Source organism: Eutrigla gurnardus, assembly GCF_963514095.1.
Source record: "Eutrigla gurnardus genome assembly, chromosome: 4".
NCBI lineage: Eukaryota > Metazoa > Chordata > Actinopteri > Perciformes > Triglidae > Eutrigla > Eutrigla gurnardus.
In genome coordinates, this window is record NC_139918.1 from 29,459,707 (window position 1) to 29,603,429 (window position 143,723).

General features: G+C 42.7%; 5 protein-coding genes across 15 annotated transcripts in view; 3 read left to right on the forward strand and 2 right to left on the reverse strand.

The window, feature by feature from the left end:
• The first annotated feature begins 5,375 nt into the window (after nt 1–5,375).
• On the forward strand, nt 5,376–28,637 carry LOC311012173 (solute carrier family 12 member 7-like). 5 transcript variants are annotated; one of them, XR_014597000.1, is made up of 28 exons: nt 5,376–6,111; nt 9,614–9,696; nt 10,124–10,255; nt 15,412–15,558; nt 17,464–17,518; nt 18,071–18,201; nt 18,300–18,418; nt 18,492–18,596; nt 18,987–19,198; nt 19,331–19,498; nt 20,572–20,670; nt 20,798–20,855; nt 20,978–21,152; nt 21,841–21,959; nt 22,061–22,159; nt 22,261–22,380; nt 22,481–22,585; nt 23,225–23,393; nt 23,536–23,731; nt 23,838–24,007; nt 24,419–24,550; nt 24,672–24,779; nt 24,927–25,022; nt 25,446–25,612; nt 26,078–26,092; nt 26,331–26,464; nt 27,297–28,002; nt 28,033–28,637. XR_014597000.1 is itself a non-coding variant. In XM_084007515.1 (27 exons), the coding sequence occupies exons 1-27, from the start codon at nt 5,964–5,966 to the stop codon at nt 27,386–27,388; spliced, it is 3,354 nt and encodes a 1,117-aa protein (XP_083863641.1). In that variant the 5' UTR covers nt 5,376–5,963; the 3' UTR covers nt 27,389–28,637. The 5 variants fall into 5 exon arrangements, 1 of the variants encoding a protein (XP_083863641.1); XR_014597001.1 differs by lacking the exon at nt 26,078–26,092; XM_084007515.1 differs by having other exon boundaries at nt 27,297–28,637.
• Nucleotides 28,638–32,369: 3,732 nt separating this feature from the next.
• Nucleotides 32,370–79,088, forward strand: col15a1b (collagen, type XV, alpha 1b). 4 transcript variants are annotated; one of them, XM_084007670.1, is made up of 45 exons: nt 32,370–32,496; nt 32,726–32,790; nt 50,371–50,558; nt 51,482–51,691; nt 52,065–52,217; nt 54,005–54,079; nt 54,630–54,728; nt 56,003–56,114; nt 56,342–56,382; nt 57,069–57,251; nt 57,338–57,364; nt 57,436–57,498; nt 57,636–57,713; nt 57,850–57,912; nt 57,995–58,144; nt 58,888–59,049; nt 60,559–60,612; nt 64,729–64,764; nt 64,880–65,008; nt 65,117–65,164; nt 65,246–65,272; nt 65,441–65,482; nt 66,089–66,151; nt 67,352–67,387; nt 67,623–67,706; nt 67,803–67,868; nt 68,104–68,139; nt 68,469–68,531; nt 68,708–68,797; nt 69,337–69,372; nt 69,472–69,525; nt 69,977–70,033; nt 70,288–70,347; nt 70,778–70,822; nt 72,403–72,484; nt 72,947–72,972; nt 73,294–73,392; nt 73,503–73,647; nt 73,738–73,802; nt 74,012–74,143; nt 74,250–74,348; nt 74,472–74,546; nt 74,755–74,952; nt 75,593–75,708; nt 76,061–79,088. In XM_084007670.1, exons 1-45 carry the CDS (start codon nt 32,486–32,488, stop codon nt 76,281–76,283), a joined length of 3,966 nt encoding a protein of 1,321 aa, XP_083863796.1. In that variant the 5' UTR covers nt 32,370–32,485; the 3' UTR covers nt 76,284–79,088. The 4 variants fall into 4 exon arrangements, with proteins under 4 accessions (XP_083863796.1, XP_083863798.1, XP_083863797.1 ...); XM_084007672.1 differs by lacking the exon at nt 70,778–70,822; XM_084007671.1 differs by lacking the exon at nt 68,104–68,139.
• Nucleotides 79,089–79,374: 286 nt separating this feature from the next.
• Nucleotides 79,375–98,258, reverse strand: xrn1 (5'-3' exoribonuclease 1). Of its 2 annotated transcripts, none has more exons than XM_084006946.1 (41): nt 98,030–98,258; nt 96,701–96,933; nt 96,116–96,213; nt 95,031–95,140; nt 94,804–94,914; nt 94,634–94,719; nt 94,434–94,521; nt 94,102–94,270; nt 93,762–93,829; nt 93,006–93,143; nt 92,782–92,930; nt 91,906–91,995; nt 91,432–91,588; nt 91,111–91,230; nt 90,834–91,003; nt 90,575–90,692; nt 90,295–90,390; nt 89,903–90,006; nt 89,484–89,621; nt 89,204–89,366; nt 88,751–88,864; nt 88,181–88,279; nt 87,960–88,075; nt 87,625–87,771; nt 87,444–87,533; nt 87,122–87,257; nt 86,957–87,013; nt 86,179–86,311; nt 86,029–86,098; nt 85,728–85,923; nt 85,519–85,608; nt 85,345–85,416; nt 84,964–85,008; nt 84,597–84,677; nt 84,301–84,438; nt 83,926–84,061; nt 83,617–83,786; nt 83,102–83,218; nt 82,883–82,991; nt 82,358–82,536; nt 79,375–82,012 (listed from the first exon to the last, which is right to left on the reverse strand). In XM_084006946.1, the coding sequence occupies exons 1-41, from the start codon at nt 98,102–98,104 to the stop codon at nt 81,656–81,658; spliced, it is 5,133 nt and encodes a 1,710-aa protein (XP_083863072.1). In that variant the 5' UTR covers nt 98,105–98,258; the 3' UTR covers nt 79,375–81,655. The 2 variants fall into 2 exon arrangements, with proteins under 2 accessions (XP_083863072.1, XP_083863071.1); XM_084006945.1 differs by having other exon boundaries at nt 83,617–83,789.
• Nucleotides 98,259–100,924: 2,666 nt separating this feature from the next.
• On the reverse strand, nt 100,925–111,652 carry cop1 (COP1 E3 ubiquitin ligase). 2 transcript variants are annotated; one of them, XM_084007587.1, is made up of 20 exons: nt 110,965–111,652; nt 110,733–110,792; nt 110,184–110,281; nt 109,721–109,785; nt 109,507–109,608; nt 107,688–107,756; nt 107,540–107,599; nt 107,298–107,377; nt 106,227–106,290; nt 105,790–105,904; nt 105,202–105,337; nt 104,933–105,076; nt 104,479–104,587; nt 104,143–104,224; nt 103,923–104,039; nt 102,848–102,965; nt 102,450–102,574; nt 102,178–102,338; nt 101,995–102,039; nt 100,925–101,559 (listed from the first exon to the last, which is right to left on the reverse strand). In XM_084007587.1, the coding sequence occupies exons 1-20, from the start codon at nt 111,306–111,308 to the stop codon at nt 101,542–101,544; spliced, it is 2,112 nt and encodes a 703-aa protein (XP_083863713.1). In that variant the 5' UTR covers nt 111,309–111,652; the 3' UTR covers nt 100,925–101,541. The 2 variants fall into 2 exon arrangements, with proteins under 2 accessions (XP_083863713.1, XP_083863712.1); XM_084007586.1 differs by having other exon boundaries at nt 109,507–109,626.
• A 4,863-nt stretch (nt 111,653–116,515) lies between these two features.
• Nucleotides 116,516–143,723, forward strand: part of pappa2 (pappalysin 2) — a 65,386-nt gene continuing 38,178 nt past the window's right edge. For both annotated transcript variants that reach the window (XM_084008562.1, XM_084008563.1), the window contains exons 1-9: nt 116,516–118,540; nt 122,035–122,267; nt 123,053–123,277; nt 123,426–124,024; nt 135,546–135,694; nt 138,629–138,768; nt 139,021–139,174; nt 139,434–139,626; nt 140,333–140,460. In XM_084008562.1, the coding sequence (XP_083864688.1) occupies nt 117,553–118,540; nt 122,035–122,267; nt 123,053–123,277; nt 123,426–124,024; nt 135,546–135,694; nt 138,629–138,768; nt 139,021–139,174; nt 139,434–139,626; nt 140,333–140,460 (2,809 nt within the window). In that variant the 5' untranslated portion in view covers nt 116,516–117,552. The remainder of the gene's footprint in view (nt 118,541–122,034; nt 122,268–123,052; nt 123,278–123,425; nt 124,025–135,545; nt 135,695–138,628; nt 138,769–139,020; nt 139,175–139,433; nt 139,627–140,332; nt 140,461–143,723) is intronic.

A 143,723-nucleotide genomic window follows, 5' to 3' on the forward strand; every position in this document is an offset into this window, starting at 1 on the left:
ACAACATTGTACGATTGTTGCAAAGTTGTGAGTTTTTTCCCTGAAATGTACCCCTTAAATCTCAGAATATCAAAGTTCTTTTTTTCTTGTAAATACGTTTTTTTCTGAATATTCTCAGAACATTTCAGGCCTTGTTCTGCGTCTGCGGAACAAATTACTTCATCCATAACATAACCACATAAAGCCTATAAACCAGGTTTTCATTCGCAGAATGTATGAATTTGTTCTTTGTTTTTTTTTTATATGATTTACATTTGCTATTTTTATTATATTTTATTTGCTCAAGCGTATTGAGACACCTACTAACTTCAGTTCAACCAGTATCCAAAACACCGTGAGTGTTTTCGTGTCGCGTCTACGGGTCGTACCAGTAGGAAACTGGGTGGCTGCCAGCGCTCTGCCCACTTTGCCAGTGAGTGGGTGATGACAGGTGACAGAAATATATTGGAGACAGATATCTCACTCAGTCGTACGGTTTTTCTGAACTCCCTTAACAAACATTTCTATTGGACGGCGTACAGTAACCGGTCACAGTTCAATGCAGGTCAGTAAATCTTAAACCTTGTCTGCTGCTCGGCACAGTCGCCCCCGTTCTGCTGGTCTGGCTTGAAACTAGACCGTACCCACCAGACTCTGGTATCCTTTACACCCATTTTCTGCTCCTCTCTGACAACACAGTCGAAGTCGGAGCTGACTTATTACAGATGGACTGATGTGTGGAAGGTTTTAATTTGCTTCAGTAATTTGCAGCTTGTTTGTCTGAACCTCCTTTTTTATTCATCCTTATCACGTCCTCTCCTCGTTCCTCATTTCCCGTCTACAGATTCCCTCCGCCTCCATCCTTCCTTCCATTTCCCAGCATCCCTTCTTCAGACAAGTCGCGTGTCTTGTCTGTTTGTATTTCACCCTTTTTTGCAGATTGAACTACTCAGTTCACCGAAAAAAAAACACAATTTGAAGACTTTTGCAGCGTAGAAAGCATTTTGAGGACGGCCCCACTCCTACCACACACCAAACACACACGGGCTGATCCCGAACTCAAATTATGGGCTTGGCAGCTCTCCCTCTCCTCCCGTTTTGTTGGTAACCCACATGCCAGAACCTCCAGTGCCAGCAGAGTGTGGCAGAGGGTCACCGGTTCCCACAGTCCCACAAGATTCACAGACTTTCTTCTTCACCCCCGATCCTCTGCTGTTGGTCCTCGCCACCCTCGAAATCCCTGTAGAAAGTTTTCCACTCGCACCAAAAATAGTCGTCTGACTGCTGGCCACGCTCGCCTGGTGCCCTCCTGTCGCCTACGGCGGGCTGAGTACACACACCGGCAACCAGGCGATTTTCACCCTAATAGTTCTGAAATTGGCTGTCTGTTTCTTTTAACCGTGACGAAACAACGTGCAGGTTTTGTGAGAGTCTGTGTGCGAAACGGGAATCAAGAGTTTGAGAAAGAGGGAGATGAAATAAATGAAAATACTACTGGGTGTTCTGGGCATCGCTGCATGAAGAAGTGGGCATGTGGCACTAAAAAAAGATGAAGGGTGAGGACAAGGTAGGCACTGTATGTGATCTTCAATGCTACTACACAGCCTACTACTTGGCCAAAATACCCAATTTATTATTAAATGAAAAGCTCAAATTTAAGAATAATATGGTTTGAGGACGCCACAGCGGTGGCACCTTTCACAAATACTACACTATAAAAAATGCTCTCATAAATGAAGTTGAGTAAGGAAAACGCCCCCTCGGGGTCTGATGCCCCCTTTAGCATCGCTGTAAACCCATCCGTGTCATTATTAGGCGCTAAAATACGTCGGGAGTGTGATGACGTACGAGGTGGTTGTTCAAAAACACAGGACTTTCAACCAGGAGGCGTTCAAGACCACTAGCGTCCCGAAATTATTATTACGTGACATTAGTGAAGCTTGTGACGTGCTTTCTGTACTCATTTTCTACTTTCTACTCATCGATTCACTTAGTTCACGTAGTTATTTTAACCAATAACTTAAATGAACCAACCACTAACTGGTTTTATTGCCTAAACGTCAGCAAGTGAATTTTTTTTGTTTAAATTCACAACACTAACCATGTGGATTACTGCGACCGTGCGCTTAGCTAACGTTTAAAAGTGACGGTTTGAAAAGTACGTGACCAGTTGAATCGAGAATGTGCCGGAAACCTCTGGGTTCTGGAGGCCCTAATTCGTGTTGCCACAAGTATGTTTAATATTAGATTTGCAGAGAAAACGGACCACACGTGTGCTTTCGTAAGCTAGCACCGACCAATTTCAACCATTATTTTATGGTGCGATATGGCTGGATGCTGTGTACTACATGTGCAACATTAAAGAGGCAACAGGCCTTCTTACAATTTGCATTGACATTAGTGTGCACATAAGAAAGTACTGCTGAGTGCAGTAGCTTGTCGAGCCACAGGAGGGCATCGTAACTCGGAAAGATCGTGAGCGTGAAGCGTTACTTTGGAGAAAAAATATGATCACACAAGTCGCAATCGCTGCAGCTTCGTCGTCTGTGGTCCAGTTCAGAACGTCAAATACCTCGATATGGACTCTGAGTTTTGAGTTGAATCGGTTTGTAAACAAACGCGTGTTAGTCGTTGCTAGGTGACGAGAAAAACTCATTATTTGCAACAATATTGCCAATAATACGACAAATGTTCACTTTATGAAATTAAGGTCTAAAAACAAAGAACTCGCTGCAGTTACCAGTCGGACGTTGACAAAACTCAACCTTTTTTTAAATATTTAACCATTTCATATGGACAATCTATCATCCATCCATCCATCCATCCATCCATTCATCATCCATCCATCCACCCACTTAAGAACCCTGACAACACTTGTTTTAAAAGCTTGTATATTGTGCATTGCTCCACAAAACACTGCGATGTTGCGTTTTTTGAGAAGGAAACTGCAATTAATTTGCTGTCAGTATTAATAATTCCAGGTGAGATTCTCGTGTCCGATCATTGCGGACATTCGGACCCTGAAGCCGACGCTCACAGGGAGTGAAAGTGATAAACACGAGTCCTTTCACCCTGATATTGCGGGTTTGACAGCACAGTGCAGGCAGTTGCAATTTATTCCCCGTGTGATGACACAAGAGCTCGTCCAAACCCTCCACTGTGTTTGCTGAGCTACCTGGTTCTGGACTGGGGGGCTCGGTAAACAGGTAAGAACGCCACAAATAGAACGAAGCCACTTAAGAATATCGTGTTGAGGGAGGGCAGCCTGTTCCTGGGTCTGCGTCAGCACTGACCTTTTTGCTGTTTGCTAAAGGGATTTGATTTCACCTCTAACTCCCTCCCCCCCCCCCCCCCCCTTTTTTTCTACATTCACACTTGAGCCATCTGAGAAGTATAAAATGGCAGTTTTGTCCACGACGGAGAAGCTGAGGCGGTTCAGCCGCGGGGTTGAGTGATATCACACCAACCGGCAAAGAAATGTTTTTTTACCCCTCGTGTTATCATCGGGGGCAATCTCACCCCAAACAATGTTTAAGAGGGTTAACAGGTTTTCAGTAACTTTTCCTTATTTAATGGAGGCAATAAAATGTACATGATGTTTTCAACGTCCTGTACAAACTTTACATAATCTACAAAAAAATGGGTTAACTTCCAAAATGTTGCTATTTTTCGATATAATACGTAGTCTGTATGTATAAAGGGGTGGAAGCGGGGTTATGTTTTATTTAATGGGTTGTTTAGGTTGTAAACAAAGAAACATGAAGTAAAGCATAAACATGGGTAACAATTTTGATTATAATCATTTTCTGAAGGTTTAAATTGAGCCGAAGGATAAAAGAGGTGGTTTGAAGCTTCGCATCTTGCTAAATACATGTGTAGCATGTGTACTTGTAAGCATGCATGCATTTCAGGGAGAGGTCAGAGGTCAGCACAACAACATTGGGTGCTTTCTACAGTGCTGATACTTGTTGTCCTCAAGCCACTGAAATACGTTTTTCTGCTCTTTACCACCTCCTGCTGTGAAACGTTACTCAAACATGTTTGCAGTCAAACTATAAACATCCGTCCAGTGAGTCGACCTGACATCTCTGTCTCAGTCGTCAACCTAACGTTTGGCCTCCGTGAACCTACAGCGCCCTCTGCTGGCGCCACACAGGCAGACGTCGTCACAATGCTGTCGGTCTGTGATAAAGATTTATAATTTCTTTTAAAAATCTAGTCAGGTCACTTGAAGGTCAAAAGGTCACCAAGAGTGAAAAGTGAATGCCAGAGGCGAGCAGTAACGTAGTACAAATACTTCCTTACTGTACTTTAGTAGAATGTTCAGGTATCTGTACTTTATGTGTATTTATTATAACAAATATCTGTACTTTCTACTTCTTAAATTTTCAAAACTTTGAAATTCTCATTACTTTAGTTTTAATGCATTTGAGGGGAATTAATATAACTATTATTAATAATTATTATTACTATGTTTTTTCCTTATTAATATGATGTGAGATTCAGTTTACCTAGGGAAAAAAATAAATGTCTTTCATAGGATACTTTATACTTGAGTACATTTTGTGATACTTTTTACTTTCTATGTTGAGTACATTTCAGAGTCATTTTTCACTTTTACTTGAGTCAGGAAGTTGAATCAGTACTTTTACTTTTACCAGAGTCTCTTTAAACACAAGTATCTACAGTACTTGTACTTCTGCTCAGCTCTTTGCCAACAACCTCAAGGCCGAGGAAGAAAAACAAAACGTGCAGCACTTTCAATACAAAGCTGAGCAAAGAACAATTTCCCTTTGTGGTTTCCAGTGTAGAAGGCGTGTCTGCAGGTGAAACACAAGCCAAGTTTGCAAGCCAACTATCACACGACTGAGCGGTTTCAAATTGGCTCGAGGACAAAATCTTTAAAGATTGACATCTGGCCAAACATCTGGGCAGCGAATGCAGGAGAAACAAATCCAGTTGTGTGTATTTACCACAGGATTTGAATGCTGCAGACAAATAATTACTGATGTAAAAATGCTCTGATGAAGAAACACACATTCACGTTCTCCTACTCCCTCTAAAGGAGGTTTTCCTAAAAAAGCTCACACGGTGTCAAGATAAATCTCCCGAGTCCTTAAAGAAAACGTTGCGTTACAGTTTCATTCCCACAAGCTGACGACAATTCATGTTTACTTGAGTCCATTGTTGTTAAAAGCTCAATCCCATTCCCACCCGCGACCGCTCATTGTGATCTTTGCCGGAGGAAAGTCAGTGTCCAAGGTTTTCAAGCTGTTTCCTTCACTGGCACGTGTGTGTGTGTGTGTGTGTGTATGTGGTGTCAGCACCGCTACCCATAATGCACTGTGGGGAAAGGGAACACCCATTTTAGAGTTTACCTGTCGGAAGCCAGAGACAGAAAGTAGCTGAGGAGAAGGAACAAAAAGGGAAAAGCAGAAGAGAAGCAGAGTTTTTCCTCTTTAACTGCGAGCCGGCTGTTTTTGTTTTCAGCCAGAGTGGATTTTATAGATACTTTGGATACTTTTGAAGCCACTCCACAGTTTGTTTCCCTGCCTCTTGGCGTTACAAAGGTGTGAGTCAGAGCAGGGGGAGGAGCTGCAGGGTTCTCCATGTATGGACTCTGTTCATATGGTAAATAGAGGGTCACATGGGGCAATGGTCTTGGAGCAGTGGGGGTGAAAAGGGAGGGAAAGGAAGAAGGACAGAGTGAGTGTGAAGAGATCCATACTGCCGGACTTTGGCCTCACGAGCAGGAGGCGACACTTTGACGCTGACTCTAGAGGACACCGGATCCACACAACAGAGGAATGAAACCAGAGATTCCGAGGCATGTTGAGGTCAAACTGAAGCTCTGACTTCCTCACCTGGTTTGACTTTGGATGTTTTTCTTTCTCTTCCCTGCTGGGGGTGGGGGGGCTTGAAACTTACAGCTGGTTCTGTCCTTGATTGACGTCACTGGACTTCCAGACGGTTGAAGAGCCAAGATGCCCACAAACTTCACCGTGGTGCCGGTGGAGGACGCAGAAGGCGGCGGCGGCGGCGGCAACATCGCGGCTGCTGCTGCTGGAGGCAGCAAACCCGTCAGCTTGAGCAAAATCTTCGGGGGGGAAGATGACGAAGGAACTCACTCAGGTAAGACTTCTGTGCAGACATGCTCATACACTTACTGCTTCAGGGTCACGAGGGCGCTTGAACCCTATCCCAGCATGCACTTGGTGAAAATATAGGTGTATGTTTTATAGACTGTGTAATTGTCTAACTGAACACACACAAACAAAGCGCACTGACACACGCAGTCAAATGCAACTTTTGGCAGGCACACACACAGCTTTTAAGCGTGACCTCATTCAACTAGCTAGAACTTGCAGGGCAGCTCGGCGTCTTAGGAGGGGGAGGGGCTGGTGTGTGTGTTCCTCGTCTGTGCACTCCTGATGTTTTCATGAAGTTATATGAGCGTAATTATTAAATAACATAAAGGTAGAGCTGTAACTAGGGAGGGAGTAGAAACACATTTTATAGTCTGACAAGTGTTGTAGCTTCATTTTATACCTTTTTAAAGCTGATCTGAAACAATCTGCTGCAGAATCTACAGCATGTGATCCCCAAACATTGGATTGTCTTCACAGCAGAAAATGTAGCACCTGTCCTTAAACAGAGTTGTAGCTTTCCAAAGAAAATAAACTCACGGGTACAATATAACTTTCAGTGCTTTAATTCAGCAGCAAACAATATAGTTAGAGATATGGTGGATGTGTTCTTGAGCAGAGAAGGAAATGAATGTCCCTCTGTTTGCTTTGTTGACATGGCCGGACAGGCTGCACGTGCTTTCAGTGCACATTCATGCATGTGGGCGGGCATTACTGGCTAGCAACCCCCCCCCCCCCCCCCCCTTTAACACGCTGTTGTGTTACACGTCACGGCCTTCATGCTTCTGTAAAAGGAGAGTTGCAGCGTTACACCGCAAACCAGTTATTTATAAGCACGAGAAGAAGGCAATTCATTGATTTACAATTACTATGTTATTCAGCCTAACCTCACCAAAAAGCATCAATTATGATTACTGTCGTATTGCTGCTGCTATAATAATTGTATTTTATTTTTTATGTAGTTGCAGTCAGGGGTGGGTTTGGAAATGAAGGGGGCATATTCAAATAATAATCTGTTACTAATAAACTCCTTGCGTTTCTCCGTTGGTCTTTGGCGCCTCTTCGTTTGGCATCTCCTGATTTTGCTGTGGTTGCGATTCTGCGTCGTTGGGCTGATCCCCAATGCATTTGGAGGGATTCCCTTCGACCGCCACTCGGACAGCGTATGAATGAAGAATGGTGCGTTCAGGTGCCACGTGGCTGCTCCTGGTGAATTCCAGGCTACAATGAACGCATAGTTTTGTTTAAAGGCCGAGCATTTCTTCCAGAAACATGCACAAACAAGGGAATTCCTGTTAAGCAGGAAGATCCACCCCAACAGATAACTATAAAGTTGTTTGTTTACTTAGTAAATGCGTTATTCGAAGAGTCTTTACTTCCTGCAGAGTTGTGATCTTATTATTTGGGATTGATCAACTAAGTGATAATGTATGTGGTAACACCTTGAAATGAAAGTAGAAACCAGGCAGCAACTCTGGTTATGAAGAGTGAAGCCAATGCTGAAGTGCCTTAAAATTGCTTTCTCACTGCTGGCCATCAGGGGGCGACTCCTCTGGTTGCAAAAAGAAGTCTGATTGCATGATAAACGACTCAGTTGATTAATTATCTCATTGTAAACATGAGTTCATGGTCCAGTACAGCATGATGTTCCTTAAAGCAGGGTGTGCTTTAGGGCGGGTCTACCCTGTGATTGACAGGTCGCTGACGTCACTTACAATGCTAGTTAGCTACAAAGATGACTTCAACACTTAGCTGTAAAGTTGACCTTGAATTATGAAGCTAACTTAACAGCTTCACACCAGAATCCAGATGGGTCCAGATCCAGTCAGGTTGCTGCTCTGGGTGCCGCTCTGCCGCTTGTGTTCATCAGATCCACCCGTCGCTCCTCTACTGTCCAAATATGGTCACTTCCTTCCACTGGTTGCAAAAAATCCAATCATGATGAGTGAACAGAACTTGATGTCAACAAATCTGTGGATTTCACCTTTAAGAAAATAAACCAAAAAATAAGAAATGCCTCAAAAACAAACCATCCCTTTAATGGGACACAGTGGTTCCTTTACTCTTTATGGCTTCCATGTTAAAGGTAGAGGTCACAGAACGTGCAGAGCTCAAAAGGTCACAAAGCCACCTTCACACACACACACACACTGCTGATAAGACAAGATGACATCAATATAAACAATAACTTATCAGCACCGTCATTTTCCAAAGCAGTGTCCGATGACCAGCGTCCCGTCAGGTCGTTCCACCTTCTGGTTGCAGTATTACTCCTTAGGCTGCACCAGTTTTACATTACCGGATCTTTAAGAAATCTTTTATTCATGTGTATTTCAATAAGCCAAAAGATTTAAAGTTGCACAATCCAACGTTTCCTACTTTAAGATTGCAGTCTAGCTGGTTTCTGGATGCGTGGGCCAACTTCATCATCAGCTTTTAATCAAACCAGTCGTTAGTCTTGAACGTCACTGTTAGTATCAGGGAGTGAATGATGAAGGGAAAAGGTCCAAGTGGGGACGTATTTGTTTGTAAGTCTTGACTCCAGAGTCCAACAGACAGCTCAGCAATACTGTGACTTTGCTAAGGCAACATGTTACATGTGCAATATCAACATGTCTTATATGTGCAGTAATGTGAACGCACTCTCTCCGTCTGTCTACAGTTATATATTTTACATTTATATGAGAAAACGACTCACTTGATTAATCATCACAGTAAACACTGTAAACGTGAGTTTCAATCTCTAGTTTCAGTCTTCTTCAATCCAGCATGATGTTCATTTACTGTATGACCCATTTAGAGTCCTCCATTTACATCCGAGGGACTTCCCAGCTCATCACTAGATGCTGGGTGTTGCCTCAGTGCTCACCATGTCATGTGCGCCCACAATACGCTTTTCTTGTTAAATGCGCTTCACTGATCTCTGAACCACTGTTAGGCCTTTTGATTCTTCAAGGCAGCCAAGCTGGGCTGCCAACAGAGTGGTCTAGTGTGGTAACATACCAAACCTAATGAACTGAGACCGCTGCATGACAACCAGGGGCAACAAAAAAATGAAATAAAGAAAGCATATTTGAAAGGGACATCGTGTTACTCTACGCTGCTTTGTCTTTACAAAAAGGAGTTGTAGCAGAAGGCCAAACAGTGGGATCCTGGATTCTCTATGAAGAGCAGCAGAAACAGCCCGTTAAAAAGTGGTTTGGAGCTTGTTGTTTATCAGGCTGATACAGATGTAGCCAGATGTCCAACATCCAGATGACTGTAATGTGTTTCAGTTGGCCTGCATGTTTTCAACAGGAAGTAGGAGATCAGTGAAGGAGTTTTCAGCCAAGCAATTTGGCACCTAATATTATTATTATTAAAGAAGACACAAATGCAACGTGACTGAAGATCCACACGTCCTTTCCTATTACTTTCCCCAAGAACTGCTGCCTCTGTTCACTAATGTGCATCACAGTTATGGGTGTCTTTCCTGCTTCTCCCACTAGGAGACAGTCAGAGAGAGTCCAGTCCGTTCCTCAACGATGACAGCGGACCCTATTATGAAGGCAAGAACATGGCCCTCTTTGAGGTAAGACCAAGACAATCATCTTGAATGAATATTTAAACATTTACATTTTCCACCAAGCTGATGATTTTAAAGCAACTAATAAAGTAACTAATAAATATAGTTTATTAAAATGTGTGAGTTAGCAACATTAGAGATGCAAATTTTAAGCAATTTCTTTTATCAGTAGTGGGCCAACTTAATAATAAGCGTCAAGCAGGACCGTGGTGCCGGTCAGGATCAGGTTCCACCAGGATCCTGGGAAACCTGCTGATGAGAACGCATAAAATCAGAAACAAAAAAACAATTCCAGTAAAGAACGATAGAAGCAAAAAGATGCATTATTGAGAAAATAATATTAAAACTCAAATAAAATCAGGATAAGTGGTCTTATAGAGAAAAGTTCAAGACTGAACACGGCATGCTTTCTTGTTTTAATGTCTCCCTGCAGGAGGAAATGGACAGTCACCCTATGGTGTCCTCTCTCCTCAACAAGCTGGCCACCTACACCAACCTGACCCAGGGTGTTCGTGAGCACGAGGAGGCCGAGAATGAGGACGGAGTCAGGACGGTCACCGTCACGGTACGGACCAGATGTTTATCAGCCAACACACTTACTGTAGCAACCATATCGGACACTTTAGTGGTCCGGCAGCTCAGCAAGCTCACCGATGCAGGGTCATCCAATTAAAAGCATCCTGTTCTGAAACCCCCCTCCCCCAAAGTAGCACACTGTTCTTATAATGCATGACCCCCCCCTTGGCCATCAGGGGGCGACTCTTCCAAAAAAAAGTCAGACTGCATGGAAGTCTATTGTTCATCTAATTTATTTTCCAGGAATTGTTACGAAAAGAAGGCATGATGATAGATACGCCTGATTTTAGATATAAGCGGTCGACTTTTCAGCATTGTAGTCCATGCTTTAAAGCCAGTTCATCCTGGGCTGTCATCACGAGGAGCTGAAGCAGCTGCTGAATGTCTCTCAAGAAGGGAGTGTATTGTGAGAAAGACACGCCGCCTTCGTCAAGTCTTTCATCTTGTGAGATTCATATGTAGGCTTTCCATTTTTTCTGTAGTACAAAAGACGCACTGTAAACTGCAGCCAGCTGAGAAATCTTTGTGTTCATGTTTTTATTGTATAATATAAACAACTGCAGATGAATTAAGCACTTTAAACTTGCATTTTCTCCACTGGCCATATAAGTATAATAGTCAGATTGCATTGAAGTCGATGAGAAAATCCATGTAAGCAGAAAACATCATTATGATACACAAAGACTGCGTCGTGCACATATGTATAAAAATGATGGAAACGTTTGATTGGTTTCAACTACTAACTATTTCAAATAGCTTCTTTTGTCCGACCGGCAGTAAACACAGTCACCAAAGATATTAATACAATCGCAGGCAAATACAACCAATAAATATTCACATTTGAGAATCTGGAACCACTGATTCTTTTTTTCCGTTTTCAGTCAACGCTGTCTCCTACAACCCAGCTTTCCAGGGGAACTTTATTTTCTCTAAAGATGTAGTTAAAGGGACTTAGGGCAGGATCAAGAAATACGACTCAACAGTGACACGACGGCCGTTAGGGTAACTGCAGCCATCTGCCAAGCCGGCGCGGTAGCGCGCACGAACTCTTCAGTGCAGCTGATGCTGTGACACGGTTATTTATTTACTCGCTGTTCACGTGACTGTTTACTACAAGCCCTCCGCACATGCCTCCGCGGAACTACGTTGGTAGCATACATCTGCGAACAACATCATGTCAAGCGACGAAGTAAGTAAACAAGTGTTTATTTTAGTGTAACTTTAGGATGACGAATTGCCGCTGATAAAACCTTCGTTTTCTTCTTGGTATTACTTTGTAGTGGACTTTGTGTGGTGGTGGGTCGTTTTCCGGCCGAAGCAGAGTCCATTACTACACATACAGTACTTGAGTCCACCGCGCTTGTCTTCTTCTGGTCTCCAAGCCGTCGAGTACGCGCATTCAGCGTCATTTGACGTCACGTCCGCCGGACTGCGCGGGAAATTCGGACCACGAATTGCAGTACATCATGCAGCACACAGCCTGTTCAAGGCAATGGGGAGATATGTGTGTGGTCTCATTCTTTTTGGTTTTGAACGCTTCATCACCCATTAGCATTAAAAGACTTAAAGTGAATGTTTATTTTTTCACAAATCCTGCCCTAAGTCCCTTTAATGAATACAAACGGCTAAGTTTAGGCAACAACACTTCTTGGTTACGTTTAGTTAAAAATAAACAGAACTATAAAAAATGAAGCAAACACCTTCTTGGTTTACACGGGACACGGACTGCCGTCTCCTGGGTGAAAGCCCTGTGTTTTGTTTGACCCCCTCCGCTACCCCGACCTCCGTCCCACGTGGACTCCTTTGAAACTCATTTGTGACATAATTCAAAAAAACTTAATTCACATTGCAGATTCGTTGCGTTGGAATGTCATTTTTCGGAGACCAGACCGGAACCTTTTCTAGAGTGGAATGTTGAATTAATGACAAAAAGAAACAAAATCTCTCTCAAAATGTCACTAGAAATCGACCTAAAACGGCTTTTCAAGAGTTTCCGACTTCCGTACGGCGACGTATTTTCAAGTCCAAGTTGCAGATTGATGGATGTCATGATATTAATTGTTGAAAATGATTGCTACTAGCTGATGTGAATGTGCATCATATTTTGTTCCTCAGGAAGATAAAATGTTGGATTTTGATTTAAAAAACTAGGAAAAAATGTAAACATTTTTGGGGGTATTTCTTCAGCATACGTTGTAATGATGTTCAATAGTATTTAACAGTTAAAAAGGCAATTTTTTGCTTCAACTCAACTTTAAAAAAAGCAACATTTCGAGCGTCTGAAATCTGCTTTTAACACTGGACACATCTCATGTGCCCTGTAAGTCCACTAGCTCACCATAACGGCTGTAATGTTGCTCCGCCCCCGACCTTGACTGACTCACTGACCTGTGAAGTCCTGTGATAGTTTTGCTAAACAGAAAGGAAACGGAGCTCAAAAGAAGTGGGATTGGGTCGTACACAGAGATACGGCTGAGAACAGAGGTATTTGAGGACGCTAGTGAAAGGAAAAATATTCTGATGTTTCAAATAGAAAAGAAGAAAAACCCTTTACTGGCTTTTAAACAACCTAATATTGTTTCTTTGATAACTGTAGTTGTTATCAGCCTTTGAGCAAAGTCACAAGATCAATAACACTTCCTTTGTTCTCGGCCTGCAAAACACCTGAGATCACCAGCTGGTCGTTCGGGTCGCGACCAGGAAGGACACTTTTCTTTTTTTGCTGTGTGTGTGTGTGTGTGTGTGTGTGTGTGTGTGTGTGTGTGTGTGTGTGTGTGTGTGTGTGTGTGTGTGTGTGTGTGTGTGTGTGTGTGTGTGTGTGTGTGTGCGTGCGTGCGTGCGTGCGTGCGTGCGTGCGTGCGTGCGTGCGTGCGTGCGTGCGTGCGTGCGTGCGTGCGTGTGTATGTGTGTGTGTGTGTGTGTGTGTGTGTGTGTGTGTGTTTGCGTGGAGCAGATCCGACTGCATCCTCCACCCGTCGCCTCCTCGCTGCCGGTTGGCTTAGATGGAAAAACATCTGTCCAGTATAAGCCTCCTCGCAGAGAGGAGAACTACGTCTGTGGTGTGGGAGGTTGTGTTTGAGCGCCAGCTGGAGGTGGAAGGTGGAGCTGTTTGGCTTTCACACACAAGGCCACTCGTCGTGTCACACCGTGTCCCCTGCAGCCGTGCAAAGGGTTTCTGCATGTGAGGGTGTCATGTCAGTATCATCTGGTCTGTTAAAATCCGTTGTGTGGGATTAAGTGGAGCGTGTCCAAGTGAGAGGGTTCTGTTAAAGGCCAGTGTCTCGAGTTGTCATGAAGAATGAAAAACCATTTGAGTCGGAGTCCGCCTACCCGCGTCTCTAAAGCTCATTATCCATCATCTCATTTGGTCAATCCGTACAAAAACCAGGGATGGAAATGGCCAAGCTGTGGTTTTCTCAGGGCTGTGCGTTGTAAAGATGCTGGTTGGTGGGTTTTGTTACAGACAGTCATGTCAGCTGTTATGCTACGCTCAGCTAACCGGCTCCATAGCGTCAGGAAAAATACAACTTGTGACAGCACTGCTACAGAATTGTAGCAGTTCGGCTCCGCCCACAAAATCTCAAAGTCATTGCTGTTTGCACAAAATAAGTGTTATATCGCCTCGTGAAAAAACAACAAACAGCATTTTATAACAGCACGGCACACATGACTCGACTGGAAATCTATATTTCATATCGTATATAAAGTGCCTTTTATTTGCAAATTTAGCCAGCAGCAATTTTCTAATTATGTTTTATCTAGAAAACTCAAATGCACTTTATAAAAGTTTCCGTGGCAACACTGGAAGGAATAAGATTCTGGCCGGCGTTAGATGCATCCGTTATTTAAAGTAGTTGCATCTAAATATATTGAGTGTTTAGCCAAATGAGAAATATGAGAAACTGTTGCTCCAGTTAACGCGATACTCGCCTCCTTGGTCGCCTCGCTGTCTTCGGGTGAACCAGACCTCGGACTGCAGCTCTGTGTAGAAGCTTTGATGGTGTTTTTTGTGAAACCCGCCCCCTCCTCGGATGCAAGCTGTGGGTTTGTGTCCTTTTCTCTGAGAGAGCACTGAAGGAGAGCTGAGACTCAAACACGCTAAAGACAGCGAGGGGGAGAGACAGCGACCAGACAGGAAGGCAGAGTAACCAAAACAACCAGAGAGAAGATGTGGGAACTCTGGAAACCAACATCAGGAACCTCACAGTTTTTAGGGGCTCAGCTGAGCGCGGCGGGCAAAGGGCAGGACAAAGTGTTTCAAACTCGCAAAAGGGTACGTACACTGGCTTTTTGGGGAGGCAAGTGGATATCGTAGCACACCTGCATACTGACTGTGAATGTAGGAGCTTTAAGTGCTGTATGGACCACAGACAGAATTTAATTTTTTATTGTAATATTTTGCTGTTATTTAAATAAAATATTATGTGTATATGCGATTTTTTTCTCCTCACACTGTCAAATATGTTTAATGTTCTACTAATAGCATTTTTATTATGATTATTATTGTAGTCAAATCATTTTTTTCATGCTCTAATGCAACTAGAATACCTGTAATTTGCAGTTTTCCCCAAATGTTCTTCTAATTTTGATGCCCTTCTATGTTGTCAGCGATAAACACCCACTTTCTAAATGACCAATTTCTTTTTCTTTTTCGTGGAGGGGGATCAAACACATTATTATTATATTCAAAACAGAGTTTTAAAGTCTTAAAATATATCCAAATGGAATCGTCAACATTTTGAAAGAAGTTCTCACAGAGCAGTTTATAAATGTTCCATAATAATAATGTTTCATTGTCTTATTTAAGTCATTGTGCAATATCATCCGACTCTTCCACTACGCAAAGGAAATTCTGAATCACATGAGGTTCCTCTGTGAATATTAGTCCCACGTGAAAAGGTTGCAATATTTAGAATCGTTTACCGCTTTGAAAGTATTTAAAATGATGAACACACGTAAGGAAAATGTTCTTTTACACTTAATTTGTTTTAATACCTCATGTCATGTCGAAAGCACATGTAATGTATTTAACCCTGTTCTTACGTGTGTGTGTGTGTGTGCGTGTGTGTGTGTGTGTGTGTGTGTGTGTGTGTGTGTGTGTGTGTGTGTGTGTGTGTGTGTGTGTGTGTGTGTGTCCGTCCTCAGGTCCCCCAGATGGGAACCTTCATCGGGGTTTACCTGCCCTGCATGCAGAACATCCTGGGCGTGATTCTCTTCCTGCGTCTCACCTGGATCGTCGGCACAGCAGGAATCCTGGGATCCTTCGCCATCGTCTCCATGTGCTGCATCTGTGTGAGTCATCCACCAATCCAAGGTTGCACTTTAAAATCAGTCATTTGTCTTTCGACGAGAAAGTGACGTCGATGACGCTGTGAATGAGGGAAAACAAACAGCTCTCTTCCATCGTTGTAGAAAGGCGTGAAGCGAACAGTGTCTTGGGTTTGGTCTGAGATTTCCAGGCATGGCAGACAGATTGCAGGCCGGTCCTCTTCGGTTCGTTTCACGCACGAGCTCGGAGGTGCGGCCGCAGAATCGAGCGGAACGTTTGTGTCTTATTCACAACCGCGGCTCATACGTCAGTAGATCCGAGGCCAAACAGAGAGCTGCCTGTTTGAAGAGTCTGAACTCAGAATGCTCGGCGCTCATGTGATGGGAAACAGCCGCCGCTGAACACCCCCATACGATCCATGCAGACCCTGTCGGGGCTCTGATGCTTTCCCACCAGAGAGATGACAGCAGGGAGCCGGAGATGCTAGTGATGCTGCGGCTGTTTAGGAAACTCTAGTAGGGCTGCTTATTAAAACCGCAGCACTTAGATGAACGGATGTGCTTATTTTTGTGCACAGTGTTTCATTAAGAAACTTTCATTTCAGTTTCTTTCAATTCTCATCTAAACTGAAGTTTTACGTGGATTATTCAGATATTTTTTAGTTCTCCTGCAGCAGCGTTTAACATTTGCAAAGTCTATAAGGTCAGAGGTCATTCTGGGTTGCAGAATACTCTCAGCGTTTGCAGACTAATGAGGGAATCCACACAAGTAAAAACCCCGTTGCCTACGGGGCAAACAGGGAGATTATGTAGTTTGGGGATCTAATGAATAACAACCTTTAATATTCTAAGAGTTTTTTTTAATATCTCCAAATAAAAAGTTTTCTCATCTATGCTTAATGTGATCCCATAACTTCTCTTTAGAGGGAAAGAACCAAACCAAAACCCTCCGAACTACAGATTCTTTGAGGGGACTCGTATAAATCTTTATCTCATCACTAATAAAGATGTTTAGGCCTCGAGCTGTATCGTAAAGGACATTTCAGTTCTACAGTTCTCCCCGTTTCCTTTCAAAGGAAAAACAAGATCTGAGCTCTGTGGGCTTGCATGGAAATAATTAGGGGTGGGGGGGGAATCGATTCTTAGATTAATCGCGATGCGGACGATTCTGAATCGATTCACAAATGTCAAAAATCGATTATTTTTATTCCGTATTGTTTACGGAACTCGGAAATCCAGCGCCCGGACAGTCTGTGGCGTTACACATAACAGAGACAGCTGAGAGATAAATCCGACCGGCACCCGCTTCATTTACACGGATAATGTTTCATCATTTACTGCCGAAATAAACACTTTCACTGCTTTGTACTTGTTGTGAAGTCCCAGACAAACCGGGGAACTGAGCGGCGTCCTGTCCGACTTTATAGCTTCACCCCGAGGGGGATCGGTGGATCTCAGAGAGCTGCATTCACAGCAGCGTCGCTATCAAACACCATGTGATTTAATTACACTTTACGGATAAAGAGAATGCTTTACTCCTATTACTGATACTATATACTGATTATTGCACTGTTCATAGAAAGTCATAACTGTGGCAAGGAAAAGCTTTTTCTCGAATAAAAAGTTAGAGAAGGAAATTCATCCGTCACAAACTAGTAGCAAACTCAGATTATATATTCTAAATCACGCATGGAAATGTACATCAAAAATCGAGATGAATCAGGTTTAGAATCGAATCGTGAGGTTCCAAGAGATTCCCACCCCTAGAAATAATGAGTGATCATAATAGACTTTAAACAGTAGACTTGTTGAACAAGCTTGAATAAATAAACATTCCACAGAAGCATATTCTGTCAAACTTCTTTTTTTTTTATAACACAATCCTTCACTTTTCTTCCATTCATAACTGTCCTCCTTCTCTCCACGCAGACCTTGCTCACAGCCATATCCATGAGCGCCATAGCAACCAATGGAGTCGTCCCAGGTACATTATGAAATGTTGCATTTATTTTGTTAAATATTTAAATGCAGTGGGTTAGACACAGTGTTCCATTTATCACCGATTAAGTCATTCAGACTGATTAACGGCCTTTCTTTGACATCGTGTTACATATTAAAGTTATTGCATCACGCACACGACAGAGACACTGCAAAAATAAATAAATACATTTCACCCTATTTAACATTATTAAAATGTTGTAATTTCTTTAAAGAATATCTCACGGTGTTTCTGAAAATAAATCAATAATTTTGTCCCAAATACCCCCCAAATATATACCCTAAATTGCATATTATGTCTAAAATCACCTTGTACTTGCTTGAATAATCCTGCTGATGTTACATGGTACTTAAGTAGATTAACCTTTATATTTAAAAGAAGGCTTTGTCAGCCCTAAGTAGCGTCTGCAACAAGATGAAAGACGAGACTAACAAACTCCCTACTGAAGGAATGAGATCACATCTTCATCAGTGGAATTTAAAATAATTTACTTTCATAGAATACAGTCTAACAAAGTGGGATTTATTTCCTCCAAAGCCGGCGGCTCGTACTACATGATCTCCAGGTCACTGGGGCCCGAGTTCGGAGGAGCGGTGGGTCTTTGTTTCTACCTCGGGACCACCTTCGCCGGATCCATGTACATACTGGGAACCATCGAGATTCTGCTGGTACGTTACCACTCTTGACACATGAGATGCCCGCCACGTCAGCGGTCAACCCCCGCCGTGCATTAACCACACAATCCCCCCCCTCTGCTGTCTGCCAGACGTACATCGTCCCGACGGCGACCGTGTTCAAGGAAGACACGGCGATGCTCAACAACATGCGCGTCTACGGCACCTGCTGCCTGCTCCTGATGGCTCTGGTTGTGTTCGTAGGGGTGAAGTAAGTATCCACACACACACACACACACACAGTCACACACACACACTCACATGCATTCCCCTACTCTCTGCAGGTATGTGAACAAACTGGCTCTGGTGTTCCTGGCCTGTGTTGTTCTCTCCATCATGGCCACTTATGCGGGGGTCATCAAGAGCATCATCGAACCGCCAGAGTTCAAGTGAGTGACTGACGGCTGCATAATAATCTCTCTTTAAAACACTCCGACTCCTCCGGTGGCCCGGATGTTCGTGCATTAGGCCACGTGGGCTTTCACTTGGTTGCAGCAGCTGCGATGATGACCATGGCCGTGGGGTAGCTTTGGTTGCTATGGTTATGGATGTGATTCAGTAGTTTATAGCAGGTGGATATAATTATTTTTCATCACCACTTTACGATCAGAGCATACTGGGCTTTTTGGGAGGGAGGGGCAGGAGGTCAGACAGTAGACGTCTCCCTTTTCACATCTTATTTATCACATTTTGAATCCCGTTATTCAGCGTTTGTTGCTAAAAATATGAAAAAACAGCAGATACCGTCCAACCTCGCTCCACTTTCTTCCCCTCTGCAGCGTCTGTCTGCTGGGAAACCGATCTCTGAGCAATGACTTGTTTGAAACGTGCGCAAAGGAGCTGGTTGTGAAAAACATGACTGTGATCACACAGCTGTCGGGCCTCTTCTGCAACAGTCAATTACCCAACGCAACCTGCGATGAATACTTCTCCTTGAACAGCCTGACAGAGATACAGGCCATACCTGGGCTCCTGAGCGGCGTCATCAAAGGTGAGGAGGAGGAGGAGGAGGAGGAGAGGGACGGCTCTGCGTTTTCATCTTCTGCCATCTTTATTTCCCAAGAGAATGAATCCGAATGTTCGTCTGACTGACGATGCTTTTCTCTGTTTGTCTTCACGTCAGACAACCTGTGGGGTGACTACGGTCCAGCTGGTATGTACATAGAGAAGAAAAACCAGACTTCGATTCAAGCCCAGGAAACGTCCGATGACAGGAAGAGGCCCTACGTCTTCAACGACATCACCACCTACTTCACCCTGCTGGTGGGAATATACTTCCCCTCCGTCACAGGTAGATCAAATAGCAAACAGATATTAATATGTAGGATCTCTGCTGGCCACCAGGGGGCGACTCCTCTCTCATTGTATAGAAGTCTATGAGGAAAATCTACTTCTCTCTTGATGTATTATCTCAGTAAACATTGTAAACATGAGTTTATGGTCTCAATCTTTAGTTTCAAGTCTTCTTCAATCCAGCATGATGTTCATTTAGTACATTATGGTCCATTTAGAGTCCACCAGACCAGAAAGCAGGGGATGCTTTAGGGGTCGGGGCTGCCTTGTGATTGGCAGGTCTCTACAATTCCTAGCACGCTGTCGCTAGCACGCCGTGGCTAGCACGGTGTCACTAGCACGGCGTCGCTAGCACGGTGTCACTAGCACGGCGTCGCTAGCACGGTGTCACTAGTACGGCGTCGCTAGCACGGTGTCACTAGTACGGCGTCGCTAGCACGGTGTCACTAGTACGGCGTCGCTAGCACGGCGTCGCTAGCACGGTGTCACTAGCACGGTGTCACTAGCACGGCGTCGCTAGCATGCTACCCAAGCAGTTAGCTACTAAGATGACTTTAACACTTAGCTGTAAAGTTGACCTTGAATTATGAAGCTAACTGTGCTAGCAGCTTCACTCCAGAATCCACATGGATCCAGATCCAGTAAGGTTGCTGCTCAGGGCGTTCTTCAGATCCACCCGTCGCTCCACTGCAGCCCAAATATGGTCACTTCCTTCACTGGTTGCAAAAATTCCGAGATGACAACAGCCAAAATGCAGAACTCGAGGCTTCGAAACCGAAGTCCACAAACAAACGGGTGATGTCATGATGATGACATCCACTCCTTATATGGAGTATATGGTTAAATTATACAGACAAGACATTATGTTGATAAGAAATTCAATATTATTTTATGTATTAACACTAAAGAGATGTTCTACATAACTATACTTGGACTTTAGAGACATTCTTTCAAAACTTCAGTACTTTTACCTACATTTTCACACTGCCGGTACTAATACTTTTACATAAGTAAAGGATCACACTACTGCCTCTAAAAAACAACGTTTGTGTTGTGTGTGTTTAATTCCAGGTATAATGGCGGGTTCTAATAGATCCGGTGATCTCAGAGATGCTCAGAGGTCCATCCCAATAGGAACCATCATGGCGATTCTCACCACCTCTTTCATCTGTATCCTGTAGACTATGATGCAGTGGCATACGCCGTGTAGTACCAACCGTGTGTTGGAGGTCTATCAGTAGATGATTCTGCCAGTTAGATTCGGTAGCAGGTATTTCCATCTTAACCTCATGCTCAGACATCTCCTGCGTGGTCTTGTTCGGAGCCTGTATTGAAGGAGTGGTGCTGAGAGACAAGTACGTGTGTTTTAACATTCATGCAAGTTTAAAAAAAACATTGTTTCTAAAGACGGAATGGGAATTTGTGTTTGACTTACAGTACTTTTAGTTTAATGTATGAACCCGTGTGGTTGTTTCAGGTTTGGCCACTCCGTAAAGAAGAACCCGGTGATTGGTATTCTGGCCTGGCCGTCTCCCTGGGTGATTGTGATTGGCTCGTTTTTCTCCTGCTGTGGGGCGGGGCTTCAGAGCCTCACCGGAGCCCCCCGACTGTTGCAGGCCATCGCTCGGGATGGCATTATCCCGTTCTTACAGGTCGGTGGCCCAAACACAGAATCACTGCTGGTTTGTCTTCTTTTTTTGTTTTTATCTGCTCTTGAATGAGTCTGTTCATCTTCTTCAAACGCCCCGTGATGCTGTTGTGTGTTTTTTTTTGCATTATGACAAGTTCAAAGGCTTTGCTTACCTTTTATCGTGTTTGGCCGCGGGTTGATTCGGCCACAGTAAAGTTTCTAACTCACAAATTCAGAGCGGCTTCTAACAAGCTGATTGATTCAAGACTCAAGAGAAAGGCCCCCATTCACCAAATCATTCATTTTTTTTTTCTTACATATATTTATTATATTTCTACGATTTGTCCACAGTAATTCAAAAAGGAACATTTTAAAGAATTAGGTCAGAAAGTAAAGAAATAAAACGTCTTTTCTACAGGAAGTGAACACCAAGCAAGTTATTATATTTAGGTCAACAGGCCTATGAAAAACATGATCCAGTCATTCCACTGGATGCGAATTGATCAAAGGGAATTTGTGGCATTCTTTACTTTTCTCTAATAAGAATGTGTTAGATTTTTTTGGTTTGAATTTGACAGCATATTTAGAATAAACTCATTTTAAATCCATCTCATCCGTTTTTCCTCCACGTCTGCAGGGCCGGGTTGCAGAGGCAGCAGACGTTTGATGATGAGAGGTTTTTATGGATTCCTGTGTTTCTGTCTTACCAGGTCTTTGGTCACGGGAAGGCTAACGGTGAGCCCACCTGGGCTCTGCTGCTGACAGTTGGGATCTGCGAGATAGGAATCCTCATCGCGTCTCTGGATGCTGTGGCCCCCATCCTCTCCATGTACGCCGTTTACAAACAACCAGTCTCCTGGCGGTCTTTTACATTTCTCTCCAGTCTAATTACAGTCCTTCCTCTCTCTGACGGTTGGTGTGTCTCCTCAGGTTTTTCCTCATGTGCTATCTGTTTGTCAACCTGGCCTGTGCAGTTCAGACTTTGCTCCGTACCCCCAACTGGAGACCTCGCTTCAAGTTCTACCACTGGTAAGAAGCTTCCGACTAAAAATAAATCATCACATTTCATAAGATGGAAGCTTTCCCAAGCTTACACATCTATTTATATGTACTGTGTGTGTGTCCTGTAGGACTTTGTCCTTCTTAGGGATGAGTCTGTGTCTCTCTCTCATGTTCATCTCCTCCTGGTACTACGCCCTGGTTGCCGTGGTGATCGCCGGCTGTCTCTACAAGTATATTGAATACAGAGGGTGAGTCCGGAGGGGATTCGGATCAGGAGACGGGAGAAGACCATTAGTTCCACATTTGGAAAGGAGGTGAAACTTTCCTCTCTGGTCTTTGTGGTTGCAGGGCCGTGAAGGAATGGGGAGATGGAATTAGAGGTCTGTCCTTGAATGCAGCACGCTATGCTCTAATCCGGCTGGAGGAAGTCCCACTACACACCAAGAACTGGAGGTGAGATCATTTGCTTAAATCACCGTGAAGACAGAGGAAGGGGAGCGCAAAACTTTTCTTTTCTTTTCTTTTCTTGAAATGCTGGATTGTTGGATTGTTTATATTCCCAGCCTTTTCTGTTGAAAATGAAATGAAAAATGAATTTCCAGGAATCTTTTGTAAAATGTAGTCCGAACTCATGTTTATTTAGGGGCAAAAATGCAAAAATAGATATAAAAAAAAAACAGTCAAAACAATATTAAAATAAAAAGGATAAAAACTGATGCAGCAGAAGAAGTGATATCATCTTTTTATTTGTTGTATTCTTCTTCTTTGTCAAAACCTGCTGCCTGCATTACCCACAATGCAGCTCAACTGACCTCTGACCTCTGACCGGGCAGTGAGTTACAGAGGTCCACGTCTAACACCACACACCTGGGGGTGTTAGAACTTAGTCTTCTGTCCCAACCAACGCCGACTCAAGTGACATCACTTGAGGACATATATCAAACTTCACACAGGCAGCGTTTTCACACATGCAGTAGTATTCTACTACACTTTGATATGTACAACTAGTGGACTTTCCCTTTAAATATTATCATAGATTTGTAATATTTAACTCTTAATTCTACCACTGAGGTGTGTCCTGTCTCTCTCCAGGCCTCAGCTGTTGGTTTTGTGTAAGCTGGACTCTGACCTGGCGGTGAAACACCCTCGTCTCCTGTCCTTCACCACGCAGCTCAAAGCAGGAAAGGGACTGACCATCGTCTGCTCGGTCCTACAGGGAACCTTCATGACAAAAGGGAACGATGCCAAGACTGGAGAACAGGTACATGAATAGTTTCGGTCATCAGATCGGCCTGTTCCAGGTCTCAAGTCTACTGTGTAATCCATTAAGAGCTACCATAAACACTGCGTGCTTATTTACGTACTGAAACCTTTTTTGTTTTATCTATTTATGTCCCCTGTAGAACTTGAAAGCAGCAATGGCCGCCGAGAAGATGAAGGGCTTCTCCCACGTGGTGGTGTCTTCCAACCTGCGAGACGGCTTCTCCCTGCTCATCCAGTCTGCAGGACTGGGAGGAATGAAACACAATGCAGTCCTGATGGCCTGGCCGGCAGGCTGGACTCAGGCCCGGGACCCGTCCGCGAGGAGGAACTTCATAGGTGAACCACACCGGAGCCTTTTGAAGGAAGCGTGTGATGAAGCAATTCTACAGTTTTAAGAAAATGAGACTTGAGGGCCAATCGTATTTGTTATATCCCTCTGCAGAAACGGTGAGAGAGACGACGGCAGCTCATCAGGCTCTGCTGGTTGCTAAGAACATCGACCATTTCCCCGGCAACCAGGAGCGCCTGAAGGAGGGAACCATCGACGTGTGGTGGATCGTACATGACGGTGGACTCCTCATGCTGCTGCCGTTTTTACTGAGTCAACACAAGGTGTGTGTGTGTGTTTGTGTGTTGTCTAAATCATCTTTTTGCTTTTTCTTATAGATTATTTTAGTTTTGTTTATTACACATTGTGACTGACAATAAAACAGACTCTAAATAGTAGACAATAATCATGTAGAAATACAGTTTTTTACACGCATGATTAAAATAATTAAAAAATGAAAATAATACAGATCCAATTATTTTCTTATAATTGCCAATTCTTCTTTTTTTGACTGAACATTTTCTCTACAGAGGGTTTAACGTGGAAGTAATTATTTATTTTACCAGCTTTTCATTGTCATATTCTGAAAGAAAGATTAAAAATGTAAATGCTCAATGCTTGGAGATGATATTGCTGCTGAGCGTTTGGATCGACAGATTACCTGAGAAACCGATTGACCTCTCGTGTCTCTGCAGGTATGGAGGAAGTGTAAAATGCGTATCTTCACCGTGGCCCAAATGGACGACAACTCCATCCAGATGAAGAAAGACCTCCAGATGTTCCTCTACCACCTCCGCCTGGATGCCGAGGTGGAGGTTGTGGAGATGGTGAGTCGGCTTGCTTTCTAATGGCGATAGATCGGGATGCTGAAATGCTATCTGTTGACTACAAACTGCTCTAAGTGAGAACATTAGCTACAACAATGAAATATTCTTTGTGTCACCGTAGCATGAAAGTGACATCTCGGCCTTCACCTACGAGAAGACGCTGGTGATGGAGCAACGATCTCAAATGCTTAAACAGATGCAGCTCTCCCGCACTGAGAGGGAGAGAGAGGTACGTGACCGTGACACTGTAAAAACGATATTACAGCTGTACGATACCGACGCAGCCGTCAAAGGCTTAGCTATACTCCACTTTGACCTTTGACCTTTGAACCTCTCCCTCCCGAAACCCGGCTTTGTGATTGGACGACGGGCTCAGATTCAGAGCGTCACGGACGTATCGCGCGGCTCCATAAAGAGGAAGAACTCGTCGGGTGGCCGTTCCTTCAACACCCCGTGCATCCCAGAAGACGAGGTAGCCACGGTGACCAAAGGGCCCCTAGTTACCATGACGCCCGCGGTCCCTTCATTCATCATGCCGTCCTTTCTCGCATCATAATCCATTCATAACGACTGCAATGCTATCGACGGTGTTGGCATCAGAAGGAGCGGTCGTTGTCTTCCCCTCCGTTCACTCTTCCTGACTCTGCAGAGACGCACCGACCGAAAGCTGCCACTAGAGGGAGACAACTTCCTCACCGGACTGTGCACCAGACTCCCAGTAGTGGAGACTCCAGTCGTTACTAACCACTACATCCATTCTCTCCATTTCTAACACACGAAAAGGGGTCAAAATGTTTTGGATTTGAATATTTAACCTCTAATCTATTAACAGAAACACGTAACATGGCTTGGACTGACTTATTTTCATAAATCACGTGACCTCTCCTGTGTTCAGGCCCAGTTGATCCACGACCGGAACACGGCGTCTCATTCTCTGAACGACAAAGACGCCGGGGCCACGCCAAACCGCGTCCACATGACGTGGACCAAAGACAAACTGCTCAACGAGAGGAACCGGCACAGAGAAGGCATGGGGGTCAAAGACATGTTCAACATGAAGCCGTAAGTAGAGCCAGCTTCGATGCTAGACCTGATTTTAGTTTGTGTTGTTGTATGCTGCTGTTACACTGCACTTGGCTACGAACTGTATTAGTGATGTATTTGGATTTGTAAATATGGTTTAAGCACTTTTTGATGATTATGTGGATACATGAAATGTTCATATCGTACGAGTCAGCTGTGATTTGAAAACCTGAGAGACTCATACAAACTTCTATTCGTCAGCAGTGAGAGGGCGGGGCTTAGCCAAGGGTCTGTTGCTCATATCCTGTTGTATTATTCAAAGGTTATCCTCTTCAGTGCATTCAATCATTTTGCCCTTGTTTCTTATATAATGTGTTGTTACTGTCGGCTGAGGAGCGATGATTATCCAAGACCTTCTCCGTCTAGATAATGAAAAGAAATGGAGGATCAGCCCTTATTGTTTAATGTTAATGATGGATATGTTTTTTTCCTCCCTTCCTCCAGTGAGTGGGAGAATCTGTAAGTGACTTCACCTTTTGCTTTTTTGTTTGCACGTGCATCCACCGTGTGAGAATAATGTCAGGCATTGCTTGTGTGAAAGTGGATCACCAGTTCCGTTTGCATGAGGTTTGCATGATGACGAGCGCTGGAAGCTGCATGCGTCTTTGCCTGCTGTCACTCCCACTGCGCTTCCTGTAGATCGTTGATGAGCGTGTCATAACCGACGCCCTGATTAATGTCTGTGGTTTTAACGCAGGAGCCAGTCCAACGTGCGGAGGATGCACACCGCGGTGAAGATGAACGAAGTGGTTCTCAGGAAGTCCCGGGATTCCCAGATGGTCTTGCTCAACATGCCGGGTCCACCGAAGAACAAGAAAGGGGACGAGAACTGTATCCTTTTTCATCATTCGTCATCCCAGAAATGTTGACATGTTAAAAGAAGGAAAGGAAAGATTTTATAAGACTGCAGCAGAGAGTTTTCTCGAAAAAAGGAAATGAAAGTTTCTCTCTCGCCTTTGTAGTAACAGTTATACTATTCTTGAACGTCTGCATCTGCATTCTTCACAATCCACATATCTTCTAGACATTCTGACACTAGATTTCATTTTTTTTTTTTTTTTTGCAGAGAAAATGTACTTAAAGCTTAGCTTAGCACAAAGACTTGACCAGCTACTCTGGTCTGTTCAAAGTTAACAAATTAGCCTAGTGACGTTAACATGAAACATCCTGTTCGTTTATTATGTACAAAGAAGACTCATAAACCAAAATGTGTTGTTTGTATATAAATTACACAGACAACAAAGCACAAATTGTCATTTACTAAGCTTGAGTGGTGACAGATATTGTTACCATTAGACGGAGCCAGGCTAACCTTTCCATGTCTTTATCGCTAAGCAACGCAAATCAAGTAGCAAGAGGTTATGAGGAAGACCTTAATGCTAAGCTAAGCTAACTGGCTGCTTGTGCTAACGATCTTCTCATCTAACTCTCAGCAAGCAAAGTGAACTTAATACTTAATGAGAATAATTTCATCTTAAATGGACACATAGTGGGTGTTGTGTGCTGCAGCGATTTAGAGCTCTGAGGCCGTTTGGTGAACTACAAGTTTAAAGTAACGAATGCAAATACAAGCTCATGAAATTTGCACCCAAGAGTCGATAAATCTGATAGCGTCAGTGTGTGCTGATGTAAGGAAACGGTACGTCTTTAACCATGATGACAGACATGGAGTTCCTGGAGGTCCTGATGGACGGCCTAGACCGCGTCCTGTTGGTCCGTGGAGGGGGTCGGGAGGTCATTACCATCTACTCCTAGCGCCAGGAGGTTCCTCTTTGTTTGGAAGGGCACCGTTGTTGGAGAGTAGGATCCCAGAGGGTGAGACGGGTAGAGGGGTCATGGACAAGGACTCTCCCTCAGGACCGCGGCCTCTGGGACGGACAGGGGAGTCTACCTGCAGTGCAGCCTGAGCCCGGTGCTTCGTCTGGGGTCACAGCGGGCTCTCTGCACCCCCTCCTCCTGGAGCTCCTCAACTCCACATCTACAGTTTTCATTTCAATTGAACACGTTCTGTTGCTTCGCCGGAGGGAAGAAGGCAAAGAAACAACAACTCTTGTTGTCATTTTCAGCCGATGACGGTTGCTAGGCAACTGATTTCAACGAAGGATGCTAACCGGGTGCCTTTATATATTCTGGTGCCGTTTGATGAGTCGTTTCATTGAAAACAAACACTGTTTTTGAAATCATGGAATGAGTTGAACGTGTTTTTAATCGGTTTTATTATACAGAATATGGTGGTTGCTTCATGTCACTGTATCAGGAGTTAAAGCCAAAGCCCTTTGATTACTATCGGGACAGTTTAAGGGCAAACGATTGTAATCTATAAATTGTCTTGAACGTTGCTTATCAACTGTTTGTCACAGAAAACGCTGGTGGGCAAAAACAAAAACAAAAAGGAAGAGATAGTGAAAATGAGGAAATGTAACTTTTGTGATTTTAGCATTTTAGTGCATTTTAGTTGAGTTAATGTATGATTGTGTGAGTTCATAACAAGCAAGTGTGCATTGATGAGGAAAGTTGAGCAATGTGGAGGTGGGAAGATGTGCGAGTCTTAATGTGAGTCGAGTAGTTTGTTTCTGTGTGAGGAGAAATGACTGTTTCTTAACTGGTTTAATGTGCTGGAATATAAACTGTAAACAAGCTGAATGTAGAGAGATTTTCCTCTCACTGTGATCTTGGAGATCTTGAAGGTGAAAGTGCCGTGTCACGCACAGACGGATGTTTCTGAGTTTTTTGGCCAAAATCCAGGGATGATTATACTCCGACGTTCACGTCTATCAACGCTTCAGCGACCGTTTAAATCTGTTCACTCACGGTGAAAGTGTTTGTTCCGACATGGATGGAAAACTCCCATAACATGACTTGAAACATGCAGACAAAAGGCAGGAAGTCCGTAGACAAAGGAAATGAAGCTGAACGACTCGTGAGATCACTGTGATTTCTCTGATTGCCCTCGTCTTGGCTTTTAAACATTCATCCTATTCAGTAAATGAAACATAATGCATTGCATTGTCGTCCTTTTGTGGATTTCCCTATTTGTAGCTTAAACCAGAAGGTGGTTCTGTCTGACCCAGATGAGAGCCGAGCTGGATCGTTCTCATCTCTTACATAACGCGGACCCAGGCTCAGTTTCCAAAAATCAATTTCATCCTCAAATCATCATTGTCTCTGGGCACACAAAAGAACAAAGGACAATCTTGGAGCTGCATTAAGAAGCTTTGGGGGAAACTTGGCGTTGGATAAATGGCTTCCTGTTAGAGCGGTTAGCTGGGTCAGCACGCACAGAACAACGGCGACGACCTCGGTCTGACGCTCAGATCGCTGTACGGTGGCCAGGATCCACATAACAAATAAAAAGGACAATTAACACAAGTATCACCACACAAAACAATTTACAGAGCTCGTGAAGAAACAAGAAAACATGACGGGTTCACATTTTACTAACATGGGAAGATTTGCATACATATACATTTGAGGTTATGACAGCACAGGCCTCAACATTTTAATTGCTTATTTATATAAAAATAAATAAAGATAACTATAAGACCTGCCATGTTCTGTCTTCATGCGTGAGTTGCTGTGGGATTGGAGGACAACAAGTACAAAATATTATAGCTGCACATTGATTTCATATCACGATTATTCTGGCCTAATTGATTGTGATTCACATAATTATCCCCATAATCATAAAAATGTGCTTAAAAGTCTTAAAATGACACTAAAACATAATCACTTTACATTTTTTTAAGTAACACATGTCATTTGTATCTAGACTAGGAATCAGGATATGTTTGCTCTACATAATTTACTTAACTGACCTAACTAAGACATGTTTAATGGCTTTAGATCAGACCATTTTAGAAGCAAAGTGGTATCTACCAATTAAACTAGCAGTATAGATATATAAAAGCTTAGCAATTAACTGAAAACAAACTAATATGCTCAAAAGAAATAAACCAAAACCTACCAGAATTAGACATCTCTACCCCACCCACCACCCCCACGAGGTGGAGGGCACTTGGTACATTCTGATTGGCCACTTCCTGTATTTATAAGCTGTGCTTTAGGCAGGGAAGCTTTTGCCAGTTCCAAACAAGATGATGGTCCAGCAGCAACAACAACCAGCAGCAGCAGAACACTGAACACTGGTAACTAAAATAAATATCAGAGTGAGAAACTAAAGAGACGGAAATAAAGCTAATTTAATAAAGGTTAATGTGCAGCCAGCAATACTAGACAAACAATGACATAAGTTGCATTAAACCCCAGCAACAGCAATTTTGTTTGTGCATCAGCTGTTATTTACCATGTTAGCTGGCTGGTCCACTTTTGTCCAGAGTAATATCTTAACAGTGTCTCTTGAATGGATTGCTGAGATTTGATGCCAACATTCATGGTCCCCAGAGGAGGAATCCTACTGACTTTGGTGCTGAGTTGACGTCTGGCGCCATGCTGATATTGATATTGATATTGATTGACCGGACTTGTAATGACGAGTGGTTTACTGAACATCCGATATGAACTGTTTAGTAGAGGAAATGGATAAATGTCCCCCCCAGGATGAATTGTGACCCCCCTGACCTTTCATACATGGTGAACATGGTATAAAACCTCGGCTGTGGTTTATATTTAATGGGAGCAGAGCATCACAACAGACGGTCACAAATAATTTTGAATTTATTTACAGTGTTGTAAATGTGGAGGCGTGGCCTTTCAAAATAAAAGCCTTAGATATAAACATGGCATCACTGCTAAAGAAAGGGAGGGCACCTTTATTTCCCTGCGAGCTATTATCATTCCAGCATGTGCTAATGGTGGGGTGTTAACATCACAACGTGGGTAATTTCACCGAGACCCCCTCTGATCTTGCTGACCCCTGAAGAAGCTTTGTCTCCGCTGGCTTGGGACAGAAGTCCATCTCTAAGTGGACCAGTTGTCTCTGTGTGTGTGAAATGTAAAATGACATAATGGCTGTTTTGGGATCAGTAATGTGGCTTCAGGGTGTGACTTCTAATGGTCTGAAAATATTTTCTTTCTTCTGACTGATTAAAGCACTGAAAACACAGAGAACAACAATTGGTGACTCATGAACTCCACGTCTGAGTCGAATGACCGATTTGGAGCAAAATGTTTTTCTGTTTTTTCTTTTCTTTTTTTTGTAACGCATGAATGATCTCTTTTGAAATTCTGAATTCCTTTTTCAGTTTCGGAAACCAAATGATTACAGTCGGCTGGAGGCAACACATTGGCTGTTCAGAGGAGCGCTGTGTTTCGCTCACAGGGGTCAGAAACAGAGTTTACATCTAATGGAAGCAACAAGCAACAGATTCTGAGACTGAGCTGTTGATTGTTTGTCAGCTGGCAGGAAGTGTAGAGAATTTTCAGCCACCATCAGTCTTCTGCTTTTGAACAGGGCATTTAAATGAATCCTGAAATGTCTTCTTTTTTTTTTATGTGGAGAAAAGATTAAAACGATGGTCTCAATCTCTAATTTCAAGTCTTCTTCAATCCAACATGATGTTAATTTAGTAAATTATGGGCCATTAAGAGTCAAACAGACCAGAAAGCAGGGGATGATTTAGGGGGCGGGGCTAACTGGTGATTGACAGGTCAGTACCACGCTACAAAAGCAGTTAGCTACTAAGATGACTTCATCACTTAGCTGTAAAGTTGACCTTGAATCTTGAAGCTGTGTGAACGGTTTCACACCAGAATCCAGATGGATCCATATCCAGTAAGATTTCCTCTCTTGTGTTCGTCAGATCCACCCGTCGCTCCTCCACAGTCCAAATATGGTCACTTCCTTCACTGGTTGCAAAAATTCTCATATGGCGACGGCCAACAACCGTATAGTCCAGAAACCAATGTGTGATGTCACCATGACTTCTGTGATTACCCATAATTCCATTCTGTGCAATGTACGGTTATTTTACGTTGTTTGCTGAACTCCAGGATCTGTATTCTTAGTGCGCTCCATCCAAGATATTGTAATTTTATTTGGTATTTTGGTCTGTCCTGCAAACAATGTAGATTTGTACCTCCTTTGTAGATTTATTGATATTTTACTATTTCAGTAAAATGTACTTAATTTGACGTACATATTCCCTAATAACTTTTATTAAAATTACCAAAATAATTACCTGAAATCGTGGGAGTAGGTGGTATTATTCCGGCACAGCAGTAGGCCTACTGGTTGTTCTGGTTCTCGGGGCATATAATGAAGCTGTCATCTGTAATTTCCTGTTTGCACCGTACCTAATGGGAATTTAGGGGCGACACACAGGCTTCATACATACACAGAAGGTGGGAAGTGGGCTGTCATTACGCCCAACAGCAAGATTTTAGGCCATCTTACAGGTTCATTTGGCAATGCTATTTGATGTGCACATGGATTTTAACTGTTGTGTTTTTGGATTTTGTAACATTAGTTAAACTTATCAAGACATAAAATCCTCTGTATCGAGTTGGACAAGCATTAACATAATTTAGAGACTCAAACGTGGATATATTTAATATAAATTATAGCTGTAAATGTAAATATTATCATTATTATGATTAGTGAAAGGAACTTGACTCAAGCAGCAGGTTAGGAGAGAGGGTCCACTGAGTGAGTAAGGGGAGGGGGGGAGTTTTTTTTCCTTCAAGGGAGTCAGATTTCTGAATTCAGTGGGTCTGAGAGTCACTCAGCTCTGAACTGAGAGCGCCTTTGTACTGAGGGAGAGGGAGAGCAGCAGTGTGACTTCAGGTCTGCACACTGAGGCTGAGGGACCGCGGAGTTTGCCGGAATTCCATCACACACACTTCGCTTGGAGTTCACCTCCAAACCTGGATTTCTATTCCTTTTTACCTGTGAAAATGTTGAAAGGGTGAGCCAATCAATCTTTACTTTTCTGCGTGTGAAGAGAGCCAAGTTTTCTTTTTACCTGACTTTACTGTTCGTTTTTAGGTATTCACTCCAGTTACACCTCAGAGTGGAACCAATTCAACCAAACACATTTCACTCACATCAGCTATTTTCAATGAATGTTTTTATGTTTTTTTTTTAATTTAAAGCTTGAATACAACATAACTTCTGTGACTGATGTGTCTCCTCAGGTGGTCTCTTGTCCTGCATCTAGTCCTGCTGTGCTGGCTGGCTGCTGCCCTGCAGGTTATAGAAGGTAAGATTCATGCTGCTGCAGCTCTTTCCCAACAACTGTAACTGTTACAAATATAGATCTGTGGTGGATCCTCCACAGGAGAAAAGGACTGCATTGATCCCATGTCAAAGGAGCTCTTCCTCATGTTGTTAAAGCTCCAATTTAATCTTCGAATCCTGTAATGTTATGACAAGCAATAACATATTTAATTATCAACGGATTTCTTTTCATTCCTTTGATGTACTGTATCTGCCCGTGTATCATGTTAGGAGTCAGTAAAATGAATTAAATTAAATGATTTGTCATCTTTAACATCAAGTTAAAGGCTAAATTGCTCACCATATAGTCTGAATAATAATCCAGATGTTACAGCAGATGTTACAGCCATTCCAGATGTTTAGATTTGCATCCTGAAAGGGATTAACATCGACAATCACGCATTTGTTCCTTCATCATTGATTACGTTGTTAGCTTCTCTAAACAGAATTTCCCACAATGTTTGCTCTGTCCGTTGTCACTTTAGCGGACAGAGAAATGAGACTCCTGCCTTTGTTTACCTCTGCGTTAATCTTGTACCTGTGTAGTTTCTCAAAATGTACAAAGAATTTCACTCAGTAGATCGGCCACGTTATCATCAAACCTCCATGTTTGCGATAAAACTGTCAACTGCTTAAAAGAGCTACATACAGCATTTATAGCTTTAATATAGTGCTAAACAACTATTTATGTGTAAAGTGACGTCCACCTGAGCAGAGAGAGGAAGTCACTGTCCCTCCGTGTGTGTTGTTATCCGAGCTTCTCATGCTTTGTTGACCAACAACGGCACGTTAATTCCCAGTGTCGTGGTTGTTATTCAGACTGTTTTGACTTCTTCTTCTTGGTCATTCAAATAAATAGACCGGGTCAAAATTCCCTTTTTGGGTCCAATAATGTACTAAACTTTGACTTTGTGGACTTGGATGACTTGCATGTATAATGTGGAACGAACTACAGTGAAATAAATAATCAGGTTCGTGGTTACGCTGCTGAACGAGCTTCAGGCATGAAGCTTTTGTGGGTGAATGGCTAAAGATCTGCTGAAATGACCAAAAAGATGCCGTGAAATCGTCTCAAACATGCAGAATAAATACAGTGAGACTCCAAGTTTGTCATGTCATCAGGTCCAAACAACACCCATAAAGCTCCGCCCCCTTTCCATTTCCCTTTTCACACCTCTGTGGTTTGACTTCCCCCCCGCTGTGAGGCTCCTCTTATACGGCTCCGTAGGGGAGCGATGGTTTGTTTGTTTGGCAGTAGGCCGGCCTTCCTCTGCCCCCCCACCCCTCCATCACCTGTGTGTGTGAGTATAATGAGGTAGCTGGAAGTGGCAGACGAGGCAAACGCTGCACCGTGGTGTGAAGTGAAGTGTTACGTTTGTCTGGTAGTGATGCGAGGGGGTTTTCATCTGCGCCGCACTTGCTGTTTGTGTGTCCTCGAGGACATCAGAGAGGATCTGGTTCACACGGAGCTTCCAAGCGAGACGTCGAGGACTCACCTGGTCCCGTGCCCGTGTAATGTGTAGGTGCATGTGGGTGAGGGGGGGTTTCTGACAAACATAATGAATCCAGGATTCGGTGTTTCTGCAGGATTTTGAGGTCGTTCATCTTTTCCACCGAACGTCACATTGTGAACTGCCAAAGGCGTCGACGTCTTGTGATAAAATCATATGTTTGAATTCTAAAACCAGCATGTTTCAAGCCTCGAGCAAAACACAAATAAATGTCATCTTTTATTTTAATTTGGATTAAAAATCCCATTTGTTTCTCACATCAGATCTTTAAGCCGGATCGTCAACACTGTTATCTGTAAGTGATCAGACTTACTTTACAATCTTTTCAAAAAACATGAAACAATATGAATAGGTAAATGGAACTGATTTATATATAAAATCAAAACTTTATCCATGTTATTATCAAAAACGTATTACTTATTATCAATAAATCACGTACATTTTTACTTTACGAGATCCCAAAAGGAGGCTAGATGTGCATCTGTGGGAGTAAGAAAACAACCTCTGCTTTGCATGTTTTTATTTTCATTTATTACAAATACTAGAATTAACATGTTGATTCAAATGTCCCCTCTAACTTTATTGGTAAAACTTGAATAAACATAAAGTCTATGTAGAAGTTTGCATCAATTTGAACTGAAATCCTATTAGTCTAAAGCAAAAGAGGATACAATCTAGATGAGCTAAAAACGTTCTTACATAACGATCTTGATGCTCTTGTTCAGTTTGAGAGAGCATCGTCGTTATGTCGACGTTTCCAGAAACAGCAACGAGCTGAAAAAGCACATTTTATCTTACTGTTTTCCACAGTACACCCCCCCCTCCCCTCCAAAAAACACTCTTACTGCTGCCTCCGGGAACCTTCACTTTCCATTTACCGTCGGTTGAGCTGCTCTGAAAGGATTCCATGTTTAGCCAATATAAATGATTGTGAGGTGAGCCCAGTAGGAGTCTGTTTTGGACGAGGCACTGTAAAACTGTAGTCACATCGTTTTGGTCGCATCATTTATTGAACATTTGCAGCACATTCTCATCTTTTTTTCAGTTGGGCTGCTTCCACTCTTGACCTTGTTTGGTCTCCGATGGAGCTGGCATAAAACTCCCACCGTCCTCCTTTTTTTTTACGAGTCTTAAAAACCTGGCGAGCGTGAATGTCACGGAGCTGTATGGAAAAGAGGCTCTACCTTAAAAAATGTCTTCAGTGTATGACGCCCTCGCTGCAGCGGCGTCCTGTCTGGAATGTGCTCATTCAGCCAGAGTGACTTTGATTCAAACAGAGTCGGGCACAATGGGCCAACTGTACAAGGTGTCATTGCTGTATGTGTGTGACTGTCAGCTCTATGGGATGCTGAGGGGGAAGGAAATCACTCACTGGAAACTTGAAAATAAGAATGGGTGTTTCTCTCGGGGTCTTGAGATGATCCAATGCACGCGGTCTTGTGTTTTCCATGATGCGATGCTCACAGAGATGATGTCGTTCTTTAAACTTGGCTCTTGTTACCCTATAGAGGAGAGAGAGAGAGGGCAAGAGAGAGAGGCTGGGATTCAAAAGAGAACAGAAGGTCTGTCGTGTCGCCGTGGAGGAAGTTAAACTAATATATAAACCCTCCTGATGAATTGTTGAGATAATAAAAAAACACGGAGATTTTACAGCTCTTGCTGTTTTTCTGTAGTTGTTGTGTTGGGTATACCGTTTCCATGGTTACGGCCAAAGCCAACCATGAATCGTAATCATTGTGTGCATGTTCCATGCTTTCTATTCTTTGGGGAAAAGAAACGTACAAAGAGTCTTTTTAGGAAGTGAGAGGAACTAAAACTTCATTTACTTGAGGGGAAAGTATTAACGTTCGGTTTGTTTGCACATTTTATCACTCTTAGGTCAACTTCGGAATAATAGATCATATGCATGTGTGCGGTACACTGTCAAATCAAACGTTCAGTTTTGGGCTGCATCTATATTGTTTAAATTTTCTTAAATCAATCAATTAATCAATCAATCCTCGTTTTCCTCTTTGAATGCTAGAAAACATTGTCATTGTTGCCAATTACCTGGCAACCAGCTGTTAGACAGACTTTATTAATCCCACACTGTGAAATAATTTGACGTAATGACTTAGAACTACATCAAAAATGTAATATTTGACTACCATTAATAACCATTAATAACCGTTTTCTGATCTAGTTCAGTTTAGTGGTGTCAATGGAGAAAAGTTCACAATATGAACAACATCATCATATGTACAGATGTGTCACCGAATGCGTGATCAGGTTCCAGGGAGCTACTAGAAATCAGGGAACCTTTAAAGGGAATGTAAGTGGATGTGAAACTCCTGCACGACTGAATTATCACAAGTTTAATTTGAACTTAATATAAATGTTTTTAGAAAATTAAGAAGTTGGCCAACAAAGGATAACGTATCTCAGTGCATTTGATGCTTTGCTCCAAACTTCTGGTGTTGTGGTCGGAGCACTCCACGGGTTGTTCGGCCACAGCTGGACGTTTATTATTCACGCTTGGATTCGTCACGGCAGCTCAAACCCTTCACCTCACTTCCCTGAAGGCTGTGTGGATGTTTATGTCAGCTGATCACAAAAAAAAAAACGTGTGTTGAGGAGAGATGTTGGTCCAACGTTGGCAGCGAAGTCTAAAAACCTACGTGTCACACAGAAAGTCTGAGTGGATCCGAAGCTCTTTACACACGCTTGAAATTATGTTACCATTCACCAGTGTTTTACAAAATTTGTGAGTAAATTAATCAGCTTTACTGCCATTTCTGTATCACCTTATATTATCTTGAACAAGCCTTAAAGTCTCATACATTCGATAAAACATAACTTTTGTTTAATGCATGTTATTGAAACAAATACACATAATACATGACCAAATAGATTCATTTAGGTGGAGTTAACATGATTATTGTTTCTTCCCTCTCATCAGTTAAACAGAACGAGTGTCGCCAGCCTTTTATATTTGATTCAATGCAAGTCAATCATTTAGCGTGGAACTCAATTTAAATGTCACGTGATTAAAAGTCCCAGAGCCTTTGATTGGTTTGAGGAGTAAATCCAGGTTTGGATTAGTTACGTAGACTAAGGTTTTTGGGTAAATCGGCCTGTAACACGTGTGAACGTCCGACCCGACCCGGAGCCTTTTGGAACAATGGTGAATTTTGTGGCGCGACCTCTGTGGGCGGACGTCAATAGATGGTGCCCTGCCAGAGGACAGCGGAGCGAACATGGTGAGATAATATTTTCCTGTCACATTTCTCCTGAAGGTTGTCTTTCATTCCAGACGGTTTCGCATCGAATGTGCGACAGACTCGCCCCCCCCCCCCGCCGCTGCCTCCCGCGGGTTTCATTAACATTCGTATCGGAGGAGGAGATGAGTCGATGCGAGAAGCTCCGAGAGGTTGTTTGCTCTGAGAACAACACTTGCAGCTGAGCAAACACCCCCCCAAAACACACACACACACACACACACACACACACACACACACACACACACACACACACACACACACACACACACGCACACACACACACACACACACACACACAGAGTCTCACATTCAATGCCCCCTGCCTACACATGCATAATGAGGTCATAAGCGGATGTAAATAGTAAAGCAACTTGTATCTATGATACCAAACATTTGGAGGAATTGATTGATGAGCTTCGTCGGTTGGAAGTAACTTGATTGTGTTTTTACGTAAGTACACATTGCTAGCAACATTTTTGACAAAACGTTTTTTAAATTTGCAAGAATGCAACTTTTTTTTTTACACTTTTACTCGTTTTAATCCACAAATGAAATCAAGAGAAGTTCTGGAGAACGTCAAAACGGGCTCTGCATGGGGTGAAAGCCAGGACACTTTATGTAATGGAAACTTCTGCAGATGTTCACCTCTGACCTCCTGGCAACCCCAAACAATGCATTCTTTTATGTCAAATATGTTGTAGGCCTTACAGCATGGCATTGTGTGTGTGTGTGTGTGTGTGTGTGTGTGTGTGTGTGTGTGTGTGTGTGTGTGTGTGTGTGTGTGTGTGTGTGTGTGTGTGTGTGTGTGTTCAGTCAGAAGTTCATCTAGAACATCTGCCGAGTCGATGCTTAACAACCTGTGGATCGTCAGGCAGCCTGTAAGCCAATAAACCAATCAGGTCTCGTGTTGCAATCACATGCCACTTAGTGCAAGACTAAATTTAACTTCTTTATTTGTACGACCGACAGCCAACAAATCATCAGCTTACTTTCATGATGTTTCAGTTTCCCTTAAAGCTGCACCAATCTATATGTTTATACCGGGAATGGAATAAATGACATTGGGTAAGAAAACAGCTGCCTATACTTGATTTGATAGTTGTGATTCTGGAAACCTGGTTTATGTAATACTCACTCCCCTGTCATCTGACTGCTGTACTGGCTTTTTTCTCATATCTTTTTTTTAAAGGTGAAATTAATCATTTTAGTGCAGGTGTTGCCAAATCAAGCCCCGGTTTGTCACTATGAGCAACTTCTGTCTTTTAAAGCTTAATTCTGAGTTGCTTATTTCTAGATAATTTGATTTAATCTGATAAACTGAATTTACAAATCACATTCCTGACGTGTCTAGCCAGTTGTGTGTCTATCTGATCCAGTAACGTCTCTTATGTAATTGGCTGGACGTCTGCTCCGGTCGTTATCTCTAATCTTAGTAAAAGGGAAAGTACACGTGTTTCCTCTCTGTGTGTTTTTGAACAGCAGGTGAAACTGTAATAATAACAGGTTTAACGAGGGGGCTCCGTTGTCATGGTTACTTATTGTCCACCAGCATTAAATCCAGGCCGGGTTTTTAATTTATTTGATAGGATCAAGCCAGCGCACATGAACTGTATTCTATTTCCAGACACTCCATTGGCTTTTATCTGTCATTCTCTTTGCTGGCCATCAGGGGGCGACTCATCTGGTTGCATGGAAGTCAATGAGGATATGACCCTATTTCTCTCTTGATTTATTATCTCCGTAAACATTGTAAACATGAGTTTATGGTCTCGACCTCTATGGTGCTACATGTGTGTGTGCAGGTCAGCTGTTTGGGCTAATCCCAGCCTCGGGTCAGACTCTCCCTCCGATAACCTCTCTGACTTCTCCTGGTCTCTCTTCTCTTTCACTTATCTCTACTCTTTTCTTTTCTTGTCCTCCGCTCCTATCAGGGTTCCTTTTTTGTCCTACTCCCACTCATTTCCCAAGCTTAAAGTAATTATGATATCACAATAAGATTGTGCTTAAAAAAAAACTATACCAGCATACAAATTGTTTCTGCTACCTGATTCTGCTACTGACTTACTGCCGAATACTCTGAAATATCTCATAATAATAATCTGAAATATATCATAATAATAATTCCATACTAGTAAATAAAGGATCTGAATACTTCAGGTGTGTATCGATATATTTGTAGCTCTATTCACTATATTCACATGAGAAGTGAAGGAGGCCGATGGGTTGCACCTCCATCCACTCCTCTTTGCCTGCAGTCGTCCTCCTTTGTCTTCGTGAGGTTGGAGGTTGAGCGCACGGCGGCGAGTATGTCGGCGCTCATGCACGTCCATCTCTGACATTCCAGGTGTTTTTTGTGTGTGTCCCACCTGCTGTCCCGGGGGGCCGGATCAGACCGACGGGTCCGGTCCCCCTTCATGAAATCACCACTGAACCTTCACTGCAGAGGTGGGAAGTAACAAAGTACAAATACTTAGTTACTGTACTTAAGTAGAATGTTCAGGTATCTGTACTTTAGTTGAGTTTACTTTTTCTTTCTCACGTTTTAATTAACAGGCCTGTTACTTTAGTTTTATGCATTTAAATTGGAATATATATATATATATATATATATATATATATATATATATATATATATATACTTCTACCATTAACTTTTTTCAAACACAAGTATCTGTACGTCTACTTGAGTATAAAGTCTGTACTTTTGACTCCCCTGCTTGACTGTGCACATCCTCAGCTAAGAAGCGCTGCTGCCCCCCAGTGGTGCAGCTGGAAACTACATGTTGGGAAAATATCTCCGTTTGACTGGGACTTTTCTTAGAGTGAAGTTTTTATGAATTTACTTCATGATTTATGTCAGTGTAAAGGCTTGGAGAAAACTTTTATTGTTCCTATAATCCAAACAAGGAGCAAGAACATCAAAGTTAAATCAGGGAATTTGACCATTCAATTATAGTCAATTTGATTAAATGTTTAGGAACAATTAATTCAAAGTAGTTTTCACACTTTAGATAATGTATTCTTTATTTATTTATATTGGTTCACCATCCACTGGATCCATGCTCACTTTTATTATTTGCTCATATCGTCCTTCTTTGTTTGATGTCATACATTTCATATTTCACCTCCAGATCACAACCATGTACTTATTTTTATTATTAAAGCAACCTCCCCTAAAAGAAACAAGTTAATTCTGGACAATGAGCTGACTTAATGAGTCATGCAGACTGAATGTGGATAATGACTCAGCGGCCCTCATGATGGTAGTTTGAGCTTTAAATGGCCTTTGTTGGTTTCCAACAAGAACTTCTAAATGTGCTCCAACATCTCCTGACTGAACGTGGCCTGGAAATATGAAATGAAAACACGTCGAAGGAGGAGCGGAAGAGAGGGGGAGGGGAGGGGCGGGGCATGAGAAAACCTGCAACACAGGCTTCATTGACAGCAGCGTGGCTACAGCGTGTCTGAAAATGTGTGTGTGGTAAATCGTTACCTGACAACAGGTCCTCTCTGTTGACCTTCGCCGCCCGCCCACCCACATATCTGCCTTAGGGTTGGTTGGGAGGATGTGTCAATCAAACCTACTGGGGAAATAGTCAAATATGTCTCAAAAATCCAATGTGTTGTGCTGTTTTCAAGTGTCAGTTCAGCTGAAATTAATGAATTAGTCGTTTAAGAGTTAAAAGTTTTTAGAAAAACAATAACGTTGTGAGCATCTGTAGTGCCCAATTAAATAGGTTGTTGTGTTGTTCTGGCACAAACACACTGGCCGGTAAGCCAAAAGCTCTTTCGCTCCAATTGGCAGAGTGGACCGACACTCGAACACACACGTAGGACTCTGAAACACACACACGGGACTGAACTCTTACGTGACAGCTTTGACCATCGTGAGCATGATTGTGTCAGACTTTAATTATTATGACTGTTATAAATAATGGGATGTTTTCAGTGGTTTTTCTCTGACGTATCCCCAGAGTCCTCACTCAAACACCTCTATATCAACATATGCAATATGTTCATTTGAATCTTAATTTAAAGTGGATGTCATGTATTGGTGTAGCTAAATAAAAGGATTTCGTAAAAAGCATGGATGTGTATTCTTAACATAACACACTATCAATGCAAATAGAGGGGAAAAGTTTGCGTCTGAGACTTCATCCATATCACCTGGGATGTTGTTTTGAGCTAGACAGCATGGAAAATATGGCCTGGAGTGTCGTTATCCAGGCCTGGCATGACCTACTCTCCCTGAACCCGAACCACATGTTCCCCCTTTTTGCCTGTTTAAAGTGTAAAGCCGAGAACATGTGTTCAATTTGGCACATTTGTCAACCTTATCAGAGATGGTGAGAATCGTTGTTGGTGTTTAAGCATTCAGGAAGAAAGCAGGAAGGTGGCATGACTGACTTTAAAGCAGCCATTAGGTTTGAGTTGTTGTTCACTGAAGTCTGTGTGCAGTACCGTGTGTGAACACTAGGTGCTGCCAGAGTGCTAGCATGTGTGAATCAGGCTCTTTTCATTGCCCTGTGTTAATTGTGTCTCCTCTATAGTAAACTGATTAGCAATTATTTTTACAAAGTTATGGCCGATAACTGCATGAAACTCTAAGATCACAGAGACATTAAGTTTCCTTTTTAAAGCATCATTATTAACAAGTCAGCAGTCTACTTCTCTCCCCTTCTGCCAATGGTTATTTATGCGAATACATTCATAGGATCTCCGTGAGATTGGCCGTGACAGTAAACCAATTAGAGTTTTATTGTGGGGGCGGTTGCTAGGTAGAGAGAGAGAGGTGAAGGGTTGAAGGGGTTACTCTTCCTGGAATCCAGGGGCCCTAAATGGGGTCACCATGTATAGAAAAACACTTGTGGCAGCTTTTCATCCGCTATCGAACATGAAAGTGGCCATTTTTTTCTTTACGTTGTTTGTTGACATAAAGCCTAACGCTCTCACATCCTTTCATTTTTAATTCATACCCTCAGATTTGACCGTTTGTTCTGGTTTAGGGAGGTAATGCCTTATGACCTTCTAACATTCTGGTCATTTTGTGTGTTTTGTATCTCAAAGTATTTACTCACTGCTGATCAGGGTTTTTTATGTTTTAATTAAAACATGACAATGTTTGAATTTTCTATAATAATCAAAGTTTCACATTGACAATGGATGAAATGAGTGTCTGGGGTGTTGCTCTTTCACAGCCAGAGAATTGTCCCCTCGTGCTACAGTACTGTGTTGCATCTTAGGGTCTTTTAGCTCATTGTTTTGACAACTTTAGCTTCACCACGTTCACAAACTCTGCATACAGCTGCAGGAGGAGCTGCTTTCAGCAACAGACGTGGATGGAGACCAAAAGGGAGCTTAAAGGAGGATGAATATTTGAGTTGCATTCGCCAAGTGGCCAGAAACACGGCGGCAGTTAAAATGCTAACGTTGCTCCACGTGTTAACAGGCAGCTGTGTGCTAACAAGCTCACCCTGACAACTTTACAAGGTGATAATGTGTTAATGGCATGTTTACAGCTTGTTCTGCTGCCCCCAAGTGGCCAAATAACTAATATATACATCACAGTCAGTAAAAAACAGTGTGTTCTTGTTGGTCTGATGTGACGGGTCTCACTGTGATGGAGTCCCCCCCCCCCCCTCTCTCTTCCTGACCCCTTCCAACCCATCCTCACCCCCGTCCCCTTCCAGCTCTGGTTAATCCGTGACTAATCAAGACTCTCCCCCTGGGGGGTCTCCTCCCTCACCCTCTCTTTAAATGTTAAACCCATCATCTGCTCCGTTAGAGACAAGCCCCAGGTAAGTCAGTCGTATCACAGGGGTAAGAAGAAGTGCGAGTGCAATGCATATGGGAAGTACATTTGTTTTTTAACTTTTAGTTTCACTTTAATTTGCAGTAGATGATCAACAACAATAGTCCGGACTATTCTCCATCAAGCTGAGACCAGCAAAACAAAAAACAATGTGTGTGTCAGTTTTTTCTCTCACACACACTCAGAAAATACCAAGCCAATGACGAAATCAATCACAGTGTGAACATGTGATGGGATGCTTTGATTCCAAATCTGATCTGAAAATTTCATTTTAATAAATTACATGAACTATTTTGCATGAACTTCATCGTAAAACAAAGTGATGATGAAAAGCTTTTGATTTTAGTCATTATTTAAATCATTAGGTCCCAAAAGGTGTAAAATGCACTAATATTGGAATGTTATTATTTGTTATTATCCTTCCTCCGTTCATGTGAACAGGGCTGGACAGAGGGGCCGAGGGTCCAGGGGCCGAGGGTCCAGGGGCTGGGGGGCCGGGGGCCGGGGCTAACGTAAAGGCTAGTGTGTTTGCTCTACGGCACCATGGATGCGGAAGATCATTGCGAAGATTTTCATCTGAATTTTACATTCAAAAGTTGAACTTTTTTTGCTTCATTCACCATCATAGAAACGAATGGTACTGTGTCTCCAACAGTTTCCACTTCATTTTTTTCATTCGTGGTCCAAACGTTAGCAATGATTGTCTGACTTATGTATGACAACATAAAAGCCTCAGTTCCAGTGTGTTACCCAGCCTGAAAGGTTTAGGTATAAACTGCAGTAAGCAATTCTGGCCACTAGGAGACAGCCGTGCATCAAAACGAACCGATTACCAGACACTGTCGCCACCAGTTTAAACCGTGTACTCACCGAGCAGACACAACAACATTGCCTTTCATTTGGAGTCGTGCTTCAGGCCACATCATGAATGTGTGAACTCCAATTATCCCTCTCTTTTTTTAGCTCTGGTTGGGTTTCAACTACTTCCTGAGAAATGTAGCTCGTGAAACGTAACGTTTCCTTTCACTAGCTAGCCGCAAACTTTGACAGCCTGCTGTTTGCTACAGGAACACTATTTTTGAACTCGCTGACCTCCCTTTGAGTTTAAATAAAACTATAATGGCCTGGTCTCTGTAAAAAATGTGGCCAAATTTGAAATGAAATTCCAGAAAAGGGGGGTAAATTAGGAGCTTCTAATTGTGATTCTAAGGTTGTGTCTGGAGTTATGTACGCAATCCGTATATGCTTCATACCACCAAATTAACCTTAACATATGTTTTTCAGCACTCTGTTCAACCTCCAGACAATCATCTCTGCATCACATGACTGTCGATAAGGACAGTCTGAACTACTGTTGGATTTAAATAGTTTAGCCCTCAATTTATTATTGATGTCACCATCACCATCGTCTCCTTGCAGTTATGCACCGCTGTGTGTTTTGGCTCCTCAATTTGGTCCAGATCTTGTATTAACCCCCCCAAGCAAACTTAACAGAAGTAGAAGAGGACGGAGAGGACGGCGAGGACGGAGAGGACATCCGTAGCGTGATGACGCCCCGAATCGGTCTGAACAAAAACCGCCACTCGGCGATCGTCAGCAGCGTCCCTCGTCCTGGACCAAACACGTAGAGGAGCACAATACGACCGAACAGGCTTCCCTTTGTCATCACCAACACGGGGCCTCTGACCCTCTCCGCCCCGATCACTGAGCTGCAGCACACAGAAAGTCCACACTTTACAAATGCTTCCATTCAAGCCTTTGTTATTTTTATTTTTAGTGCCTTTTAAACAGTAAATCTGAGCCTAAAGAAAGAAGTTGATTCATTTCAATCAACAGAAATTGGTTTCGAGAAATCAAGCATTGTTGATAAAGGCTTATTGATGAACATCGTCATAACCATACTGGTGACCATGATATATGATATGATAAACATAAAGTATTCCTAATTAATTCTTCATATCATTTTCACATGATTATCTGATTAAATGGCAGCACAGCACATGCTTATACATTGCATTTGAGGCACTTCATCGTCTCCCTTTGGTGCGATTAAAACCTACATTCGTTATGACTTATATGAATGATAAAATCACGGAGCAGTCAATCAACTGTTTATGAAACATGGTAAGCACAATTGCAACTCCAAGTCTTCTCCTGTGGGTTATATAGCCATGATGTTTGAGGTTTTTCTCCAACACTATTCTGATTGAGCCATGTAGCTGAAGCTGATTCCCATAAGAGATGAGGGAGGAATGCTTTACTCTCATGTCCTTATAAAGAAATCTTTCGCCCATGCAGTTTTTTCTGGACCCATTTATTGTGGTTTCATATGGTACTTATCTCCCCACAAGCCTCATTATTAGTAGAGACCAGACGGCAACCTCCGGTTCTGAAGAGTGAAGCCAATGAAGTGCCTTAAACTTGCATTCTCTCTGCTGGCCATCAGGGGGCGACTCCTCTAGTTGCTAAAAAAAAAAGTCTGATTAGATGATTTAAGAGAAAATTATCCTACTTCTCTCTTGATGTATTATCTCAGTAAACATGAGTTTATGGTCTCAATCTCTAGTTTCAAGTCTTCTTCAATCCAGCATGATGTTCATTTAGTACATTATGGTCCATTTAGAGTCCACCAGACCAGAAAGCAGGGGATGCTTTAGGGGTAGGTTTCTCCTGTAGTCTCTGGTAAAAAAGTCCTGTAGTCTCTGTGTTTCTATGTTCATTAGACTTCATGTAGACCAAGAGACCACAAGTGTGACCCAGAGTGCACACACACTGATGGAGGAGGAGGAGGAGGAGGAGGAGGGAGTAGTGAACTAACTCTCTAATCTGCCTGTCTGAGAGAAAAAGGGAGAGAAAATCAAGTCCGCTGTGTTGTGGAGTGCTAGAGGAGGGGGAGTCGGTAATTACACAGGGAGAGATGAGAGGAGGGGAGGGAGAGGGACAAAACGGAGAGATGTCAGGAAGTTAAAAACAGAGAAAGAGACAGAGACGGACAGAGGAAGGGAGGACCGAATGAGAGAAAAAGGACAAGAGGAAACAGAAGAAAGAGAGAGGACGGCAAGGAGCTGAAAACTCGTTGCGTGAATATTTCTGGATCTCCTGGATTAACTTCTGCAGGACTCTCAAAGCAGGATCCTTTGCACCGTGTCTTGCCTGTGTGTAGTTCCTCGTAGCTGCCGTTAACAGGATCAGCGTGTTTGTAAGTTCATGCAAGACACAGTGAGAGGATGGGAGCCCTTCGCCTCTCTCTCGCTCTCCTCTTCCTCTTCTCCTCTCCCGTACGAGCCCAGTGGTGGAGTTTCATCTGGGCGAACCCTAAAACCGGCACCGGTTCCACTCGGCCTTCCGCCCCTCCCTCCATCACTTCTCCATCCATCACCTCCCCGGGCTCTTCTGACACCCCGGGGGCAACAGAGTGGGCGGTGAAGGTGACGGAGAAGTCTCCGGAGGGGTCTGTGCTGGCCCCTACGCCCGGCCCAGGAGGGTCAACCTCAACCTTTGCCCACAGCACTGCAGAACCTGGGCCGTCAGGTGGAGGCGACAAAACCAGGGTGCAATACAAACCACTGAAACACTGGAAGAGTGGTGAGTGTTACGGGGACATAGGTGGTTTTCATTGAATATCTCTCAAAACTGTAGATCTGGTTGCCTCATGAAATAATATATATCATCAGAGAGGTTACATTTCAGTTGTGGTTAAATAGTTCCAAACCGTTTAGAGAGAAGCAATATCTGCATGTAAGGCTCATGAGTTGCAAGCAATTAAACCAGAAATCCTCTACTTTTTTATCCATTGTGGAAACCTGGATTTAGGTCAAAGATTAATGAAAGGAATAAAATAATTTGTCAAGTATCGGACCATTCTGTACCAATAAAATCACATTACCCGTCCACAAAACACAATTAAAATGCCCCTTAAACCTGCATTCATTCATTTCGGTCCACTTGGAGGCAGCAGAAACCAGAAAACATGGCAACAATAGCACCTTACAACGCTGACAAAGCTAACATGTTAGCAAACAGTTGCCTGTTTACACATCCAGCACACAGAGCGTCATCATCATGGATTTGGAGTTATGTTTGTTGTATGTAAATCCAGTATTCATTCTTCTTTTAGTTCTGCGCTTATGATGGGTTTTACTGAGCATTGATGAAACAAGAGGTGACTGAAGAGTCAGGTGATAGTTCTGTGTGGGCTTTATCACTAAAGGCAACACATAGTAGATATTTGAAACGTTTTCCCATCATGCCTCAGTGATCACAACAGAAGTCGTTATTTCTGTTGTGAGCTGGTATGTGACACAGTTCCCCGATGTGCTCTGCGTTAAATCGCGTGGAGTCTGAGAAATCCAGAGAGAGAGCGGGCCAAGCAGCGGGAAGCTTTTGTGCGGCACAGCAGGGTCGAGGTGGGTTTAAAAGGTTATACGCGTCGACGCCAGGGGGGTTGGTAATATTGGTTTCTATAAGTCTCCACAAGCTGATCAAGCATCCGTGTGGTCAACATGACGAGGATTAGGTTCAGGAGTGGGGGAAAAATGTGGTGTGAAATGACTGTGGGATCAGATGACTGGCTGACTGTGACTGAAGACACGGATTCAAGGGACGTAATAAACGGCCACCATACTCTTATTGATAGACTGCTTAATGAATAAGTCAATGAATTAAGGGTTTACAGGCTGAGTGGTCACCTGTTCACAGAGGTGTTGAATTCATTTAGTAATTAATAAAGCATCAGAATTATATAATCAGAAATACGTGTTGGAATGAGACATTTTTGTGAAATATTTTTTAAATAGTCAAAGTATCTGCTCTTAAATCCATATCACATGATGTCATAAGAATGGGATTTCATTGGCGACTCATATGCATGCATGTGTGTGTGTGTGTGTGTGTGTGTGTGTGTGTGTGTGTGTGTGTGTGTGTGTGTGTGTGTGTGTGTGTGTGTGTGAGAAAAGTAACTTTTCCTCAAGCATTGTACTTATCTACCATTTTAAGCGCTTTGTAAATGCATAATTTAACCCTTTGCTGCATACATCCACACCAGTAAAACAGAATTAAAATAATTAGAAGCACTACAGCACCATCTAGTGGTTGGAAGTGAGACGTAAACAATCCATTCCATTGATCCAGCTCCGTTTTATGGATGTAGCTCATTACTCCACGATCCCTGACTGGTTGTTAGGTCGCGTTCACACTACACATGAACATTGACGGACCTCATTGACTTTGCATGGGCTTGCGTCAAATTAATTGTGGGTCAGCTCCGTTGCATCGCTTGCATTGCTCGTGTCGGAGATGTTGAGAAAAATTCAACTTTTTGGGCGCCTACAGATCCGTCAGCCAATCCGATAAAAATTGATCTCTGTATATTTACAGGAACTGATCGTAAAGAATCGCCCTGTTCCCAACCACAACCGTCACACCAAAACAGCGTCAGAGTAGTTCTTTTGCATATATTTGTATGACGCGATCTGATTGGCTGACGGATCCGGGCGTTGGCGCTTGAAAAGTTGAATTTTTCTCAATTTGTTTTTTTTTTTTCTTTCACGCAAGCGATGCCACAGAGCGGACCCACAATTTATTTCTGCATAATGTGATGCAAACCCATGCAAAGTCATGAGATCCGTCAACGGACATGCACAGTGTGAACGTGGCCTTAGCTAACAGTGGAACTAGCTAACTAGTGCTAGCAAAAGTTGACTTGTTAGCAGTTGTGAGCTAGTTTAACAGTTGACTAGTTAGCTTGCTAGCTAGATAACAGTTTAACAGCTGTTGGCGGAGTTTCACAAAGGGTTCAAGTGCGTTGCACAAAGTTAGAAACTTAGAAACAAGCAACTAAACGTCCCTGAAAGTTTGACCGTGTAAAGCCAGCCTAAAGCCGTAATGCCAAATCAAGTCTTACACCGGCAGCGTAACAAAATGATACGTGACTATTTTTGTATTCGCAATATTGTCACTTAATACATCTCATGTACCTTATACCGTGATACATTGAATATATTCAAGGCCCCGCCCACCCCTTGGCAGGTAGCTAAATGGGCTCATGCTAATCATGATCAGGGAGGCTGTTATTGATCCGTAGTTGTTTTTAGTAGATGTGAGATATAGAGGAGGACGGCAGTGCGGTGGTTGTTTGAGAGATGACGGTGGTTTTGTTATTGCCCTGTTGATGTCTCGGTTTTACTAATTTGTGGTTTATTTATTTGTATATATTTGCAGTGCTGTGTGTAATTAATATTGTCATTTTTATAGTATATTAAACAGTGTGCACTTTTCAACAAAAAAAACTGTGCAGAGCTTGACTTGGTGGGGTGTTAGTGGTGCACACCCAAACAATCCTTAAAACCCTTTGATCAGGTATGTTTCCAGCTGGTCAACCTGATGATTCAGAGACCCCCAAATGTTGCCCATCTGCTCTGGTCTGGGTCTGGTTTGCGTGTGTTCATGCGGGTGTTTGGTGTTTGTGCGCAATGTATACAAATGCCTTTGTGTGTGTGTGTATGTGTGCATAGCAGAGATATAGGTAGCGGGGGTGATCCTAGCTGGAATGCTGAGGTGAGCGTTGGTCGCCACGGGAGACGGACTCCTCAGTGGCGGGAATCAGGGGAATGTGAAGCCATCTCTTCACATACACACTAAATACTCTTAATTGCCAGCCATTGTGTGTGCATTTCTGTTTCGGAGGATTATGTCCATGCGAGGCAGAGCAGCGAGGCGTGGGCAGAGTCTGGATCAAATCAAGTCAAATTAGAGCCACGTCAGAGAGGATTTGTGGCACCTCTCTTCTTAAACTCCAATGTGTTGTATGAATCGGCAGCACACAGGTAGCAGACACGGGAAGCCAGTCTGAACTGGGGTTGTTGTGCACTGGTGTGGTAGTAAGGTTCCGTTAGGTTTAGTCCAAGAAAGCAAGAGTCCACCTGATTCTCTGTCATTGTTTCCATTTCCCCATTTTTTCACACCGTCTCTGTCTCCATCAGAGCGAGGCTCAGGAGGTCATCTGGACCTGACGGAGTTAATTGGCGTCCCCCTCCCTCCGTCCGTCTCCTTCAGTCCCGGCTACGAGGGCTTTCCAGCTTACAACTTCGGGCCCGATGCCAACATCGGTCGGCTCACCAAGACCTTCGTGCCAGGGTCATTCTACAGGGACTTTGCCATCATTGTCACGGTAACGCCAGGGAGTTGAACCCTTTAACCTTTTAAACACTGTCTATTACGTCATTGTTTTAAAAGGGTCACCATGTCTTTAAATGCAGTGATCAAGAGTATAATATATACTATTATACTGTATATATTATACTGTATAATACTTTACGACACAGGACTATTTTTCCTCACACTCTCATACTGTAAAATACATGCACAAGCATTGTCCCAATCGAGCGGTCGCATCCTTCGGAGGCTGCATTTGAAGACTGAATGCATCACAGCGGGCCGCTGCAACAAGGCTGCCCCATTTCAAAGACTCCTTCAAATGAAGCGTCGAAATGTGGCCTTCTTTTTACGGATTCTGAGGATCCAAGTGATGGATCCTTCATGGCCCAACTTCTCCCAAGTCTCGTTGCACTCCAGTGACGATTGGATTTGAATCAACATGGCAACTGCGAGTGGATCAGCAGCAGGAAATTGGCCAGAAATACACACTTGCCTGAAATATATCATCACTAGCTTGGCGGTGGGAGCGGCAGAGGTGACGCAAACAGGAAGTCCCATCGGAGGCCGCTGAGCTCGGCCTCTGCTGCTTCCGAAGGACCGTGACGGCTGCGTCCTCCGAAGGATGCAACCACTGAATTGTGACACAACCAGTGCATGATCTTTATTCTATGCTTCAGAACAATCTTCATGGTCAGTTAATGTCAGGTTACGTCACCACTGAGATGAATTTTAATTTTAATTCTCCATTCTAGGTTTATTTATTTTATTCTTTCCTTAACTTGCATGATCAAAAAAGTATAAATTAACTCTATAATACCCATTCCACGTGTACTGGAAGTTCTGTGGTTTTCAGTATTGCGAGTACTCGTATATTGGCAGCAGGCTACCAAAGCAATAAACTTCAGTGACCTCTGATGTCTTCTGCTTTAACTCCAGGTGCGTCCATCCAGTCAGAGAGGAGGCGTGCTATTTGCCATCACAGATACCCGTCAGAAGGTGGTGGAGCTGGGTTTGGCCCTCACTCCGGTGCGTGGGGGCCTCCAGAGCATCTTGCTGTATTACACTGACAGACAGCAGGCTTCCCACAGCCACAAAGCTGCTTCCTTTAGTGTCCCAGACATGACGGACCAGTGGACACGATTCACGGTGAGCATCATACGCTGTATGTGTCGACAAATTATAGGATCTGAAAGATGCATTCGACTGATTAAGATCTTTTTATTAAAGATGTTGATGCTCCACCTCAGCTACAAAACAGTAAAATGTGTATTCTTTGCATTGTATTTTCTCATTTTTATGGGCTTTGATTGTCTGTTGGATTCTATCTGTTAGACTGACATATAAATAAGAATTTCTCTCAATGTAGAAGCCTTTGTTGATAATGAATCCACACAAAGGCACCAAATCAACTTAAGTCCTTGCATCTTCACCAATCAGCTTTTCAGGAATCAAATAGGATGAAAAAAAAGAGAAATTCCATGACGACACAATAGAAATGTGTGTTTGATGTATCTATCAGGTGGTGGTGGAGCACGACGAGGTGCGTCTCTACATGGACTGTGGAGAAGCCGAGAGGATTACTTTCCATCGCAGGCCAGAAAGACTCAACTTCTCGCACAATTCGGGCGTTTTCGTAGCTAACGCTGGAAGCACGGGGCTTGACAAGTTTGTGGTGAGTGAAGAGATCCTCTACATGTATGTGGCTGTCTGTCTTTTCAGAGGACAAGGAGTTTTTCACTGTTGAACGGGCAAAAAGAAGGAGTCAGACTGGCTGCTTCTGGCCTCTCATTTCCATGTAAAAGACCTGAAATGTTGTCTGCACTCTGAAAGCATTCAGTGTACTGAAAAAATATTTTGGATAACATACCCGAAATGTGTTTTCTTTGAGTGTCTTTTTTATCCAACAGGCAAACACAATAACAAAAAGGATATACTGTATACATATGTTGTGAATGCTTCCAGCATTTACAATGAAAAATACGAGGAAATAAAAAGCTGCATGATAACGTTCACTATCACCCATTTTTAATTTATGTCCTTTTAGGTTCTGAAACGTCTGATTAGCACCGTAAATGTACAGAAATTAATCATAGGCCTACATCAAAAATGTAAGGCATTCAGCGGTTTGTATATCTTAGAAAAAGTCTCCTACGAATGTTCATGAACCCATTTAGGCAACAAAACGTCTTGGTTGGGTTTAGAAAAAGATTGTGCTTTGGGTTAAAATAAGTACTTGCCGTTAATTTAACTACGTGAGTTATGTAAGAGTATGTTAAAATAAGCCAACATTGACTTTTGCTTTCACACAGGACACAAACATTGGTGTCCTGGGTAAATGTCGTGTGTTTGTTGACCCATTCATCGCCCGCAAGCTCCTCCCTACATGATTTTTGTTGCTCTTCATACTACGTCACCTGACTTTCTTAAAGGCAGCCCCTCATTGTTACAAATGATTTAGAACTGGAACCAATCACCTGCAGAGTAATTTCCACTCTAAAACCATGATGATGCCTCTGAACCGAGAACATGCTTACTAAGCACTGTCACACCAGAAAAGGGTCAAAATGTCATGACCACCTCTGGTACTACTTCCTGTGCTTGGCTCTGTTGTATGTATACCGGACACAACTATGAAGATAAGAGAGCGAAGGAAGGAAGAAAGAGGGGAGATGGTGAAGAAGGAAAGGAGTGGGGTGAGATGTGGATGGGAGGAGAGCACGGGGGAGTTAGTCGATGGCAGATGAGGAAGTCGGAGACATCAACAAGGCTTAGTTGTGGTCAGATCAAGGGCTTAACTCGGGCCTTTGAGTCTGCTGCCATGTCAAGGATGATGGTGTAGAGATTAAAGATTCAGAGGCTCACCTACTACGACTCTGGACTCGCTGTTGGTCCGTTTTCAAATCATTGGCGCTCACAAAAGCCACTTGTTGCCGTGGTGAGAGGACGTCCCGACTTTATTCTGCTTTGTTCAGTGTAGCCCGACTTTGTGAACGGGTTATCTGAAGCATGACGACAGAATATGTGTGTGTGCTCAGCAGCAGTCATAACCAGTCTGAAATATCTGGGTCGCTTTGTGTGTGTGTGTGTGTGTGTGTGTGTGTGTGTGTGTGTGTGTGTGTGTGTGTGTGTGTGTGTGTGTGTGTGTGTGTGTGTGTGTGTGTCCTTGGTTTGTTGTATTGAGCTTCAAAGGAGAGCATGTGATCAGCATGTACTTGTGTGTGAGTGTCGTCAATGTAAGTGACTTCTCTCTTCCTATTCCCGTACATCAGTAATGTTTGTAATGATGTAATGATGATCAACATTTTGAAATAAAAAGTCTATTAAATTGTATTGCCGCTCTTATTTTTGGGCTGCTTTAACCCAACTGTTTCCTGTTGTGTTAATTGAGTTATTACACCTGTTAATGTGTTCCGATGACCAAATGATCAAAGTGTTTGCTTATCTTTTCCTTTTCTCCAGGGATCCATTCAGCAGCTGGTGATAAAAGGTGATCCCAGAGCAGCCGAGGAACAGTGTGAAGACGATGACCCTTATGTGAGAAACACACACACACACACACACACACACACACTCACACACACACACACACACACACACACACACACACACACACACACACACACACACACACACACACACACACACACACTCAATAGTTGCTCAAAAATGTGAGTTTCTTCTGGTTATAGTTCTGTACAAATACCATACACATGAATCAACAGTACCCCCTAGTGGTCAAAGGACTTCACTGGACATAAAAAACCTAGTTACTGTTGATTGGTCCTCTTACCTAACTGAATCAAATGAGTTAACGTTATGCCTTTTCCTGGCCTTTCTAAGTGCCACAATAAGTATTTTATACATATAATCAAAGTTACGATGAGGAACTTTTAAATAGTTGCAAAACAGTCGATTTAATACTGAACCCTCTATATGACGTAAACAACAATATCTACAACTGGCAAAATGTGGGACACAGCATCATGATTGGCTGGTATATATGTATATATATATATATATATATATATATATATATATATAATATGTTCTCCCAAACCAACACATAACACAATGTTTATTAAAGGCCTCCGGATACCCCAGTGGAGATGATGCTCTGGACGACAGAGAGACAGCGGAGGAAATGATGAAGAGCACACATGAGAGAAACCGTGGCATCGCACAGGTAGGCTGGCTGGATGAAGGTGTTTACAGGTGTTTTCATGGGTTGGTCAAATGGAAACGTACTAGACACACTGTGTGTGTGTGTGTGTGTGTGTGTGTGTGTGTGTGTGTGTGTGTGTGTGTGTGTGTGTGTGTGTGTGTGTGTATGTGAGTGTGTGTGTGTGTGTGTGTGTGTGTGTGTGTGTGTGTGTGTGTGTGTGTGTGTGTGTGTGTACGATGCACAACCCCCTTATCATCAGGACCCTAAAACAGCACTCCTCCGTGTGTGTGGTTATCCCTCTGTTCTGCTACCAACCCCAAACATCCCATAATCAACATTGACTTTGAAGCTTCAAAGGAAAACTGCCCTTCAGACGCTGAATAACTGTTGCCAGATATGAAAGTCTTGGTAGATGCTTTCTTGTCTGGTCCGGAGATGTTCATCGGCCACTTTGGCTACAAATAGCTAAATTAATTTTGTATTTTCAGTTTCACTTGAACAGTTTGTGCTCTTTAACTATGTGATGCAACACTAGGTGCGTTTCCATCAGCTGTTTAGATGCGCATCTAGATGTATCGCATCGGAAAATGATGATGGAAACGCCGTGATTCGCATTAAAATCCCCTGATTCGCACAAAATGAAATACGCTCGCTATGGCCGGGTTTTGGTTGATTCGAATGGGATGGAAACAGCTGTATGCGAATCAAGTGTGACGTAGCGCACTTTCACCCCGACTGCTTCCGGTGTTTGACATTTAAATAGAGACCTCAACCACGCCGAACTGTCGGGACTCTCACCGTCAGAGCTTGCTGAAAAGCCCTCGGACATCGGTCAAACACCGGCCCGCCCAGCCCCACGCGAGTCCACACAGGCGGACTCTCCGTCGAACGCGAAACGCCAAGACGCGCAGCACGCAAACCAGCCGGGAGACAGACAGCTGAACACGGCCGAACTCGGGCCACTTGTGCCCACAAGGCTGTGTGAAAAGCCCATGCACCTCACCCAAGCACCGGCCGGTCCAGCCGGTGTCACCGGCAGGAAGACGACGGAATGTTTACAGGCTGGTTGCCATGCCAACCCGCGGAAAATCTCGCGTGACTTAGAAAACTCGCGCGAATTTGTAGTTTTCACCAAAGTCCGTTCTTTTGATGGAAACACACATGATTCGAATTTCTTTTAATGCGCATTTCCCAGTAATTCGAATCACTTTGGATGGAAACATGGCTACAGTCTTATTGTGAGAGTGTGAGAAGAAGGAACCGTTTTAATCATTTGACCTGTTTTCTCTGAGAAGGAGGACAGCGTTCCAGTAAGAGCTCCGCCCACTGAGGCTCCGGAGGTGGAGCTTGATGAGTACTCCGGTCACAAGACCCCAACAGAGGCCAATGAAGAAATGCTGATAACAGGTCAGAATGAACCTCGATGTCTTTTAATATCATTTAGTAGACCGAGATAATGAGGGGGAATATAATGGAAACAGCAACACAAAAGTATTATATCAACTTTTTCTTTGCCCTGTGATGTCACCAAAGCAATATTCCTCAGAATGAAGTAGTAGTTACAGTATGGCCAGTGATAACTAGTAAGAATCTGATTGGGCAAAGCTGTTGATGATGTCACCTGCTGTGCACAGGGACACATCGGACCGAGGAGCCGGGGGAGAGACCAGGAGATGTGAGTTCACAGACTTTCTCACCGCTGTTTCACGTTCTTACATTGTACAGAGACCACCAACACATTCACTCATACACAAACATAATAGACAAAGATGATAAAATAAGTGTGTAGTAAAAATGTAGTACAGTAGCTTGGGAGGTATGCTTAAAACAGGGTTGCACTGTAAAAAGTCCTTCCCGTTCAAGTAATCGGGTGTTGGACATTTCATGGTGGAGTTCAGTTCAACGACGGCTAGTTGATAAAAACTGTTCTTTAGTGTGGAAGTGCTGGCCTTTAGCACTCTGTAGCACCACTAGATGGCAGCAGAGAGAAGAGATGGTGATAAAAAGTAGGCTGCATCTTTCAGGATGCTGTTCTCCAGAGGCAGCGAGTCCTGAAGATGTCCTCCAGTGATGGAAGAGGAACCGTTATTTTCTGTGTATTGTTTGTGAGCTTCTGCAGAGCTCTCCTGTCTGCTGCTGTACACTTTACATACCATACAGTGATGCAGTATGTAAGAATACTCTCTGTAGTGCAGCGGCAGATGGGCCCAAGCAGCTTTGCCCACAGGTTTTTTTTCTTCAGACTGACTTGTCAGAACGTTATGAAATGTTATTCTGCACGACAGCATCTTTTATTTATTTATTTGTATTACAGCCGGTGTTCTCTTCACATGCAAATAATATTTGAATTTGAATTTCCAGGGTCGTATCAGACATGGGTTGAAAGGAGAGCGTGGAGATCGTGGACCCAGAGGCCCAGCTGGCCCACCTGGTCGCCCAGGATCCGGCCCTCTACCTGGGCAGACTCAGCCTGGACCAAGAGGGACACAAGGACCACCAGGAGCCACTGGATCCCCTGGACTAGCAGGGAAAGATGGACAGCGGGTGTGTGTTCAAACCAGATAGATAGCTTTTGTGTGTTTTTGTCATCGTTTTATAAACCTTTGAAATCCCTCTCTCTCGCTTCACAGGGAAGCAAAGGTCAACAAGGAGATCCAGTAAGTTATGTATCTCTACCGTTTTTTGCTATGCTTTATATTACATGTATTAACTGTGTTTTTACATTCAGGGTCAGAAAGGATCTCAGGGATTTCCAGGGTTGAATGGAGAAGCTGGAGCTAAAGGAGAGAAGGTACAGCTGAAGCACAGTTGAGATTCACTTATAAACTAAACTTATTTCAAATGGTAGACTCTTTGTTGTCACCAAATGTGCTGTAAAGGATATATATTTCCCTCCTTTCCCCCCTTTTCTTCATTCCTTCTCTACAGGGAGACATAGGAGTTGGGCTTCCAGGTCCTCCCGGTCTCCCTGGGCCTCCAGGACCCCCCAAATCACGCAGTGTACCTGTGAGTATCACAGTTCATGGTTTTAGCATGTTGTAAATGTAGATGAGTGGTCAGACCTAGTTGGCAACCTGAGTGAAGGACAAGATGTTTGTAGCATCTCAGTGCATGTTTCAGACTGTGTGTTTCTGTGGTATAGTATGGAGCAGATGCCCTGGGTTCTGGGTTTGAAGACCAGGACAGTGACACTGAACTCATCAGGGTAAGAAAAAGGCAGCAGATATAGATGGAATAGTCTCATAGTTTGATTTGTGATAATTATAAAAACATGTTCTTTCCACCAGGGTCACCCTGGTCCACCGGGGCCCCCAGGACCTCCTGGTCCCCCTGGACCCTTCTCATCATCTGACACAACTGAAGGCGTCTTTCCAGGGCATCCTGGACCCCCTGGTATCCCCGGCAGAGACGGACTCTCAGGCAAGCCTGGAGTACCAGTAAGTAACCCAGATAAAAAGATGCTGATGTGCCTTAAACTTGCATTCTCTCTGCTGGCCATCAGGGGGCGACTCTTCTGGATGCAAAAGGAGTCTGGTTGAATATTGACTGGTTTTGAGCGTCTATCACTATTCACTTAAAAATAATAACCACAGAGACAGTTACCTCACTAGGACAAATCATTCTAATTTTCCCAAATGTAATAGTGCCAAATGACTCGGATCTTATCAGAGGAGAAGACTTCTGCGGAACATGAGTATAGTGTTATGATTATAATACAAATATAGACTGGAGACGCTGAAGCATAAACTAAAGCTGTATTGTAAAATATGTTGCATGCTTTGCAATATTTGCTGTATTTTCAATTACTTTATTTATGTGAATACTTTTCCTTGACCTCTATGTTTTTGTTGAGTATTGCTGTGTTTCTGTCCGTACTATCGTTGTATATTGTCTGTCTCTCTTCTTCTTCAACTTCTCTTCCATTTCAAATTCACCTCCAGTTTGTTTCTTGTTAAATCGTGATATAGTGATTGATGTTTGTGTGCGTCATAGCCAATGATTGTCTGTCTTTTATCCTCCCTCCACCTTCTGTTCCCCTCTCTGTACTCAACCTCCATTTCTTCTCCTTTCATCACCTCACCAATCTTTATTCTTCTTATCTACCTTCTGCTCCTCCTCCACCTCCACCTCCTCCTCCTCCTCCTCCTCCCACCTCCTCCTCCTCTGCACTCTGTTTCAGATGTTTGAGGATTGGTTTAGTGGCTCTGGGCCTGATGGTTCAGGTTTGAGCTCAGAGTTGTCCTCTGACCTCGGCTCTGGTTTCAGTTCTGGGTTCAGCCCTGAATCCAGCTTTGCCTCTGGTTCTGGGCTTGACTTTGGGTCTGCTTGGGGTTCAGGAGAGGTATAGTTTCCTGGTTTGCAATAAAAGGCAGAATTACAGTCAAATACCTGATTATTGAGGATGAAATATTATTAATGCTTATCTGAGACAATCGTTGTGCCTTATTTATATCGATTGTGCTTTTATCTTGTTAAAACAATGACATGACAAAAATTGACTTAAGGTCACTTCCCCCAATACTCAGGATGATGACTGTACATTATCTCCAACCATGTTGTCTTAATTGCTTGCTGGCGACCGCAGCTGGCCGAAGTGGTCTGTGTATGTTAATATGTGCTTGTATCTCTGCTTACTTTGCCTCTTGATAATCCCCCGGCAGCCTACTCTTATCAAGAATTAGCTTTGGTTCATTTACTTTCAGTTCATATGTTTTCATTCCCAAATGAAACATTTCAGCATCGAGTTTCACATTTAACGGTGAACGAACTGAAACAAAGTGAACTCAAACTTGCTTCATATCCTCAGCTTGAGCTGCCGTTGAGCTTTTTTTTCATACAACATGGTAAAGGAACAAATCTGCCTTTTTACTTATCTGTTTGTCTCTTTTTGCATATTGCTGTATACCGGCTGTTCTCAGTCAATGCAAAGTGCCAAGGTACACTGATTTGAATCAACACGTAAACTGAGTCAGTACATTTGTCATCAACATATATATAGTATACTTTAAAATGATTCATTATCCTAGAAAAGGCTTTGTTTTCCGGTTAAATATATATTATTCCATCAGCATAGCAACGTACATTTTCATGCATGTTTTTTTTTGCCATAATGCCATCCAGTCAGACTGTTAGTTGGTCCTGTGCAGTCCATTTGCCTGATTCTGCGTGAATGCATTAATCTGCATGACTATGAACATAGAAGTTAACGGCAGGTTGTGATCAAGAAATCCTGCTTTTGACTAAAAAGCTTAAAGGATCAATATGCAGATATATCGCCATCATCAGCCCAGCCAGTAGTTGCGTACAAGTGTAGCCGTGTATTCATCTGAGCCACGCGTCAGCAGACAATAAGTCAGTGTACCTTGGAATTTAGTGTTTTCCTGAAAAGGTCTTCTGGTACACTGTGTTGTCAGTGTGTACAGAAACATTGTTGTACTTTGGTCTGATGCTGCTTAGTGGAAGGAATACACAGACATTTAAAAAAAAAAATTCCTGTTAAGTGATGAGAAAACAGATAACCACATCATCCTCGCCTCTTATTGTTGCTTTGCTGCTTCATGCTTCATTGTAGCCGAATGAAACCGTTTGGTGAAATAAAATGAAAATATATGATGGTAGAGTTGGTCTTAATTGACTGATGCTAACAATCTTGTGGTGACTCAGGCAGATGCTGGCATGGATGATCTCATCATTTAAGGAAACGAATGATCCGGTATTCCTTTAGACTGAGAGACCTTTTGGAATGGCTAAAGGGTCAAAATCGCTCTTCTTCTCTATGAGCATGTTTTCTGTGACTTATCGCTGTTTTGTTTGTACCTCTACTCCTGTTTGTCTGCGCTTGTGTGTCCAGGGTTCGACAGGAAAAGATGGGAGTCCAGGTCTACCAGGTGTCCAGGGAGAGAAGGTATGATCACAGATGGTTTGTATCCTGGCTTAGGACCTCAGTGGGCTATATCACAGACACAGAGTTGTAGTTGTTATCATCCTCAGGAGACACTGATATCCACAGGAAAGACAAGTTTTACCACTTTGGGCACCACTAAACTTAAATTTTTTTATCTATCATGTATGATCCACCTCTCTTATTACTGATCTATTGTCTCGGTTTCAGTCACTACCAAGGGACTGCCTCACTGACTATCAGAGTGCTGTACGTAAAGCAAAATCTCAGTACCTCTCCAATATTATTTCTACCAGCAGTCACTGTCCCAAGGTGCTATTTGATACAATTAATTCTGTTGTTAACCCATGCACCTCTGCTGTGACTGACATTTCACTCGCCACTTGTGAAAAATGTCTTCAACATTTTGTTGACAAAGTGAATTCTGTCAGAAAAAACACCAGTAAGATTGTCATAATGAATATCAATAGGGATCTGCTTGTTGTCCCAGCTCATTCTGCTGTGTTGGACCAATTTGAGTTGGTTTCCCTCCTTTCTCTTGGTGATGTAGTGAAATCTTTGAAACCTACTAATTGCCCATTGGATATTGTCCCGGCCAAAGTGCTGAAAATGGTTTTTAATACTGTTGGGCCCAGTCTCCTGTTTTTTATTAACTCCTGCCTCAGATTAGGAACTGTCCCAGCTGCCTTTAAACATGCTGTGGTCAGGCCCCTTCTTAAAAAGCCTAATCTTGACCCCTCAGTGTCATCAAACTTTAGACCTGTTTCCAATCTGCCCTTTCTTTCTAAGGTTTTAGAGAAAGTAGTTTTTATACAATTACAGTCCTTTCTTGAAGACAACTCTGTCCTTGAGAAGTTCCAATCTGGGTTCAGGTCTCGTCACAGCACTGAATCTGCACTGTTAAAGGTGCACAACGACATTGCTCTCTCTGTGGATGCTAAGTGCCCTGTTGTCTTAGTGCTGCTCGATCTCACAGCAGCATTTGACACGGTGGACCATTCAGTCCTCCTTTCACGTCTTAGCAATTATGTTGGAATCCATGGCACTGTATTAAAGTGGTTTTCATCTTATTTATCCAGTAGAACCTTCTCCGTAATGGTTGGTGACCTGTCCTCTTCCAGTGCTCCTCTCTCCTGTGGAGTCCCACAAGGATCTATTCTGGGCCCTATACTCTTTTCATTGTACATGCTACCACTTGGGTCAATTATAGCCAGACACAACCTTTCCTTTCACTGTTATGCAGATGACGTACAAATCTATCTGCCAGTGAAGCCTAACAGTAACAGTGCACAATGTTCTATATCTGATTGTATCGCTGATATTAAGCTGTGGCTGGCCCAAAATTTTCTTCATTTAAATGATGATAAAACTGAATGTATTATGTTTGGAGATGATGTGACAGCTGGCTTTGGCACCTTGTCTTCAAATCTCAGTTCAACTGTACGAAATCTGGGAGTGACCTTTGACAGTCACCTGGGGCCTCATGTACTAAGAATTGCGTGGATTTCCTACTGAAAAATGGCGTACGCTAGAATCCAGAAACGGTCGTACGCACAAAAAAAATCAGATGTATCAAAGTGTGCGTACACATGGATCCAAGCACTTTTCCTTTGTACATCCCAATCAACGTGGAATTAAGCGCACATGTGGAAGTGCTAAACTCCTCCCTGTCCACGCCTCCATTTAAATATGCAAATGAATTTAAATAGGGCCTGCACCGGGGATTCCCCTCTCTGCACCATCAGATCTACAAAATGAAAAAGGGAAGAAGCGCAACTTCACCGAGTCTGAGCTCGAAACGCTCTTAAACGAAGTCGAGACTCGAAGAACAGTATTATTTGGTAGCCTCTCATCAGGCATAAACACACAAAAAAAGAAATGTGAGTGGGAGCGTGTGTGTGAGGCAGTGAATACTGTGGGGTCGGAGCAGCGCACACTCCCTGAAATAAAAAAGAAATGGTCCGACGTGAAGGTGGAGGTGAAGAGGAGGATTTCGGCCCACCGCCGAAGCGTGACCGCAACGGGCGGGGGGACAGGAGGATATTAATATATTATATTATTATATATATTAATGACTGCAGAAGTGCGCCGTGGCTACTGCAGTGTGACATTTCCAACTTTACGCACGCGTTTATCGACACAAATACTGAACACAAGGAGACAATAAAGGGCTTGTTAGATAGCTCTGCAGCTCTATTTTCACCAGGGAAAAACAAATGCACATATTTGAATGCACGTGCCCAAATGGGCATCGTGCTGGTTTACATTCGGGGCGCAATTAAACGGATACATTTACTCACCGAGAAGCCACCCATCGCGCACCGTGCCAGCCTCCAGCCTGTTACCAACCATGCTATTAGTAAGAATGAACGAGTCATGCGTTGAACCAGGCCACCTTGCCACGATGTTGGTGAGCTGCATTTGCGCATCACATATTATTTGAACATTTATTGAATGAAAATGTTTCCTGTTGACAAAAACAAATTCATCCTGTGATGGCGCTTTTAAAGCAACATGTGTGCAGTCAATAGCTATGATTACATTAGGGAAACCGGCTCTTGCTGCAAATTGCGCTTTAATGTTGGCCTGTTCAACAGCATTGTATGGGAATTTGATGTACCTGGATGACATTCTGATCCCGTCCCACACAGCTGGCATGGCTCGGCTCAGAGTGGACTGGCACACTCCTGACCGATCGGCCAGTTCCCTCTGGAAGGCTCCTGTTGCCAGAAACGAAACCCCAGAGTGGTCAGCACCTGTGTGGGCACGGACAACCCCTGGCTCCTGGCTGTGTTTCTTTCTAGGGCCGGCCGCAGCTCTGCGCACAGCTCCAGTAACACTGGCCTCGGCAACCTTAAACGACTCATGAGCCAGTTGTCGTCATTTGCTAACATATCCTCCCGTTCTCTAAACACCCTGTCACGTCTGATGTTACCGTTTGCGATGTCTTCTAACAAGGCCAAGGCTGCCATTGTTAATGCCATTTTTTCATCACTTTGTGCATGCTTTTATATTCATCCATATGATTGCAAACACGTGTGTGTTAATTGTCCATTAATGTGTCTCTGATGTGCACATTACTCTGAGGACTAATTGTTTTCACATAATTAACAGTTTCACAGCATCACCTCAGAGTGTCGCCAAAGGAACAATAGCTGTAGAAACGTGCGTACGCCAGCCATGAAGCTGCCGTGGGACACCGCACATTTCCACGCTCATTTCACTTTTGATACATCTGAACGTTGGTGTGGAAAATTACGTACGCCATGTTTTTGTGCGTACGCAACATTGATACATGAGGCCCCTGATGTTTGACAAACATATCTGCAATGTTGTTAGGACAAGTTTTTTCCAATTACGTCTTCTTGCTAAAGTTAAAATGTTTTTAAGCCGTCATGACCTTGAGAAAGCCATCCATGCATTTATAAGTTCAAGGCTCGACTACTGTAACGCACTTTATGTTGGCGTCTCCAAGTCCTCTCTTAGTCGCCTTCAGCTTGTGCAAAACGCTGCTGCCCGTCTTTTAACCAACACTAACAGACGTATGCACATCACTCCTGTTCTTAACTCCCTTCATTGGCTTCCTGTCCTGTATAGAATTGATTTTAAACTTTTAATGTTTGTTTTTAAAGCTCTTAACGGCCTCGCCCCATCGTATTTATCTGAGCTTTTAACCGTTCGTAATCCTGGTAGAGCTCTGAGGTCAGTTAACCAAAGATTGCTAGAAGTGCCCAGGTCAAAATATAAACACTGGGGGGACCGGGCCTTTTCTGTTGCTGCTCCCAGGCTCTGGAATAAGCTCCCCACTGAGATGCGTCTTATTTCTGACGTGGGCCTCTTCAAGGCTAAGCTAAAACCCTATTTATTTAAGATGGCTTTTAATACTCAGTAGTGTGATGACACTTCACTTTCACTGTTTTAATTGTTTTTAATTGTCTTTCTTGTCTTTATTTTCTTTTTGCTCTTTTAATTTATTACCTGCTGTAAAGCACTTTGGTACGCCGAAAGTTCTGTTGTAAAGGGCTGTATAAATAAAGTACATTTACATTTACATTTACCAAATAAAAGAAGTGCTCCACAAATGACACCACTTTCTCTCTTCCCTTTTTACATCCTTAGGGTGACCAAGGGTTACCTGGGCCATCTGGACCAAAGGTCATATACTATTTATATTGTTTATTTCTATTTGAACCCCAAAACACATACCTTGTTTTAGTTAGGAAATAGGATAAATGATAACCAGGCGGCTTTTTCTCTTTCATCTCTGCAGGGTGAATGTGGGTCTCTGGGTACAGAAGGATCCGTAGGGCCACCAGGGCCAAGCGGTCCACAGGGGAAGAGAGGTCTAGCAGGTCCCCCTGGCCCTCCCGGGCCTCCTGGAACCAAATTCTTTGTAGAGGTGACTCAGTTTCATACCAAAGACATATGAACACATATCACCGCTGTGATAGAGCAGAGAGGAGCAAAGGATGGCAGTTCAATGTGTAACATCAGTTTTTGTTATCAGGATATGGAGGGATCTGGGAAAAGTGACATGCTCCTTCGAGTCCCACAGGTCAGTGCAAGAGTGTGTTTTTATATCATCTGTGTATTTTGTTTCAGAAAAAGTAAGTGTTACCTGTCTTGTTTTTTCCAGGGTTTACCGGGACCACAGGGACCTAAGGTAATCTATTCATTAAAATCCATTAAATGTATGCATTGTTCTTGCAGAAAGTAGCGAGTATTCTATTTGTTAACAGCTAATGAGACTAAATGTACGATTCTTCTGAGTAGAGTTGGCTTTTTTTTGTATCGCTCAGTAGTTGAAGATGCTCTCCCATGTCTTGTGTAGGGTGAGGATGGAGCCACAGGCCCTCCAGGGCTCTCTGTCAAGGTAAGATCAGTCAGAAATGACACCGCTTCACATTTCTTTGTCCAATAGTTTGTGATCTTCTGTCCGTTTATCTTATTATACAGCTTTCACTGTTTATATTTTACGGGGAGGAGATGTTAAACATCTGTTTGTGCTATAATTTTGAGAACAGAGGAACCTTCATTGAGAACAAAGCTGGGAATTATTGAATTACATCATAACTTCAGTCAATCACTTAGTCAAGGTTGAGTAGGTGATTCTATTCAGAAACACTTTCTGTTATATCGCTTGAAATCCTCATAACATGCCGATAGCAATTAATGAATTAAATGCTCTGACCAATTTTTTTTTTATAAAATGTCATCTGTGGCCGTGGCCGAGTGTAAAAATCTGGTCCAATCACAAAAGCTGGGCCGGAGAAAATAATTACTTACTTCCTGATTGCACTCTGCTGATCTCAAGCACTCGTTTGGTGTTCTGGAGGAGCGGCTTTGAACAGAGGTCTGAACGAAGTGGGGTGGGGGTCTTTTCTTTAGTCCGGTGATGCGTTCAAAGTCAAAGTCTCTGTGGTTTCTCCAGATGACCTACTCTGCTTTTAAGCTCTGTGCATGCTGTTTGTGATTGCAGGGTGAGCCAGGGGACCCGGGACCAGAGGGCATTCAAGGTCTTGCAGGACTTCCAGGTGCTAGGGTAAGTAGCAGGAGTTTATGATTTTACTTTGCAGTTATTAGTTTGTTCCCTCAGTGAAATGTCTCTGTTCAAGGATAACCAAATGTTTAAAATAAACACATGTGGACAGCCCAACTGTTTTGAATGTAGCAGGTAACTAGCTAGAGTAGTAGTAGCAGGTAAGTACTAAGAACAAGTAACTAACTAGAGTACTAGTAGCAGGTAACTAGCTAGAGTACTTGTAGCAGGTAACTAGCTAGAGTACGTGTAGCAGGTAACTAGCTAGAGTAGGTGTAGCAGGTAAGTACTAAGAGCAGGTAACTAGCTAGAGTACGTGTAGCAGGTAACTAGCTAGAGTACGTGTAGCAGGTAAGTACTAAGAGCAGGTAACTAGCTAGAGTACGTGTAGCAGGTAACTAGCTAGAGTACGTGTAGCAGGTAAGTACTAAGAGCAGGTAACTAGCTAGAGTACTAGTAGCAGGTAACTAGCTAGAGTACTTGTAGCAGGTAAGTACTAAGAGCAGGTAACTAACTAGAGTACTTGTAGCAGGTAACTAGCTAGAGTACATGTAGCAGGTAACTAGCTAGAGCACTAGTTGCAGGTAACTAGCTAGAGTACCAGCAGCATGTTGAGTACCAGCAGCATGTTGAGTACTAGAAAAGGTAACTACCTAGAGTACTAGTAGCAGGTAACTAACTAGAGTACTAGTAGCAGGTAACTACCTAGAGTACTAGTAGCAGGTAACTAGCTAGAGTAGCAGGTAACTACCTAGAGTACTAGTAGCAGGTAACTACCTAGAGTACTAGTAGCAGGTAACTAGCTAGAGTACATGTAGCAGGTAACTAGCTAGAGTACCAGCAGCATGTAACTACCTAGAGTACTAGAGAAGGTAACTACCTAGAGTACTAGTAGCAGGTAACTAGCTAGAGTACTAGTAGAAGGTAACTACCTAGAGTAGTAGTAGCAGGTAACTAACTAGCTAGAATACTAGTAGCAGGTAACTGGCTAGTTAGTTTGGGAGCTTATCAGAAGTTTGGTAACTAGCTTGTCAGATAACGTTATGTTACAAAGTGAAACTCTCCCAAAATATGCTTGTGAATGTTCAGTCAGCCATCTTTGATATATGTAAATAGAAAACTCTCTTTACAGATCCCACTAAATCATATTGTAGATGATGGTCAACAGCAATAACGTTGTATTTGTCTTTACTCAACAAACAGGGAGCCAAAGGAGAAAAAGGCAATCCAGGATCAAAGGTAGGCTTGCTCTAAAATATGTGAATATTATATTTCCCCAACCTTTTTAATGCAGTTTGATGCTATCATTTATATTTTTACTATAGGAATGTACCAAATGAAATGCTCGTAGTGTTAACAACTTGTATGTATTTCTGTTTGTTGCTTCCTCTGCCTTCGAAGCCAGATGATCTACCATTTATTCATATTTTAATTTTAATAAAAGGCCAATCATTTTCTGTTTTGTGTCCTGAAGGGTGATCGTGGTGTTGATGGACTCAGTATCCCAGGACCACCAGGGCCTCCTGGACTTCCTGGACCAATCATCAATATGCCGGATGTATGTGCAAACACCTTGTTTAGTTAATTTTACAAAATCTCTAAATATATACTGCTGAAAATGGCAAAATTTACTCATTACGTATTTCGTCCACAGCTGCTGCTCAATGTAACGGATGGGATCTTCAACTTCACAGAGATCAGAGGACCACCAGGCCCCACGGTAATATGAACTACAACACAAGGAGACAATGCTTTTACTGTCGCATCATCAGTGCATTTTTGAAGTGCTTTGGTTGCAGTTGTGTTCGACGCTGCGTATGTGCATGTCATTTCTGACTTTGTGAGAAAAAAAACACTTACCCAGCACTTCTGCTTTTGCTAGCATCTGTGTTTTCTGCCTGCACATGTGTGTGTGCTTATGCCTGGATGCGTGTGCTTTTGTCTGCACGTTGCAGGGCCCCGAAGGCTTGCCTGGCAGAGCTGGATTTCCTGTAAGAGCATTTTTGCAACACTACCTCATGCTGAGCATTTGTATCACCTGTTGACTGAGTTCTGAAAATCAAATTCAACAATTATTTAAAAGCAATGTTTTTTTCCCCCCATTTTTGCTTTTGCTGTCTTGGGCTAAACAGGGTAGGTATGTTATTGCCTCGGCTGGTGGTTTTTCCTTTCAGGTTACTAAGCCCTTCATAAATCTAGGACCCATGCATTTTTTTATATGAGCTGTGGAATTTATAAAGCTCAACTGCCTCCCTTTTTAAAATGCTATCACCCTCGCAAAACCTCCCAACTTGCTCACTAAGCTTTCATCCCTCTCCAGGGTCCCAGGGGACCAAAGGGAGACTTAGGTCCTCCAGGTATCCAGGGACCAGCAGGGTTCAAGGTGAGAACTGTACAGAATGTGGATTTTAATGAACATCATGTCACAAATAAGGCTGCTTTAACACCTCTAGTTTGCTTCATTTGGTCCGGACAAGGTGGGGGAGAACATGTAACAGTTTGGACAAGAAGCCCCCACTGTGTGTTCAGGAAAACATTACAAATTCTGTTTCTTTGCAGGGAGAGAAGGGAGAGCCGGGGGTGACCATTGCTGCTGACGGATCCCTTTTATCAGCGCCAAAAGGCCCCCAGGGGCCCAAAGGCATCAAGGTACCAGACAAGCAACCCCTTACTTCTATCTGAATCGACCTAATCCACCTTACCAAGTAACTTAAAGTGGTTCAACGACTGTAAGATGCATATTCCCCTCTCCCCTAATGCCAACACTACAGACGCAATACAGCAATATATGAACATACCAGGTCATATTTGCACTATGTATGCCAGTCAAAGTCACACATTTAAGTTACTCGATAAGCAGATTCGAGCAGATTTTAGATTAAATATCAATATTTTTTAGCAGTATAACAAGTAATAACTAGATATAATATTGTTGATATGGTTAAAATTCCACAGCTAAGTTAAAATATTATAAAATGCTGCCATGCAGAATCCAGGGTCAAAATTATCTCTCATTATTATCCCTCATAATCTATGTTAATTGCCTCCCATTTTGTAGTTTTTGCAAAGCACAAGTGCTGCTAATTGTATCACAATAACGGTCTAAACATCAAATCTAATCTAACATAACTTCTATTAATGTAAATGTCCTCATCTCACGTTTTACTGTACTACATTGTAATTTATAGGGTGACCGCGGGTTCCCTGGACCTGCTGGACTTATGGTGAGTTCCTGCCAAATAGAACATCAATATCTACAATATCTACTGCCTAGTGAGGAACCGTAATTAATCTGTACATCGTTCTGCTTCTGTTCATTTCAGGGCCCAATAGGACCGACTGGACAAAAAGGAGAATATGGCTTCCCTGGTCGCGCAGTGAGTACCCGGGATCTGTTGTCAGGAAATGACCGTCCCCTTTATAGGTTGAGAGTCTCCTGAGGAAAAAAAAAACTCAACGTGAATAATGCATCACCCCATCAATCACATAATTTCCTGTGATTATGATTCTCAGGCAGGAGGAGTCAACATGTCTGTCACGTGTGCAGTTTTTGGTTGGCTTGTACTCAAGTGATTTAATATAATAATTGTGCATATTCCGATTTTTTAGAATAAAGGGATTTGTGGCCGCACTCTTCCCATTAAAATCACACGATTGATGATCTTTTATTAACACTGGCAAGAACATAATGTGTTGCTCAACACTTCAGCATCATGAGGAAAAGCGTGTTCAAGCCTGGAGGACTTCCTTTGCAGTACACTCTGTGACCAACCTGCATTTTTTGTCTTTTACAAATATGAATATGTTTCATTCTTTGTCCTCCTGTAGGGCCGGTCTGGTTTGCCTGGGAGGAAAGGTGACAGAGGAGATTCTGTCGGCTTACCGGTAAGAGGGAAAGGAGGGGGAAAAATCTGTTTTTTGAAGCCTTAATCAATATTTTGTTTGAGTTATTACGACAGATATAATCTAATACCTACAAATAAGACATAAGCATGGCTGATGGAAACAGATCTTTGACAGTTACATGTTTCAACCTCTTGTATGTTTACATTAGGATCACGACTTGTCCCTTTGCTGTCTGACTGTCTGATAAATGAGATGAGTTACTGACACTAATGTGATGATATCCTTCCTCTCAGGGACCCCCAGGTCCTCCAGGTCTACCTGGACATCCAGGAAGAATTATCGGGTTGAAAGGAGTAAGTTTCAATCTGTGGCGTTTTATTTCTCTAATGATGTTTTCAGTTGGTGGACTGAGATGATGACGATTATGCTGCACAGCCAACACTTTACATTGCAATATATGGAAAGCTTCCTGTGTCATATGTTGGGCATAGCTTTGAACGGCAGAAATCCAGGAAACATATTTTTAATGATTGTGTGCATTTTTATATAAAAGGTTTGGCGTTGACTCCAGTTTTCACAGAAAGATTGTTTCATTTTTTAAGACATTGGAATAATCAGAAAGATGCTGTTATTTCATAAATCACATAAAGAAAGTGATGTGTGAAGCACAACTATCATTGGAAGTAAATTTGTTTGTGTCTTTTTATATTTTGTCTTAATCCGTGTCTGTAAAGCTCATCTACAGTAAACTTCAGTCTGATTGCTCTTTTTTGAATTTTAAAGACAGTGTTTCCGGTGCGCCCCAGACCGCACTGCAAAAAGGGAATAGTAAGTGTGAGTCGGACCATCTGATTGGTCTGTTTCACTTTGAAATCAGACCATCCGGTGGCTCTGTTGGTGTGTGGGTGTAGCAGCATGGCAGCTCTCTGGTCTGGGCTGAAAGCGGCTCATTTCCCTCCCTTCATGTTCTTCTCTCCTCCCTCTTGGCTTTCCTAATGATCCTTTAAAAAGTCTACATATCTGAGGTTCTACCCCATTTCATCAAGCATTAACATTCCTGTTGTATCCAGACATGGATGTCATCATCTTACCTTCCTTACACCTATTTAATCTACAAGCCAAATGTGTTCAGAGATTTGCCAGATATAGATTAAAGATGCATTAGCCACCTGTAAACTTTGGGTTAATTGACACCCAGGTTTTCTGTATGTTTGTTAAATTCTAATGTAAGCCTTAATCAAACATGGCGAATGTTAATGCCGGGTGTTAAAGGGGATCTGAGACTGAATCCTGCTTGCCTCGTCTTCCCGTAACGTCCTCTCAGGGAAGAGGAAGCTGGGTGATCACCTGGCAGGGAGCAGAAAAACAGTCCTGACATTATTGACATCTTTCTACTGTATGCTCATCAGAGATGATGCCAAATCACTTTTCAGTTCAATTGAACTTGATTGTATTTAAAGTGAGATTTATCAAACTCTGGTAGATTTTTCAGAAGTGTGCCGTCTTTTCTCACGGTGCTGGTTTTGTGGGTTCTGCTTTAACACTTTGGGTTTGAGTGTCTTTTGTGGCTTCTGGTGATGCCGTAGTTTGCCGTCACAAATTCTCGTCAGAAGTTCAATCTCATTGTCAAATTGTGCAAGCCCCTGGTTCCTGGTTAGATGTGCAATTTGATGGAAATATACAAGGTGAAGGTGTGATGGACATGATACGAAATAATTCTGACTGGAATTTGGCTGCTTCTTCTTCAAATGTCACTCTTTAGGTTAAGGTAGAGATGGGCTCCTCCATAAATGTATGAAAGAAATCTAAACTTTTACCGTAGAGCGTCAGAATAATGACGCTATGATTATTAAAGGAACGGTGTGTAGAATTTAGGGTGATTTGTTGTGTTTTTGTTACTTAAATGAGACGTTTATACCGACATATGGTCACAATTTCTCTGCTCAGAATGGACAAACCAAACCACGGCTCTAATGCAGGCCCACTTACCATATTAACGATTGTGTATTAATGCAGATCTGTTTCATAAAAAAACACCTGATTTAACGCTGTGTTCCCTTCAGCTTTTGGATTTTAACTCCCACAGCCGTGAGGGTTGTACGTGCTGCTGTCTCGAGCATGAATCCCTTGTATTTAACAGGTGTTTTAAATGTCTGTTTTATTATAACCCAAGATTTACACTTTTAATATTATTTACAGATGTGAAAAAATGTTTTGCTTCTATGTGTTCAATCTGTACATAATGTGTCGACATCATGCTGGTATCCATGTAATCTTAGTGTGTGTGTGTGTGTGTGTGTGTGCATGTGTGTGTGTGTGTGTGTGTGTGTGTGTGTGTGTGTGTGTGTGTGTGTGTGTGTGTGTGTGTGTGTGTGTGTGTATGTGTGTGTGTGTGTGTGTGTGTGTAGGAGGCTGTGACAGGGGGAGATTCAGTCGGAAACAAAGGAGACAAAGGAGATGTGGGAATACCTGGAGAGCAAGGCACACCTGGTAACACCTTTACAACAGACATCTCATTGACTGTCATTGAGTTGCTTTTTGTCAACTAAAACTACATTTTCACTCAAAAAATGTCTCTGGAGAATGCAAAAGTACATAAAAATGATATTTAAATTAATATATTTTTAATAAATAAACATCACATATACTTTTTAAAATGTAATTATCTTTACATATCTATCGTTATTTTTTAGAGGCCGAAAAGAACAGTTAAACAATATATTTATGGTTTGATTTTTATTTACATTATTAGTGGTGGGAATCGTCAGTCACCATTATTTAGAGGGTCAGGATTCGATAAATTATTTTAATTTTTTTATGAAAATCGATTATAGACTTTACTGCATCGATGCAGAATCCTTCAACAAATCATGGCAATGCATCATAGAATTATTATTTCTCATATATATAAAAATACTTGTATAATTTATGTCTCTGTATTTTTCTTCTCAGCACCCGGGTTTCCAGATGGAGTCGTGGTGAGTACGGATTCATCACAGCTCTAATGCTAACATGTCAGGAGAAAAAGGGAAGTGACAGCATCGTCCAGTCCTTAATTAAAGCCCTCAATTATCCAGGAGTTATTATTAATGTCATGGTAAGGTGCACTGATCAATATTCTCTATGTACACTAGCAGTCAGAATGATCACATCTCTATGGAGCTCAAAGGAGCATTAAGCATCTCTCAGCTCATAGTTTTGGTTTTCTGACAGGCAAATAAGCATCTCCATCTCCCTGAAAGTATAGTTTAGTGGTTGATCTTCTGTCGTTTTTCCTCATTTTTCTGTGAATCCCTCAGGGTGCTAGAGGTGATCAGGGGCGCCAAGGTCATAAGGGAGAAAAGGGTGACGGCGGTCTGCCTGGTCCTCCAGGACTGCCTGGGAGGTCAGGACTTGTGGTAAGATCTAATAATAAAAAAAGCTGCATGCTTATTAGTTTCTAAGCATTCATATAACTTTGAAAGTGCATTGAGGAATGATGAATTAGTCCGTTTGTATGTTCCTGTAGGGTCCAAAAGGTGAGAGCATCGTGGGACCTCCAGGACCTGCTGGTCCTGTGGGTCAGCCCGGAGACCCTGGGTTCGGACGACCTGGTCCTCGAGGGCCCCCTGGCCCCGCTGGACCTCCTGGACTTGTACCTGCATATGGATCGGGTATGTTTGTGAAGGCGAGAGGACTGGAGACCTCAGTTTGTTAGAGAAATAATGTACTGTGTCTGTTAAACGTTTCTGATGTGTCATCAGCTGTCAGCATCCCCGGCCCTCCCGGTCCTCCTGGCCAACCAGGATCTCCCGGATATGACAACCCTGTAAGATACCTGCCGTTGAGCAAGGCACTTTGATCTGCTGTATTTTCACTTGTCTAGGACTGTAAAAAAAAAAAAAAACATGATATATTTAACATTTAATTATGTTCTGAAGCTCTTATCAAGATTTGTCTTAATAGTGACACTTGTGAGATTAATGATACAACTATTATTAGTGAATTATGCCAGTAACGTTGCTGTGATTTATTCAGGTGACTATCTATAAGACGAGCAACGCTCTGAGCAGAGAGACTCACCGGGCTGCAGAGGGAACCTTTGCCTACGTCTCTGAGAAGGGAGGAGAGCTCTACATCCGAGTACGCAACGGCTGGCGCAAGATCCAGGTGTGTATTGTGCGTGTGTGTGTTTGTTCTGTTCAACGTGTGGCCATTTAATCCTCTAAGAGTGGACTCGACTCGGCTAATCAACGTGGGTTTATTCCTCTCTCAGCTCGGGGAGTTGATCCAGTCTGGACCTTCATCCTCAGCGGCGTCTCAGTCCCTCAGCAGGTCTGGAGAGTTGAGCAAACCACACAGGATCCACAGCCAGGTACACACACTCACACACACACACACACACACACACACACACACACACACACACACACACACACACACTGACATCACTGTGATTAACACAAATCTGATAAGAGCATTTCTATTTGTTAAATAGGAGCTTCAAGAGGGAAGTAGAGGATATCAGCCCAGCTTTAATGTACTACCACAGACCTTCAACGCTGTACCTGGGGTGAGTGTAACACACACACACACACACACACACACACACACACACACACACACACCTCCCCACTTAAACACATCTACCGACACACATGTGCAAGCAACAATCTCTTGGCCCGACACCAGCTGACCTCTGCCTGATGCCAGATCTGTGATGAAGAGCGTGCCAGATTTGGACAGCGTGCATCTTTTCCTCTGTGTGTTCTCTCTCCCAGCTCCACCTGGTAGCACTGAACACCCCGCTGAAGGGGGACATGCGTGGCATCCGCGGGGCAGACTTCCAGTGCTACCAGCAGGCCCGCTCCATGGGGCTAACATCCACCTACAGGGCCTTCCTGTCGTCACACCTCCAGGACCTGGCAACCATCGTGAGGAAGGCGGACCGCACCGACATGCCCGTGGTTAACCTCAGGGTGAGGAGAGATAATCATACAGATTCATTTCAATGCAAAATGGAAGCAGGTTAATAATGTGTTTCACTGTCGTAATTCTTTTGTGATATTTCGGGTTTTTCGTTACTTAATTTTAAATGAATAGTTCCGATTTTCTTTTTTTTTAAAGTGGTATAATTAATGAATGAGAAAGTTTTAGTAAAGTATCTAAAAAAAGTCAGAAAAAATAAATAGTTGGTAGGTCAAAAATGTCATAAAAAAGCGGTAGTAGTAATAAAAATCATAGTAGAGTAAGTCAAAAATATTAAATGAAATTTATAACAATTCCATTAACATTTAATAAAAAAGTAATCGTATTTACATTTACATTTAGGGCATTTCGCTTTTGTCCAAAGCGACTTACAATAAGTACATTTGTCGAAAGAATTTAATTTTAAATGTCTTATTATAGTTTGTCATAAAAAGTCAAGGTATGTGATAAAAAATAGTGTAGGATATAAAAAACATTGTGGAAAAAGTCAAAGAATATATGTAAATCTTGGCTCATTTGACATTAAAAACAGCTTCATGCCTTGTTTTTTTTAACGGCGCACTCAACGATCATAATAGATGATGTGTTTGATGTCCTTTGTAATATACAGCTGCTGTCCTCTCCCCTCAGGGTGAAGTGTTGTTCACCAGTTGGATGTCCATCTTCTCTGGGAACGGAGGCACATTCAACCCGTCCACGCCCATCTACTCGTTTGACGGACGCGACGTGATGACCGACTCAGCGTGGTGAGGGAGAGCACGCTTTAAAATGCTCGTTTTCTGAATGGAGTTCGGAGGTCGGCTATCTTAACACGAGTGTTTGCGTCTTTGCATTGACTTTGTATGTTGTGACAACAGAAATAGATGATCTTGGGTTTTAATCTCAAATTTAGTAGTAGAAGCTATTTAATTGGGTCTTGAAACATAGAATCCAGAACACCTGACTGTGGGAGGAGACCGGTGGGGAAACAGGAAGCAACTTCACCACTTAAATGTGTCTCTTTTTAATCCTTCTTTTAATCAAATCTCCCCAGCTCTCATACCGCTCCGGCATCACACGTAACCTTCACTCACTCGGTCTCTCTCCGTCTTCCACCAGGCCAGAGAAGCTCGTGTGGCACGGCTCCAACGCGGTGGGCATCCGTCTGACCTCCAACTACTGCGAGGCGTGGAGGACGGCTGACATGGCGGTGACGGGCCAGGCCGCGCTGCTGCAGACCGGCCGACTGTTAGGGCAGCACACCCGCTCCTGCTCTAACCACTACATCGTGCTGTGTGTAGAGAACACGTATGTGGGGACCACGCATCAAAGGAGGACCTAAGCAGACTGAGGGAACACACACACACACACACACACACACACATAAACACACGGTAGAAAACGTGCATCATTTGAATGGGAAACACATGCAGGCACATACACGCGTCGTGATGACATCACTGCATAGACAATACATACAAGTACACAGACAAAAGGCACTTTTGTTCATACACACAGATACACACAGCAAAAGTGAACACATGCAAGATGCACACGTTGGCGTTCCTTTCACTTTGTTTAGTTTCATCTTGCGTGCCAGCGTGTAATCCGACACTTCATATTGTTGCCACGCGTCCATCCCCACATTTTAATTGTATTCACTATGAACACGTAACAGCACGCAGGACATTTGGATGCACAGTATGTTGAAGTGAAAGATGACTCAGGATATCAGGTACTGACACAAGCTGATCGGAGTAGATCTAAATCACTCAACTCACGTTTGATCTACAAATCAGTTAAATACGGAAGCCCTGGAGGCAAAAAACAGGAGGGAAATCAATTTAGATCAGACTGGATCATCAGGTTTTATTTTTGCAAATCATTTTGAAATGCATGGCATTTTTATTTTGTTTCTATCATGCAGCCATTGGTTTCCAGCCATTTCTCTACAACAAAAACATCTGCAGTCGTTTCTTTTCCAGTGTTATGTTACTGTTTCATCATGGTGCTGCAGTTTTTTTTTTTTTGAAGGTGTGCATTGCATAACCTCAGAGCAATAACTTATTCTGACATGAGTAAGACTTGATGTTCACTGTGGACAAATCTGCCGAATGATTTTCAGATGGGGAAAGGGATGAAAACCACTGGCTGTTTAGAGCACCAAATAATCCTCATGATTTGTAGTAATTGGGAGAATGTAACTGGATTTTGGTTACATTTTTTGGTCCATTTGTGATTTCAATCTAAAGTCAGAAGGAGAGTGTTGTAGTTGAGATCCAGATGTTGTGTTTCAAAGCAGGCTGTTGTGAAGAGTCGGCTATATTTACACCTCAGAGCAGAATAACCGTTTTCAGGCTATGCAGGAAATAGATTAATCAGCTGTGAGTCATTTAGGGTGATGATTTCTAGTGAAGGATGAGACCGGTACAATCTATATTTCTCATATTGTCAACAAACCCCATGAAAAGATCAGAACCATCTTTGGTTTTGAAGATGTAAATCTATAAAACAAATACTATCATTTTTTTTCAGTCATTTAGATTTAAAATCGTAGTTAAGCAAACAGGAGGGAACTATTTTCCGTGGCGGATTAATACACTTTTGGTGCTGCTGAGTATTTATGGCAGAAGGATGGTGATGTGGGATTGAGTCATGATGCTCATGATGATGAAGGAACATTTCACACAGTGTGGCTTATTGATTTGCTCTTAATAGTTTGAGCTTTGTGGCACAAACCAATTATTAGAGTTGGATCGGTTCATTGTTGGTTTGGACTTAATAATGGGAGGAAATTATAGACTATCATCAGACTTGAGCACAATATAAACCATTTGGAAAACATACTGTACATGTAACAAGATTGTTCTTTTGTCAGATGTTTTATTTAAGTTACCCTCTAATGTCGGACATTGGTGTCAATGTGTTCCTGTCATATTTTAGATGTAAATACACTGTATGTAAATTACTTTCTCTGAGCAAAGTCAACCAATCACAGCATCCCTCATGTTTCCTCCATTTTATTATTTTTTTTAACATTTTTTTTTAGGTGACTGAAAAGCCAAAAAGAACTGGCTGGATTTTACCAAAAACATTTTACCACTAAGGTCTTCTCTTTAATTGTTGACGCCACAAAAAAGCAAACAGAAATACGCAAGGCGGCCATGTTGACCAAGACGATTCCCTGTGCTGAAGACGTGTTGACTCAGCAGATTTTTTAAACTTTGTGTTGCATTTATTTCTCATTTTAATGCAGCACTTATTGGCATGTCATGATCCAAATTATTCATGTTTTTTTCTGCTGAACTTTAACCCTGCTGCTTGCATAAATACTTTGACTTTAGTGTTAGCATTAGTTGAAATCAATGTGTTTTCATTAATTTATACAGTAGCATTTAGTGAGTTCACTTTCAAATGTTATATCTATCATGTTTTTTAATTTTTTCTTCTGACACGTGATGAGAAAGATGTAGTTACATTCCAGTATTCTACCTGTAAAGATCATGAATAGGCCTGATCATGATTACTGTTCAAACATACATTGGCTTCTGAGGAAAGAAGTTTTGTACTGACTGACTGGTGCTCACTGAATAAATGTCATATTTTGTGTTTTTTTTAAACGAGTTGAATTCTTCCATTTCTTTCAGTGTCGTAGAGGAAGCCATCATATAATACGACATGAAATTGTCATTAAACAGTCATCGTATAATATGCCATAAAAATGTTGTGGTATATTATGTGATATAAATGTTTTTAAAAAGTCAGAATTCTGACTTTTTAAAAACTGACTTTTTTCAACATATTATAATGGGATTTTTATTTAAAAAACTATTAAAACCATTTTCGACATACTACTATGAACTTTTTTGTGACTTTCTTAAACATACAATATTAAAAATGTTGGTGTAGTAAAAAGTCACCAAAAGTCATAGTATAGTATGTAGAAAAGTAAAAAAAAAATAATAATTTTGTATTTCGAAAAGTCACGAAAAAGTAAAAAAATGTAAAAAAAAAAAAAAAAAAGTCACGAAAAATTTTGAAATTTTAAATAATTTTTTTTTAAATATAAAACTGCAATAGGAGAGGTCGAAAAAAATCATAATCTTTGTACAGTATGTCAAAGTGATGAAATACCCATCGTATTTCAATAAAGTCCCCAGAATAAAATAATTTTCCGTTAGGTTTTTAGAAAAAGCTTTTAATTATTAACACGTCTGTAAATTCCAGTTTGTTACGGTCTAAACTTTAGACTCTAAACTTTAGTTTATCTTTGATGAAAACCCGTCGTATAAAATAACACTTCTTTGTAGAGAACTTCATGCATGAAACACCTAAACAAGCATTTGTGGCAGGTGAACTTTTTAAACGGGTGTCTATATTTGTACGTACACTCATGTATAAACAGTTTCTGAAAGCAAAAAGAAGCAGCCAGGTTATAACAAAAGATTTACTTTATTAAATGGATATTTACAGCACATTCCTGGTTCAAAACAGCAAGTCATTATCTCTTCACATTGAGAATTTTCTACTTTGTTTCATTTCCAAAAAAAAACAAACAAACAAAAGAAAGATATAGAACAGGTGTGCTTCGATTTCCAAAATGTTTTAAAACCTCCTCTTATTGCACCGCAGCCTTCTAGACTCGAGTCCCAGGGCAGGCGTGAGGATATCAGCCTTAAAACAACAATCACACCACAAACATACTGGCATGCCTGTGTGCCTCAAAACAAGGACGAACCAAAGACTTCACTAGTCGCTACAGCGGCTTTCATCACTAGCTCCACCACACACACATTGAAACAAGAATAAGCTCAGAAAAGACCCCAGGACTGTCTATAAAAAGGGTATCCATAAAATCCATAGCTTGAAAAGGAAAAGATCTTTAAAAATGGAGAGATTTTATGTGTGCTTGTGTAAATAAGTCCAGATGCACAATAAAGCCAAGATTTTTTAAATTAGCCAATCAGCTTCAGAAAACCACCAACCAAGACCTGGAGGAACGTTCCCAAAAGTATCTTAGAGACACTGAATTAATGGGCACGTTATGTAAATATAAATCAATTAAATATATTAGTATTGTCAATGTTCTTTGGCTGCATTTACGCAGATATTGGAATCCATTTTTAACCCTTATGGGGACTACCTGCCATTGCTTCCTTTATACTTGCACTTAAACAAGACAATTAGGTAAAAGTCATCAATGCATGTGGTTGACCAACTGAATGATTGGCTTTGTTTTACGTAGCTGCTTTCTGGCAGTATGAGGGTTCCTGTAGCAGAACGAACCTGACAGATTAGTTTGCAGACTGCAGCAATATATTTGAAAAAAGGCCTTCCTCCCAGTTTATATAAATTCAACTCTGGAGGTGGGATTTCACTATGTGCTGGTGTGAAACAGCGGCAATATCGCAGAGTGTGTCTGATTTTTACCCCCCCGACAAATTCTCAAGGCATAATTCTACAATGTGTGCATCCATTTTTGTATTTATTTATTCAACTTTTGGCGGTGATGTAAACGAACCATAAAAAAAAAAAAAAAAAGGCATAAAAACGCAGCAAGTTGGAAAGAATTAAAAATTCAAACTTGATGGGGAAACTATCACAAAAAAAAGAAGAAAACATTAAAACAGATAATCATTATTGGCCTGATAACACCGCTGATCCAAACCTGACAAAGCAGACGTGTTTCGATACGAATGGTTGAAATGCTTCATGAAGTGATCGTTATGTACAAGCACAGATAGAAGGCCTGCTGTCATGCAATTAATACACTTAGATAGCCCTGAAAACAAAACACGGCCAACGCGGCCTTGCATGAGGTCAGACCAGCTTTCTAAAGACGTAGAAACAAATGAACACGGACTATTCTCACGCTGTGAAATGTAAACAAATCTGCATTCTGTTCAGTCCACGCTGCCATGGAGCCTCCTGTGCCATCCAAAACCAAACCAATAGCAGCACGTCAAGTCAGTAAAAACTCCTTGTTTTATGGGTTATGCATGTCATGAAGATGACGCACATTTAAAGCAGCATTTCACTCGACCACGACAAGCTCAATGAACAACTCCAGGAATTCATTCTCGTCTCTCCAGAACATTTTAAACAGGACATTGTTTCCAAATATACTTCACTAGTTCACTGCTCCTGCAGTTGAGAAGATAAACTATGGTTTATTACAACTTTACTTTTGCAATCTCGGGCCAGCAATGTTGCCACGTTCATTGATCTCAGACTGCAATGTTAGATATGCAAGCTGTGATAAACTAGTTTTCATTCAAGTATGGTGAATAGAGAATTAAGAAGGGAAGTTGATCAACGAAATCAACCCATTTCAGAGACAAAGAAGAAGAGAAAGACTGTAACAACTGTACAGCAACCTGTAGGCTTACATTCAACAAAAAAAGCTTAAGGCGGCAACATCTCAGAAGGGAACGTAAAACTACAACAGCCAGGTTACATTAGACCAACTCATCTCAAGAGGAGAGCTGAGAGCACAAGAGAATTCCGTCATGACACTTTTGTGTTGCGTTTCGAGTAAAAGTGGCAAAAGTTTTGTCTGCTCAGGAGCACAACATGAGACAAAAGAATATCTATTTGAATGAAAAGAAACTCCATGGTGATGAGGTTTCGATCAGAGATGCTAAGTCAGGCTTTAAAAGAGCAGGTTAAAAGCATCACACACACACACACATGCACACACACACACTCACTCATTCACTCAGAGACTTTAGCCGCCTCAAAGTTGACAGCCAGCTTTCTGTGCTTCCTCTTGGAGGAGGAGCCAGGGGTGTGGCCTGTCGTCGGGACGTTTTGCCTGGGGGGCGTGTGCGGAGCTGCCGTCGTGGAAACGGCGTCCCCTTGCCCGGGACTCGACGAGGAGGGGTTGCTGTTGGCGGCATATTGGTGCGGCTGGTCGAATTTCCCCCCCTGGGAGTCGCTCTGGGCCAGCGGATGGCCAAAGGGCGGATTCTGGGCTTTCTGTGATTGGTTTCTGGACACGGTGTGGGCGGCGCTGTAAAACTCTCGAGTGTCCTGGTTCTTTTTGTTGGCCGAGACTCGCTTCTTAGTCACCTGTTCAGGTATGAGGACAGAAGGAATGCTGGGTTACCAAAACAGCACGGCGTGATCAAATGTGATAAACTCTCTCTCTCAGCTCCTACATTAAACTATCGCAGCATGCAACAGGAATTCCCTCTTCACCCCCACATCCTCCGTAGCTCTCTCACATTCCAACAGCTAACAGCTAGCGAACCCTACTTTATCTAAACAGGAAATGGTACAGCCGAGTTGCGAGTTTGCACCTGGTGCTGAAATGTGGAGAATATTCCAAATTTGAACACATTTAAAAACCGCGAGAAAAACACTACGCGCACCGCGAGAGAGAAGTAGGAGAATATTTCAACAATCATCGTCTACCTGTAAAGGAATGAACTGGTTGTGCGAGCCGATGGGTGCGGCTGAAGGCTGGCCGCGCGCCGCGCCGGGAAAGGTTCCAGCTGCTCCGAAGAAGGGCTGGTTTTGGTGATGGTGAGGAGGAAGTGGCATTCCCCACATTGGGCCAGGCTTGTAACCCTGGGGAGGCAACAGTAAACCACCTGGAGAAAAAGAGCACAGTCATGAGATATCAGCACCGAAAAAAAGGTTCAGATTCATTTACATATATATTCATAAGGTTCTTTGTCTCAAGAAAGTATTAAATGACAACAAAAGGCCAAACACTGCACCAATTGTAGGCAACCAATACCCTGCAAATATGTATTTATAAAAGCTGCAATACATGGTAATGACTTAGCAGTGCTTCAAACAGCTGAGGAACTGTAGATATGATGAGTCATGCTGACTGTAAACTACAGCTTCGGTAAGGATCGTCCACTAGAGGGACAGCTGCTTCCTACCCTCTACTAGATGACTCATCTGAAACGTGAGGAGAGGAAGACGCACCTTGTTGGTTGAAGACGGGTGTCATGGGTCCCATGGGCGGGGGTCGTATCTGACCCAATCCAGGTGGGTAGATAGGAGGCGGGTGAGGGAAGCCAGATCCCACCGAGTTCTAAAGATGGGCGAAAGGGAAGAGTTGAACAATAACACCGCCTTCATTCACACTCCTTTACAGCCAATAATTCAGTTTAACAGCTGCTTTATGGAAAACCGTAATCCTACCAGTCTTTGGAGGGCAAAGAAGGCAGCTTTCTCCTTGGCATCGTTTTCTGATTGGCACTGGGGACCATGAACCATCAACCCATTGGACAGCTTGACCTGACACACGACTGTCCGACTCTGTGGAGACAAAGGAACGTTCTGGAACTGGCACACATCTACACCACACAGGTAAATAAGGCCTTTTCATTTCATACTATTTTTTCAATTAAACTATTTTTTTGAGTAAAAACCGATATCTGACTTTGTAGTCGTGAGTGAGGAGTCAGCAGAAAATCAATGACCGTACCCAACAGGCATTACAGGGTGTTTTGAGAAAGTGTGAATCGCTACAACCATGAAAGGTCCTTGAGCATGCAGCCATAAATAAGCATTCCAAATATGATGCAGTTTGATGCGGCAGTATGCGAGATTAGCCGCGGACAGACGCAGAGATGCACACACATGGCCAATACATCTCCTGGCAAATAATAATAATACATTCTGTGTTGCAAAGGACAAAAATTGCACTGCGTTACCTGTCTGTTGCCTATGTAGCTGAAATCGGGCGGTGCCATTCCCAACCCCACACAGACACACGCCAGCTCTGACACCTTGCTGGTCAGCATCGGGTTTGAGAGGTTGGCAGGGGCGGCCAACATGGGAGGAGCTATTACAGCTGCGTCAGCATGGGGGGCGTTCATATTTGCTGCTGGAAGGAGAGAGTAGACGATGAAAGGGAGAAAAATAAAACATAAAAGTTGTATACAGGCGCCCTTCTGGGTTTGTAACTGGTTGCAGTACATTTAGCTATGGTGTGCTACGTTGTGTAGTAATTGGTTCCATACCTAGTTTCTTGGACGATCGTCGCCTGTTCTGCTGCTGGCCGCCGCCGCCGCCGCCGTTAGCTGCCTCCTGGGCAGAGGGACTTCCTGTTCCAGCGCCGTCGATCTTTAGCATTTCCTTCAGCATCAGGGTTCCCTTCTGCAAAAACACAAACAAACCCGAGTTCACAGCGAATAGCGATGTCAAGATACCAGATAAAAACGCCAGTGAAATGCCATAATTTACGATACAATAGTTACAGATGTTAAACATATCTTACTCTGCAAAATCAGAACAATAAAAATCTGTAAAATAAATTATATTATATTATATTTCACTATACATTGTTATGACAGATAGTAACACGTTTCTGAAGCAGCCTCGTCTGTCATACTCACCATGGCGAAGGACTGTGGGGACAACGGGCCATCTGACTGGCTGCTGGGTGCTTGTGGCGGAGCAGGAGGGGGTGGAGTCTGCTGGCTGCCACTGGAGATCTTCAGACTGGCTATCAGGTCCTCAAACTCAGTCGTAGCCTATGTGAGAGAAAAATGCAAAGAGATATACCCGGGGAGGTGGGGAGCCATTATTTTACACGTTCATACTATCATGTTTAACAAGCCAGCGGCTGATATTGCAATCGGAAGAAAAGCAGGCTGGGAAACGAAGTTTAAAAGTGTGCATGTATGTGTACCTTATTGGCTGTGTTCTGTTGAGGGAAAAGGGAGTTGGCGTCTTCATTTTTCTTCAGCAGTCTGATGCCACCAACTGGTCCCTGCAAAGAACAGTCGTACACACAGCAACATTATTCTATCCACTCATAAATATAACGTTATGCACACACTAATACATTAAACTCCTTTAATCTGCATCCATTCCCACCAATAGAGCTCAGCATTCTTTCTATTTTGTTATTGCTGAACACGCATACATTCTTACACACATGCAGCCCAGGTTAATAAACTGCTTTCAACCTGAAACCGTCAGCCCGATCCTGCTCTGCAGCTGATGACCTGACATGTTGCAGTTTTCACGTGAGGTCAGAGCGTGCGTGTACTTACAGCTTTGTTGGCGTGCTGGTTCTTCCCCTGTTGGGAAAGTCCTTCCTAGAAACAGAAATACACAACTTTGATGTTTGCTTTAACACACACTAACCTCTTTATGAGTGTGTTTTTAGTCAAGTGGAAGACGTTTAACACATTTCAGGTGATAGCCAGTAATGTCTTGGCACTGCTTGTACCGAGTATTGAAATGTGTCGACATTAACACGAGATAAAATGATCTCATGTAGAAACTCAAAGCTGGCAAGTTGAAAATGTGTTGAAACAGGCCCATGGAGCACAATAAAATTCAACCTAATATGGGTATAAAAAAAAACAACTTTCATTATTAATTTTAAAAAAACAAACATTTTCACAAAGCACCCTCGTAAACAGACGTACATTGTGCCAGTGAGCGGGAGGTGTGAGAGGAGGCCCAGAGTTCTGGAGGGACTGCCACACATTACTGTACTCCTGGAGAAGCAGAGACACACACACACATTTGGAAATGTATGTTTGTATGGTCACATGGTTAAAAAGGGCCTATAGGAGTGAGAAGGGTGACCAAGTGCATACCTTGGCCTGTTGTTTCTGGATAGGACCCTTTGAGGGAGAGTTCCTGTTGCCCTGGGAGGCTGCCATCGCTGCATTGTGTTTATTGTTATGCTACAGGAGGTGGAATAGAGAAAGAAAGCATTTTTAATTATAAAAATGATCATTTATTTCAGTCAGGTAAAAAACAAACAAAAAAACAACTGTGTGGGTGTGTCGGGCTCCACCCTCACCTGTGTGGGTATAAAGGGTGAACGCGGAGAGTGGTTCAAACCGGACATCTGGCGCTGCGAGTTGAAGTTGGCGGCTGTGGCGGGCTGAGGTTTGACGATGGCGGTGAGTTTGTGGGAGGTGTGATCCACTCGCATTCCGTGGGAGAGGTTAATGAGAGCGCAGGGGGGGAGGCGGTAACCACGAGGGGAAGTGCACCTGAGGACACAGGGTGGAGGTTCTTTACATACATACATAATGCGCTGTTCTGTCAGAAATTAAACCTGAAGCAAGACGCACTCCAGTTTCACTTTGTGTCATCACCTGATGTTAAGACCTCCAGAAAACTCTTCATCAAAAAGCACTTCGTAGAGAACCTCTGCCTCACGATCCGCTGGAAGCACAGAGACACACAACATAAATTGATGAAATTATTTTAACGGTATGAAAACAGAAGGGAGACTGTGTCCTCACCTCCTTTAATGCCGATGATGGTTCCTCTGAGTCCCAGTGGGACGCTGAAGCTCTCCCTGGTGTTGATGACTCTGTCAAAGAGGCGATACTCTGAATCCGGGTCTGGAACCACTCCCTGCTGCTGCTCCAAGGGCTGCACAACCACACACATTCAGACCAACATGTTCAACCCAATGGTTTAGTATCGGGGCGAAGGTAAACTAACCTTCTAAAGTTGAGAAACTTGAATAAATACAGTAGTTTGAAGGACATGATTTCACAGCAACATAAAATAGATAATACAGGGGGAATTCCCTAACAATAGTTCTTAGCAGCTTATAATAAATCATTAAAACTACCAGTGCCAAGAGTTTTTTTATCACTAAAAATACAATGTTTGGTTTCTCGGTCATTATTTTATGCAAATAACCACTAAAAATGACTATTTGACAGTTTACACTGACTTTGGGATGGTGGTGAAAAGAGTAAGTCTTAAATGTATTATTGTTGGTGAGGCCTTTTTTCCTCACCGTGGACAAAATGAAAATACAGAATATTTTTACAATTAGACTATTTCTCATGTTCATCTCATAAAAAGGTTGAAAGGTCGAATATTGCCGCTCTGTGCATTCCGCTGAAAAAAGTAAGTTCTCACACAATCACTGATTTGTTTTAAAGATCTAAAAGCAATACGAACACAATGTAATTTTTGTGCAAGAAGTCAGCCAAAGTCAATTTAACACCACGCCTCCATGAACTTTAATTCAAGCAATTACACATCGAGGTAAAAAGCACTCACCCTGAAGAGGAGATGAGGCTTGACCGTCACACGGACTTTCTTGGTGCTCTTCTTCACCTAAAAGAGACAGAGAGGATCAGGAATTAGGGGATGGTGAGTTCACACTCCTGACACGGTAGCTGGAGGAAGAATGCTGTCGTTTGAGCCCGTGTATGTCAATGTCACCTTGACCCTCTCCACTGCCTCCTCGATCCTCTCCACGATGGCCGAGTCCAGCACCTGCAGGTCACATGACGTCCTGCCGATGGAGCTCACAGGGTGACCTTTCAACCATGAGGTGATTTCGGCGACCTTCTCCGCCCTGTGGGATGTCCATCAGCATCAGAGATCATCAATGCATCAAGTCAATGAATTCAGAGGATAGAATCTGATCAACGTGGGAGGGCTAGAAAACGATCTGACAGGACTGACACATATTTAGATGAATCCTCAATGAATTCACAATGCACCCAAAAGAGTGTTATTTCTAAATGTGTGTGTGTTTTACCCGTTCTGGTCGGGTGCAGGCCAGATGTCATCTTCATAGAAAACATCATCATGGCTGTTTCTCGACACCAAGTTGAATACCTCAGAAAATCTACAAAAAAGGCACAAAAAGCATATTTTTTTAAATGTTGAAGTAGAACATATTTTAACTAACACTTTTTCACACACACTTTTTTTTTTACCTGTCCAGGTACTCAGCCAGCAATTCCTCCACAGCAACAGAGTAGAGCCACTCCTTTTCAGTTCTCTTTGTGTAACCAGGAACCTCCTCATTCTTTTTGTTGAACTTCAGGTTCAGGCCAACGTTAGCTTTTTGCTCCCCACAGGGACTGCAATCAATGAAGAAGAAAACATTAGACCACCAAATTCTACTCTAAACTACTTCAAATTCCCTCCAGTTATCCTGAGATATCATATTAGAATAGGTGGGACAGATATGGAACCCCCAAAAAATAATGCCTCCAGGCAGCAATCTTTACAATTTAAAAAAAAGAAGAAGATGTAAATGTCCTCTTACTTCTTCTTAGAGCCTCTGCCGATGAAGATGCTTCCCGAGAAGCGGGAGACGAGGTAGCCGGTGACGCCGAGACGAGATGCCAGAACATACCCGGGGCTGTACTTCACACAGTACTTCTACAAAACACAAACGCGTGCAGGCAAACAGTACGTGAGAAACAAATGAGTGAGCGATGAATGGAAAGTCCACACGATTTCTGAATTGAATGTGTGTCTTTTTACATGCTGATTCTGGATCAAGGGCTCCAGCTGGGGCTCGTGCGGCACGTTGAAGACCACTCGTACTCGGCCTTCTTTAATGACGTCGCTCGAGTCTTGCACCTGTTAAATAATAAAAAGAGACGGCACGTTTCAATAAGCCACCAGACCAACATGTTGCTCTCCTCAAACAATACACAATAACCAAGAGAACACAGAGAAACCTTTTGACAAAAAAACATCAGCTTTACAAAACAAAAAACATTGCATTCATGTAATTATGAGTGAGTGAGTACCTTCAGTTTTTTTTAATAGTTTACTTAAGCTTTCTACAACAACATATTTGGGCCATTGTAGGTAAAAACATTTTTTTATTGAATACTTATAAAGCTGGGAGAACGGGTAACAATGTGAGAAACTTTAAATGGCAAATTTACACATTGAACCTTTGAGTGGCAAGGGGAGTAACCTCAATTATTTCATTAAAATGACCATTTAGAGCATAATACGGCAGATATAACTATTTCATTTTTAACTTCCTTCACTTTTAAAATGATGTGATCTTCTGACTGAAGCAGTAAAGCGGTCACATACCTCGCCCATGGCACCGTAGTACGGGTTCCCCACCATGAAGACAGCGGTCGCTGGTGGAAAGAGCTCGTCCAAGCTCTTGAAGCAGGTGAGAGACGAGTAAAAGGCCTTGATGTCCTGAGAAGATGAAGGCACATGTGAAATATGGGCGAGTAACATAGGTGATGAAAGTCTTCAGTCTGTGAATGTGCATGCAAATTTGTTATAAATACATCTCCAATGAATATTAACACTTTCCCACATAAGTATTTTTAAAAAGCGGAGGGTCTTTCAGCTTCAAAGCTATATGTAAGGAGATCTGTGGCACTAAAAAAATCCTTGGGTTCCTTGGATGTTCATGAATAATTTAAATTCAGTCCAGTGAAAAATAAGCAATTAGAGAGGCTTTAAATACACAAACATCCAAATGGACCTTAATTGTTCACAGGCTTCCATGGATTTGATCAGTTTTTGTACCTTAACCACCGTCTGGAAGGCGAAAGGGAGGATCTGCTTAGCCCACTGTTTCTCCAGTTCCACCACCCCATTGGCTTTGGGGATGTATTTCCTTCCGGTCAGCAACTGGCCATACAAAACCACCGAGGTCTCATTCACCATGATGCCTTTCCTTTTCAGGAAGCTGGGAGAAAAAACAATCACTTTAAAGAAAGGAATCATAAACACGACGAATAAAAACTGCAGTTTTCTTTCCTATTAATAAATAAAACAAAGTATCTTGTTGTTCATTGAGGCTTACTGTTCAGTGAGTCCCTGAACATCCTTCACCCAGTCCTTCTGGTCCTTATCAGACATGTTGGCCACTTTGGTGGGAGGAGGAGGAGAGGAGGGCCTGTCATACAGTCGTTGGACACCAGGTGGTTCCTCTAGACAAAACCTGCAAAACAGGGTCAAAGTTTCACTCGGCTCTATATTTGGCGACTGTGGCCGAGGTTTCACCGTCTGTTATTTTAAAGCCACTCTATTCAATCTTTATCTTTTTATCAGCATGCATCATCAACATAATCTTTTCATTTAGGTTCATATTGAGTGAATGCTTTCCAAAAAAATCCTAATAAAAGTTATGGCAATAATTACTACATGAGCAGAATACATCCAGATTATAAAAAATAAAATCTATAAGACAAATTATTCCCATGTTTGAGTACTAATTCTTACTTGACGTCTCCATCTGACACTGCAATGATGCGAGCTTCCTCGAGATGCGGCCAGTGGACGAACACCGACTTCCCCAGGACTTGTGCAGCAACATCAGCACAAACCTAAAGAGGCAGAGGAGGGAGGTTCTGGCAAATCACTAACATAGCTGTGGGAAAATAAATAAATAAATATATGATATGATAAAAATGTGATTGTGTGTCTTTGTGCTTTTTTTTAAAAAACAGTGGCATTATGTAAAAATAAACTAGCATTGGAAGGGTTAAAACTAAAAAAATGAATGGATATTTGGTAGTTATGATAATACTTTTGACAAAGACATCAGAGCAACTTCTCAAAATAAGGTTATAAAATGAGATCAGTAAACACAAAACAAAAGACAGAATTCCCACCGGCTCTCCGTCCTGGCTGAGGAGGATATCCAGCATCATGTTCTCCCCTCTGCTGCTCTGCTGGAACACAACCACGCCACTCTTCTTCTTAAAGAACTAAGAGTGAGTGAGCCCATGAACAAGAGAAAGGGAGACAGAAACAATGAAAAGGTTTAATTTTACTATTTCCAAGTACTTCACAACAAACAAACATTACTGAGGAACTCCATCAGACCCTGTGTTACGGGCTGAGATCCTTGAAATATAACCTTGGCATCCAATACGAATGTAACACACACACCTTGTGTTTGATGTGTTGCAATGTGGGGAAGCCACAGAAATACAGAGCCGAGCGGTCGAAGCGTCTGCTGACGTGGTCCAGTGGTACATGCCAGGCATCCATAGGGATGTCTATTTTCCTGTAACACACAAAGGATACAGTCAACCAGCAGTGAACATCAGACTTCATGTGCACCAACTGGGTGAACAAGCTGGGATGGTTTCCTCGCAATGCGACAGGAAAACCATGTCTAATGCAAAAGGTGTGTGTGTGTACGCACCTGACGTGGCAGTGGACGATGTCAGGGAACAGGTGAAGCAGGTTGGAGGGGTATGTGAAGTCTGCTTCATGGTCATACGAGTAGACTGCACACTCTGTGTGACGATTCCTTGCCTTCTCTTCTTTGGTCATCCTGTGATTGTAGGGCTCCATGGCTGCTAGTAAGCACCTCTGTTCCATGAGAGCACAACACACATGTGAGTATGGCTTTTTAACATAACGGTGGCAGGATTTCTGTGTGTGTGTGTGTGTGTGTGTGTGTGTGTGTGTGTGTGTACCTCATCTATGAAGGGAATGAGAACCACAGCCTCCCATTCCTGCTGCTTGCCATTGAGGTCCGTCTTGAAGTCAACAGGGTAGTATTCTATGATAGGGGAGTCTTCACTGGTCATTAGGTGCTGAGACATAAAAAACACAAAAACAATTATCATCTTTATTATTTCATCTTTCCATTTAGATAAACCTAGCCGTAGCTTGTTTTTAAATATTTTTCCACATGGGAACGAATGTGCCAAATGAAATCCAAAACACGTGCACGTTCCGTACATACATAGTGCATTAAATGTGTTGGTGTACGTGCTTGGATGTAAGTATGTTACCCTGTAACTCTCAGGCAGCAGCTCCTTGCTGGCAGCAGGCAGGACGGCCAACAGCTGCTGGAAGGGCATGAAGGGTTTCTCAAGGTCAAAGGTCAACTTTAACCCTGATATTCTCCTGATGTCAGACAGGAAGGGAGCGTAGTGGTAGGGGTAGTACCTAGAGAGACATATTTTTAGTTTAGTTTAAGATAATAAAAAAAAACAACTGAAGAGAACATATGGACGGAGAGCAAGAAAAAGGGTTTTACGTTCAGGACATTCTGTTCCCCTTATGTGTTGGTTCTTAAAGCTCACACTAAAAACTGGCTTGCTGTAGAGAAATGAATAAAACATTTCCTTTGGAGATCAAGCCACCCATTTGAGAAAACTTCACTTCTCAAGAGCATTTAATACATTACCCGAATCCCTCCAGACCACCGGATTAAAACAACATCAAAGTTCAGAGGGTAAGTGACACGTAGAAGTAGTTCTCACCAGCTCCAGGACTGAACCCCGTGGTAATAGTAGTGCAGAATCCACTGGATACCTTCCACATAACACTTGGCCTGCCTGGCTAGAAAATCACTGCAAACGAGAGAATATTTCAGGGTCATAAGTTGATGTATGGGCATGAAATGTCAATATGTTTGACCTGACGTGTCCATTCATTTCTCATGCTATTTTTCTGACCTGCTGAAGGTGAGTAAACTAAACAGAAACCCGTCGAGAAACATTAAAAACTGTGACCTTTAATACAATGGTGTCAAACAATAAATTTGAAATGGTTATTAATGTATAAAAATCTGATATTTGCAGAAGCCCTGAGAGGAAAGTTGGAAACATAATTTAGGTCAGATCAAAATTGTTTTCTTTCCCGTGTTTATGACAAAAAAAGTTTTAGAACGCAGGGTGCACTTCATCCTCTTGTGGCCAAAGCGAGTATTACAACAATAAAGACTTTTTTCCCCCCACCTGTAAAAAAAATTAGAGGAACTTAAAAGTTTATGCTGGCAAAATCTTTTTTCAACTGTTATTAAGACATGACAGAGATAAAACCGTAACAAAACAAGAGTGAAAAAATGTTCAATCAGTCTTGGAAAATGGATCAAACATTATTTTTTGCTCTCTTGCCTCTCAGAGCTTCCGTGAATGTTATATTGTTGTGCTGAAAATAGAACGGGCTTACTGTGAGACTCTCTACAAGTAAATGAATAACAGTTTTGGTCATAAAGTTAATGGCAAATTTACAGCCCTTTCCTGTATATTCATGCAGATTTTTTTTGTTTGTCCATAATCCGAGTAATAAACTTTGATATTAGAGTTTTGCCTCATGTATGAAGTTTGTTGTTCTATGCACGTCTGTACACTCACTCAGACACCACATCCACGCCCATCTTGGTCATGTAGTAGGTGCGCTTGTACTGTCTGAACTCTGTTTCAAACATGTCATCCTCCTCTTCCTCCTCGTCGCCTGCTGCTACTTTTCCTTCTCCAATCACTCGTTCTGATGAGATAGAATCCTACACGCGCACACAAATGGTTAGTTACTGTATCCCTGCGTGTATATGTAGGAACATACTGGCGTAACAGCATACCTCCTTCTCTGTGGCGTTTTTGCTGGCAGCCTCCTTTTCTGCCGCCAGTCCGGCCGCTTCATTCAGATACTTGTTACCAACTTTACTCTCAAACCACTTCAAGTCCACGAAGACCTCGCTAAAATGTTCCCGGTCGAACTGCGAGGAAAAAAAAAGGAGCAAGAAAAGTAGGAACAGATGTAAACCATTTATTCATGGTGGTTTCCCCAATCATATTCCGTCATATTTAATTAAGAAACCAACTTAATTTAATTTCATGCTAACTTTGTGAAAAACCTTTCTGCAGACTGAATGACTTAAATCGGATGTAAGATTTTTTCCCCCCAGTATTAGTTGCACATGTACTAACAGCTGGTCTTGAAGCAGTATTAGACAACTTTATGAAGTAGTGATTGTACATTGTAATGGCAATAGAATAATGACACCATGGGGTGTTTAGATTGGTTCCCTATGAGCCTCTACTTCACTAATTCTCCATTGGGTACAACCTCCAGGGGAAACGAAGGCTCAATCTATGACATAAAGTTGTGGAAAAAAGAAAAGAAAAGTTGTCTATAGCAACATTAATATTTTTAAAGACTAATGTCAACATTATAGCCGACATCATTTCATAATAAATTAATTAAAAATAAAGACATTATTCTACGAGGCCAATTACATATGAGTGTTAAAAGATGATGTCAAACTTTAAGATCTCCTTCCTTCCTTGTGTACCAATAACAAGAAGTAGGAAATGGGTTTACAGTGTTGTCTCACCTCAGCAAGCTTCTCCATGTATTTCTCAAAGTTTCTGAGGTTTAGATGGCCGTTCTCATTCAGATAACCTGAGTCAGAAAACAGGATGCAGTTTGTTTTTGTGTCAATATACTTTAAAACAAATCAGAACATAATTCTATATTATAATGACTGACCTACATGTAAAAACAATTTGACCAGCAGCACAAATAACACTTGAAACTAACTTCTCAATCTGAAATTTTCCATATCAATCCATGACAAACTTAGCATCTCGCACATGCTTGATATTTACATGCAACATTTTAACTCTCATTTAAAATAAATGTGATGTCATGGTGTTTATTTGTGTGTCTCTCACCCCCCATGGTGGGCAGAGCACTGATGTAGGTCTTGTACAGCAACGGCAGAGCATCATGACTGATGTGGAGGTGAGGGAGGTGAGGGATGAAATCGTTTCCCACCAGGAAGCCCATTAAGATCCAGTCGTCTATTATCCGCTCCAAGTCATAATCAGAACCAATCTGATTCTGTGAAAACATACAGAAATAGAATCAGAATACAAATCTAATACTCTAAACAGACACAAAGACGTCTATTAAAACCTTCCCTGGCATGGAAAAACATGTTTCCATCTGGGATTTTTCATGATTCTACTAACGGTGTGATTGTGTGAGTCTGTGTCTTTCTCACCCTGAGCCCAGAGAACTCATAGTCTATGTACTCCCTCATCAGAGACAAGTGAAGCAAGTGGAAAGTTGTTTCTTCTGGAGCAGTTATCCTAGAAGGAACCAGAAAAATAAATTAAACTCCAAGAACAGTATGACAGAATAGACATATACATAAAACTAGAAAATTGAAATCATTGATCAACAAATGAGAAGGAAGCAAACCTTTTCTGGTTTTTCTTTCCTCCGAAGCGGACCTCTTCTCTGAGCAGGGAGAAATTTGGCTCGTGGCTGGTTAAACCCAACATGATCTACAAACGCAGAGATCAAAACAGTGTCAGCGTCCAAAGAGGGTTTGAAGAATACACTCTCATAAAAGGATGCACAAACCCTACCAGGTCAGCATCCAGGCCGTATAAACAGTGTCGGGTGTTGGGGTCGTGACCCGGCGTGGTGTTCTCAGAGCGAATAAACTCCATGATCTTATGTTCTCCCTCACCTGGAGTCTGTAAAGAAATAGAGATGCAAACTTGGCACAATCAATATTGGAAGCTGTGAGAGCACATTGGTCAGAAAAGCACATCGGTGCCGACGTTCGTGCCACTGAAACGACTCATCTCACCTCATGACCGGACAGGTAGACGTTTACGTTCTGCCATAGCTTGTCGGTGGAAAGCTTGTTGTGGACAAAATACTTGAGCTGCTCCTGGAGTCTTGCCATGAAGTCGGTGCCTGGAAGAAGGATGCGGGATTAAAAAGGAGTTGGTGCCCACTTTTCATCGGATACCAAATCCCATAATGATGAAGACGCACTTGGCAATGAAACGCTCGTCCTCTAATGGTGCTGTGCTCCACTATACTTGGGACCAAATCTTTGAACTCTCTCCTGAAATAAATGTCTTGATGTCTTGGCTGTCGTGAAATCTAGTTCATACTAGAGTTTTAAAGGAGTCATCACCTGGAAATCGCAATTTCTCTTGTTAAAACATGCATATCTGTGTTTGACCTCAGTTGAAACTTGCCTGAAAGGCTGGAGTTTGAAAGTGGCGCCGTTTTTTCGCTTCTGCTCTTTTTCCGAACAGGAATAGCACACAAGGGTGTGCATTCCTAAAGCACAAGATTTTGATTCTGCGCCTTCGGTGACGTCACCGTGGCGGCTACTTGCATAAGCCCACCCCTCTTTCACCACCCAACCCCGCCCCGTCCGCTACCTGAAATCGCCGAAGCGCCGCCATTATGTTTTGGAGTCTGCATGCAGGCAAGCCCCCCCGGCTCTGTCCTTCCTGCGGCGAATCAACGCGCGCCTCATTACATATTATACAATGCACATCCGGACCAGTCAAAACCTCGCGCGTAATCTCGCGTGATAAAATCGCGGTACGAAAAAGGGTCAGAACAAGCTCAATGTTTGATTACATTTTTTTTTTTTTTTTCTAATAAGTTTTACGAATTGATCCAAAGCGATCCAAGGGGGGCTGGATACGTATAAAACCAGGTGATGACTCCTTTAACATGTTTGCAACCTGGAATTGCTCACTGAACACTAATGATTCCTAATAGAATTAGAAATTCACGTTTCTAGATTTTGGAAGAGGTTAGGGAAAAAAATCCCTATCGTGAAATTACAGGTATGTTAATATTCTGAAACAGCCCCTTGTATCAACTTTAATGCGCACATTTTGTGTAGAGCTTCAGAGCATTTCCTACCAGGAGTGATACAGTTTGAGTCGAAGCGAGCCTCTGTGGGAAGCACCTCTCCTTTATCCAGAGCTTTTTTTATCTTGTCCTCTGCTTCTTTGGCGGACCTAGACACACAGACATGCACCCACACATGCAGATATAAAAGTGAGCAGGTCAAACTCAGTCTCAGGCTGTTTATCCTGCCTGTAGTTTGTTTTTTCATGACCAAAGAAATGGAAGATTTTCTGCCTTATTAGGCAGTACCACAAACATCCCTGCTAGACCACAGAAATACACCAGACATTACATAAATACATTTGCAAATGGAATTGTCATCTTGATGAGATAACAAAAAAAAAAAAGGAGAATGTGCCATTATTTAAAACGATCACATCCAGGGGGAGATTGAGAGGAGGTGCATATTGGGGTGAAACAGCTGCAATTTAATGGGGTGAAAATTATTCCAAAACACAATAATTACACTTTGGTATTCCTATAACAGGAACCTGCATTCACCCTTTCATAACAAAGCCCGACAGACACACCAACACTAAATTCACACTGGAAGGAGGTCAGACGACCCGAGGATCACCTTCTTATCTGAACACCAACCTGAATCTCCGTCCTCTCTGCTGGTTCATCTTTGCCCTTGGGGCCACACCATCCACCGCCATGAAGAAGACCTTGCGTGGCTTGATGATCCTGAAGAGCACCTCCAGGTAATGGAAGATGTCGGCAAAAATCTTTTCCTCGGAAATGCGAAAGTGGACATCCTCGTCATTCGGGTGGGAACACTGGTGGATGATCCCATTCATGTCCAGATAGAGATTGTCAAATTCTGGAATCTGAAGAGAGAGAAAATATTGTAAATAAAATATATTCCCGTTAATTGGCCAATTTGTACAATGTGTTGATATTCCTTGACTGCATGGAATCCATCTCTCAGCAACGTTATTGTTTTTGTTGTTTTGTATTCAATTGGTTGGTGCATCTGCAAAGGGTTATTCCTTCCCACGACACATTCTGGGAGCCATAAGTGATAGGGTCAGCTCATCTTTATTAGTCACCAAAAGCATGCAAGTGTGCACCTCTACCCTAGAAATGTCATTTATATTGTGACACCGTTACTGTGGAGTGACCCTAATGATCAGAGAAGGGCATAACAGGTACTTATCCATAGGTCACATCCATTGTCATTAAAATATAAAGCTGCAAGCATAAAATGTCCTTTTTATTGACTTAGCAAACACCTCAGTGGTGGCTTACGCAATGGGGGTGCCACTGAGCAACGTCCAGCTGATGAAACTGCTGCTCAAGCACTGAAATATTATCTGCCTTCCACAGAACTAGCTCACTAAAGTCAATTCCAGCCCAATTAACGCAATGTAAGGTACCAATTAGCTACACAATTACTACATGTGTACACGTAAATTGTAAAGCAACTCATTGGATTTGTAAAGGAAGGTGGCTGTACGTCAACTAGCCGGCTACTAACATTAGCTGCAGCCTGTGTACTCTCCCCGGTTGTTAGCCTAAAGTTGGTTAGCTTAGCTGACCCGTGAGGGCTTTATTGTTGCTCAGAATATTCTGCCCAACAAAGACCTAAGATACCCGATGGTAGCACATTTACGTAAATACAGTTTGACCTGATAACGTTAAAAATGCCGTTACACATAGACGATGGCTAAAATTTCAAAGCGAGTTAGTGTTGGAATCCGGCAATTCACTAACTATGAGAACTATGACGTGTGTAACGTAATTTAATAACGGAGTCGGGAGTGAGTGACGAGAGACTTGTCCTGTCGACAGGCAAAAACACTGGTGAGCTAACTTACGTGGAATAAAAGTTCCACGGTCCGCTAACGTTACACTTAGCTTGTTTGCTAGCCGCCGGCTAGCTAAGATAACGCTGCTAACGCTGCTCATCACTGGTTTCCCTACCTGGTGTTCCTTGACTACTTCACTGAGGCAAGGGTAGCGCTCCGAAATCCATCGGTAAAATTTCGGCACTCCCATCTTCACCACGAAAGTCTCGACCTCTGGATGGAATAGGCAAACAGTACAAGTCTTGAAAGTAGGCGTTCAGCTATGCGGCTAACTAAATACGGTCAAGGTTTAACTGGGTAACATGAGAACTTGCTATGAGTGGAGTTTGTTTCCAACGGCCGCTAACTAGCTAGTTGTCCGTGCTCCGTCTGCTAAAAATCTTCCGCCGCCACTCTGAACACAATCGTTCCGTTGTATTTTGGTTCCGCCACAGTTTTCACTATGGAAATAAAGTCCCACCAGAAAATACATTATGAAGGTGAAAATAAATATACATAATTAAAAAAAAAATCAAAATATTAACTTTTTAACATAACCTGCAATATTCTAAGCAGAAAATATTAACATGATGTACACGTCATGATTGTGGCATTGCTTTTACTTGTAATGTCTTTGAACACTTACATCATATTTATAATTACCATTAAATTAAGAGATACAGTCTAATTTTGGCTTAAGTCAAAATGTCACTTTGTATTACATAATTCCTACATTCTAAGTTAAAATGGTGCAGCCTTAGTTTATGTTGTATGTGGCTGCATCAATACACAAAGGCATTTAAACGTGCCATTAGAGCTGCCACTACATGTTACTGGAGAGTCATATTTTCCTAATACCAACCAGTCCCTTTGATTAATCTAATGAACCCCGAGCACTCAGCTCTTTATATGACAACTAACTATTGCCAGTCATAATAGCTCCCTTTGCAGACATTTTGGTATGTGGATTACTGAGTGGGATTTGTCAATATCAAAATTCTTTCAATAAATCCAGCTTTGCTCCACTTTTCATGGACTTTTCATCAAGTGCTGGCAAAAACTTTCCTTTATAGTTTCCTGCACATCCCAAATGGGGACACAACATGGCTTGCTGCAACTTTGAGTTAAAATTTCATCCATGATTTCTAGAGGTTTATTTCATTTCAGGACAATGACAATATTAGTGAAATTTCATGTCACCGAGGAGTTTGGTAACTTTACATAATTTCCAACGTAGCACTGCCCAAATCCAACCTGAAATCAGCCAAATTAATAGAAAATGTGTGCAGATTTGATCTTGTGGACGGTTCACAAGGTGTGTAATATAAGGGGGATGTATAATACGTATTATTGTATTATTTACGTTTGAAATAGTTTTGTCCCCAGAAGAAGAGTAATTCAATTAGTGTTGCATGAAAAACTGTTGGAGCTTGGATTTTGGTTTTGTTTTCCAGCCCAGAAAAGCAGAAGTGACCCTCGATCATTGCTAAAGCACCACACACGTTAATATTCCAGCTTGTCAGAGGCATTAAGGTGCACTCGAGACTGAAACAGGAAGCTGTTCCTATTTAAATCCGGACACATTTTGATGCCTAAGCTTCCCGTTTCTTTGACTAACGACTGGTGATTTCTTCTATTGTTATGGAACCGTTGTTCGGAGGGATCTTTGTCTCTTGCTGTCCTTTCAGTCTAGTTGAACCATTGTACAGCGTTTTGTTCTCCAGGCACAAAACAAACCCTTCATGCAAAATAACATCTATTTGTAAAGAGGTCTTTCTACATCCTAAAAGCAGTAAAGACCAGTCAATAATATCTCTCAGCCATCGGACTGTACCCAATCAAGCTGTCACACTTTTGAACAGTGGTCTATATTGTCAAAAAAAATGTTTCTTTATCATTTTACGAGACTCAATTGTACACAGACGTGATCTTAAATTTGACCTTTTCTGCTAATTTTCTGGGGTGTAATTGTATTCAGGTTACTAGAACATGTTGGCATGCTTTTATGCTCAAATAATTCCTAATTTTCCCATCCTGGCTGCAGCAGCTCTTCTCACTCTCACTGAAAGTTATTTTTGAACAAATTGTTGAGCCAATAATTAAGGGAACATTTGCATATTGTGAAATCATTGGAAAGCTAACAGGCAAATACATCATCTCAAGCATTTTCAGGCCAATGTCTCGGTTAAACTTCATTCATGTAATTTTAATTTTGCACGAAGTCGAGTCTCCCCTTCGAGACCAATAATCCTTTGTTTTGATTGGGATTTATTTATTTAAAACGGGCCAAAACAGAAAGCATGTTGCAGTAATAGGTTTCACATTTTTAAGTAGCTCCAGGCTAAACATGACATTTTAGTGGCTCTCTGGTATTTCAGCTAATAGTTGTGTTCTGGGAGATTTCAAATTTAACGGATTACCATTTCACACAAGGTTCCAGACCCATTAACCACAGACACACAGCTCATTCACACAAGTGCACTCAAGAGAATGCCTGAAATGCCTGAAATATTGAATACAAATATGACCAAACGTGACAAAATTGTTTCGAAATAATTTATTCAGTTATACAAATACAAAATACCTCGCTCGCTCAGTTATCATAAAATAAGTAGGTCTTGGCGGTGTTTACCAAATCCTCTCCACGTCAACGTCGTCAACGTGGATCAACCCTCCGCAGCAGTTTTGCGTGAAGTTAAAAATGCAGATGTTTTGACCTAGCGTGTGTGAAGAGTAGTTCCACTGCTACTTTAAAAGAACGATATCTGATTGTGAGGTTCTCAACAAGTAACAAAACGGCTCACAAACGTGGAACAATAATCCAGTTTGATGTGACATTGCAGTTCAATGCCTGAAGCTACACGAGGAATCGCTGTGATCGGAGACAAAACACGTCAGAGCACATTTTGTTCCGATGGTAACGGAAACATCGGAGTCCGTCAACATGTCCATGATCCGTTGGTCTACCTCGACGTCCGTACACTAGCTCGCGTTCTACACTCTTAAGCCAGACAAGGAACTGACGATACGATTGAAATTCAAGTCATATTTATTAAAACCGGTTTCTCCCAATCTGAAAAACACAAAAAAAATCTACACGTAAAGGGGAAAAACAGGTGGTTGACAAACAATGTGTGTGTGTGTGTGTGTGGCAGAGAGGGGGGGGTTAAAAGACATCATTTTTGTATGTCATTTTGTGCTTTGGCCTTTTAAAAGGGAAATCTCACCAGTAGTGTTTGGCTGGATGTACCCTCGAGAGCAACAGCTTAATTAAAAAAAGGTACAAGTTTTGATTTGACCTAAAATAATAAGGAGGCGCTTCTATTATAGCCGATATAACTTTACTGAAAAGAAACAAAAAAAATATACTTTTCTAATGTCTCTTGTTCCGTTGTGTGCCCAAGCTAGGTCCTCATTTCCTTTTGCTGTAAAATGACCGCACACCTTCTCCTGCTATACTGATGTGCTGGTCCACAGTCTTTGCTGCTGTAGCTCATTAAAATAAGACGGGTTCAGTTCATCTCAGCTCTCCCGCTGTGGTTTGGTATCCTAGTTCAGACGGCGGCCTGGCCTCTGCATCCGACTGATCCTCTACCAAACGAAGAGGCGCTGATGGGAGTTCTCACATGCTGAAGACATGCCGTGCCTTCAGACGAGCTCAAGAACCTGCGTGGAGGAAAAAACAAAGGATAGACCCGTTATGTTATCTGTCGCCTGCCATCATTGGAAACAACCAGTTGAAAGATGTAGTGCAGTAACAGCACTGACAGGTAGCAATAACACAAATACCACCTGATGGTGAGAAAGTCCAATAAGACTGGAAAAACACAGCTGTAAGCTTCATAAACTGGACCATAGTTTTTTAGTTTTTAGTTTCAAAACGTGTGCACATAAGTTTCAGGGAGAAAGTCTCGCAAGAGTTTAAAAAAACAACAACCAACTTTTCAAGCAGTGGTGTCAAATATTCTTTCAGTGAAATAGTTGCTCGTTTTTAGTCAATTGACCCGATTGATTAAGCTACAACTATGCATGACACCTTGACAACAGTCTGGCACCTTGTAGTTATTGTTATTGTTTTATCTAACTTTGAAAAACACAAACCTTAATTGTTCCTTGACTGTTTGCAGCAATCAGAACATTGGACTCCTGAAAAACAAAGCATTGTTAATAAAAACACAAAACAGTGGAAGTTAAGCACGGATAGTTAATGACAGCTCAAAAGGTGTTTTCATGTCGACACGATACGTTCAGGATCAGCAGCAATAAGACGGTTGGTGAACTCACCCCGTCTGGCAGAGCTCTCCAGCAGACGGCGCTGACAAACTCGTTGGTGTCGTCCTCTTTCTTGTCTTTGTCCAGGACGCTCTTCACTGTGTCGAACTTGAATGTTAACAGTGTCTTGGAAAGTCCTTTGTAGTATAGGTACAGGGAGTTGTTTTCACTGCCTGTTGAAGCACACACAAACACACAAAAAGGAGATGTTTTATTACCATTATGATCATTTTCAAGATGACACATATTCAAACTAAAAATGTTGTCCAGCGTAGGCTTCTTACCGCAGGCGACGTAGTCCCCGTTGGAAGCCAGGCCTACAAAGTTCTTCTCATTGATGTGACCCTTGAAGGAGCGCAGGCAGTGAGGTTTGTTGACGTTCCACAACTTCAGCTGACTGTCTGTTGAACTGTTAATTAAAGAGCGTGAATCCACAACGAGGCAACAGCTGCCCGGTTACATGACTTGCCAAAACTGCTTTTCACTAATCTGTGGTGGAACATTATTAATTGTCAAGCGTATGTATTTTTGTCAACATGCAACATAGAGTATTGGTATAGGGACTATATACAGTATATAGAAGATGGTGTAAGAGTAAAAAAATATGTTATTCATGAAACTGCATTGTAAATACAAAAACATCAGCACAGCACTGCAAAAAATTAGGCTAAATATGACTTACGCAGAAACAATTTCCTCTCCGTTGACAAACTTGGCATAGGACACAGCCTTCCTGTGACCTTTGAATACCATGATTGGCTGCTTGGTGTTGCGTAGATCGTAGTAGTGGACACAGTGGTCTGCGAGCATGAAAAACAGAACAGAAAAAGGTATGCATTTAGATGGAAGGCGTGAGAGAAGAAGGGAGGAGGCAGGCAGCCATGTTGATGGCACACTATGCCTACCGGCTTTTATTCTAGCTTTACTACTGACAGTAAACCAACAACTTCAGGGTCAACGAGGGGTTTTATTTTCCTCGAGGCTCGGTGGACTTGGACCTTAGAGACACAGGGAATGCTCTGCTCATCTAATGTTAGTCGCTTGCTTGAAGGATTGTTTCTGCGTACGAGAGAATATTTCAGATTCTTATTTCACCCATGGGAGATTAACAAATTAGGTTTTCAGATGTTTGTCTGGACCACCAGAGTCTGTGAAATCACAAGAAATGTTTTGGACTATGACAACAATCTGTAGTGGACGAGGTGTGTGTGTGTCTGTACACCCTGTCATAGTGCAACAATTATGACACATAATAAGAGAAAAACACATTCTTCTTGTAATATGAGGAGACACAAATTCTTGTTTTTCCTTTTCACATGGAAATGGGCTTAATAAATGAATAAATAATAGTGTCCCATTCCAGATCCGCCCATTGTCACACAACACCCGATCCAGTTATTTGTGACAGTCTAAGCATTCAAAGCTTCAATGGGAAAAGCTCAGTCAAAGCTTTAAATGTAAAAGAAGCAACATTCGATGCAGCCCCAGTGATCCTATACGACGTTGGACGTTTGCTAGCATGCTACTATTTTCGAGGTTACACCAATGAGGTGAAGTAGCGAGATGGCGAATGAGAGACTGGGCATAGAGCCAAATTCTTAACAGGCGTTGCATGATATGAATATCATTTTGTTATTGTGGAAACGTGACCAACATATCGTGTTGAACAATAACCTCATCATCTCACCCAAGCCTAGTTTGCATCAATGATTTGGCCCTCTACCAACAGTAACTTCACCGTACACTTGTGATCTTACCTGCACAGCCAAAGGCCAGATGATACCTGGAGGTTGGGCTGAATTTCACACAGCAGACGTTGGCCTTGGCCTCGATGCTGGCCACTGAATTGTCAAGATTGGTTGACCATAACTTCACTGAAACACAGAAAAAAAACAAAAAAACAGACGTGAGCATTTCTCTGTGAGCTAGGGCCGTCTGAGGAACCTGTCAGACAAAGCATTCCTGGTCCTCAGTTACCTTTAGCATCATCAGAACCAGAGGCTAACAGCTTGGGGTCCATTAGATTGAAGTCAACACTCCAACACCTTTTTTCATGTTCCTGAAAAGAAAGCAGAGGGAACCTTAAAGCTGCTAATTTAAAAAAATGAAGCGTTCTATGGGATGTTTCAACCCTGCAGGACTTGTCAAAGTAGGCTGATTGCATATTAAAGACACAGCATTGTGCCACAATGACATCCATCACCAGCAGCTGAGCTTTTACTTTCTTACACAAATACCGTCTTATACAGCCTGGTGAAATAAATGTCAGGTATGTATGAAGGTACGAGCGCTGAAGCCTGCTCAGCATCATACCTGGTAGACTTTGGACCTCTGGCCGGTGAATCCATCCCACAGGATCACCGTACCCTCGTAATCACTGCTGGCCAGGAGATTCTTGTGATAGCTGCTCCAGCTGATACAGCTACAACAAAGAAGGTGGGGGATCACTTTCCTTTCACTCAGGACCTGGTTTCGAGAATGATTTTCGATCAAGTATGCTTTCACAAATCTGATGCATGAGTAGTTTTATGATGCATGAGCTCATGCCCCCGGCAAAACAGAAATATCCATTGATTTTCCTTCTTAGGGGTATAACACCGTGTACTCATAAAAGTTTTGCTTTATAAATGATGTAACCAGTGCTGTAATATAGTTTGCCATCTTTGCTGAATGTGTGAGCCAATCGTTTCTCACAATGCCTACAAGGACATCAGAACCACTTGAAACGCTGCGATAAAGAAGACGCCGGCACATGATTTCCCCCTACCTGATTTTGGAATTGCAGGTCATTTCATTGACAGGGTAGTGGATGTCCACCGCATCCTGGATCACCGTGCCGTACTCAAACACCTTGATCTTCTTGGTCACACCGGCGATGGCGAAGTAGTCACAGTCGCGGTCAAACTCAATACTGAAACATAGGTAAGGATACGGCCGTTGATGGTGAGTGGGCTGATGGAGATTACACCATAAAGCCAACCGATTCTACATACAGTAGAGTGTAGAAGACACAGTTCAATATTTTCCTTTGCGTACCTGGAAACAATACTGGAGCCGTTATAGAGGTCGCTGGCGTACGAGAGGGTGGCGAGCGGCCGCACAGAGTTGTAGCGGGTAAACTTAGACAGACATTCCATGAAGTCATCCAGCTGGTTCAGGTTCCTGCCTTCATCTGGACACAAAACACACACACACACACACTATTAAACTGTTCACAAGGAGCAACGGGGACATGAACAGCAAACTTTATCTAAAAAAAGAATATTATCGCCTGCCTCACACGTCCATTCGCTCACTCATTAGCTCCGTTATTCAGCCAAACGGACCACACTTCCACCAGCACGTTTTGTTTAAGTAGCGTGCCACACACCTGAGGTCGGAGGCGGGACTACACTACACATGCAGTTGCTCTCAGCCGCAATGCACGAGAGCGTTTAACCACAAGTGTGTAACATAGTGAGTAGAGGGTAAAATCGAACCATACCGAATGCCGAATGACGTCACATTTTAGCAATATCTTCTAAATCACAGTAACAACAACCAAAAGCAAGGAGCCTTTTGTACTGTGAACCACCACGTTAGGTGGACATGCACATCTGATGATGTCACATGCTCATGTCGTACCTGTGATGCGTGACATTTTGTTGGAGAAGTAGCACTGCTCCAGATCCTCAAAATGAGCCGTCAGCCTCTTCCTCCTCGACGCCAGGGTGCTGTTGTACCAGGTCTGCCTTTTGCCCTGGAAAAACAACTCATACTGACATTTATTGTCTTAAAACCCACTCAGTTTAACCAAGAATGTGCCCGATTCTTTTTCTGTTTAATATCCATTCTGGTCATGACGGTATGTCAAAAACCTGTCAAAAGCTATCATGCTTTTCCCTCATATTCCTTTGGAAGCAAAACCAGTGGTCTACATCCGTATGATAAACAACTTGCAAATAAAAAGTGCAGATAAAAGCGATTACAGGTCAATGAAATGTCCAAAAAGATCAAGAAAACAATAGATGTGCATATCAAAGACAGCTAGAAATGGATCCATGTGTGTTCCTCTGACTTACCTGGGTTGTTCCACCAAATCCTGGAGGCTGGCTGTAGTCTGGCGTCTCCATAATACTACTGCAGCTACAGACAAACCAGAATGCACAGACATGTAAGACATATTATATGTCAAGTCAGAGTCATAACATATTGATGACATAGTAGTTCCTGACAATAATACCCAGATATGGTCCCATACTTATCAAATATGTTCCCACTCTCCTCTACTCCGGTCCTATTCTACCCAGATCTGGTCCTATTCTACACAGATCCGGTCCTATTCTACCCAGATCCAGTCTTATTCTGCCCAGATCCAGTCTTATTCTACCCAGATCTGGTCCTATTCTACCCAGATCCAGTCCTATTCTACCCAGATCCAGTCCTATTCTACACAGATCCAGTCCTATTCTACACAGATCCGGTCCTATTCTACCCAGATCCGGTCCTATTCTGCCCAGATCAGGTCCTATTCTACCCAGATCCAGTCCTATTCTACCCAGATCCGGTCCTATTCTACCCAGATCCAGTCCTATTCTACCCAGATCCGGTCCTTTTCTACACAGATCCGGTCCTATTCTACCCAGATCCGATCATATTCTACCCAGATCCGATCCTATTCTACCCAGATCCAGTCCTATTCTACACAGATCCAGTCCTATTCTACACAGATCCGGACCTATTCTACCTAGATCCAGTCCTATTCTGCCCAGATCCGGTCCTTTTCTACACAGATCCGGTCCTATTCTACCCAGATCCGATCATATTCTACCCAGATCCGGTCCTATTCTACCCAGATCCGGTCCTATTCTACCCAGATCCAGTCCTATTCTACCCAGATCCGGTCCTATTCTACCCAGATCCGGTCCTATTCTACCCAGATCCGGTCCTATTCTACCCAGATCCGGTCCTATTCTACCCAGATCTGGTCCTATTCTACCCAGATCTGGTCCCATAAAGATATAGCAGTCACTATAGAGCAACAGGCATAACATTTGTATCGGTACAGACCGCCGAGTGAGAACAAGTTCCTGTGAAAGAAGCTGAATATTGTTGTTGTTGTTTCAGCTGTGAGACAACGAGGTCAGCTGTACCTGGGTGCTGGTGAGGGAGCCTCAACGTTCGGCACCGTACACTCTGCCTCCATCATCGGACAGTACAGCCCGCTCATTTCCTGGAAAATGACACAGAAATAACATGTTTTTCTATTTCATGCTGTGATGCTCCAGTTATTATCATTTCACAATGTAATAGATAATCATGTGTACCGCTCCTCGACCTTTCCACTTAGAACACACTGTGAATCAGAGTTCGGCAACACATTCTGTTACTTTACCTCAACGCGCTTAATGTCCTCTTCAAGAAAGTTGAGCTCTTTCTGCAGTTGTTCCAGTTGCTGTTGACAGAACCAGAAACACAGATAAATACGTCTGCCGTACAGCATCATAATATCATCATAACATGCACGTTAATAACAACGGTACCTCTCTCTTGTTTCTCCTGGCTTCTTTAAGGAACTCCATGAGGATCTGTCTCTGAGCTGCTTGGGATTCCTAGTAGACAGATGGACACCACATAATCTCACAAAACTGAAAGTGAAGCTGCAGAACACCTTCGCTTATCCTCTAAAGAGATCACAACATTTTAGTTGCCAGTGGGAAAAACACATTGATCACTAATCCTCTGGTCCCTTGACATGTTCATTCAATTTCTAATATCATTATAATGTACTAGTGACCATTGGTGTAGTGTATTTCATTACTTTTATCTACTTGTGTACAATTTATTTTTTTAGAAAAGAATGATCAAAAATGAGGCACAGATTGTTAAGATATGAAGAGTTTGTTATTCAATTCAACTACAGGAAACAATCCCAAACCCAAATGGGATATTATGGGTGTTGGAAGATGCTTGTGGCTTTAAATTTCTATTGTTTTGAATGTCTTGAATAACAAAATGAACCGAGAGCAGGAAGTCAAGTCATATTTTGGACTGGTGCTGTTATTTGACCATTTCTTCATGAAGTTTAAACAAATAAAAGCACCAAAGAAGGTAAGGTGCAGCATCCAATGCATACATTTCCATCAGCGTTTGCTTGAATCAACAAAATTGAAGACGCAGGACATGAACCCGTTATGTCAAGTTGCCCAAGGCAGTGACTAAAAACCAAGACAGTTAAAATGTAAGCCGTTTAAAAAGGTTTGTTTACATCAGTAATGATTGTAAATACATGCGTAACAAGGGCTGGTATTTCCAGTCATCTACACAACACAATTTAAAAGGTCAAACAGCGTGTGTGAACTTGATGCAGCCGCCGAATGAAATCTCTACACATTGTCCAAAGCGACTTACAATAAGTACCTAAAATGTCTCAATCATATAAAAACTCAGAAAATCAAAACGTGCCCCGAGAAAAATCAAATGAGACACATGCATTAAAATGTAACCTTGTGTTGGACAGGAACTTAAAGGTGGTGTCACTTTAAGAGTGCAGACGGGACAGAAGTAAACAGGATAGGTTGCGGCTTCTGCTTCTCTTTTCCTGCCACTTGTGCAAATCACACAGACTGTGATGCCACGGAGAGAGAAAAGGGATGTTCCAGCCAGGGATGTGCGTCAGGTTTTTACTGCTTTAACTCAGCAAGTGTCAGCACACATACCCTCTCTGCCACAAGGACCATGACAAGCATTGCCGAGTTCACATGACTCATCAATAGCCTGAGGCGTCTCCTTGCGAATGTACAATGTGGCACAACTGATGGAAGATTAAATCCCCAGAAAAGTCAGTTATATGTTTTCCTCTATCAAACATTCACGTTCAAAAGGACTGGCTCTGTTCCATTAACGTTGATGAGTCGGATCATCAGACAAAAGCCCTCCCTGTTGCATCACATTTTATCTGACAAATTGTTGCCCTTTTTTTTTGTACACACAACAATGTAGGACAACAATGTAGTAGGCTATGAACTTAAAACTCTCAGAACGACCGCCATCTGCAAAACTATCACTTTAATCTGCCATAAATATACGGTCTTCATCGTGGTCAAACCTAACTCTCATGTACGGTTAACCCCCATCACTCTGTGTGAATCTTGCATTTGGAGAAGGACTTTGTAGCTCCCTTCCTTTTACCAAAAATAACAGGTTAGGGGTCAACTGTGAATAATTATACATATTTATCATGGAGTATTGTCCAGACTGATGTGAGTCTAAGCAGCCAGAGTGAAGACGCAAATTGCAAGAAATGTTTGGCACCACAGAAAAGGAACAAAACTCGGGATCAACCACACAATCCTTACTTACCGCCTCCAGCTGCTTCTTCTTCTGGACCAGCAGCTCCAGCATCAGGTTGACGTTTGCCAGGTCCAAGTTCTCCTGGTCCGGACTCAACACGTCCTGGAACACCTGCCATCGAGACCCATTCTGTGAGTCAGAGACACCATCAGTTACAAGCAAGAGAAAATGTGTTGGTGTTGATGTGTTGGAAACGGTGACGGTATGCGTGTGTTGTACTTACAGGATGATCCAATTTTAGCCTCTTCTCCTCAGACCTTTGTTTCTGTTTAAGGATCAGTTCATTTACTGAAACACGGGGACATGGGGTGGAGCAGGTGGAGGGAAGGGGTGAATGAGAACGGTGGAAATGTTACGGAAGGAAATGACAGCAACACGATCAGAGCACCACTTTTAAAGAGTAAAGCAATGATATTTGGCTTTTTGGGTTCATTTTTTCCATAGCATGCGTTTAACAAATATTTCTCACTGACACATCCCCAATGAAATCCAGTGGAAAAAAATCTAAAGACTTGATTCTTAGCTCGTTATATTGTTCAGTAGATTGTATATGCTAACTTGGTCTTGACTTGACCTGTATGTTCTGTGACAGCTGTTCCATAAGGGAATTCTGATATTCAGCGAAAGCAGAAAATACCTACGCAGCGCCTTAAAGAAACGCCAACCTTCTGACTCAAAGTACCTACCGAGAAAGTTTGGGTAAAGCTGATCCACGTTATCGACAATATAGTTACACTTGGGACATCTGTTGCTGTCCTCCAGACTCTGGCGGATACACTTGAAACTGCAGGTGGGAGAAACCAATGAATGATGTGGAAACGTCAGCGTGAAAAAATATATACGCCAAGCACAGACAAGTTTGACTTCTCTATTCTGATGTAGCTTTTGTACGTGTTTAGCTTAAGCCTTATCCTTTTGTTGTACTAGTTTTTGTTGAAGTCACTTCATCAGTCTGCAAACATACAATCTGCTCATTCATGCCAACATTTCCATTCAAATCATCTAAGAAATACCATGACAAAACCTCTGACCAGTCGCTATTCTATAATTATGCAATGTCTGATTTGGGTTTGTTAATGTTTTTACATTTTACAGTGCAGCAGGTTTATTTAGGAGATGAGTAAAGAGGTGGTCAGGTGGAGGAGAAGAAATATGTCTTCCTGAGTCTCTGACTGTTATTTTAACAAACTTCAAATGCTTTTGTTGTGAAACAACTCTCCCAACTGACAACTTACCAAAAACTGTGCCCACACTTTGTCATGTGTGCCTCTTCTATCATTTCGAAGCAGATGGGACTGGAAGAGCAGAGGAAAAACTGTGTTTAGAGCAAGTCAACAATGTAGCTTTCAAGTCTTTTGAAACACTGACAGTTCAATACAGTCCAAACACCCTGCAACTTTAATCTAATAGAAAATAATAAAAATGTGGTCTTTCGCTGCCACTCCAGAGGAAAAAAAAACAACTAACCAGACAAAATCGTTGCTTTTATCTTCGTATGAATTCAAGAGGCCGTTGTAAAGGGGCGCTTGATGGAGGGACTTCTTTCTGCTGCCCGAGGACGCAGAGGGTCTGCTGAGAGAGGCGAACCCGCCCCGGGACGACGGTACGGCGGCCAAAGTTGGCACCGACAAGGCACCCTCGCCCGCCAAGGTCCGGGAGGGCACCACATTTCCAGAATTGTTACCATTACTTGTGACGGTGCTGCTCCCACCGCTGCCGTTTGGGTTCCCGGTGCCTGCCGCCGGGCTGCTGCTCGTGCTGGGCACTGAACTCGCCCCGCCGGCGCTCTGCTGTGGCCGGTTGCCTGACATCACGCAAGGCCGACTAGAAACTCCCCGAAAAATCCGCTGTGTTGCCGTTCAAAAGCATCCGGACTGTGCTGCTATTCTGGCTACTTTAGCAGGTCGGCTAGCTTAGCGGGTTTGCTTATGTGCTAGCATCCTGGGAGAAAGCAACAGTGGCCAAAACATCCAGCGTTTTGAAACTTGTCCGTCGGTGTCCGCCTCACTTTTGTCACTGACGGCGTGTCGGAAAAGCCCTGACGTCTAACGGACAGGAGACACGGACACTGAAAAAGCAAATAAAACAACCACAACTGCGTTGTCCAGAAGATTAGCAGCCGGCTAGCTACTGTTAGCTACGGAGTGGAATCTCTTGAGTTTCCTCGATTACCCAGGTACCCAATGTGCTTCCGCCTTTCAACTAGCTCCCCCTAGCGAGAAGGAGTGTAACTGCACCGATGGCAATATGCATACTGTACTTATGAATATCACACCTGTGGCTTTATTTATATGATTCTCACTCGGCACAACAGTTTGTATTTTTCATAACCAAATGTATTATTTAAATAAAATCAACCAGGACTCTGTGGCAATTTGTAAGGCTGTAATTTGTGGTTCGTCAGTACTTAATTCTAACATTTATATATTACAATATATTTTTATTCTTGATTTATGTAACTGAACTGGATAATGAAATCTCAAGCAGGGAAGTTCATTCACTAGTATATCAATTCAAAGGTCCTCTTTCTAGTCTTTTCTGAGTTTATTAACTGCATCTGCATCCGATTCTGCTAAAAACTCAGAAAAATTCTAGGAAATTTACTATTGAGTTGAGATTATTTTGTCCCAGATAAATCAAATCAAATACAGGAAAATTGAGTAAACACACAAGCATGTAAAATAATAGTCCCAACAACATAATTTCAAGTAAAGCATATAATAAAAGCATTCTGCATTGACACAATTGCCATAACATGAAGCTGTACTTCAGTAGAATCTGATCAAAATGTTACATTAAATAACCTATAAATTGAGGGCTCCATCCTTTCTGTTGTATGTGGTAATAAATATCCTATTCTAAAAATGACATGTCCCTGTTTGAAAATGATAGAAACATCGTAATTTCACCTGCAGGAGATGAAATCCTTAAAGCAAATTGAGCAGACACACAAGTTCCTTTTGGAATATTCTCCAAATGTTATAATGAGTTCAGTCTGCCATAGAAACACAGAGTGTCTCCTCATGTTTTTCAGATGATATTGCCTTTACATCAAAAACAAGCAGGTAGGTTCACGTCCACACAGTGCAGACAGCAACCGAGCCAAGACAAACAGGGCCGTGTCATTCAAGCATCCACCTGCAGCTTTGCAAATAAAACCTAAGGAGCACTAACGTATTCACGCTCACAGTTTAACCGGCCTGCTACTTGCTTTTCCATTTTTACCTGCACGTGGACAAATAAGGGAATCCTCCATGCAGGCACGCGCAACATGGATTTTCCCATGTTTTTGTTTGCGGAAGGAGGTTTATATGTATCATTATGGAACTCAGTTAGGATGTGTAATACAGTTTTTTCAGCAAGGGGAAAATTACTGGATACATCTAAGTGTAAATTAATTTCCCTGAAAAGGACCACCATGAACAGTAAGATGTCTCTCTCTGTGCTGTGCATGCTGTGACTCCAATAAAGATATGCTACGTCAGGGCCAATATCAGGAATACCCACTTTTTAGTCAATGTAATTGCATTAAATACATTAACACTTTTGGATAATACCTTTCCATATCTGTAAATATGTCAATCAGTGCAGATTTAAGATAAATAATTAAAGAAATAGAATCAAATAGTACATTTATGTTATAATTTGAACACCTCAAGTAGTCTGTACATGCAACAACTGACTCCGAATAAGCTCCCTTTGAGCCAAACACCTGCAGTACTACATACTGTATACACCGTGTTGCATTTGTCCCCCCTCGAGCCCCCCCTCCCCCCCCCCCCGCTTTCTATTTTATACCAGTGGTGGTGAAAAGCTTGCCGTCTTTCTTTCTTTCCGTCTCCCCTTTTCTTCTTTCTTCCCCTCCTCGTTTGTCCTGCACATCAGCCTGGATTTTCCTCCCATTGGGTCCCCCTCTTTTGCATGAGGAACCAGGTTGTGTGTGTGTGTGTGTGTGTGTGTGTGTGTGTGTGTGTGTGTGTGTGTGTGTGTGGTGGTGTAGCGGAGGGTCGGCAGTGACGGCACAGACGTAGGAGAGAAAGAGTGAGTGACACGGGGGAAAAATAATGAGGGTGTGTGTGGAGTGAGGAGGGAAAAGTGTGTGTGTGTGAGAGAGAGAGAGAGAGAGAGAGAGAGAGAGAGACAGACAGGGAGAGAGAGAGAGAAAGGGAAGACAGAGAGCGGGCCTCAGGGTCGTCGGGGTCAAGACCGACAAGCTCAGATGAAGGATAATCTGTGGAGGTCCCTTACAGCGGGGGGTGAGGCCCCGGTGGAGCACGCTCATTCAGACTCTCTCACACACACTGCTCACCCCTCTATCGCTCTCTTCCTCTTCTCCTTCATCCTCCTTTTCCCTCCCTTTTTTTGTTGCTTTCTCTAAACCCCCCCCCTCCCCCCCCAACACAGTTGCAGCTGGATTTCAAAGGGCACTTTGCCAGCAGAAAAAGCTGAATGTTTAGCAGGCAGATCCCTCAGTGAGGCAGGCTAGGATTGTGGAATTCCTGCCTCCCACTCTTTAGGAACCGTTTTTTTTTATTTTGCCCCTTCGGGGGCCCCTGCCATAACTGCCAGCGGCCTCCTCCTCCATCTCCATCTCCAGCCTCGAGCCAGGGCCCTGTTTGCAAATTGAGCCTGACAGAAATAATAGCCAAGGTCTGGGGGAGAAGAAGGGGGCAGCGTTACAGAAGGTGTGGAACAGCAACAGCTGCCCATGCCAGCCACTGTTGTTTCATTTGTTTATCATCTCTTTGATGGTAAATAATGATTTTTTAATCCATTTGTCATGCCATGTTATAAGCATGAACATTGTTAACTTTGCAAAAGGATGGACACTTTAAAATCCTCCACACAAATGTTGACAAACAGCTGATAGTAATTTGAAGCGATAAAAGTTTTAGAGGAAGTTCTAGATCAGTATAGATTATGTGTTTTCGACGTCTGGGAACATCTCTGGAAGTCCACCTGTCTTTTCAGTTAGGAGGGACGGCGTAAGTTGCCAAAAAAAGGCTTATTTTTCCATTTGCAAAGGTATTGTTCATGAGACAAAAATATGAATCTATATATGATACAAACAGAGTTCTGCAGCTCTTAAAATACACGTTTGTTTTAGCAGATTAAACACGGGATGATAGTGGAATTGGTGTTAAAGTGCGGGGTGTTACTGAACATTGTGCTCTGCAGAGTCACGTCTTTGTGCCTGAGCAGCAATGAAAGGGGGAAAAAAACAAGGGGTTTTCCTTCACTGTTCAATAGAAATCGGTGCTTTGTGACCAGGAGTGAGCATGCAGAGGTCACATAATGTATGTAAACGGACGCACACACACTTTCAACCCTTCTCACAGGAGGCGAAGTATTGGTTGAAAGCTCCGGAGAGCAGGACCTTGAGTGTTTGTTGTGTCAAAGCATGGAATAAAGAGCACGGTGCTATAATATATCTGATATTCCCGTGTGTCCACGCAGCTGCATATATAGATTATTGGGATTTTGTATGATTTTGCCTTTTATATTTTTTGTTGGTGTGTTTTGTGGTGTTTTCACTTCCAGCTTCCCCTCTCTCACCCGATGCTTCCTCTCCCTGTTTTCTCAGCGCCGGCTCGGTCCAACACATGAGCAGGTAGCATATTTGGATGATCGAAAAACTCCCCCAAAAAATCCTTCATGTGCGAGGCAGATGTTGCGCCTGTCTGTGTTGTACCACTGAGGAGAGCCAGAGCAAGAGAGAGAGAGAGGGGGAGGGAGGGAGGGAGGGAGGGAGAGAGAGAGAGAGAGAGAGAGAGAGAGAGAGAGAGAGCTCAAACACAATGATTTTACTTGCAGCAGCAGCAAACAAGCCTCCACCTCCCGTCTCAGGTTGACAGTCAGAGCCTCGCATTAAGAGGACAGGGACAGCGGTGGAGAGTAACTAAGTACATTTACACAAGCGCCGTATACTCAAGTACCACTTCCATGTATTTCTATTTTACTTTAAGTGTTCCTCCGCCACATTTCGGAGGCAAAATATTGAACAACGCAGCTGGTTATATTGATCATAAAACCAACAATGAACGATGACACATTATTCTAGATTTTACTACCAAACAGTATCTAAAGTAGTAAAACTTTGCTCCAACAATAAACTGCAAATGAAAGTGAATAAAAATGTAACAATGTTTACTTTCAATACTTACATGATTTACAATATCACACAAACAGTTGTGCTTTGCAACATTTTGTTGTTGAGGGAGTTCTCAGATGCTTCACTTCAGTAGAAGCAGCTCCACTGCATTAGAAAAGAAAACTCCATCACCTGTAACAGAATGAGAATGCATGTATTTTATTGTCTTCTATTTATTGATCTATAGCAGTGCATGCATTTTATTGGCTATTTTTTAATTAATAATATAGTCAATAAAATGCATGACCTGCTGACTTTTATTCATTTATGTATGCATGCATTTTATTGTCTTGTGTTTATGTTTCAGTAGCAGTGGATGCATTTTATTGTCTTTTATCTTTTGATATACCAGTGCATGCATTTTTACAAGCCTCAATCTCTAGATTTACACTCTTTACCCCAGTAAATGATTTGAATTCTTCTTCCACCGCCGGACCTGGCGGACTGATGGATAGATGGATGAGATCAGGACAAGAACAAAAAATTAAGTTTACAACCTCTTTCCAGTCGCCCTTCTTGCATCAGAGGGACGTATACAGCACAGGGCAGGGCAGGGGAACGAGGAGAGGAGAGGATTTCCCTTGTAAAACACAAGTCTGAGGCAAGGGAGGGACGCCCCCACCCCTCTGCCCCACCACCACCACCAACACACTTCCCCTACCGGTGATGTCAGGGCGGGCAGGGGCTCCCTGATATAAAAAAAAATCCTTTTGGACTCGAGAGAATGGGAATGAGAGAGAGAGAGAGAGAGAGAGAGAGAGAGAGAGAGAGAGAGAGAGAGAGAGAGAGAGAGAGAGAGAGAGAGATGGAGGAGTGAATGGAGGAGGATATTACTATACTGCATGGGCCGGTGCAGAGGAGCAGCAAGTCACTCTCTGAAGCGCACACAGACGCGCAACAAAACCAAGAGAGGAGCTGACGCGCAGACGCCGAACCATGATTTAATGGACTAATATTTTTTTTTTGTCCTCCCCTCAGAAAATGATAGGAAAGGCTTCTGCTCAACAAGTAGGATAGCTATTTTAGGGCTGGCACTTTGCACTGCACTTCAGTTTGCCTCTGGAGTGACTTTTTTCTTGTTGTTTTATTACTAGCTATTATTCCTCTGATTCACCTTGCAGCCACATTTTTGGAACAGGACGCACTAAATGATGCCGCAGTGGTCAGGTAAAAAGAAATGAGAGACTTTGTGCAAAGTCAGTATGGAGTGAAATGATCTGACTTCACCTGATTATTTTTTATAAATAAGGGGAAAGTGCATCCATATTTACCTTAGTAATAAAATAATGCAGTTTTGTTGATTTGTGATTATTTTTAAAGAAGCCTTTTGAAAATATACTTTCCCTTTTTTTTTTAACTCGTAGGCATAGAACAGAAATAGTTGGGAGTTTTTTTTTCTGCGGATGTTTTGCAGACGTTGGGCTGCAGACACGAATGGAAAGAGGCAACGCTTCGCCTCTGAAGGTCCGCGCAAAGTGCAGGAGTGTGGAGAGCCACTGCAGCTGCGCCAAGAAAGGGATTTAGATGAACGTTAGCTGGAGATCCGATGGGTTTTCTGTGATCCTGTTGAACGTCTACTTCATTCAAAATCAAAACATTAAACCTCAATATGCAATAAGTCCACGTGAGAGACTTTGAATGTGACGTCTTCTTTGATCCATTTTTGGAATGCACTGATAGTTTATATTTGATTACTCTCCTAATTTGTTTACCGAAATTAATTAATTTGAATTGCGACAGCCCAGACGTGTTTTTATTGCTGCGTAAATGTGCGCAAACAGATCTAATAACCACAGTCTGGTGTGAAACATCTTGCTGCTGACCTGAAAACCAGAGGCATACTTTTAAAACAACAACTTTATCTTTAACAAAACCCCGCCAAATACCTTCCCTAACCTGGCACGATGTTGCTGCTCAGACTACTGTCTATCTTCCTCGTCCTCATCACTAACACGTGGCTGCTCCGCCCGGTTCGCTCCGACGCGCTCAGCCGGCACAAACGCGCCATGGCCCTGCGGGCAGACAGTGAGCTCTCCAGGCTAGCAGGTGAACCCTGCACCGTCTCCGGCGTCAGGAGGTCCCGGCGGCAACCGCGCTCCATCTCGCCGTCCCAACATCGCCCTCCAGCGGCCCGTCCGAGGACGCACACGAGCCGGAGAGAGCTGAACACTGTCGAGAGCGCTCCTGCGGTCTGTGCAGGAGGGTGCAGGTTCGACACCGGGGTGCACCGGGCCGCTCCGCCGGGGGAGGAGGTGCGAGGCTGGGGCGACACGGGGGACGTGGAGGTGGGAGCCGGGGACGGACACGTCACGTCGCCCGCACGTCACTTTGAAAAACGCTCAGCGAATGACGAGAGAGAGGCGAACTATGGCAGCGAAAACACCACACAGACGCCCGGGAAGTCGCTGCTCAAAGACGCCGGGCAGACCGCTTCCTCCCCGGGGCACGCGCTGCCCCCGCGCGGGTCCCGCTCCAGGTCCGCGCGCAGCATCAGCGGGACGTTGCCTTACGACGGAGACGGCAACTTGGAGAAAGTTTCCCCCGACAGCTCGACAGATTCCAGGGGGCTCCAGGTCCTCTACGGGCTGCAGCGGGAAGCGGGAGACCTGCAGACCTCCACCGGGAGCCCGCTGGACACCACCGAGGACTACTCCTGGGAGGTGGAGGAGGAGGCGGACCCGCCCGCGAGCCTGCCCGCCGGGAGCCCCTCTGCCTGGGGGAGTCCCGTGCCCAGGGTGCCCCCTTCCTGGATGACCACCCTGTACTTCAGCGGGCGCCGGGAGCAGCTGAAGGTGAAGCCGGCCGCGGGGGTGGAGCTGCCGAGGGCCAAGTTCAGCCTGGAGCTGTGGGTGAAGCCCGAAGGGGGGCAGAGCAACCCGGCAGTCATCGCAGGTGGGTGAAAACCGCTCATATCCGCCTCATAGTCGCTGATGTGGAACTGGTGGAGAAGTACATTTACTCAAGTACTTAAGTTGCATACTTGTACTTTGATTGAGTATTTCCATTTTATGCAACTTCTACTCTAATATCTCAGAGGTTTGAGGCTGAATGTTGTTTTTCTTCCTCTTGCCGTCCAGTAAAAACACCTCCAAAGTTGGTGATGTTGAATTTGAATGTTTTACTGTTTAATGTTAAACAACCATAGCAGTTTAATGCAACACAAACATTAATACAGCAGTGATATTAATCTGGAAACATCTAAAACAATACAATGATAAGGGACGTACTATTTCTGATGATATTTTCATCAAGTTATTTTTTTTTTAAGTTGTTGGCCTTATTTTTTAGAGTGTGGTATTACTGTAGTACTTTTACTGAGTGTAAGGATCTGAATATTATCTGGCAAGTTTCCCCCTGAGAGCTTTGACCACATGGCCCACACACTGTTGAGGATCGATGCCCCTTTGACAGTAACAAGGGAATACATCTATTCATTATCATTTACCGGTAGATCTCGATGCTCTCAGCACATTCACATCCTCCTCCTGTTGGTTGACACGTCAACCTCTCCAGCATCACTTCATCAGTTTCTTCCTCCCGCTTTGCTGCTATCGCTCTCCCTCTCCTAGTGGTCTGGATGGTGCTGCATGTGTCTGCCAATAGCTTGTGACACCCGTACTGTGTCTAGTCACCCTAACAGCATTTGGATTCATCCTTTTGACGGCGATATCTTTGTGTCGTGTGAAGTTTTCTCGTTGAATGGTTTCCAAGAAAGAGATACTGGTCTCAGGAGGCTGCTTCTTTTTAAATCACAGAGGTCAAACCCAGTTTATCCATTAACAGCGATGACAGAAATCACAGTGATCGATGACATTATATGAGCGCTGAAACAATTAGTTGATTAATCGCTCCGAAATTAATCAAAATCATTTGATAATTCATTCCTCATTTAAGTCATTTATCAAGCAAAATTACCAAATGTTTCCAAATGGATTTGCTTTGATTCAGTATGTTTTAGGTTTGGGTTGTAAATGTTGACAAAATAAGACATTTACAAAAATGATCAACTCTTTCCTGAAGCCACAGGATGACTCAGCTGTCAGTGACTGCACAGCACGGTGGTCGTGTTTGGAGCTGCAGCGATTCATCGATTAGTCGCTAACCGTTAAATTGATCCTCAGCTATTTTGGCAGTCGCTTAGTAATCTTTCTGAGAAAAAAAAAGTGAAAAAGCACCAGCGTTACATGTGAAGAGCTGCACATTTGACAGAACAACACATACGTCAAGCAAATTGAAGAGGATAAAAGCGCTATGGTGCAGCGCCGCGGCCGTCCAGATAGCGAGGGAGACCACAAACTGTTACGTCCACTCACATTTACTCTGATCAAAGATCCCGACTCCATTACTCAACTTTTTTCCCCCTCATTGCTTCCTTATGTGAGGGCGGCATTTTGTGGCATGGGCCTTTTTTCTTTGTAGTGTCCTGCAGGAATCTGACAAAAATAGAGTGAAAAACAAACTCCTATTGTTTCTGCTCGACATGACTTTGACATATGACCTCTAGAGGTCAGCCATCATCTTCTTCTTTATATTGATATGACGAGTTGAAAGCTGGTTAAAGTGGTGATGATGATAAAGTAAATGACTTGGTTCTTGAAACTGGATTTGATTTTTAAATGTAAGCAATAGGTAAAACAAAATGTACACACTTTATTAACTGTAGACTACTTGTTAAAAATAGGCCCTGTGAAAAATATAATGTCTTTGAGTTTGATTACTATACACCAGTCACTCCCAAAGTCTGGGTCGGGACCCACAGGTGGATCGCAGGAGACTTTACTTGGGTCACCAAATAAATTAACCAATTTTCTTCAGTAGTCATTCATATTTATATCTGCAGTACACCCTTGAGCCACACGAGGGAGCCTGAATGTTCATATTCTTCTGTTAATTGTAGCCTACTTATGACGTGAAGGCTAGGATACATTACGTTTGTTTTACCGATGAGGGGGAAAGCCTGATAACTCCGCCTTAATGCGTGTAATTGGTCTCATTATAAAGTATTTAACGTGCTAAATATCTTCGATGGCATATCACGACAATGAATGACCTTAAAATTAAGATTGCATACCGTATTCCCCCAGATTTGGTGATGAATATGGCATTTAAATGACATTTTAATAGCACAAACCAACAAAGAATGACCACCCGACTTTACCTCTCCCCTCAGCGCTACCCACTGTACAGTTTTAGCAGCTTTCAGCTCATTGTTTTGGTTTCCTGGACCAGCTTTCATGCTGTACGCTCGGCATCAAACAGCAACCAAACAAAGTTAGCGGCTTGTGAACGCAGCGGAGCATTTAGCAGCTAAACGGCCTCGGGAGTTGGCTGAAAATGAAACAAAAAAACAAGGAGAGTGAATATAGAATATTTACAGAAAACATGATGCCAAGTTAATTGAAATGTCAATCTCACTGAAAAAAAAAGTACACGCAGCTTTGAAACATTAGGACCTTGTTGAGACCACAGTGGAGATGAATGGTAGCCCTTAATGTATGTGGTAGTGCAAATGGCTCACAACATAAAGACCACACTTTCCATAAACGTTGCTGTTTCCTGTTGCAAACAAAAATGCCTTCAGCTCTTTGGCAGCTCTTTCACCACGTCCATCTGTTGTTGCGTGAAAACTTTGTCTCGAACAAACCGCCGTGTCCTGGCGTGCCGTTGAATAACGTACCTACAGCAAAGTGCGTACGCTGTAAAGCACTTCAGCAGACTTTCCCACATCGGGGACATTTGGCAAAAGCGGTGCGTGTAAATGTCTCCGAACGACGCACGATGATTTACTCGCGATTCGGTGCAGCACGTAGCGCCTTTTCACATTGCGTACACGCAGATTGATGCTAATGCATTCGTGTAATTACATTTAGTAGCGCAGCATCATCTAATTCACTTGGCAAGCCTGGAGTCTCCCGACCGCCGCTTTCTTTAACTGAATTTAAATGCTAAACCATGAAAATGGCTCACCTCCTGAGGGATACACACACACACACACACACTCATGCACGCATATGCATCTAAACATGTAGACATGCGCATGCACGAACAGCGTTTTGGAGGGTGAAGGGGTTCCCTGACCGCTCGCTGTCCCAGTGTTACACATCTGGGGAGCAGATGTGGATCTCTGTGTGTCTGTTGCAAAAGCAGATGGAAACATCAGGGCCTTGGCTGAGTGAAATACCTCCTCCGTCCTCCTCTCTGTTCTCTCCCGCTGTCTCTGTCTATTCTCTCTCTCTCTCTCTGTCTGTCTGTACCTCTCTTTCTCTGTCGTCCCACATTTCCATGGGCTGCAATCACGTTGAAAGTCTGCTTGTTTGTGTGTTTATTTATTCATTTTCCTGAGGGCAACGATCACTCAAGTCATTCAAAATAATATGTCGCCATAGGTGTTTTTGACAACTGCTCCCATTCACTGAGTGAGAAGGGCTGGTCGGTGGGCATCCGCACCGTGGAACCCGCCGGCGCCAAAGACGCACGGTTCTACTTCACGCTTCGCACGGACCGGGCGGTGAGATCCACCACCGTCTACAGCCACCAGCGGTACCGAGCCGACGCCTGGACTCACCTGATGGCCACTTACAACGGTCACAACATGAGCCTGTATGTTGACGGAGCTAAGGTGTGTGGTTCCTTTGCCTCACCGTAACACCGAGATACAATGGAAGTATTGTGACGAAGCAATCCCAACTCAAGGTTTCACTTACTTGCTTTCTCTGGGTTCTTTCACCCGTATCACAAGATCTTCATCTACTCTCTAAGAGGGAGACCTTAAGCGAAGTTCTGTCATGACACGACAGCTTTACTGAGCTCGCATTATCAACAGATCCATCGTCATGACAACGGAGCAAACACAATTTAATGAAGACTTTGTGATATGGCTGAAAGCTCAGGAAAAACTAGCAAGTGGAACTTTAGTTGGAATTGTTTAGTTATACTACTTCCAAGGTCCTTATTGCTTAAATGATATTGCGCATTCCATCAACATCCAGTCTTCCAGTTGCAGACAAACATAGTAGGATGGAGTCAAACATGTTATTCTAGGTAACAAGTCTGGTGTTTGAACAGTTCCATCAGCGATGCGTATTAATATTCACACGCAAGCAGCTGTTTTTTTGTCTCGTGACAGAGGACAGCACACCTGATTCATGCCTAAGCTATTGTAGTGTCAGCCAGTCAGAGCATCCTGGGAATACGGTGAACTGTGCTTTTAATTTCACTGACAACCAGATGGAGAGCTCCGCAAGTGATATTGCCACAACAGCCGCTGTAAACTCTGGCTGACGGAAATGTTATTTTGTAATAAGAGATTTTTTGGTAACTACGATCACATTTATCCAATTCGTAGGATAATGAAAACAACATGTTTCTGCCCTTCCTCTCCTCTTGGCTGTTATTTTCTCTCAGGTGGGAGAGAGCGGCCTCCAGTCAGGGAATCTCTACAGTCCCTTCATGAAGACGTGCAGGACCCTCTTCCTCGGCAGTAACCAATCAGATCAGGGATACAGCTTCAGGGGACATGTGGGGGGCGTGGTCTTGTGGGGCCAAGCCCGCTCTCACGAGGAGCTGCTGAAGCCGCTTCAAAATGACAAAAGCGAGCCACTCTTGGCGATGTGGGCTGACTTCACTGATGTAACCGACAATAATACTATTTGTACTATATACTATAATTAATTCATTTAACACACTTCCACTATTTGTGTCATCTCATAAAGCATATTGAATCATTGCATATAGTATTGGGATTAACTGTAATATGAATTTTGCTTCTTACTTTGAGGTGGAACAGCTGTGGACGCCGTACAAAGTCGGCCTCCATCCGACCGTCATCGCCACTCCTGTCCCCGAACAGGAGCTCGTCTCCTCGTTCCTGCCGCCGCCCTGCGGCCTGACGCCCTGCGACAACACCGACATCATCTCTGGCTACAACAGCAACTGGCAGCTCCGCGCCACCAAGCGAGTTCGCTACCGGATCGTCAACCTCTCCGACGACGACGGCGGGGACCCCACCGTGTCGCAAGCCCAGATCCAGCTCCAGCATCAGGCTCTAACGGAGGCCTTTCACCCTTACAACATCACCCTGGATCTGAGCGTGCACACCGTGAAAAACTCCAGCTTCAGACAGCGTTTCATCCTCAGCAACTGTCGAATTGGGAAGATCGGGAACCGCCAATGTGACCCCGAGTGCGACCACCCGAGGACGGGCCATGACGGAGGGGACTGCCTCGGACTGGGTCCTTGCTACAACTGGAAGAGACAGGATGGAGTCTGTAACATGGAGTGCAACAGTATACACTATGACTACGATGATGGAGACTGCTGTGACCCGGAGGTCACCGACGTCCTCAAGACCTGCTTTGATCCTGAGTCCCCCGACAGGTGAGGCTAAATACTGTTTTAAGTCTTCCTGCAGGTTTTTCAGGAAAGGAAGGGATTATGCCAAGATTTTTAATTTGACATTTGTGGTTGTTTTGTGTCCTAGTTTCGCGGCGATCCCCCCAAAAAACTGAACTGATTGAGATAAAAAGTTGAGTTTTCATATATCAGAAGGCAAGGGAGATGTGCCCTTCAGGCAAATAATGGACCAAGCCTTTATTTGAGAATCTATGGTATTCAAAATTCTAGTTATTATTCAGTTTGAAGAATGTCAGTATCAAAGATGGAATTAAAATATATATTATATTTTTTGTCCATGAACAAAAAAGACAAAAAGGTTAGTTGACAAAAAGGGGTCAGGGTGTTTCTGCTGCATGGTAGGACTCGACTCTGGTGACACCATTTTATTCTTGATAGTACTCCCCTTCTAGGCTTACTCCAGGTCGAGTAAATACAAAAATTGCATTTGCTATTGATGGTAGCTCGGGTGTTTAAAACTGAGGTGCTAGCAAAAAAAGGAGGGCAGGTCCTACCCAATGGAAAACCAAAAAAAGAACATTTCCAGGCGAGTTGAGTCTGTTGGAACGCAACGTCAAGTCAATCGTATTCAGGAGGAGATTGTCGACGGTCATAAACACTTTATTGAATAGATAATTGTTATGCTGCATGTTAGTTAATTTTAAGACAAGAAGCAAACGTGAAAAGGCTACATTGTTAGAGACGTGATGGAGAAAGCACCAGGGAGATGCACATTTCAGCCAGTGAAAACATGTTTTTTTTTCCAGAGGCAAGAAGCCTCTGGGCATAAACGGGCTCTAATAAGACCATTTCTCCCCGTGAGGGGAATGTCTGCCTGAGCACGCTGCATTGAGCTTGAGCAGGGATGTGCGATGCTACATGTACAAATTAGTGCTCTCACTTTTCCCCCGGTGGTTTGCAAGCGAGAGTTCTGTGAAATGGGGATGGCGGGTGAAGAGGCCAAAGTACACACTTATTTTTACTAAACAACTCGAGCGGCAGCCCGCTGCCTCTCATTTGGTCTGACAGACAGGCTCATGCAGAGTTTCAAATAGCTTGCATGAAGTCTCGCCATGAAGTCGTCGGTCCAGGCTCTTAAAGACCCCCATCCTTAATCCAAATTGTAACCACAAACTTTACACTGGGCTACTGGGAAACAGAACATGGGAACTGTAGCTGGGTTTTTTTTTACAGTTTAGCACTTGATGCCTGAAGTGTGACAGTTTAACACAAAGCTGTATTCATGTTTTTTTAAAAAAAAAACAATAGAATATTGCTTGCTTGCTTATTTAATCTTAATATTAAACTGCACTAAATACTAAATTACTATATTTATGGCTTTGTTTGAAATAAAGCAGTACAATAATGTCGAACATTGAGCTGTCTTGGTGATAACTGCACTATTCCACAATCAGTCTAGGTCTAGTCTTTCGGTACCAAATACAACAGATTGATTCAAAACCACACATTTCAGGCATTTGGCATTCAGAAGAGTAATTTTCTGGTTCCTTTGGTTTCAACAAAAAAAGAAGAAGCAGAAAACCTTTTTAAGATAGACAAACTGGAGTGTTCAAGTTTTTCTGTTCACATCATCACATTTTCTTTTATTTTTTAGGCGTGAACGACCATGATATTTTACAGTTGCTGCCATTGGCAGAAGAATTGACACACAAGGACATTTTACTTAAGAGGAGGAAAATGAAATGCCTACTTTCAAATGAACAAATGATCACATTCCAACAGGAGCGTATTGATATTTTCTTTGTGGCCAATCGGTACCTGGTACTGGTACAACATAGGGGTGGGTAAAAATATCGATTCAGCAATGCATTGCGATTCTTTTCCCCGCAATTCAATATCGATTCAGCAATCTTCTGAATCGATTCAAGCCCCTGGCCAGTGGGGGCGCTGTGACCGACACCCTCGTGTGATTCGCGCTGTACGGACGGGGGCCGCACTAGACCAAACCATTACAATATGGCGACCGGAGTGAGTACACACCGGCCGTGGAAGCGCCGCGAATAGGCGCGTAGCGGAGCCCGCTTCCTTTCGGCGCCCTTGTTAAGCGATAGTGTCGTTCACACAAGACGCGGAGCGCCACGAATAGGCGCGGCCGTCCCGCGCCGTGAAGCGATCGTTTCGGCGTCTGCTCTATTTTTTGCGCGTCCCGCGAGCGAACGCGTCAGTTCTGGCTAGAGTTCTCAACGGGTCGGCCCAGCCCGACAAACCTGACGGGACCCGAAGTTTCGGGCCGGGTCCGGGCCGAAAAAATACGCAAATGAGCCGGGTCGGGTCGGGCCTCGGGCTTCCTTTTTTTATAAAACACATTTCATTAAAAAATAAAAAATAAAAAAAATTGTAGGTTGTAAATTATATATTGTTTGCTGTGAATCATCGCTGTTCACGTTTGGTCAATCTGGCTGCCTGCTTCATGGGGCAGAGTCAAGGTGCGCGTCCACAGGCAGCGGTGTTTCCCCGCGTCCCATTCATTGTCTATGTGAAAAGCTGTGCAATGCATTCTGGTAGCGTCGCGGCGAATGTCGAGAGACGGCGCGCGAGTTGGCCGCTCCTCATTTGCCTAAAGTTGAAGTCGAATCTACTTTATGCTAATCAGAGGCGCCGGGCTCGACTCGACGCCTCGGGAACGCTCGCGAACGCTCGCAAAAATGTGTTGTTTAAAGGAGAGCGCCTGTCAATCATCCTCTAGTGGCAGCCTGCCAAGCGTGCAATACCGGGAAGCGGCGCGTCCACTCGCGTTTAAAATCGCCCCTGTGGACACGCACCTTAAGTTTCATTTGAATTCACGTCTGCTGTCTGTCTGATCGTGATAACAAGTGTATGAGGAAAACAATGCAGGCGCGCGGGGGGTCGGGTTCGGGCCGACAATTCATGCTGGTGTGTCGGGCTGCGTCGGGTTCGGGTTTAAAAACCCGCGGGCCGGGTCGGGTCGGGCTGTAATTTTCAGGCCCGTTGAGAACTCTAGTTCTGGCAGTAAATCACACAGTAGCTGTGTCCCAATGCAGGGTCTGCAGCCACAGCTAAAGAAACACGAGACAATCTGGCCAATTTTCAAAATAAAAGCAATTTCCAAAATAAAATACCGCGATTGACAAATGCGATCATAGTTGTGTATCTCAACTCGCACTGGGAAACAGGAAGAGAAAATACATTTAATAAATGTGAAGAGTAGATAAACAAATATGTGCATTTCAACGGTATATCTGCACTACTACTGTCTACTACCATAGCTTCCGCGGCCGGTGTGAACCCATTACATGCACTGTAGTTCAGTGTTTAAGCAGTATCCTGTTTTATCATGCTATGAGTTATACCACGGCTGTTCATAAGGCATGAAACTAAATAAATTATTTGAAAAAATGATTTGGTACTCTTACTTGTGTATTTCTACTTGAAACTGAATCGATATCGAAGCATTTCAATCAATATCGAATCGAATCGATATTGAATCGAATCGTGACCCAACGAATCGAAATCGAATCGAATCGTGAGATTCTAAACAATACCCAGCCCTAGTACAACAGTATATCAAAAATATAAGCGTTTTATTACTCACTGCTGGGTAGGGGTGAGTATTGGCAAGAATCTCACGATACGATACGTATCAAAATACTTTGGTCACGATACGATACGTATCACGATATCACGATATTGCAATATAAATAAAGATGAAAACACAAGTACCTGTATATGTACATCAGATGATATTGATCAGATATTGATTCATCAAAACTATTTCATTCAAAACATCTCCATTTTATTAATTCCCATGAAATTCACTGGAATAAATATTGAAAATAAAATGAAAAAGGATAAAGTACTGCATTCACAACGCGTCTAAACATGAATCTTTTTTTTTCTAAATCGACCTTTGGAGTTGAAAAATCAATATTGTATTGGGGGGCAAAGTATCGCGATATATTGCTGTACCAATATTTTTACCCACCCCTACTGCTGGGTTATGTAGGTGAAACAAACTTGACCAAGAAGAGTGTTTGTAGCATTAGGGAGTAGTGATGCTACTTTCCTGCATTGTTTGGCTAGTGTAGCAACTATTTTTTAGCATCAACATATTTTTTTTTCATCAAAGTCCGACTTAAATGAAAAATATATTCCCCCAGTTTTAATCTTTTGTTCTATCTATATGATCCAACAGAAAAATATGTAGAGAGATAGGTAGAAATGTGAAATGTGCAAAAAGAAAAAATACGTTTTAATGAGGCGGAGGTCTAATACATTCAAGGGGCAAATTTGACGATTTTCCATCGGCTCCGTGTCACTGCAACGTATTTATTACATGCATGCACATGCAGATTAACATGCATGAATGAAAGGAGAGGTCACTCAAGTGTGACCCGCACGCTCATCATGCCTTCGTCCTCCTTGTGATCTAACAACCGGTTAGGGAGGTCAAAGGATTGGATTTAAAGTTGAGCAGAAACAGCATTTCAGGAGTCCGTATCTTCTGTATGGTGACGTATTTGTGAAACGGGATGAAAAGGCGGGACAGAACATCGGGAGGAATTTGATTGGATGGTTGATAAGATGAGCTCACGACTGTCTCCAGCTCTGTGCTAGAGCCCAAGTTGCAGATTGATTGATGGATGAATGTCATAATACTAGTTTGTTTGCCAGAAAGAAAGAAATATTGGATTTTGAATTAAAGCATGCATTGTTAAATAGTTGCACGGAACGGGGATGTGAGGGTTAAAAGGCATCTTTCAGCTGGGCTTTATGTCCCTCCAGTAACTGTACACCGCTCAAACCTTCTGTTTCCCTGTGAAACATCTTAACTAACTTCCATTAGGAGTGTGGTCGTCCAACCAAATGCTACACTGTGTTTATTTTCTCCTTTATGCTTTTTTTTTTCACGCAGTAGCAGCAGCCAACAGGTTAGCCAAGCATGCTTTTTTTTTTTTGACCAGAGGATCAACAGCTTACATACTTGAAGGAAACTGGAGTTTCAGACACGTTGAGCTGGACGGCTCCAAATGGCCAGCGGTAGGAGACTGTGGTTGCACTGTGCCGAGCAGCTGTGTGTGAATGTGGAAATAAAAAAAACACGGCGCTCTCTCCTGGAAGACTCAGGTTGAAGATTGGTACGAGTATGAAACAAAACAATAGTTGGCTTGCACGTGTGTGGTCTCACTGCTTGGCCAGATGCAGGATAGTTTGAATAGTGTCATAAGTGAATGTTAATTTATGTTGTCTTGTCCTGTGCCAGACAGAGAAGAAAAAAGGGGTTTGGTAGTTGTTATGGTCAGATGTTCCCTCCGCTCAGCTTGAGCTCTGCTCCCTGCAGAGAGGAGATGGACTCTAATGAAAAAAGCTGGACGGCAGACAGCACTCTGCACTCTCATGCATCTCATTGTTTTGGTCTGGTCCTTTGGCCTCAATTATATAAAAACTACTCAGTGATTTATCTGTGATTTAATTTGATGGTTATTGCAAAGAATATTCCAAAGAACAGTTGGAAAAAAAAAAAAAGATAGACCACTCTTACCTTTGGGTAATAACTGGAATCCCGTTTTAGTTTGATATATGACAGGGATCAATGTAATGTGTTGATGTAAGCATGCTGACGTGATAAATCACCGTTCTGGATTGGATCTGGTTTTGTGCCGAATGCTTTCGCATGAGAGACTTCCATAAATAAGTCCTATGCTTTTCAGATTTTGAAAGCTAAACTCAAAAGTCACAGTATGTGTGTACTTCTACGCCAGCCAGGTCTCACTCTCAGGGCGTCAAATTCAGATGCTTGGGCAGTCGCCCTTGGCGTCTTGATAACGATGCACAAGGTAACAGATGGAGAATGAAGAGCAAGAAAGTCTTCCATACTTTTACTTAGTGGACCGGCGTTTGTGTCCTGTGTGAAACCAAACGTCCTTTTGGTCATTTTTACTGATGATGATCAGTTACAAGTGTAGTTATTTTAAGACTATGTTTTTTCTAACCTTAACTATGTGATTTGGTTGTCTGAAGCCGTTTCACAACGTTAAAATGTTTCGACCAGGAGGCAAAATCCGGTTCTTAAAAGTGAAGCCAATGTGTCTTAAACTTGCATTCTCTCTACTGGCCATCAGGGGGCGACTCCTCTGGTTGCATAGAAGTCAATGAGAAAATGGTCCTACTTCTCTCTTGATTTATTATCTCAGTAAACATTGTAAACATGAGTTTATGGTCTTAAATTCTAGTTTCAAGTCTTCTTCAATCCAGCATGATGTTCATTTAGGACATTATGGTCCATTTAAGACCAAACAGACCATAAAGCAGGGGATGCTTTAGGGGGCGGGGCTACCTTGTGATTAACAGGTCAAGCTACCTGTAAAGTTGACCTTGAATTATGCAGCTAACTTTGTTAGCAGCTTCCCACCATAATCCAGATGGATCCTCAGATCAGTCATCAGATCCACCCGTCGCTCCTCCACAGTCCAAACATGGTCACTTCCTTTCACTGGTTGCAAAGAATCCAAGATGGCTACGGCCACAATGCTGATCTCAAGGCTTAAAAACTGTAGTCCACAAACCACAATCTCCGTTCATTGGTGGGAAAAAGTACAGGATGGCGACAGCCCAAACGCCGAACTCCACAAACCAACGGGACACGTCACAATGATTACGTCCACTATTTTAAGCCAGACCATGATGTTATTTGCAACTACGTGGTTTCATCATAGACGCAATGCGTCCTCATAGTGACACCCCCAAGCAGCAACATATGACAAGTATAGGGATGAGGTCATGTTGTCTAAGTAGAGATTTAACTTCCTGCCAGATATCCTGTCTATAAGCTGATGACCACCCACGACAAAACAACATTAACAGCCAATACAGAGTTAAACTGGGCTCCGTGGATGAACAGTAGTGTAGGTCTTCTGGAAAGGTCCTGACCCCGGATTGTTGAAAATGCTTCCTGCGTGTGTGTGTGTGTGTGTGTGTGTGAGAGCTTCGACAAGCACGCATCTTTCTGAAGTGGAGAGACAAATTAATGTGACGATGACACATCGCTGGCGTTTGTGGAGCGCTGAACCTCCCCTCCTTCCCCTGTGCTTTTGGCCAGGTATTCAGATTGTCGGACCCTATATGTGTGCAGCTGCTCTTGGCCAGTGAAGGGCCGGAGTTTTTTTTTTTTTTTTTTCAAGCCAGCTGCTGTCACAACACAAATTTGTTTGTTGAGAGCCAGCACCGGAGCGATGGCCAGGTACACCGCAGATTCTGGCATTACAATAAAGAAAAGGAGGGGGGTGGACAGAGAGCGAGAGAGAGAGAGGGAGATGCAAAGAGTGGAGAGGGAGTGATGGGGTGGCGGGGGGACATTGTGTTAATTTATGCTGAGACACATGTCCAGGAACAGTTTTTAGTTTGTATCCTGGACGTTGCACTCGAATGAGCTCCAGGCAACTCCTCAGAAAGAACAAAAGCCCCCCTTCCAACCTTGTTTGATGCTTTGCGTGCGCATGAATATAACGTTTTTAATTGTGCTCATGTTTTATTCACTTATAAAAAACATAACGGCAAGGTTTCCCAGAGACGTCATTGCAACTCTACGCACCATTGAGATTGTCGATTCACAGTATCACACGTTCGGTGGATGCCATTTTTTATGCTAGTGAGTTTGCAAATACCGTTTGCTCAGCCCCACCTCCCTTAGTTACCGTCGTTATGGACCGTCTTACAGCTTGTAGCAATAGTGAGAACCACCAGTGATGGGTAGCAAAAGTTAGCAAGTGGCCTGGTATGTATTGGCCAGTTTTTGATGGAGAAAACCAAATAAACAAGCAATACATTGTGAGCATACAAGTCACTACATGCTTATGTTATCTGTGGTCATGTGCAAAATGTCAAACGCGATGACAAAGACGCAGAGGTTTGGTTTTATCGAGTTTTAGTGAGTGAGGGGTGTATACGTTTCCAGAAGCCCAAAGCTAACACGACTGGGCGTAATGGACACAATACTCCTATTTCCGTTGCCCTGTAGATATGCATTTTTTTAATGATACCGCACAATTGTGTGATTTACAGCAAATTATTTTGCGGACCCCCTGGAAGGAGGAACACGGACCCCCCATTGAGAATCACTGACCGCTAACGTTACCGGCTTTTTGGGAAAACATGATCTTTAACCGCACTAAGTAATGTCGTATGAAATGCTCCTAGGGTTTGGAAGTCATATTTGATTAATGTTAGCAGGATATGCATTATTAAATTAAGGCATGCTTATATTAGACCAGACAAACACTATCTTTAATCTGTCCCTTACGTTCTTTGCTGTTGTGTTTTTGGTTGTGGGAAGAAACAAAATGACCATCCACCAAAGATACAGATTATGACTCTTAATTCTGAGAAAACCTGAGCTTGACAGTCAGGGTTTTTTAAAAATGAGTTTTGGGTTAAATGTCTGAAATAAGGGCTGTGGTTAGTCTAGGAGATTTTAAGGTTTGGTTCTTTGATATAAAATCAGTCAGTAAATACCCCTCTCATGAATTTTGAAGCTTTTACACGCCTTAAAGTCGAAGCAAAACGTTGGGATCATTGAAAAGAGCTCCTAGTTTCAGATTAATTGATGGCTGGATGTCGTGATATTATAGGTTGAAATTGGTTGGTACTAGCTGATGTAAGCATGGGTCATATTTCGTTTTACAGGAAGAACAAAATGTTGGAATTTGATATAAATATATGAAGAAATTCATTGTTTTTGGGCAAAACACACCGACTATGTCCACCTCATTGTGTTGCATTCATGCAACTGTTTAAAGCTTAGTGAATAGCATTAGCGTTTCTCCTCTGACGACTGCCTTCACATTTCAAATATCAGAAAAGTGGTGTTCTTTTGTGAAGATTATGTTGCGAGAAAAGTATCACAAAAAAAAAGTTTTTACCACAGAGCTTATTTTCTGCAATCATCCAGGGACACAGTGTGATGCTGACCTAAGAAAATGGACACAATACTCCTGTTTTCATTCCTCAAACACTCCCACATCTGTAGATATGCAATTTTTCATGATACCACACAATTGTGTGATTTACACCAAATTATATTGCGGGCCACGGACCTCCCTTTGAGAATCACTGGTGTCAGCAGAGGACCGCTAGCGTTGCTGGCTCTTTTGGAAAACATCTATAACCGCGCAAAATATTGTATGAAATGCAGGGTTTGAAAGTCATATTCAATTAAAAAGGAAAAAATTGAGTTGGAAACGTCATTGAGAGTGCAGTTTAGTTGTATTCATCTGCAAACATGAAACATTGGTGTTTGCATACAAGTATGTACGCGTACGCTCTTGCACCGAAGACTCTTTTTAATATATGACCTGTGAGTGCCGGTATCTTCTCCCAAACACTGCGTTCATCAACCCAAGGAGCAACAGTTTGGACTGTTGGATGCTTTTATTTACTTTATTTCAGCGCGTAACACTGAGCGAAGTGAAAGAATGTAATACGTTAAAAGGTTGGCTGCTCTCGGTGTGTAATCCCCCAAGTGGTGCCGTCTGATTCTTCAGGTTTCAGCGTGAGTGACTTCACAACAAGGATTTAAAGTGGACACACATCTACGCTATTACATTAATGCTGACTCTGCACACAGTGTTTGACTTTGACCACAAATGGTATTTTTTTTTTTTTGTTAATTCCCAACCCTGGCTTTCACTTCAGTCCAGTAGAGCCATTTTTATTTATTTTTTTTGCCAGGTTGGCCGTACACTTCCACTGAGGCATCCTCCGAGTCTCAGAAGTTGAAGAGTCGACTCTTTAGTGGTCAACTTTCTGTCACTTGTAATTGCGCTGCCCGGCTTGATGGATGCTGCACGCAGCCTCGGCTGAACTCGGCTTCAGTAATGAAGTGAGAGCTGCGTTGCTCTGAAACGTCCTAAATCTTCAACCTCATTTAGTCGGGCAAAGTGCCCGAGAAAACATATTTTTATTTACAGTACAACACATGCACTCAGGGAGGGATTGCATCATGTGGAGGATTACACACACGGAGGGTTCTTGGCGGAGCACCTTTGGACCAATTTAGAAGCAAAGTGCTTCGTTTTTTTTTTTTGAAAGGAGTGTATGAGAGAATAGGGATTACTGCTTTCATCCATCTAGATTTTTCGCAGCTGAAAGCTGAGATTTGAGGTCACGAGCTCACCTGTCTATCCTTCGGGCTGTTGGAACAACGTGAGCAGCACCGAGCCAAAGCTGAAGGGTTTTTAATGAGCAATTATATAAATGATATTCCTCATGTAATAAAGAAAAACCCAAAACAACAAACACTTTTTAATCTTTTAAGGTTGAAGCACGGTTAAGTAATATGTATAAATGTCCTACAGCTTAACTTATTTTTTAACAAACCGACATAAAACTAATCGTCCAAATGTACTTAAGACTGAGGTAAATATTAAAGTATGGCTTAGTAATTTTAACAAAGTTAGCCTGCAGCTGAACTCGATTAAACCCTTTTATCAATACAACATGAAACAATGATCCATTATGTTATAATCGTTGAAAAACACACGAGATGAAAGAACACGATGTTTGATTTATGTAACAAAATGTAAATATGACCCAATGCTGTACTAATGCACAACTTAGGCCTTGGATAACCCCAGACAGAAAGCAACGAAGTGAACACACAGATAGAGACACACCTAGAGATTTTTTTTTTTTCGTCAGGCGGGTTGCAGTGCTCCAGAAAACCACAGGAGGCTCGGCTAAAAGCCTTAACTGCCTGGCGTGCGGCGGATTGGGCAGGCGGCGAGACCCCACTGCAAGGCTCTCAGACCCAGCAAGGCCTAACGGCGATGGCCGCTAATGTTTCCAGCTATGAAAGCAAAGGAGGAAAAATGACATGTGACATCAGCGCAGCCAGGGAAAACAAAGTCGGCTTCACACATCAAAGTGCCTCTGGATATTTTATTACAGAAGGGGGGGGTTTGAAGTACCCTGACCAATTCAAACAATTATAATTTTGGAAGCTACGTTCGGGGCAGAGAGAGAGAGATGTTGATGGGTTGAAAGCGAACTGTCGTCTGCTGAAGATGATGCCCTGCACCGAGAGTACACAGTCCTGAAATGACCCTCGCCATAATAAGTTGCATCACCGTGAGCAGAAATGATCACTCACTTGTCTCCACGATTAAAGGAATACTTGTTTGCCTTCATTCTGAGGGATAGAAGTAAAGATTTGGAGTCGAGCTGAAATGAAAAACGCCTTGAGTCACAAATATGATGCATGCTTACATCAGCTAGTACTAACCCATTTCAACCAATGACATCACGACATTCATCCGTCAATCGATCTGCAGCTACGGCTCTGCACGGAGCTGGAGAAGGTTGAAATACGTCACCATATGCTGTTATAATGCTGTTTCATATGGCAGACATTTTTAGTTGAGCATTAAAAGCAAGCATACTTCCCCCAGCTATGTCAACGTACACGGGAACTGAGAAAACGATCATATTCTCACTCTAACATGGATGTCTACTCTTGAATGCATTTGCTCAGGGCCTACATGAGTGTGAAGGAGCTAAAGGAGGAGCTTCACCTGAGTGGCGCCGACACACTCAATGTTTTCTTCGCCAGCAACTCTGTGCGAGAAGAGCTGGCGGGAGCTGCAACATGGCCGTGGGCGAAGGAGGCTCTTACTCATCAAGGTAAGTGCAGTTGCATCAAACTCCTCTAAATCACACATAAAGGTCATATCTCCATGCCTCTCACTTCCGTCTTTATTCACATTTGCATCTGAATCCGTTATCTCTCTTCGTACCAATATTCTTTCCTCCTTTGCCCGATTTTTCATTATTTTGTTCTCGTTTTTCCCCCCCCCCATTCCTCTTTCTTTGCTCTCTTCATCCATCCCTTCATCTTTTCCCTCGGCCCTCCATCATCTGCCGTCCGCTTTGGCGAGAGCAATTGGAGCTGGCGGAGATTTTCCCCGGCACATTGCCTCTTTCCTCTTCCAATCATTAGACCCCTTTCCACTGGAAAAGGCTAATCAACCCAACAACAACCCAACAAACAAACGCAGCGCCTGCTTGTTAAAAAGCTTTTTCCTTCCTTATCCCAAACCAGGGCCGATCAGGACAGAGGGTGTCCTGTGCCGTGCAGATTTGAAAGGTTTACGTGATACCGGGCTGTATAAATAACTTTGACATGACTTGACCAGCGTACCGTTGTTACCATGTCAACTTGCCAGCTGGTCTTAATTTATCGATGCACTTTCTTTCCCCCCCTTCTGTTGCGAGTACAAAGTAGTGAGTGGAATCAAAAGTATGAGACACAAATGTACAATTTATCGTTTCAAGAATCGATCGTTTCTCACTGGAAAACACGTACACGGAAAAACGTGTAAATTACCGCTCGCTACAGAATGTCATGGGTTCTCAGTCAGGACCAGTTAAACACACGTAGTGAAGTGGATCCGGAGTACGATTCAGGGAAGACACAAAGCTTTGTCTTATTTACCCGACAGATACAAATTGATTTCAGGATTGATTTTGATGAATTATTCATAAATATTTAATACAATTTTCCACCTGATGTTCTGCTTTTCATTGGTTCATATAATTAGGACTTGAATACTCGATGGTTCGATTAAATGAGCAGTTTTACTTTAAGGAGGGAGAATATTTCTTTTTAAGAAATTCAATAAATGAAACTTATAACCGAGAAATCAAAAACATCTCCGGTTGATTCAATGAAAGTCACAGTGAGCTTCAGATCAAGTATGATGTTGCCTTCCAAAAACGTTTATATGGAGAGAAAATAGCATGAAATTAGGACAAAATGATAATTCAGTACAATGAAAGCAAAACAACAACAAAAAGAGAAATGTTTGCACCAGCATTCGGCTTCGTAACATGTTGTTCTGTCGATGTATGGGCTTGAGATAACTATTGAGCCACTTTAATGCTGCCAGTTCTAATGTCAGAGTACGAGTTATACATTCAAATCAAACCGTTGAATTCAGTCCTCAGCCGACTGTCTCATGACAATTGTTTCAGTCGCTCGGCATCTGTCCCCGTTTAAAAACAACTTAGTGGATGACAAGTTGTCTCCGGAGGTCCTGCAGCTTAGTGTCTTTATATTTAATGTCTTCATTGTTCAATGTCTCCACCGCTGAAAACACTGTTTCTAATTAGAAAACCAATAACTGTCAGGTCTGTTCTTGATTCTGCGATTATCAGCGTGCTGCAGGAAATCAGCATCTCCACTTTCGGAAGAATCTGCCAATCGCCTCAAAACCATAGCTGATTTTTAACTACTGCTGGCTTTGGGATACTTTGTTAATGATTCGTAGCATAGGGTTAGTATTTTTTTTTTATAGAAAAACAAAATGTTGAGAACAGAATGTGCTATATGCATTCAGATACTGGCAGACTTCTTTGACCGGCTAAGGATTTCCATGCGGAAAGGACGTCCGAGGACAAACAAAACAAACGGTTTTGTTGTCCGCGGTGCATGGACTCACTTGAACCTTGTAAGCGAGGGGCAGCGGAGGGGACGCAAACAACATCCAAGCAGAAAGGAAACATTGCAGGAGAGCTCTTCAGCATCAGTACACCGATTTTAAACATGGACGTCAGGGTAGGGTCATTATTGTCATTTTAGAAAAAGTAATTGAACGCGCTTATGCAAACACAAAGATGGTAGTTTTCCACTGTGTTCTTCCACTCGCTCCTTCTGTCTGCTCGTTACTGAATGCTTCTCCAAGTTCTGTGAACCATTCATGATTAGACGGGAGGCCGGATTTTCCTTCTGTTCTCTCATTACGATCCGTCTGTCTGACCCACCGTTTATCCTGCGGGTCACCCACAATTCAAAACTCTCCTCTTTACATGAACACATGCAGGGATATTAGCAACAACGTTATATCTATATATAATCCATTGTTTTTCAGTGATTGTACTTGATAGTTTCCTCCTAATCATCCAACCAATCATAGGTTGGTTTCAAGACCATGAAACTACAAGTACAAGTGAGACAGAAGTGAATAAATGTTAGCATTTAGCTACAAAAACGACAAATACAAGGTTTCTGCAGAGCATTCCTCTATATTCTTAGCAGGCAAAATAAAAAAAAGGGCCCTTATCCACCCATAGCCACCTTATTGTAGCCAGTTTCCTGTTTTTGGTTTAAAGTACTTAAGTTTTACTTCATTCCTAATTGGTTTTAAATGTCACAGTGCTTAGTTTTTTTTACTATGGAGGTCTGTTTCTCTTTTGGGAATTCTGCGGCAGAGAGTGAAACTGGAGTTGAGTAGTCACACAGCTGGTAGTTAGAAATGAGCTTTTCACAGCAATACCACGTTTGTTTTGTCGGGCGTGTCTCGCCAAAGGGCACTAAACCGGTTTACCTGTTCAAGGACAATTTTCCAAATCATTACATCCTGTTGTGCAATGAGGTGTCACAGTCTGGACAGGAAAAGCTCTTTTAGATTTGTACCTTGTGACGGCTCACAATTTTTTTTCTAAATCCCTTTTCCATCATTAGAAATATATTTACCGTGACTGAGTGTCTTATTAACAGACAAAAATATCTAGATATACGTTATGACGCATACTGTGAATTTGATCTTTTGCCCTCAGGTGGGATGGTGCTGAATCCGGCCTACTTTGGCACCATGGGCCACCACAACACCATGATCCATGAGATGGGCCACATCCTCGGACTGTACCATGTCTTCAAGGGGGTGAGCGAGAGGGACTCCTGTGATGACCCATGTCAGGTAGGACTGTTAAACCTTTTCCCAACCCATATAACCACATAGGTCGTTTGTTTTTACCATGCGGCGACCTCCGGGTCTGAGAGGTGAAGCCAACGCTGAAGTGCTTACATTCCTTCTAATGTCCAGCAGGAGGCGACTCCTCTGGTTGCAAAAAGAGGACCGATTGCATGGGAGTCTATGAGAAAATGGCCCTACTTCTCAATTGATGTATTATATCCCTGGTTACCTTGCTCATAGTTGTGTGACTTGCAGGAGACCAGCCCGTCCATGGAGACAGGAGATCTGTGCGCTGACACCGCACCAACACCCAAATCCAAAGCCTGCCAGGACCCCGGAGCCGTCAACGATACCTGTGGGGTCACCATGTACCAGGACACACCTTATAGCAATTACATGAGTTACACAGGTGCAGGCATGCTTCACTTCCCTTACTTGTGATTGATAGTAGGTGTATTGTAGGACATGTTTAGGAGAACCAACGACCCACAGAATTCAGAATACAAACTATGGTTCTTGGTTATGAAGGTCTTTAATCCATATCATTTGTTGGGGACATGATATTTCCCCATATCAAGTGGACAGACTTGAAAAGTAATGTATCTCTTGACACACCACGTTTGACCATGATGATGAATGACCTGGACTTTTCATCGCACCACCATCAGACGACAACTGCACCAACCACTTCACTCCCAACCAAGTGGCCCGGATGCACTGTTATCTCGACTTGGTCTACCAGAAGTGGATGGCAGACCAGCAGCCCGCCCCCATCCCTCTGGCCCCCATAGTGACGGACCAGAGTCCAGATTCTGTCTCCATCTATTGGCTGCCACCAATAAGGGGACCGCTCTATCAGAGGTACGACTGCATGGGGTCTTAATTGGCATTATTTACCTCTCTAAATCTACTTTTGTCTGTTGTCCTTTCTGACTAGAGACAAACATACAGACAGATAGTCCTTGCTTCAAAGTGAGATATATATATAACGAGTAGAGTTGAACGTGCCAGCTAAGCCCCAATGACACGGTGCATTCAATGGCTTCTCAACATGGGAAGTATTAGCAGAAAGTTTCCCCCAACATCGATTACAAAGTGCGATAAGTTTACAACTTGTATCATTGAAACACATGATGGTACCCAGTAAAATAGCGTAATGGCCAATTAGCATGTAATGCCTGGTCGATTAAAAACTGCTGAGCAGAACAACAGTTAATAGCCGTTTGTACCACCCAGTACCGTTTTTAATTGGTGCTGTTCGTGTTTCATATTTTTACCCCCTGAACAAAAACACCTGGTCAAAACAATGTGGTCACGTCATACTTCCTCATGCTTTAATGACGAACAGTTGTAACCTATTCTGGCGTTGTAGCAACCGTAGCTTGGAATCAACTCCTCCAGGTCAGTGTTGACCCGCAACTGCAACTCACCCCCCCTCTACTTTCCCCGTGTCTTCCCCCTGTTCCCGGTCTCCTTCAGTTTTTGTCGATCTCGAGAAAAAAACAAAAAAACAAGCTGGTCCAATGTCATGTCAAAAAATCAGCAACTGTGTTTCCTTTGGTCCCAGCTCCTCTTCACACGAGTCCAACTGTGGAGACTGTGAGAAAGATGGCGTTTTCCACCAGTACGCCACCGAGGCTACCTCCCCTCGCATCTGTGACACGTCAGGATACTGGACCCCCGAGGAGGCAGTTGGTCAGTCAAAAATCATTTATTTATATATTACTTCTTAATGCATCCCTCCTACAAGCCAGTGTGAGATTGCTGGAGCAGCAAGTTAAAGCCACAACTAAATCCTCATCAACTATTTATTCCAATAAATAATGGCCAAGTTGAAATGGAAACCGGTAGTGGCGAGGAGGCCAATAGTTGATGACTCATCTGTCATCCTCAAAATCCACAGCTGTCATAAGCTGAGTTCTTTGCCTGAAACGCTCGTCTTTGTCAATAATTATTGACGGCGAGGAATGTGGCGGTCTCAGGTTTGAGTTTGTGTCCTTGAGAGTTTGACTTTTGCTTCCCACACACACACACACACACACACACACACACACACACACACGTCTCTTCTCTGTAAATTTCAGGTGCGTGCGAGGCTAATGGCTCCTGGACGAGGAAAAAGCAGAAAATCATTAAATGATAATTGCCCTCAGCTACAGACCTCTCTCTGTCTCTGTCTTGTTTAAGCCAAAGCGAGAACTCGGATTATTAGGCACACTGTCTACTCTGGGTAATGTTTGAGTTGCCGAACCTCCACCATAAACTAAAAACAAAAAATGGTATAAAACTGTACATTGAAACATTACGCGTCATGTAAGCACATGGTCCTTGTTATTCCAATGACGATTTCTGCAGAAGCCCGTTTTCCTTTGGCATGACATGTAGGGTGACGAGGGTGGAGAACATGAAAGATACAGAAAGAAAGAAAGAAAGAAAGAAAGATCAAAATACCTTTACCAGCGCAACAACACTTTCCTTCTCCGTGGAAACTCTACCCAAATATGTGGAAATCCTCGGCTGGAATTTATGCTTTGAAAACAAGCGGCGAGGAGGAACATGGGGGATTATGGCTCCCTCTCTTTCGCTGTGGGACCATAATGATGATAAAGAGTCAATTACAGTCTTATTCGAAATGGTGGTATGCACACAGCTGAGGAGACAGCCAGTCTGCTGGCGTCTCCTGGCTCCCCGTTTCACTCTCTTTCCCACTTCTTAAGACGGCGATGCGCAGGGGTCACGTCGTCAGCCAAATGGAGACGGGCAACATTGCCTACAGCAAGGAAAGGGAGAGGGGCATCACGACTGGCAACGCAAAGAGCACAAGTTTAAAGGCAAAACACTGCTGGCTTGAATTGTTGGCAGATTTGTCCTTTTACATTTCCTGAATCGGTGTGACAATCTTAACTGGTTTTCAGGGCGAACGGTAAACCCTTCTTCAGTTGAGAGGGATTCTATTTATTTATGTGCTGCATGACGCATTAAATTGGTTAATAATTAAATTTAGGACATTTTAAAGTAGAAGTGCAGTAGTGCAAATGTGAGTAGAGAAGGGTAGAAGAGTTCATACCTGGTTGGGGATGAAAATCTAATATTACTTGTCTGAGCCGACTGATGGATAGAAGGTGGAAATGTATAATACTGAGGAGGAAATGAGTTGTGGGTGCAGCACAAAGTAGTAATTTATGTAAAGTAAGAAATGAAGACATGAAGAGAGTGTGCGGTTTGCAGAAAACCACAGATTCTTGGAGATAAGATGTACGAGAATGTAAAAAAAGAAGCCTGTGTTGGTTGATATTGTGAGTATAATGTAACTTGATAAATACCTGGGATTATTCTCTCGTGCAATTCAACAACTTTTTTTCATGAAAGTATTGAAATACAACACGCGTGAGCATATCGATTTCTAATGATTGAAGGACACGAACAAGCGTCCACATACTTGGAAATCTTAAAGCTGCATTGATACATTTTTTGGCCATATGGGGGCGATGGAACAAGAAAAAAAAAAAAAATGTTAATTTTATCTTCTAAAGTCATTGAACGTCTTGCAGACGAAGAGCAACAACTTTATCCCACCGAATGTGTGATTTTCATGACCATCTGGCACATGGGACTGGACCGAATAGCTCGAAGTCTCATTCACATCGTTATACTGCTTGTATTAATCTAGTATGTTTGGGTGGTATTATACTACTTGTATTACAATACTCCTACTTAGATTCCAGCGGTTGCCACGTTGGATCGTCTCCTGTGATCCAAACATTTCCAATAACTCCGTAGCGTTGTAAAGTCCAAAAGTCAAATTCGATTATTTTATTTATTGAAAAATGAGAGATGTAGTAAATTCCAAAAGTTACAACATGTTTTGTAATCGAATACATTTTTATTTATTTATGATTTTACTTCAAACCATATTTGTTGGCGTTTCGTCTTTTTCAAAAATCCACATTTTCACTGTGGTCACAAAGGGAGGCACGCACTGGGGTGTTAAAGAGTACGGAGTGTTTGGTTTCAGCATTTTTTTTTGAGAGTGATAACATAAAATATTCATAAGAAAACAGTAAAAGTTTCAAATTTAAACACAAAACATTTGGTTCTGCCCTACTGCAGTAAAAAAAGCTATTTAAAAGGATGAAATGATGAGAAAAGAAAGAAAATGTGTTCAGCAATGCGTAGGATGTGCTTCTCACCCAGAAGCCCGATCCAAGATCGGAGAAGAACGAAGATTTTATGAATCTGAAAATGTAGGAAGCCATTGGCATCAGCCTACAGAATTTACTGTTTAACACTTCCGCTTCATCTTTTTGCACATTGACGTTGATCTTGACATCATTTACCTTCATTGGGCGAGCCGCTGCTTCCATAGACGCCGTGAAATATGTAACACCTCAGAACACCCCCATTTTATTTGGCTTTCTCTGGAACTCAATGAATGAATTTAACAAAATGTGATTCTATTGTGCTAATCGACGACACTGTAACAATAAACTAAATTAAATGTTAGGGTGTTACTGCTGCGTTTCAGTAAAATAAACCAAAAACCCAACTAGAAGTATTATTTATGACACTCCTTTAATTTGCTCGATAAAGTACAGAATGTTGTCCTCACTTGGATCCCCTCGTTAGTAGTCAGAAGCTGATTGGGTAAGGGGCCTTAAAAGTTCAAAGTCATACCAACAGGTTGACGCAAAGGTCCCGGTTCTGCTCAAGGTTTCTGACTTTACTTGCCATTGTCCCTATATAAATCAAATGTATGTTACTCTACAATATGTGATAAATGAAAGATACATTAGGTAAGAAGCAAGTGGGATTCATCCCTGAACCGGGTTAGTTTGACTGCCACACACACAGACACAGTTGAGCAAAAGGAGATATTTTTTCCCCTCTAGAAAGAACCATTTCCTGAATCTTTATTCAGAGAAGGGGACTCATGCCACGCTTTCTTTTATTTAGCTACC

What these genes read in the sequence shown, in the direction of transcription:
- LOC311012173 (XM_084007515.1), top strand. Translation starts at nt 5,964, where the DNA reads ATGCCCACAAACTTCACCGTGGTGCCGGTGGAGGACGCAGAAGGCGGC. An exon ending in TGACGAAGGAACTCACTCAG is followed by an intron (nt 6,112 to 9,613) that starts GTAAGACTTCTG and finishes TTCTCCCACTAG; the next exon opens with GAGACAGTCAGAGAGAGTCC. An exon ending in CAAGAAAGGGGACGAGAACT is followed by an intron (nt 26,465 to 27,296) that starts GTATCCTTTTTC and finishes CCATGATGACAG; the next exon opens with ACATGGAGTTCCTGGAGGTC.
- col15a1b (XM_084007670.1), top strand. An exon ending in CTGGCAGAGCTGGATTTCCT is followed by an intron (nt 68,140 to 68,468) that starts GTAAGAGCATTT and finishes ATCCCTCTCCAG; the next exon opens with GGTCCCAGGGGACCAAAGGG. An exon ending in CTGGGAGGTCAGGACTTGTG is followed by an intron (nt 73,393 to 73,502) that starts GTAAGATCTAAT and finishes ATGTTCCTGTAG; the next exon opens with GGTCCAAAAGGTGAGAGCAT.
- xrn1 (XM_084006945.1), bottom strand. Translation starts at nt 98,104, where the DNA reads ATGGGAGTGCCGAAATTTTACCGATGGATTTCGGAGCGCTACCCTTGC. An exon ending in ATCGTCCACTGCCACGTCAG is followed by an intron (nt 90,693 to 90,833) that starts GTGCGTACACAC and finishes TGTGTGTTACAG; the next exon opens with GAAAATAGACATCCCTATGG. An exon ending in AACAGAACACAGCCAATAAG is followed by an intron (nt 84,439 to 84,596) that starts GTACACATACAT and finishes TCTCTCACATAG; the next exon opens with GCTACGACTGAGTTTGAGGA.
- cop1 (XM_084007586.1), bottom strand. Translation starts at nt 111,308, where the DNA reads ATGTCAGGCAACCGGCCACAGCAGAGCGCCGGCGGGGCGAGTTCAGTG. An exon ending in AAAAGCAACGATTTTGTCTG is followed by an intron (nt 110,793 to 110,964) that starts GTTAGTTGTTTT and finishes CTGCTCTTCCAG; the next exon opens with TCCCATCTGCTTCGAAATGA. An exon ending in GCTTTACCCAAACTTTCTCG is followed by an intron (nt 109,786 to 110,183) that starts GTAGGTACTTTG and finishes CCCGTGTTTCAG; the next exon opens with TAAATGAACTGATCCTTAAA.